Source organism: Malus domestica, chromosome 11 (genome assembly GCF_042453785.1).
Source record: "Malus domestica chromosome 11, GDT2T_hap1".
Lineage (NCBI taxonomy): Eukaryota > Viridiplantae > Streptophyta > Magnoliopsida > Rosales > Rosaceae > Malus > Malus domestica.
Genome location: NC_091671.1, coordinates 4012738 through 4131432, shown reverse-complemented (window position 1 = coordinate 4131432; position 118695 = coordinate 4012738). Strand labels below are relative to the sequence as shown.

Genomic DNA, 118695 nt, shown 5'->3' with positions numbered 1-118695 from the left:
TACGTACCAAAATGTTTGTTTCCATTTTTCGATCCCTTTGAATAATAGTTTTTATGGAGCAGTAAATATTATTGGAATCATGTGTATTATGTGATCTTAGAGATAGTTTAAGTGAGCTTTCTTCAGTCCACTCATGGAAGGGCAAAGGGTTTGAATTAGCTGCCGACTCATTCATTCAAACTCAGTAGAAATGGAGTGGATATTTCTACTGTGAATGTGTGAATGATGCGGGAGATAACTTCATTCTTTTCTTCTCTGTGCTTGGACTGAAGGGAGCTCCCTTTTACTGTCTTCTTTGTTGTATATATTGTTTACCTTGCCATTTTTTTGATGATGTATTTAGTGATCAGAACTGTGGTTATCTCCGCACTTTTTTTGTTACACTCCTCAGGTGAAATAAGTTATGCCGATTTCTCTACTGATACTATACTTACAATTCTCTCCGTTAATTTCCATAATTTTCTACATCAAAATTTATGTTTATGCATTTTGAACGTGCTCAAGTTAAACTTAATTGGTCAAGGGTGCTATGTCTATTACAATGGATGCTGTGAAATTGTGTCACACCGTTGAAATTTGGTAACAAATTTGTGTACGTTTTTTGTTGTATACCTATATTTTGGCTGCGGCTAGTAAGAAATAAGAGCAAGGGGCTGATCAACTCGTGAAATTAGTGACATGGAACTTTAAGGGAGAGTGAACAACCTCCTCCCCCTTCAAAACATTTCCATTGAATTGAACAAAATGATTGTGGGTTGTTGAGGGAAGAAAGAACTTTCCTGTCCCGACTATATTTTGCCTCTCTTTCTTACTCATCACTTGACTAGAGATTGTTATTTTTAGTAAAAAAATAAGGAGAAGTTGCTAGAGCGAGGTGATGTATATCCCGCTGCATTGAAGTTTCTCTCCCGGAGGTAGAGGTAAAGAGTCAAAAGACATACTACTAGAGAGGGTATGTAGGTATATATATCCCCGCTAAATCTGTAAGTTTTCTCTCCTACGGGAGGTACTTAGAGATTGTTATTTCTAGTAAAACCTAGAGAGCTAGAAACATGTTACTGTACAGAACGTACAAGTCCAGCAGTGTCTACTTTAGCAAGTGAACCTGAACCCTCGCCAGGAGAGAGGGCTTTCCATTTGATGCTTACAATTTACATGTCCATGTTTATGTTGGGGAAATATGGAGGCTGTGGTTGGTTGTCTTTTTTGTTTTGGCAATGTTTGGCAACGCATAATAATTAGGAAGTAGGGTTTTATGGCATGCGTTTTGGCATCTTAAATCCCGCCTCATGTCTACGTCTGGTGGGGCTAAAACGCAGTCTCTCAGTCTCTCAGAATTGCAGAGGTTGGAACTTGGAGCTATATGCTACTGCTGCACTTCATGCTTCATCGGCATTCGTGAGGTCTATATTTTATTGTATATACATATACCCTACAATCTCTTTTTAGTCTTTAATTATCAGCAGAAAGTTTGTTTCTTGAACATTATCTTGCACAAATTTGATTTCCCTTGGGCAAAAATCAAGAGGGGAAAAATTCATGGCTTTCTCTAGGTCATTTTCATTCATCCCAAATTGATAAATTACAATTTGGAATGTAAAAGTCTGTTTTTTATTTTTTGTGTGATTTTAAAGAGTTATTTACGGGCACATGTTAAGTTGTGAGTTATTTAGATGCATGTGTCAAAGTTGTGAGTGTCAGAATACAATGGATTCTTATAAGTAACGAGTCAAGTAGTCTTATGAAGTTTAGTTGTGAGTAGGGTTATTCTTGTTTGTTTGTAGCTGAAAACCCTTTTTAAGGTGGTGCGTGTATATCATTCGTACTTGTGTATGAAGATCTGAAATGAATTAAAATAACCAGTTCATTGGTTGTCGATAATGGAAGTACACAAAAAAAGAAATTGAAAGTACAAGTGAAGTAGATTTTTAATTGTATTCATGGGGTAATGAGCATATGTTACAGTAAAATTAATATTCTTTCCATATGGGGGTGTGTTTCCACATTGTCAGTTGCCCTATTTTATTATGTTGTTGATGTCATTCTAATAAATATGTACTTAAAAGATTAAAATTTTAAATTAAATTTGTAAATTAAATGATCTGGTAATTGATGTTTGGATTATTATTTAAATGTTGATTAACGTATATATTTTTTATTAGTCACGTATCATTTGGTTTAAAATTTTAATCATTCTTACCATAGCCGTTGCGTAATGCCTAGTGCATGAAGTCATCTACTAGACGGCAACAGATATTTATGCTTTCTCGAGACTTCGTTCTCGGAAGCCTGAGTGCCTAGTTCGACCAATTTCATTACCAATATGGGCAAGGAAAGACATTACTTGCATACACAAGGCATCTATATCTCAATCCGATGAGAACGCTCTCATATGACTCGTGTACACTCAACAACTGATCGATCTCCACGGCTAGGTTTGAAAGAAGTGAGGTTGGATGTGAGTGAACCCCTGTATTCATATATAATGAGAGTGGGAATTGTTGCCTCATCCCACTTCTTGTGTTTGCTTCCTCAATTTACTCGAATTGAAACGATGCATGAACAATTGTTGGACTGCAAAAGCTTTAACTGTTAGAAAATCAACCAACAATGCAATAGTGCATGAAGTGAATTACTAGACAACTTGGAAACTTAAATGCCTAGTTCTACCTTTTTTGTTACCAAGATAGGCAAGGAAAGAATAGGCCACCTTACCAAATTAAAAAGAAAAAGGAAAATAGTTTACACTCCTCAATGCTAAGAGAAATTGCTCTTGTACGCTTGCAGCTTCTATATGATTATGGAGATCGGTTGAATGAGTTTTCTCTGGGTAAGACTATCTCTGCGAGAACTGAAACAATGCATCAACTGGACTTCTGCAGCTTAAACTGTTAGGGCGTGAGTTAACAATGTATCCGAATAGAATCCAATTAGAAACCTTCATGCATTGTGCTTTCACCTTACCAGACCTACTTATCAAACCTCTCCACAAAAGATGGACTAAGAACCAAAAAAATCTCCTCAAACCCTAGGGGTCATAAAATAGTCAGTGTTCACAACTTTTTAAACTACTTTCAGCCTATCATAGTATTGAGTCATTGACATGTGAGGTGGTCCTCTCTTGTAAACCCTAGTCAGTGAAAACGATACGTACAGTAATGGTCCCCTCCTCCCTGAGAGCTAAAGACTAAAATAGTAAGAGGTGGTTATGACCCTGCCAACATCGTATCATATGTTGACATGTTGATAAGTTAATCATAAATTTGAATAACTTAACATATCTGCATGTGTTGTTTAATGATTAATTTTCACTTGTTTATTTGTTATTGGATGGTGAAGTATCTGTTTAGAATGGTACACACGAGCCTAATTAAAATATATATACTATAAAGGATTGAAGGAAGGAGCCAGCCCATCAAGTGAAGTGGCTTTCACTAGGAATGAGTGCTTTTTGTCTGCTTTTCACTTGCCCTCTTTGACAACTTACGAGTCTTTTGATGCCGCATTGTGAGGATTCATTCACTGTTAGAGATTTCGACATTCATCTTTTAGCCTCTTGCACTTTCACTTCTAAGTGAAGGAAAAATTCAATTTGGAGTTCAGACGTTTAAAAGAAATTTGAAGTCCTACCAGATCTAGCTTATTCAAGTTGGTTAGATTAGCGTTCTTTTTTTTGCCTGCAAATTCGAATCCCTTTTCTCTTTTCTGCCTGCAAATTCGAATCCCTTTTCTGATAGTTTAAATTAGATTAAAATATCGCAATAATTAATAAAAAATTTGAAGCCTAAAGGGAAGTCTGATATGCTACCAAACAGTTAATAAGGGATGGACACTGATGAACACAAATGAAGACATTACACATTAGAACATAAAACATAGTCTGAGTTGCCTACCAAAGCAGTTTAGGGACGACATAGATGAACAACTCAAAGGAGACATTACACATTAGAACATAAAACATAAAACATAAAACCGTCATTGAACTTAGGACAAGGTAAAAGACATTCAAAAGATTAATACAAAACAAGTCCATTTGATCAACATGCATGGGATGAAAGTTCAAAGGAGCCCCTCCCTTAGCTCAACTCACAGCTGAAGAGCCAAGTTAGGCTGCTGAGAGTCCACCTGCCAGGGCAGAAAAGATTCAGGAGTAGGCTCCTTTTGGTACCATGGAGTTGTAGCTCTTTCATGGCCACCAAATGCATTGTACAAGGGAGGAGGCTTCATCATTCCCCGAGCCGCCAGCGACACCTCCCCTTGTTCTCTCCTCATATACATGCCATCCTTTGCCAATGCACTATGATCCTCACCAAGCTTCAGTTTCATGCTCGGAAAGCTACTCATTTCTTGCACACCTTGCGCCGCATTGGGACAGTTAAATTGAGGCTTGTGCTGACCTGCCTGTGCAGAGTTAGCTATATAGTTGTTCATTTGAGGAAGCTGACCTGCACGAAAAGAGTTAGCTGCATAGTTTCTATTGAGTTGCGTGTCGGAACCATTGAAGGAAGTTGTTGCCTGGGTCAAACTCGACAGCTCAGGAGCAGGTGAAGGCCTCAGATAGGTGTTAGTTTTCGACGTGATCTCTTGCAGCCTCGACTGATTTGATGCAGTCCTAGACATCGGAGCTTGCGGAAGCTGCTGCAGCAGGTTTCCTACATTGTTACGTTCTGCTAGCATATCCACAGTCCTAAACTTTATGCTGTTTGTCCCAGGACCACCCAAATCTCTAACAACGCAAATGTGCGACCCCAACTGAACGTTTCCGTTCTGATATTGATGAGGCCTGCCTTCAATGTTGCTCCCGTGAAGTCTTATGCCATTGGGAAGACTGGTGAAGTCCATGGTTTTGTTTATGTCAATAGCCATCCGTTTCGGGAAAGTTCTGTCATAAGTATCTTGTTCCTCGGGTGCCTTCCCTTTCGGGTCAATGACATTACCCTCCATGCCTAATCTGGATGTGTCGGCTGCATTCATCTTTCCCTTGTAAGCACCCTCATTGATGCATACACTGGCTCTAACCGGGGCATATCCTTGTGCAGAAGCATCGCCATGGAAACAAGAAGCATTCACATCCCTTGGCAAGTTATCCAGGGAATTATGTTGCATCTGAGCCATTTGAGAACCATTAACACCAATAGGATGACCAAGTGCTGGTGATGCAGATAGGGTGACAGCCGGATTATTTTGGTTCTGAATTGGAGGGGTTGCCAGGGGCTGGCAATTCTGAGCTGCAAGTAGACTTTCTAATTTCTTCTTAGCAACCATTTGAGCTGTTGGCCCCAAATTTTTAATGAACCGCATGAGACTTTCTTTGTATCCGAAACCAGCTTCAATCTACATTGTCAAGAAGAAGCAACGAAGTTATATATTTAATTATTTATACTTATACAACAAGTTTGCCGAAACCAGTAAATAATCTCAAAGTTAACATTTTTCAAACACTTCCATAAAGTTCTATGAGCACCATATGAAACAGGCAGGGTATCACAATCTCCGGTCATGGAACAAATTGCATGCCAAGTAAGTCCTTTTCTCTTTTCATATGAAAACATATCGGTGCAGACGTTACGAAAAATCTTGTGTATAAAAAACTAACATGCTGTGCTTCCTTATGGAGGTGAGGTTATATCATAGTAACTTACATGGGCAAGTGATTTGCTGGGGGCGTTGTAGACAGCTGAGATTAAAGATTCATTCTCATTGGTAGGCGTACAATAACTATAACGGCTCTGCACTTCGGCTAAATTTGAGCCCCTACCATCTCTCAGTCCTGTTCAAAGCAAGGGCAAGGCAAACCAGGTTAGCTTCCTTTTCCATCCATAAAAATGCATGAAGGTAGAAAAATTCTTCGAATTCCGCCTGTTTTAGTTATCTTCTAATCAACAGTCTCTAAGTCATTGCAAGAAGTACCAGGATTTGGATCTGCTTGTTTTTCTCTTCTGAGAGATGAGCCACACAAGCGCCGTGGTTTGCCAGTTGATTCAAAAAACTTTGGCCTCCCAGTTGGTTCAAGAAACTTTGAGTGTATATCTCCACCATTCCCATCGGGGCACAGTATTTCATGGAAGTAATATTTTAACAGAAAACGCCGTCGATCATATCTCAGAGTTCTGAAAAGTTCGTTGGCAAGATCTTTTATACCTTGAGCCTGGTAAGAAAACTAAGCTTTTCATGGCAGTTTATATTATAAAAACAAAATCCATGAAAAGGAAGAAGTAAATAAATTAGCCTACCTCTTGGTAATATATGGTGGCTTTTCCGTTGAAGCGAATTGCATTTTTGGGTATCAGCAGCACATCACGCTGTTAATTCAAAGAAAAAAAGTTCATAATTTCGCCAATTACACATGCCACTCGGTGCAATTCAAAACATAAAATGATGCGGTAATTTTCCCGGTTTCTGATGGACACCGGATACGAAGGATAGTTGAAGATTGCAAGAAAGAAGAAGAAAGAATAGGGAAAGGAGGAAGAACGTTTGTTTTGGCGCAAACCTTGAATTGTTGCAGGGTTGCATACACTTCTGCATGAAGTTTATCTCTAAGGGTGCCAAAATCCATTGGCTTTTTTATGGTTGTGTAATAGGTTGTTACCTTGGAAACCAAGAAACATATCACTGTTGTCTGATTTGAAAGATGAAACAAATGTGAGAAAAATTTGGCAACGTGTATATAGCTAACCTTTTTAGGGTCAACAGGCTGAGCAAATACATCAAGTGTGTCCCTCCTATGTAAAGCAGAAAGATTAGGTTAAAAAACCATACCGTACTTGAACAATCCTCGTCCTTGAGTGATTTTCCAACTAGTAATTCAAGCATTCCAGAAGAAAGAAAACAATGTGCATGCGCACAAACCTTTGTAATGTATTAAGGATGTACTCGCATACTTGTTTCACCGCCACTGGCGTAGATAACAGCTGATCTGCAACATGAACAATAACTACGTTACTGCATTCGGAAATCTTGAACTAAACAAAATCTATGTTAGAAATAAGAGTCTTACTGATCTTGCTCGCATCGAGATCATGTATTCGGTCTTCAAAAACTTGCATGCATCGGCAAATGAGAAGGGAAGGATTGCTGAGTCGCAACTTGTGGAAAGGACCCTGCAGCTGAAATAAGTATCCAAGATAAACTAGAGTTCCAATTTATGCATGCACATATATAAGTCAGTTCTTCACTTAAGCGAACATTGTATCGTTAAGGTGTCGATATCATTGTCAATAAGTCCCGATGTGTTATTGATACACTACAGAGAATTTGTGTCAATACATAATGTAAGAGTAAGGCAGGGACAGAACGACCTGTTGAGAGGATAGAACTACATCTTCAAGTTTTTTGCGCTTTCGGCCCCTCTTGGAACCAGAAGCTGCTGCTTTTGCTGCAATAGGTGTCTTATCATTCTCGCTACCGACATTAGTTTTGGATTTGGGGATTTCTTTGTTCTTCTTAGCCTCCTTCAATGCCGAAATTCGGACACTCTTCCTTTTCCCTTCAACTAGTTCACTTCCCTCCCATATTTCCATCCCTGGATTGTGCCATATACATTTTAATTTCAACCCATGTTTGTAATATAGAAAATGCGCACAAAAAAGCCGGTTACAAACTTTTAGTCAAAACTAGAGCCAGAGGCATACTAAACCTATAATAATGTCGAACATAAAACACGATTTAGTGTTCTCGAGTTTCATTTTTTACTAAAGTTTGTAATCAGTTCCTGTATATAATTCGCTTCTAATTTTATGTACTATTTAGATATCAGCTTTTATAAGAAATTCAAGAACTTGAAAACATTTTTTTTTATACAAACGTTAGCGTTAGTAGGTTAAATTATTAATTGTTAAAAGGTGAAGAAAACAACAAATGAATAGTTTGGTAATTCGGTAAATGCAAAATACCAATTCATTTGTAACGGATGCACCCACGTCAGCATCATCACCAAAGCATTTTACAGCTCGTCACTGATGATGTCACTTTCCTTGCTAGTTTTACCACAAAGAGAATGTTTTGGCAAGGTGAAAATATTTCTACTTTTTTCATACAACAATGGCTTGAAACAAATTTCCTTCTCATGAAAATTAGAACTAGAACTTTTTACCACGATGATTTATTGACAAAAAACGTTTTTGTCCGTGTTTGACATACATCTAGATTATAAAAGCGCATTACAAGTACTTTCCATATTTTAATTAATTTTCAACGTACTTCTAGCAAAAACACTTGGATATAAAAGTGATTTTTGAAGAAGCACTGCCTAAACAAAGAGAGAAGGTTTGCAAGTTTAAAATATTTCTTTCTTCTTTTTTTCCCTGTCAAACAATAACGGCTTGAAACATATTTCCTTATGATAAAATGAAACTTTTACCCCGATAATTTATTAAATAACCACAACTCCTGTTTTCTAGAGGTATCCGTCTAGAAGTGCTTTCAAAAAGGCTAAAAACGCCTTGAAATAGCAAAAAAAAAAACCCGTCTCTGGCAACTTTTGACAGAAAAAGTGAAAAGTGTTTCTAGTTTATAAAAGCACTTTCAAAAGAACATTTAAGACTTTAATTCAAATTTGAACGTGCATCTAGCAAAAACGCTTGTTCGCATAAGTGCTTCCTGAAGAAGCATTCCCGCTGGCTTTTCCCACATCCTATTTTGATTTCCTCAATTCTATACTCAATTTCAAACTCCCACATTGAGGATCCAGTGTTAAAATGTACATGCAAAAGGAGAGGAGAATAAGAAAGAATGCTACATAGGCCAAATGGTAGTCTTCCTCCCCTCTTTTTCCTTTTGCAGCACAAGTAAATTTTTGTATTTTCAAAATTTGAAGCAAGGATGGTTATAAAGGATACAGGCAAATGAAAAATTACTGTAAACCAAATAAGAAAAATAACACGGGACGGGACAACCCCTCCAACCGGACCTTAGAAGCTCGAAACAAAGATGTTACAAAAAAACCCTGTAAAAATGCAGCTATGTACAGATTCTACATGGAAGGAAAGGTCGATCTGAGCAAAGACAAGAGAACAAACCTTATGACAGAGCCAATGCAGCAGTTGAGGTAAAAGCAAATGGGAAAGTGCAGGTAAAATTACCAAATGAACAGTCACAACCCTAGAACTCTTTCAAAACTGGCAAAATTCTCATCACATAACATGCATTTAAGTCACTCTCAGACTCAAGTGATCAAGGACTTCTCCAGAGATAAGTTTATACACCAGGCACTTTTGTCCGTGCTCAGGGTAGGTGGCCAAGTAAGCGTTACATGCAACGATTATTTTGACAACTGTGCGATGAACAAACTCGACTTCTAAAAGTGCCAGTAACTTCCTAATCTGTTCAACATGCAATTTTTACGCCAGATTTGGCATAACGCTTATACATTACACAATCTTGCTATCTATACGACAAAAGAATAACGTATGCAAAATTACCTTTCACTCCACAAACACTAAAGATCCATAAATTCACACAATGCTAGGCGCAATTTGCGCGAAAAAGAAGATGCATGTGTAAACACAAATTGGCAAAATTTTACACTGATTTACATCTTGTGCATGGCCGGATAGAACTAAAAGCACAAAGCCAACAAAATTCTACAATCCTTCCTAAAATGATGTATAAAAGTGAACTGAATTCAATCCTAAGCAGCAAGGCTATAGTTAAGAAGCTACTTCAGGTATCAGTTAGATAATTTACACAAAATTTCTTCCGATGTTCATAGGCTTCCCCGGTAACACAGTGCATGCTTCTCAAAGTTAAACTGGCTTCTGTACAATTTATCAGACGGAACCAAGCAGTACTACTTACCTTATCATAGAAGCATGTGCTTGAAACTTGGTCAAGTGAAGATCATAGAAGAATTGTATGGAGAAATCCACATGCCATTTATCAATCTTTCAAGCGCAAGTGAGAGCATTGCTTAAACCCAAGTGCATCCTCATGTATAGTAATTCAATATATGTATAAGTTGATTATCCAAGGCGGCTAATAAAGTACAGCAAGACTGACAGAAAAACAGCTTCTTAAGCCACTCTTTCTTATTTTGGGAGGGATAGGGGTGGAGGAATAGGAACAAGGTCATGCCCCCAATTTAACGGTGGAATCAAGCGCATCAATTGTGTTATTTTGCTGTCCCCAGAGCTGTGCATATCTTCCTGCCTTAGACAAGAGAACATCATGGGGTCCCTGCTCTACTACTTTCCCGTTTTCCAGAACTATTATCTGAGATTTGATTCGAAAAGAGAGGAATATGAAAAGTTAAAGGAATTGTAGGACAGAGGGTAGTCCAACAAAGGTTTTGATAACAAAACATTTATGCCTCGTTTGGTGTCTGGGATTGGGCAACTCACTAGATTCAATGCATGTTGAATGAAGTGGAAAGCATGAGATAGATTAATTGTGAAGAAAACTTATCACTCCTAATCCATCTTCTACCTACACTTGGACAAACTATTCAACTGAACGTCTACTTTTTCCTTCAAGATTCATTGAACTAGCGAGTTATCCAATGCAAGCCAAGTGTTGCCATCAAACAAGGCCTTAATAGCTAAGGAGTTCAATAGTTTAAAAGGTATGACAAAACTGCAACTCATACACTCCTTCATGTCCACGAACCCAACTTAAGAATTACAAAGTCTTAGATGTTAAGGTGAAAAGGATTTAAAAATGCAGGAGAATCCACACACAGGTGGAAGAATGCTTACCTCATCGCACTGCATTGCAGTGGTTAGCCTATGGGCAATGAAAATTGATGTTCGATTAGTTGCCAAGGACTTCAATGCAGTTAATATTTCTGCTTCTGTGGTGCTATCTAGTGCACTTGTAGCTTCATCACATAAACTGTGGATATCAAATAAAAAGAACATCATAAAATAATCACTTTCTCCTTGAAGGAGATTAGAGCTTGAATAAAAAGAAAAAAATTATGGAAAAAGAAGAGAATGGTTACAGAATTGGAGGTGCTTTCAAGAATGCACGAGCCAGTGCCACACGCTGTTTCTCACCACCACTTAACTGCACAGAATTATTATCAATTTTTTCAGAATTCAATAGTTCCACGAAGGATTAACAAACAGTCAACATTAAAAAGATTACATTAAACTCATGTAGTACCCTAACCCAACCTAGCCCTCAGAGGGGGATGTTTATTCCATGACTACAGCAAACAAATTAATCGGTAGACAGTATCAGTATTCTCACCTTAAGCCCTCGTTCCCCTACAACAGTAGAATACCTGTCAGGGAACTTCATGATAGTGTCATGTATTGCTGCGCGTCGAGCGGCATCATACACCTAATAAAAAATAATTATTTAGGCCAAGAAAATAGCACAGTAGATTAAACAATGCACAATAAGCTTTTCAAAGAATAAAATTAAAAGAGATACTCATCATCTTATACCTCTTCTTTTGTTGCTGAAAGATTACCATAATGAATGTTGTGAAATATCGTATCATTGAAAAGTACCTGCCAATGAACCACAAGATATTTCCTTATTAGGCTGTTACTACTTAAGACCAGCAAGATCTTGCACAGCCACCTCAGAGTTTGCTGTAGTACCAACTAAAACCAGAAACAAAACAAAATTGAAGTTGCTTATTTGGACTTACCGTATCTTGGGGTACAACACCAATAGACTTCCGTACACTCTCAAGTGTCACATCCCGAATATCTTGACCATCTATCTTTATCTGTCAATGACAAACTTTTTATGAGAATGGGAAGACTGTCCATTTGACGTGTTGGGTTTTTGGCTCAAAATTAGGATGATGCAATAAATTAGGTTTGTGTTACCTATTTGGTTTTGGTGTCCTATTTGGGTTTGGTTTTGACTTCTTAGTTAGTTTTCTTGGTGGAGAGATTTTGTTAATTACCTATTTGATTAGGATTTGGATTTATTTCCTATTAGGATTCCTATTGTAACCTAAGTCCTATGCACTATAAATAGGACCTTAGGGTTAGTGTATTTTGTGTGGCTCATTCGTGTGACAATTTGGTGAGAGTCAATTTGTGAGTTAGAGAGCAATTTGGGAGAATCTTCTCCATTAGTTTTGGGTTCTCTACTCGTTTGGTTTAGGGTTTGTAATTTGTAGGATTTGGGTTGTGAGAGTTTAAACACTCTTTTGTAATCTCCATTTGTTTAGTGAAATTCATCGCCGTGCTTCGCTTGTGGAGTAGGCTTTACGCCAAACCACGTAAATCTCTTGTATTAGTTTGAGACTGTTTGTTTTAGCTTTCACCTACGACATTGATATTTGGTACTTTGTTATAATTCACTTCCGTTTGCGCATAAAAGTACAACGACGTGAAATACAATTTATTAAAACCTCTTAATTCAACCCTTGTTTGGTCATCTCTAATTCAAGTCATAATTCAATCCAATGCCTTGTTTAGTTACATAGCTTGTTATTTTTGGGGAATATTTATGTTCTTCCTTTTAATAATTCAATCTTTAATCATCCCTAGGTGGTGATAACCAAGCTGTTTCCTGTTACCTAGCAGATTAAAAATTTAAAACAGCTTAAAATATGTTTTGAGCTGATGAGTACATTGATGGCAAGTTCTTAAAGTACTATTATCATCATAAAACTTTGTCTAAATGACTAGAAATTGCAAACAGCACAAAAACTTTCAGCAACGACAATAAGCAAGGCAAAACCTAACAAGTGACGACCACTCGCGACTTGAACCATCAGGATCAGACTCAAACACTAAGATAACACTGCATGCTTTGTAAATAAAGCCCATATTGTACCAATAGGAAACAATAACAGAAAACAGAATTAGTTCGCTTACCCTTCCAGAATGGGTGTCAAAGAACCTGAAGAGCAATCTGAGAATGGTGGACTTGCCTGCAGGCAAATGCAAATTCAATACATTCATAAATCCATGCATATTGAGAAAATAAACATACGCTGTATTTTTTTTTGAGAAGAAACAATTTTATTAAAGAATAGAAAACAGCACAGAAGTGGATAAGAAGTCCACTAACTGTATAACAAGGAAAAACCCTTAGGATTTGGCTACAACAGCCATTTCTAGACCTAGCTCACTTAACTGCTGCTAACAAATCCCATAGTATTTGAGATAGAGAAACATTATTAAACTCTTTAGTGACCGAGGCCCAAAGAGCTGCCCAATATTTTACTCTCCCCCAAAGTTCTTCTGCCCCCACTCCAGTATAATCTTCAAAAATCCTCTTGTTGCGTTCCAGCCATATATTCCAGAAAATTGCCGATACCAGACAACCCCACAAAACTTTGGATTTTTTCCTTTTTCCAAGTGCCTTAAAGTTTGTGCTTAGTAGCTCGAAACACCCTTTAGGAATGACCCAACTTGCTTTAACCTCCTGTAACAATTTCCACCATAGTTGGATCGAGTAGGAGCAATGAAGAAAGATGTGATTTACACTCTCCTCCTTGGCTTTGCACAAGCTACACCGATGTGGTGATAAGCACATAAGAGGGTTTCTCCTTTGAATTCTGTCGCATGTGTTTAGATTCCCATTGGCCACAAGCCATACAAGTATTTTAACCTTCGGAGGAACTTTTGATTTCCAAATCTGAGGGTAGGGTGGAAAATAGTGCACACTCCCATTGCTGCTCAGTAATGAACGATAAGATTTGCATGAGAACAAACCTGAAGCCTCCAGATTCCACCTTCTGATATCCATCTTTAATGGAGACAATCGAACCTCTTCCAGTTTCTGTAATAATGTGGCCACCTCTACTATCTCCATCTCATTCAAGTTTCTCCTAAAATCAAAGTTCCAACTCAAAGGATTTGATGAAACTTCCACGAAGCTCGAGATGTTTTGATTATGCTTCCTCGATAGTAGGAATAGTCTGGGGAATTGCTCCTTCAGCGGTCCCCCTGTTAACCACCCATCCTCCCAAAACCTCACCCTCTTTCCGTTGCCCACCTCAAACGTGCAGCAACTGAGAAACTGATGAGAACCACTCGAAATGTCTTTCCATGGGCTTCGACTTGAAACCCTCCTTTGAGGAAGTGCATCCCATCCATTAGCTTGTAGCCCATACTTACTTCTTATCACCTTGTGCCACAGAGACTGTGACTCCCTTGGGAGTCTCCACAACCACTTAGCCAATAATGCTTCGTTCTGATTCCTCAAGTTCCCCACCCCTAGACCTCCTTCCTCCTTGTTTTTAGTAACTAACTCCCACTTGGCCAAATGTGTTCTCTTACCCTCCTCCATGCCTTCCCATAGAAACCCCTTCATTAATTTTTCTAGACGTCCTCTTACCCCGCATGGAATTTTGAACAAGGACATATAGTAAATCGGCATGCTTCCCAGGACTGATTGAATTAGAGTTAATTTACCCCCTCTGGATAGGAAAGCCTTCTTCCAACTTTGAAGTCTTCTTTCCATTGTTTCTACCACTGGATCCCAAAACTTTATTGCTCTTGGCCTTCCTCCAAGGGGAAGCCCCAAATACTTTATCGGCCAGCATCCTACCTCGCACCCCCAGGAAACTGCCAACCTATTTAGTTTCTCACTCTCTGAATTTATCCCAGCCAAAAAGCACTTAGCTTTGTTGATTTTCAATCCTGAGACCGAACAGAATAAATTAAGCACTTGGATTAGGTTGTTCCAGACTTCCTCGTCTTCCGTCAAGAAGAAAATGGTGTCGTCGGCAAATTGAAGATGAGATATCTCCACCTTTTCTTGGCCGATACACAAGCCTTTGATGAGATCAGTTTCTTGTGCCTTCTCCATTAACCTGCTCAAAACATCGACTACTAAGGTGAAAAGAAATGGTGACAGTGGATCGCCTTGTCTCAAACCTCTTGAAGCTTGAAATTTTCCCCTTGGCCTTCCATTGATCAAAACGGAGAAATTTGCAGAGCTTAAACATCCTTGCATCCATTTCCTCCATCTATTGCCAAAACCTTTTCTTTGAAGTACTTCCAGAAATCTCCATTCAACATGATCATACGCTTTTTCAAAGTCGATCTTAAGCACCAATCCCTTCTCTTTTTTCAGCCTCACCTCTTCTACCACTTCATTTGCAATGAGGACAGCATCCAAAATTTGTCTATCCTTAACAAACGCCCCCTGATTCGGAGAGACAGTGGTATCCAAAACCTCCTTCAATCTTGAAGCCAGTGTTTTTGCTATAATTTTATACAATCCAGTTACTAAGCTTATGGGCCTATAGTCCGTCACTTTCAAAGAATCTGATTTCTTCGGGATCAGGCAAATAAAAGTCTCGTTCGTCACTGCATTTATTATCCCTTTCTCAAAGAACTCTCCCATGATCTTCATTATATCATTCTTCAAAATATCCCAACAATGTTGAAACATTTGCATAGAGAAGCCATCTGGTCCTGGTGATTTATCCTTTCCACAATCGAAAACTGCTCTTTGAACTTCTATTTCCTCAAAAGGCCTCTCAAGCCAACTTGCCTGAATGGCGCTTATTGGAGCCCAATTTATCCCTTCCAAACCCCAACATGCCTCGTCGTTACTGCTGAATAAGGATCTGAAAAAATTGACAATATGCTCTTCGATCTCTTTTGCATCCTCTATTATTCCCCCTCCAACCGACTCTAACCTCTCAATATAGTTTCTCTTCCTTCTCCCATTTGCAACTCGATGGAAGAATTTTGTATTACCATCCCCTTCCTTTGCCCATTCCACTTTGCTTCTCTGCCTCCATTTCACTTCTTCTTTAAAAGCCAAGTCTCCTACAAGGGTTTGGAGTTCTTCCCTTTTACTTCTAGCTTCAAAATCTAAGCCTTCCAACCCCTCTCTCCTGTCCAACTCCTCTATGTTTGTTTCCACTTCTGTCAATACTTTTTCGATCTCGCCGAAGCTCTCCTTACTCCAGCTTTGCACCTTTTTTTTCATGGCTTTTAACTTGATCATAAATTTATAACCCTCCCACCCCTCCACTTGCTCCGATTGCCACCATTCCTTGAATTTATAACCCTCCCACCCCTCCATACGCTGTATCATGCAATAAAACTAAAAATAAAAGAAATAAATATGCATGGGCATCACTTGCTTATCCTAATAACCGCCGGGCTTACATCAAACAATATGAGCAGAACCATGGTTGAACCATGTCACCAAAGGAAGCACACAAACCATAAACATATAGTATTTCATGTCGAACATTATATTATATCAATGAGGAAAGGAACATTGTATCAAGAGACGGTCTCCTTACCACTTCCGCTGGTTCCAACGATAGCCACACTCTTTCCAGCAGGCACAACAAATGATATCCCATCAAGAATCTTTCTTTCTTTCAGGTAACTGCATAAATGGAAAATAGGAAAATATAGTGCATCAGCAATGGATCATACAAACAATATACTTATAATAATATCACATGCAAATCTGGGACATAAAGATCACGTCTATCATCCAAGAAACCCTTTACATCATCATTCTAAGTTGTTAATGATGTTGAGAAATGCCGGCTCAGAGGGAAGGCAAGCAAAGCCTTCACTCGCACCCAATTAAAGCCTTCTTCTGTGATCCAGTTCTTTTAAACACCCAAAATTATAAAAGAAAAAAAGTCTTCGAACTCTCAGCCTTTATATATTAAAAATCAATGATCATGAAATGCTCCATTAATAATAGATGGATAGAAAGAGAAGCATACACCACCTGAAGTGTACATTGTCAAACTGAATGCTCCCCCCGCGTAACTCCAGAGGCTTTGCATCAGCTTTGTCACCAATTTCAGCCTTTACCTACGGTAGTAACGAAACAAAAGTACAAGTTGAAACAAGAAAAGCGTATTAGAAAGTGAAAAATTGCCAACTCACCAATGTACAGGATAACAAATATTGAAATAACTTGAATGGCAAACAAAATCTATCTCATCCATATAAAAGTTATAAGTACAAAGTACAATCTCACAAGTAAAAAAATAAGAGTGTTATATATATTTCCTTCTTGTTTCTTCATCAACAAGGCTTGAAAATAGAAAGAGCATAGGTTTTGTCCAATATAATTTATAAGATAGATTTTTTATAGTGAAAAAGTGAATAAAAAATAAAGATAAAGAGAAACACTCTATACATCAACTGACAGCCAACTTGCAAGTAAACTGTGAAGTTCCTTCGTTTACCTCCAGTAACTGAAACATAGATTTCATGTCAACCAGACTCTGTATAGTCTCACGATAAACACTACCAAGAAAATTGAGTGGAAGCGAGAGCTGGAACAGAAGTCCATTCACCATGACCTGTGTATTGATTCAACCATAATTTGAATGAGCATTAGAGAATCACTTTGAAATAAATAAAAATTTAAAAACTAAGTCAGTATCTAAAGGAAAATTACCAAATCACCAACTGTCATATTGCCACTCATAATACCATTTGAACACAACGCCATAGCAGTTGACAGAGCCGTGCTAAATATAATATTTTGGCCGAAGTTCAAAAAAGCAAGACTGCGTTGTGTTTTTAAAGCACCATCCTCATACCCTGAAAGATTGAATAACGAAAAGCAACAGAAGAAGCATTAAGAAACCATGAAAATAAGATTTTGGGGTACATAAGTGCTCAATTTAAACTAGGGTAAAAAAAAAACTACTATTATTAGTGAAAGCAAAATATTTCAGGGTGGAACAACATGTCCAATACCGTGGGAAGAAATAACCCACAAAGAACACTCAATAAAGTAAAAAAAGTCGGCTTGGTGGAATGCCACCTGAGATTACCATGCAAACCCATAAATGCATGAAACAGAAGGAAGCATCAAAGTTGGTTCATGAAAGAATTTTCTTGACCAGTAAGCAAGCAGTGCATATGTCATAATGAAAGAATTTTATGACTTTAAGTTTATCAGAAAGACTAACAACAGCTTTTACATTTTGTGTACCATGAACTAGTGGGTTTAATTCATATTAGTTTCCAGACCAATGCTAATTCAGGATTGATAACCATGCAACATACTACAAACTGTGACAATATAAAAAAGAAAAAAACTTACTCTTTAAGTACTCGTCATATTTAGTGGCTTCATAGGTTTCGTTATTGAAATATTTCACAGTCTGTTGAAAGAAAATAGCATCAGATGATGAAATAACAGAAAAATAACTTGAAAAGATAAGGGACTTGAAGGCATCTTGTGCATAAAGTGAGTAGAAGCCATACAAAGTACATCACGTTACCTCATAATTTATAAGTGAATCAATTGCCCTTGTACTAGCATCATTATCAGCCTTATTCATGGCCTTCCTAAACTTAGTCCTCCACTGTAAAGGCAAGAAAATCATTAACGAAAAGTTCATAAACCAAAAGCTATCAGCATATTAATAGACGGCATAAGATGATGAAATGGTTCAAGATATTTCTAGACATAGCTCAATACGGCATAATATGCATGTATGAAGAAAAAAGTACATGCCAATACAGACCACTAAAAAAGGTCGTACCCAGTGCACAAGGCTCCCGCTTTACGCAGGGTCTGGGAGAGGTGAATGTCGGCTAGCCTTACCCCCATTTTATGGAGAGGCTGCTCCCAAGTCTCGAACCCGAGACCTACCGCTCATGGGCGAAGGCACTTGCCATCGCACCAAGTGCGACCTCTATGCCAATACAGACCACTAATAAAAGAAAAAAGGTGTCACCTACAAGGAATAGAAATTAGAGCATCCCCAAGGGGACTCTTCATATTCAGCTAAAATTACAAAAAATTCATTTTAGCTAGCCACTTTTGAATTGTTACTCCAACCCTGCTGCCTACTTTAAGTAGTCATGAATGTTTCTAAATTTTTTTTCTCTCTCCAGAATATTCAAAATGAAGAAGTTTGCTCACAAATTATATTAAAATATTAGATAGCAAGTCACTAGGAATCACTTTCTCTCCCTCATATGTATGAGCTCGTAGAGGTTGAGTAACTTTTAGGGACAAAATAGCTAGTAGTATGATGTGGGCATCTTTTTTGAAATTTCTCTACATTTTAGCTGTGGCACTTTCATTAGCTAGTCCCTCGCTGATGCTCTAACAAACAGGAAAAAAGTGCACAATTCATTCCAGAAACTGTAAGCAAACAATTGACAAGAGACACAATACCTGTGTGACAGTCAATGTAAATGCGATATATGCAGCAACTGACAGTGAAGTTATCCACGCAAAAGGTGCTCCAAATTTGTAAGCCAGTATACCTGAAACCATAGATATCTGGAAAGGACCGAAAGGTACATGTCAATCAGTTGAATTTGTTTAGAAACTTAGTAATGTAGTTCTGTTATATATACGAAGTGAGATGGAACATCAACCTTTGTACGAATAACAGCACAACGTTACTAAGTCCAGTGTATACATGTCAACAAGCTTGACAATAACCAAAGGTACAGATCATACCTCTAAGATGGTGGGTACAACATTGAACACCATAGACGAGAGAATAAAATTTATCGCACGGCTACCACGGTCAATTATTCTATTTAGTCCACCGGTTTCTCGACTGAAATTAAGTAGACAAGGGATAACACAATTGTCAGCATGCAACTAATAGCTCAAAATATCAACTTTATTGAAAAGGCTGTTATTACAAACTAAAGCACGATATGACCTCCCCAAAGGACAACTAAATTCTCAGCCCTCCTCTACAACTAATTGATACATTCTAAACAAACATGGAGAGTAATAGATATAGATACCTAAGATGATATCGAAGATCAAGGTCGTGCAAATGAGAGAAGACCTGCAAAAAGTTGAAATTGCATTTGTCATGGAAGACTTTAGGATAAAAAATCTAATTTCTTAGACTAATCCAAGCATGCTATATATGTAACCAATAAAGGAAACATGTTGGGGAATGCTACTCTCATACCTTCCTAGATACTGATCGGATTGCTCGCAGCGCTACCTTAGAAAAGACGGCAGTCCGCAATTCTACAACCATACAATTGTGCAAAATTTTAGATATAAACAACAACCCCGGTTCCATATAAACATGTCACTTAAGCATGAATATCCAAAGACAATGGTATGAGCAAAGCAATTACTTTATGCGTAGTAGTACCGTTGAAAGCAGAAGCGCAAGTACGTGCAATCCCATATCCAATCAAAACCGAAGCCGGGGTTGCAAAAAGAGCCAACTGGGTCGAATTGGCGGCGGTGAAAGAAGCCAGAGCAGTGGCATTGCCAGTGGCCGAGCTCAACCAATCAACGGCAAGCTTGAAGAGGAAAGGCACCTGCACATTGAGTACCTTCGCGCCAACCAAGAACCCCAAAGAAGCAATGACCCTGATGCGGAATTCATAGTTATCTTTCATCCACAAGTAACTGGCAAGAGTTCGGAAAATCTGCACGTCCGTAATCTGCTCGACGGAATTCCCCTTAGAAACTGTAGGAGTCGGGTTGTTCTTGTCCGGGGATGTGGAGAACAACGACCGCCCTTCCGGCGGAGAAGGGGCGGACGTGCCATCGGCGATGAAGGCGTTAACGCGGAAAGGGAGTATTGATGCTGTACGGACGATGTTCGAAGTCAAAGGCTTTGGGAGACGAATGGGCCTGCCGTGGAAGGCGGTTCTGGTGGTGAAGGCGTTTGATTGGAAGCTCCGGTGGGGTTTCAGGTGGAGGAGAATCCCGCCGGCTCTGTGCCACTTCGACGCGGTGGGACCCAGCATTCTTCTTCTAGTTGTTGGCTGTTGCTTGGACCCAGCCAGCAAGCTTAGCACAAAGGGAAAATCTGAAAACCCTAAATTGGGAAGGCTTTATGGAGTGAGGGAAGGATGAATCAGGACAGAGAAGAAGGGAAAGGGGGAGAAAGTCAAGGTTGATTCTTTGATGATTTTCAAAGCATAGCCATTGTTGGTCTTCCAAAGTTCAAAGCTTTTACTCGGTAGGAGAATATTGGGTTCTTTCGGCGTATGGTATGGTTGCTGGGCCAAGGAGAGGGGCATGAGCCCCATGGCAGGGGGGAGTCCACGTGTTATAAAGCGTCAGCAAATTAGAATCATATGATAATCATTTCGAATAATTGAATTTGTATTTAATTGTTGGTTCAAAATGTTATATGTTCTAAATTTATTTTACGCTGCTGGTTTCAAGTATAAAGAGAAAGGGGGAGTATGTCATATAGTCAACAACTGACACTTTGTTTTTCACGTCAAATCTCTATGATATGTTTTACCATAATCATAATATTTTTCATTCATTAAGAGTATTTTGCATATTATTATAAGAAATTATGCTGTTTTCGGTATTGTAAATTTGTTTATGGTAGAATTTGAACTTCACTATATAATGTTACCCTAGTTGACCGTGAGAATGTCGATGAAATGGTTCAGATTATGGGACATTGAGATTCAACAAATTAATAATTTTAAAGTGAAACGTTGATGGAATGGATCTCCATTGTGAGTCCATGAAACCAAGAATTTAGTGTACGTTATGTTAGTGTGCATGAACATCTTGACGTAGCTCCTACTTTTTAATAATTTAAAGATGAAAGTTTTACTCAACATTCCTAACACACTTTCAAAATACATTCCAAAATCGATATGTATTGTGAGATTCACCAACTCGATAGTTTATGGCAACTTGCAGATAGTTTTGGTAGCTTGCACCCAAAGAGCATAAACGATTGTCCTTAACGCAGCTCTTACGTTCTAGAATTAGAAAAATATAAGCTTTACTCAAGATATCCTTATAATTTCACAATACATTTTACAATGTTTAACTTTTAACATTGATAGAAGGCGTATGCAATATGAGATTCACCAAATCGACAATGTATGTAATTACGTCTCATATCCATGCACGACTGTCATCAACATAACTTTCACTTTCTATAATAAAAAAAATTAAAGTTTTACTCAACATATCCTTAATATAATTCCAAAATATATTTTAAAATTTTGAAAGACTCGTTTGGAAGTACTTTTACAATGACTAAAAGCGTTTTCGATGAAAATGTTTTTGAACCAGTCATTAGTAAAAACGCAAATGAATTGTGAAAACCATCAAGTGCTTCTTAAAAAAAGCACATCCTAATTCAATCATTTTAAAAGTACTTTCAAACATGAGTTTATTATTTTCCCCACAAACACAAGCACCATACATTTTAGTACAGGAGAGAGTTGTGATTTCTTATCTTCATTGCTCACCATACAAACGCAGTGTCTTGGCATTGTTTCTTTCACAACCTTTTATCTAATTTCCATTTCCTTCCCGCTAATGGCATTTTCTCCCACACCATCACTATCTTCCTTTCCAGTTAGAATATGGCGGCTGCAAACTGCTTCAAGCAAGGAACGAATCTTCCCGTCTCCGCGAATATCCGGCACAAGCAGCCACCGCCTCGAAGCAGCTTCATCGGAAACAATGAGCTGAAGGGAAACAGAAGCATGGTGCTAATGGTGGGATTGTGTGGGGGACATGGAAATGGTAAGGCATCCAAGAGGGCTGGAATGATAAGGTGTGGGAGAGGGATAGAGGACTTCATAGGAGGAGACTTGGTGAGATTTGATCTTGGCCGTTGGCTTTCTGACGTCGAAGAACACAAGGCCCTTGCTGTCTACTCTCCCCATGAAGGAGGGTACGAGGGGCGTTATCTTAACCGCCTGACGTACCAGGGCTACTATTTTCTGGACCTCAGTGCGCGAGGGCTCGGTGATCCTGAGACCACCCTCACCAAGGTCCACCCCGTTTGTCCGGTAAGTTTAGATATCTAACATGTTATGTTATCAGATTATTACTTTTCGTGTTCATGTCAAATTGTAGAGGCCATTTTCTTGTATTCTTCTTACTCAAATGATTATTGTTGGAAAGTAGCCTCATCTAGGGAAGCAGCCCATATCAAGATGGTACTTCCCACCAGAGGTGGATTACAGGCTCGCCGCTCTGCCTCCAAAGGCCAAAGGCCTTGTAGTCTGGATCATTGAAGCCAAGGTATTTACTCTTGTAACCAAAAGCGGACTGCGAAAATCGCTTCCCGAAGCAAAATAGGAATTCAAGCACATTAATGTTGTCCCATGTACTTCAGGTTCTGTCGAAGGCAGAGTTGCAGTTTCTTGCTCTGCTTCCCACCCTCCGTCCCAAAGTCAGGGTCATCGCGGAGTGTGGAAACTGGTAATGCCAAATGTCTTTTTTTTTCCATACATTTTTAAGCGTTCATGCGTACTTTCATGGCAAAGATCATTCTTACAATTATGTCAAAAAAACCGATATATTGGCAGGAGGAAATTTGTGTGGAAGCCACTCAAAGAAATTTCGGGACTAACTGCTAACGAGGCATGAGAACAATAGCAAAGACAACCAATGAATTCAAGTCGCTCTCATCCTGGACTTTCCGTTGTTTAGCAGTGCTGCATTTTGTTTGGAACAAGAAATACGCTATAGTTTTCACTATTGCCGTTGTTTAGCGGTGCTGCATTTTTCCCGATCACATGTCAAAGTGTACATAATTGTTTCATCGAAACATTGTAATCAATCCGCTTTCATCCGACAGACAATTTTGACGATGTCATCCAACTAATGCATGACATGAACCAAACAAACATCTGTTGCATTGCTCTGATGAGAAAATTGGTAAAGATTGTGCTCACCTTCAATCTCCTCTAAGTTATCCGTCTCTCATTTTTCCTAAAAGGGAAAAGCAGAGGATACTTCGAACTGTACAAGTCAGAATCTAAGTTCTCCTGTTTCCCGTCTTCCGTGTCTAAATCAACTAGCCTTGATGACAAACGAGTTGGCAACTGGGCAGATACACCAACAGATTCTGGAATGTCAAGACTGTCGCTCATGGATGGGCCCTTGTTTGCACGATTGATGTCAACTCCGTCGATTTGTTTTATACATTGAGTATATAGCAATAATTGTGGAGTATATATGGCCTCTCACCATTTTGGCAATTGGTTTTATGGTGGAACCTCAAAAATAGATAGCTACTTTAAATTGACGGGGGATAGAAGAAAGACGAACTCGTTATTAAGAAATTTTAGTATATAGTTACAAGCGCAGTACAAATAAACAAGCCTTATTGGAACCAGCAACACCAAGTGAACAGACTAAACTCTAGAGAGCAGGGGGCCTAACCAGCCTCTCTTATTTTTCAGCACAATGATTATTTAGCTGCTTCTTGTCGTAACTTCTTCACCAAGAGATCAACACCATGTTCTGGTTCCACAACTAATCTAAGAGTAGGTGCATGACGGTACTTGGGAGAAAGTGAGAAGGAGAAGTTGGATACTATGAGAGCTATCAGTACCTTGAGCTCAACCATGGCAAAGTACTGTCCTAGACAGATTCGAGGACCAACTCCGAATGGCATGTACAAGTGCGGAAGCTTGCAAGCGCCTGTGATCCCATTCGCAAACCTATCGGGTTTAAACGCGTACGAATCTGGTCCCCATACTTCCGGATCAGTGTGCAGTGTCACCACCATGGTCCAAACATTGACACCTTTTGGGACATGAATGTCCCCGAACTTCATGTCCTTCAATGCCTCCCTTGACACCACACTAACTGGGGGATATAGACGCAACGATTCATGAATCACCATTGTTAGCTGCACACATAATTCAAAAGGTCAAGTTTATGGTAACTGATACATGAAACCCAAAATTCTAAAGGGCGCTGAGATTAGAGATCTCAAGGCGTTGTATACAGTATACTACTTTGCAAGACTTTGATTTCATAGCATTATCACAGCAATATATCTTTCAAACATGGAAGAATTCCAAACGTTGATCATGTAAACATACATCTTAATCAGGGAGTATAATAATAAAACATATATCATAGTCATGTAAAGATCAAATACCTGTTTCATGTTACGAACCATTTCAGCATCAGGAACGCGGCCCTGGAAAACTTGATGAGCCTCGGCTCTGACACGTTCTTGCCATTCTTGGTTCGAAGCCAACAGCATGAGGCACCATGTGGCTGCAACTGCTGTGGTTTCATACCCGGCCAAGTATATGTTCTTGCAGTTATCAACGATGAAGCGGTCTGTTGCCTCCTGGCTAAGGTTACTGTTTTTAGCACCCTCAAGAATAATTTGCAATATGTCCTTCTCATATTCTGCTGCCTGCCTTTCCTTCACTACCTGCTGTATCAAAGAGCTAGCCTCCTTTTCTAAGGTCCAAACTTCCGTATTGCTCTTTGTGGGAAGGTGTCTGCAACAAGATTACGATTACTTAATAAGATTATGGGTAAACAAGTATTGATTTCAAGAATAGTGTTATATGTACAACATCTGCAGACCGAGTTAATCAATTATGTGAGAGTACCTGAATACCTACAAAAGATGTTACCGCATTTATATGTATATATGTGATGAACATAGATTTGGCTAAATTTATATAGTTGGTTATGGATTTATATAAGGAAGACCTAATAGTGGAGAAGAACTTCTCCGCACAAGGATGCCATGACGATATCTCAAGCCAATCAACTGTTGTTATGCGGAAATGTTGAAACCTATGGTAGTGCATGATTAGCTTGGGATACCACCACAACGGCATCCTAGATGTAGATACGTTTTCTCAACGGTGAGTACCTCATTCCGGGAATTCCGGCCAGAAAAGCTTTCCTGCCCATAGCCTCCTGGAGTTTCTTTAGTTTCTGAAATATCTCCTCCCCTTTGGAATAGTTGCTTCCAAAACAAGCTCTTGAGATAGCATCGCCAGAGAAGCTTCCCATGTAGCTGTCTATTTTTATGTCAGAAATTCCTCCCTCTGCCTCAATTCTACTGTTCCATGAATTTATCAGTGTAACCGTAGATTCCGCGATTAAGTTAATCATTCCCTGTGGGGTGACCATATATAATTGCAATCAAAACAAAGGTGGCCTAGAGATTTTTTTTCAACCATTTTTCTATTTCTAATACTACACCAAGCGCTACTACTAAGATTACTACACCCTTGATCGTTTAATGACTGCTTAAGAGTATATATACCTTAACCTTCTCCATGTATAGTTCAGGAGCAATGATTTTGCGCTGATGCACCCATGAGGCACCATTTGAGGTTAAAATACCTTGACCGAGCAAAGGACCGCGTTCTTTAAATTGATACGTTGGTTTCCCCAAGTCCAAGGATGTGCATGTTGTAATCTCCCTCACTGCATCAGGTTGGTTCACGTATAATATTTGTGTGTTTCCAAGTGCAAACACAAATACTTCACCTGTACAAAATATTTCCCACTAGCCGTTAATCAGTAGACAGAATTTCATCATTGAGAAAAAATCAACTTAATTTTCTAATGGCCATAAAATTTGAATATGATTATATATGCATAAACTTTCGTATCCGGAGATACACACCCCCCCCCCCCCCCCCGCGCGGGGGGGTCCGTATCCGATCCCTGTCATGAAAGTTGTCCTCGTATGTGATGAGGAGAGGATCATGATCATAAACATAGTACTAAATACCCACCCACCCCCTCCTCTTCTCTCTGTTTCGTATCCGCGTGGGTATTGAAAATCTTAAAAACCCGTAGGTTCTCAATTTTAAAGGAATTCCTGCCAAGATGACAGATCCTGCCATAGGTGCCTCTACATGAGCTTCAGGTAACCAAATATGAACTGGTACCATAGGTACCTTGACAGCGAAAGAGGCTAGAAAGATTTGGCGCGGCTCACTAAATTCTGTGGTTAATAATATTTGTAAATCGGTGGTTCCTATTTGGAGAAGAATCAACAGAATAGCCAATAGCATAAAAACAGATCCAAGTAAAATATAAAGGAAAAACCGATATGCTATATATGACAGACATGTATGTCCGAACCCTTCCATGAAAGTTGTCCTTGTATGTGATGAGGAGAGGATCATGATCATAAACATAGTACTAAATGGATAATTATATGCATATTATTTATACCATAAAGTTTCCTCCACTTCTCAAAAAATGGAAAGAGAAGAGCAGCACAATTGTGAGAGATCGGGGGTTCAATGGTAGAATTGCTGGAGCCTCGAGCCTCCTTTATCTCCAAAATATTTCCCAGCAGAAGAGTTTGTGGAGGTCCATTGATTCCTTGCTTGGTTAGCAAGGAACGAAGCCTCTTCGGCTTCGCCACATGCCCATTGTAGAGACGTGCCAACGATCCTATAAACCCTAGCAACACAAGGGACGTCAACAGTTTTGAATCAAATTGGAGGAGCTCCATTGATGCAATTTGACTAGTTCATGCAGATGGGAAACCCTTGCAACCGCCTTACACATCATTATATACGGTACTCAAGAATGGCTAATTCATTTTAAGGTTGTCAAGTCACGGTTCTGTGCAACTGGAATTTCTAAGTTAAAAACTCACACGTCTTGTAAAAGCAGTCGAATGTTCACTGCAAAAGTAGTGTGAATGTCTAAAGCAATGTGAATTTCCACATGACGACTTTGACCATTAGTTATTGGTCTCTTAGCTTTTGTATTTTGGACATCAAATCATGCGTTGGTTAGTATTGATGACCTTAAACCATTTCTTACTCTTTGTCTGAGGTCACCCGAGTGCGTGTGGGTAAGGCAATCGCAACTCTGATGTCATTAAACCATTTCTTACTCTGATGTCATTAAACCATTTCTTACTCTTCGTCTAGGGTTTATAAAGTAATGTGTAAGACCACGTGGTGTCACAAGTCCATACAAATTACGCACATCAGGTGGGGTCTTATTTAAATGGAGATAAGTTGAATTGGGGTTGATTAAGAATTCATTTGGATGTGCTTTTAAAATGACTGAAAGTACATTAGGTGAAAATATTTTTGGAAACAATGCTTAGTAAAATGCTAATAAATCCTGAAAAAAACACTTAAAGTGCTTCCTGGAAGAAGCACATAACTAGTGCTTCTCGTAGAAATCACTTAAAACGCTTTTGGAACCCAAAAATATTTTCTCTAAAAATGCTTTCAGTTATTTTAAAAGCACATCTAAACGAACTTTAAATATTCAAAACATTGTCTACTTGATTAAATTATAACTCACTTTTTCATAACTTTGTACTCGCAAAACAAAAAAATTAATACAAAGTTTAATAATACAAGGAGCTAGAACATCTAATAAGAAAAATTAATTCACCTCTTGTTAATACAATGAATTAGTAAGCATTGAACATTAGATTCCATAATTCAATCATTTTATTTGGTTTTGAGATGAGGAAGACGTGCCAACAACGAGGTTCTACACCTTGGTTTGTGTTTGTAGGAGTATGTCGAGATTTAAGTTTCCGCACAAGAGGTATAAATGTCCCTCTATTCATTTGAATAGCTATTATCCATGGGGTTTTTATGTAAGATTGTCACACCATCATGTATTGTAGTGTTATCAATTTATTGTAAAATATCAATTTTGTTTTTCTGTTTATTAATATCACATCACTCTTAATTACTTGAATTGCAAACCTACAACCTTAAAAACCAGTTATGATTGTCCTAACAAGAATGCTAAAATGCAGATTTGAGTTTAGTCAAGTCAGTTCAATTTTGTGTAATTCAAAAAAAGAATTCTAAGTTGGTATATATAGGTTGAAAAGTATACTGTGAACTCTGAATAAAAAAAATATGTGAAAGGTCAATTTAGTTCCAAAACTATCACCTTAGTAAAAATTAAGTCATTGAATTACTAGATTGTTGTTGTTGTTCTTAGTAGACTCCAAGATATCATCATCTAATGACTAATATTTCTGAAAAGATAGTTTATAGACTTAATTTTCATTCAAATGATAATTCAATGATTAAAATGACAATTTATCCTAAAAAAATTAGTGTAAGATTTGTCAGCCATTGGACGATGATATTGTGAATTCTATTAAGATAAACGACAACTGTTGGAGAACAATTCAGAAATAAACAAAAATAACAAAAATTCTAATATTTTATTAACCAAAATATACTTGCTATGCAAAACGAAAATTACACAATAATACAAAAATTAATATAAGAATATTGATGTTACTAACTTGATTATAGAAGGTAGAGGCTAGCGTAAAAGCTATGTCCTTCGAACAATATTTACGTCCCACTCCTGTGCTTGTGGTTCTACAACGTCTGCTCGACCAGGTTCAACTACCTACTTCTACAATCCGCACTGGATTCTAGAACTCTAGCAAATTTGCTTTTTGTGTGTTTACTCTCTAGAAAATTCGTACGGAAGAAAAGAGCAAGAAATATGATAAATTTGGATACTGTGATTGCATATATATAGGTTGTTTCACACCCTTTCAAATACATGTTCAGTGTATTTGAAGGTACACAACTCTTTCTAAGAGCTATGTCTTTTAATCAAAATGTTTTTAATTAATAAATTAATTCAAAACTTATTTCAAAAATTAAAATTAATGAATCAGATTAATTTTAAATTCCAAGTGCCCTAAGGAAGGCCTTTGTCTTGATTAATTAATATTAATTGTATTTAGGCTATATTATACAAGCCTAATCCACACAACCATAAGGCCCAAGCCTTCAATCCATTCCAAATGGTCCATGTTCTAATTACTAGACCAAAGCATTAAATCTATATAAAGGCCCTTGAGAATCTTGTTTTCCCCAATGTGGGACAAGAGTCTCAAAACTTCCAACAACAACTACCTAATTCAATTTTCTTTTAGCAATGGTACGTCTACGTGAGAGGGTGGTTGTTAGAAGCTACCAGGATTGTCGTGTTGTAGGGAGGGTTCGCCAATAATAAGGCATTAAAAGTCATGTGTAAAATCGATCTTGCTTTTAACCTATGACGTGAGGGTGTGGTTGTTAGAACTTGACACAAACAACACGAATATAATGAGTCGGATTGTTATTGAGTAATCCATTAACGTGTTGGGTAGTTATCAGATCATCCATTAAAAATTCGATAAGATATTGTTTGTCAGACCTAAACAGTAGGCATAACAATATTCTTGCATGACCTATTAATCTGACATGAAATGACACGATCTGTTAATTAATTGGGTCGTTTTTGGGTCATTTGTTAAGAACTAGTTAAGATTACGAGTTTGACATGACACAGCTCCTTAAGATAATAAATATGATATGAAAACGATATAAACACTTGCGAGACCTAACTCTAATAATAAGGCATTAAATCGATCATGCTTTTAACCTAGCTATAACGTGAGGGTTGTTGTAAAATCGACAGTGTGTGTAGTGGAATAAAAGAAATAAGACACAAAATTTACGAGGTTCCTCTACAGTCAGTGTGACTGGAATACGTCCTCGGGGCAGCAGTGATGCTTTCATTATAATTTGGAATAATAGGAGTACAAAGATAACTCTCTCTATTATCTCCTCTCTTTTTCTCTCTTCCTCTTCTTTCCTCTCTCTTTACCGTGAGTCACTCACCTATGTTTGGTGTGTGTTGCATTTATATAGAAAACATGAGTCATAGGGAGTAAGCTTTGGCAGACAGCGAAAGACAACCTTTATTCCCACTTGTAGCTTAGTGGATTAGTGGCCAGTATCCACCATATTTACAACACTCCCCCTTGGATGGCCACAAGTCTTCGATTGACTCATTAAAATCTTGATATGTCTTGGATGCTCCCCCTGATGAATATCTCCCCCTGATTTCAAATCATTTAGGCTGATCGTTGATTATTCTGCTTCAGTCTCTTAACGAGAAGAGTTGCCGAAAGAGATGTTTTACTTGTTGTTAACTTTCCACAGGCTTGTTCTTGAACTGGGTTGGAAAGCCTTCTGCTAGACTTACCCCAAAGGTCTGAATTTACTCCTTTTATCTGGAGCGGAATTTGATTCAAAGGTGGTGGACACTTGCTTTTGAATCAGACTTGTGATTTCTTCAAGGGCTTCGAGGTTTGATCTTGAATGAAATTGGACCATGAAGAGCTTCACGTGGCAAGTGATCTTCGGTTTTGTCGGGGATGAATCAGCACGTATTTGTTGCGCTTGTCTCCACATGCTTCAATGTATCATTTTCACTTGCCTTACTTGTTTCCTTTACTTAAGCAGTATTTTCCCTGGTTTTCCCCTATGTATGTGTGGCATATTCTCCTGCAGTATTTGCCTTCTAATGCAGTAGTGAAATGCAACCCTTGCATTTGGATGGTTTATCACTTATTAGTGACTGGAGACCCAGCTCTAACAACAGTTGAAGATAGCTACTTGAAAGCAATACTAGGTAAGCAATCAGGAAAGGTTCCAGGCAGTCGGTTCCTTACTGGCGGTTTGAGTGGAGGTTCCGACATATTGCTTTCTTTATCCTTGTCTTTGCAGGTAAGAACAATGACAAAGGAAATGACAGAGAGATTGCATGATATGAGATACTCTTACTCTCGTCCCTGAAGATATGAGATACTCTTCCTCTTGTGTGACATGTTTTGAAGAGGTATTCTCGGAGAGGAAGAAAAATGAGTATTTCGAGATGCTTTGTTGAAGATGCATTCTCGGAGATGAGGAAGAGTTAGATATTCTTGCAGGTTTGCCTTGTTATGGAAAACGGAGATCGACATATATAGAGATTTTTCAATAGCAGGTAGTGGTGTTGTGCCTTTACTCTTGTCAGCAACTGTGGTGTAATTAGAACAGCAAGATTTACGCGTTTTCAACTTTGTCAGAGATATTTGACAAAGTTGTACGCGATATCCAAAAAAGCTGAGATTGCGTCTGAAAAATGCCAACGAACTTTATTCAGGAAAATCTAGCTTTTTAAATTCGGAGAGTGGTGCCTCTTCGATCTCTGAACGAGTGGCTCTGTTGCCTTTTCTTTTATAGAGACATCAATTCTGTTTAAGAGTATGCTCAAAAAGTTGCTGCCTGTAGAAATTTCCTTCTTCTTGTACTTCTGAAATTTTACTTGACCTCATTTTTCCTTCATCATTTCTGAAAATGACTTGCCCATCTAACATTTGCTTATATTTGAGTCTTAGGAGTGATACAGACGAGCAACGTCAGGATAATATATGGCGCCCGTCCTTCTTATCTTCTAATGGCCCTCTTACGAGTGGGGACTCTGTGATGAAGAATAACATAACCGCTACTGTGGTAGCTAGGAATCTTCTCACCCCAAAGGATAACAGGATCATTTCAAAACAGTCTGATGAGTCGGCCGTTCAAGACTTCTTGGCTCTCAGTGTTCAGTGTGTGGGCTCTGTATCCAATATGGGCCAACGCCTACTTGCTCAAACTTGCCAAGTTGAATCATTGATGGCTGAGGTGGCAAGTCTTAAACAAGATATCAGAGTGCTCAAGCATGAGAATAGAGTGTTACATGTGCTTGCAAATAATTACTTGACGAGCATGAAAAGAAAGCTCGACCAGCTGCAGGAATTCGAAAGTCGGATTCAAAGTGATCACCAAAAGTTCGTTGCTTGATTCTGAAAGCAACTGATGCCTTTCCTTTCTGGTGTTTTACCAAGTACTGGGGTGCCACATAATCAATCTCCAATGGCTTGCCCTTATGGGGTACTTCCGAGTACTGAGGCTTCACATGAGCACTGCAAAAGTAGTCGAATGTTCACTGCTAAAGTTGTGTGAATGTCTAAAGCAATGTGAATTTCCACATGATGACTTTGACCAATAGTTATTGGTCTCTTAGCTTTTGTATTTTGGACATCAAATCATGCGTTGGTTAGTATTGATGGCATTAAACCATTTCTTACTCTTTGTCTGGGGTTACCCAAGTGCGTATGGGTAAGGCAATCGCAACTCTAGTGTCATAAACAATTTCTTACTCTGATGTCATTAAACCATTTCTTACTCTTTGTCTAGGGTTTATAAAGTAATGTGTAAGACCACGTGGTGTCACAAGTCTATACAAATTACGCACATCAGGTCGGTTCTTATTTAAATGCAGATAAGTTGAATTGGGGTTCATTAAGAATTTGTTTGGATGTGCTTTTAAAATGACTGAAAGTACTTTAGGTGAAAATATTTTTTGAAACAATTCTTAGTAAAACGCTAATAAATCATGAAAAAACACTTAAAGAGTTTCTTGGAAGAAGCACATAACTAGTGATTCTCATAGAAATCACTTAAAGTGCTTTTGGATCTCAAAAATACTTTCTCTAAAAGTGCTTTCAGTCATTTTAAAAGCATATCCAAACGAACTTTAAATGTTCAAAACATTGTCTACTTGATTAAATTATAACTCACTTTTTCATAACTTTGTACTTGCAAAACAAAAAATTAATACTAAGTTTAATAATACAAGGAGCTAGAACATCTAATAAGAAAAATTAAGTCACCTCTTGTTAATACAATGAATTAGTAAGCATTGAACATTAGATTCCATAATTCAATCATTTTATTTGGTTTTGAGATGATTAAGACGTGCCAACAAGGAGGTTCTACACTTTGGTTCGTGTTTGTAGGAGTATGTTGAGATCCAAGCTTCCGCACAAGAGGTATAAATGTCCCTCTATTCATTTGAATAGCTATTATCCATGGGGTTTTTATGTAAGATTGTCACACCATCATGTATTGTAGTGTTATCAATTTATTGTAAAATATCAATTTTGTTTTTCTGTTTATTATAACAAGTGGATTAGTAATATCAGATCACTCTTAATTACTTGAATTGCAAGCCTCCAACCTTAAAAACAAGTTATGATTGTCCTAACAAGAATTCTAAAATGCAGATTTGAGTTTAGTCAAGTCAGTTCAATTTTGTGTAATTGAAAAAAGAATTCTAAGTTGGTATATATAGGTTGAAAAGTATACTGTGAACTCTGAATAAAAAAAAATGTGAAATGTTGATTTAGTCCCAGAACTATCACCTTAATAAAAATTAAGTTATTGAATTATTAGGTAGTTGTTGTTGTTCTTAATAGACTCCAAGATATCATCATCTAATGACTAATATTTCTGAAAAGATAGTTTATAGACTTAATTTTAATTCAAATGATAATTCAATAATTAAAATGACAGTTTATCCTAAAAAATTAGTGTAAGATTTGTCAGCCATTGGACGATGATATCATGGATTCTATTAAGATAAACGACAACTACCTAATTCAATTTTCTTTTAGCAATGGTACGTCTACGTGAGAGGGTGGTGGTTAGAAGCTACCAGGATTGTTGTGTGGTGGGGAGGGGGGTCGCCAATAATAAGGCATTAAGGCCTTGTTTGGCACACCGTATAAGACACCGGATAGTATTATATAATACGAAACAGGTGTTTGGTGACCTTTCGTACTAAATAAGCACCGAATTATTAATCCGGCCCCACCTATTTTGTCTCCCTTACACCCGCTTGTTTATCCCGACCAAAACCTTGGGATTATTTAGTCGGGTTCACACGAACAAAAACACACTAGCTTTTCTCCAAGCCATCTCGCCATCTGCTCTGCACATCACTAGCTTCTCAAGGTATTCTTTCTCTTGCTATTTCTCCATCCCCACCTCTGATCAGCATCAAGCAAATTTCAAACGGAAAGGTTGCAGATCGAACTCAAATCACGTCGGGAGACATTATATGAGTTTTTGGCTGAACTGTTCATTGTTTGTTGATGTGTGGTGATTAAACTCAGAACTGGGCAAGATTTCATCTGGGTTTTTATTTCAATGGATTAGAAACTCATATATGGGCGAGATCTTATATGGATCTTTTAATTAAATGGATTAGAAGCTCAAAATTGGGTTTTTGGCTGCCATGATTCCCCTGGAAGGATGGAATTGATGATTTTTTAAGTGCGTTTCATTTTTGAATGAATGAATCTGGATGTTTGCTTCTGTAAATTGAACCCGCATGTCTGTGCTGGGTTCTTTCTGCGCTGCTGCTTGACCATCCACCCACGCTGGTGTAATGGCTACTGGGTTCTTTTTGCATTTGACAACTTGTTTTTTCTATTCTTTTTCTTTTCCAGTAATTACCATACATAGTATAAATAATACGGTCATTGGTCCGATATTGCACTAAACGCCCGACTAATTTAGTCAGTACTATCCAGTGACTATTTATCCTATCAAACATAAATAGTCAGTACAGTCCGAGCTGCCAAACAAGGCCTAAAAGTCATGGGCAAAATTGATCTTGCCTTTTAACCTATGATGTGAGGGCGTGGTTGTTACAACTTGACACAAACGACACGAAGATAATGAGTCAGGTTGTTATTAAGTAATCCATTAACGTGTTGGGTAGTTATCGGATTGTCCATTAAAAATTCGATAAGATATTGTTTGTCAGACATAAACATTAAGCATAACAATATTCTTGCATGACCTATTAATCGGACATGAAATGACACGATCTGTTAATTAATTGGATTATTTTTGGGTCATACGTTAAAAACTAGTTAAAATTACGAGTTTGACATGGCACAACTTCTTAAGATAATAAATATGATATGAAACCGATATAAACACAAAAAACATGAGCCGGACCTAAGTCTAATAATAAGGCGTTAAATCAATCATGCTTTTAACCTAGCTACAACGTGAGGGTATGGTTGTTGGAAGCTACTAGGTTTTTGTTTTGTTTTAAGGGGTTGTCGTCGTCCAATAATAAGGCGTCAAAGGTCATGGGTAAAATTGATCCCACATTTACGTCTGACCCATGATTTGACATGCCGTGACTCATGAAAGAAAAACTTTCTTAGCCTAACTTGACGGATCAAACAAGCGCAAGGAACTGATCTCTTCCACCATGATTACCAAATTAAGTGATCTGGGTATTTGAAATTTCATCAAATTGTCAAAAATTATCATAACTTTTAAAGAATCAAAACATGTAGATCGTTGGATGAAATTTCAAAAACCTAAATTACTTGATCCGGTAACCTTTGTGAAAGAAATCCGGAAAAATCTCTTTGTGCAACCAAGCACATGCCCAACGTTGTGCGTCGTAAATTCTTAATGTAAGAATGAAAGCAGAGAAGAATGGAATATAAAAGATGAATGTTCATCAGTTGTAAAAACTATGCTATGCGTAAGAAAAAGGGATATTAATCCTTTATAGGGCGCGTTTACTAATCCGTAATCAGATTGAGAGGAATTGGATTGAGGAGGAATTGAAATGAGGTGGAATCAGAATCAGATTCATATTGAAGTTGTTTACTAAAATTGTATGGAATCGAAGTAGCAATGATGTTGAGTCCATGTAAGTTGTTTACTAATTCACCTAAATCAGAATAAAAATCAATATGATTACTAAAATACCCTTGTTCTATTTTGTTTTATTTCATCCGTATATTTATTTTTAATAACATTTTAATTTGTTTTATTTCAAGCCTTTATTCCAAAAAATTAAAATTGTATACAAATTTATTGAATTACCAATATTAAAATATTAAACAATTTAATAATGCTCTTATTCAAACCCAGTTGAATAGAAGTATAGAACACTTCTCATCTCTCTGCAAGTCTGCATACCATTTCTCTCCTGAGTCCTAACCCTCACCTCTACCTTCGCCATGCACCCTACACCATAGTGATGAACCAATATTTATACTATATATTTTCCCCTTTTTATTTTTCTTTTATTGTCTAGTTTAGTTGGAAGTTTTAAGTATTTATGAGTTTTGCCATTTTGTGTTTCTAGGAGCAGCAAGATTGAGTTTGGTGGAAAAGTATGCAAACGTTGGAATTTTTTAGTGATTCCAGTTGGAGCTGATTCACAAGAGATCGAAGATGATCATATCAAATTTTCAGCTCAAAATTCCCAGCCAATTGTTCCCAGCTTAAGAATGAAGACAAGTCAGCGTGCTGACAAGGCAGTTTGGACCTCTGAAGGTTGCACAAGAGATAAGTACATAATTAAAGCCTAAATTGAGGAAACTTCCTTCTTAGCTTTTGAAGCAGATCTTTCAAGCTTTCTAAGGACATCTCATTCATTGAAATCTAAGGAATTTTGGTCCACTAAACGTTGTGGCCAAATCTGCCCACTCCATTTGGCTAATAAAAATAAGAAAGTAAAGACACTTGTTTTGTGCTTTACTTTGTCATCATCACTCAATAGACAATGGGGTTTTCAATCCCACTCATTTGGCCTTTGTAGCATTAGAAAAACAGAAGCTTACTTTGTCTAATAAAGAAGGGGACAACAATGATGGCCTTCCACTTGTGGCCTTGGTGCTTTGAAAAATCATTTCCTTTTGTTTAAGGCAACACATGGCAAGACAGAGGAGAAGTGCATATGGCAACGGATTAGAACCATAGAGGGACAACACGGCAGAGAGTAAGGAAAAGTTGCAGCGTTGGAGACAGTTGTAGCGAGCAACATAGCAGAAAGCAAAAGGGATGCCACAGCTCCAAGAGGATCGGAGAGCACAGGAGATAGCTTCCTTGTAAAAAAAGGGTTGTCTCTTTCTTTGATTCTTCATGGATAATTTCTTATGTATTCAAATAATTATGTATAACTAATTTCCTTTTGCTATAGTGAGGTCATGAGCCGCAACATGATTACGTAGATTTCTCTTTCAATTGCTTAAGTGTTGTTACATGCTTGCTTTGATATTTTCAATCTCTAAATTAAACTATCTATGTGTCATGCTGATTGATCACCATTAGGATGCTTAAAAAAGTCATTGGATGCAATTTTGAACGAATGTCACGTTAAAATTGGTTATGCTTCTTGCGATTGAGGATTGTAATTTCTCCTAAGGTAAATATCATACTCTTAGGGATTACATGGTTTAACAAAAGGATTTTCATCAAGATTAATGAATCATTCATGTTTATATTTAATCCAAATGTCATAAATAAATTGCATGTAGTGGTATGCGTTTTAACTTGAATGTCACAAGTAAAACATACACAAGGAAAACCCAACCTTCAAAGCATATGTGTTTTCGATTACTTAAGCAATTGGAAAAGCTACGTAGGAGTATTGTTGGTAAAAGGTTGAACTCTAGCACCTTGTCAATCTAATTTTCTTAAATTATTTGTATTATCTTGAGTTTATATATTTATTTGTTTTGTTTAGTTGGATCACTATTCCTATAAGCCAATTCCCATTTTAGATATGTGTTTAAGTCACATCCAGTAGTATTTAGTTTCGTCAAATTAGTGTAGTTTTTAGAGTTAAATAAGTTAAATACACAAAAACTCGTAAATTGTTTATATCAGTCTCTGAGGAGATCGACCTTACTTGAGCCATTCTATACTACAAACATTTGTTCTCTTGCAAGAATTTTCTATGGTTTAACCCTTGTTTTACAAGTGGTAAAAATCACCATCACATAGCCATCACCTTTTCCACCTGCAAAGTATTTCATGATTTATGGGTTTGTTGAGTGATTGCTTCCACATATTTGTGGGTTTGGATTTTAATTGTTTATTTTTTTGTGTTTGGGTGGTTGATTTTGATTCGATTTGCGAGATACGTGGCTGGGGTTCTTAAGTTGGTGGGATGGGAGGTGAAGCTCGATCGCACAGGGAGGTGGCAACTGGAAAGTGAGGCGCAAACGCATGAAGGCAGGGTGCACAGGTAGTGGTGGGCTGTTGGGTTGAGTGGTAGACTTGAAATTTTAGAAATAATGAGAGGGTCATAACAGGTATAAAAAATACATTCCTAATTTCATCACTCATCTGAAATTCAAATACCTCACCCATCTAAGGAGTCCAATTCCTCCAATTTGGGGAGTTGGATTCCTGATTTCATGTGGGTCCCACGATTCTTTTGATTCCCTCAGGTTTGGTAAACGCTTCAATACTCATTAATCGGAATTCAACTCCTTATTTTGATTCTGATTACGGGTACGTAAACACGTCACTAGATTCTCTTTGTGGAGATTCTAGGGATATCGTATATTATGCAGTCAGCTTTCGTTAAGTATTATTTCTGTTTAATTTTAAATAAATAAATATGAAATAATTTCTGATATATGATAAATGACTAGGATACGAGGTATCATAGAATTCCCACAACTTAGATCCGGCTGGAATCCAAATCTCAAAAAAGGATGTGAATCATGTGATCTCTCTAAAAACGCGAAATTTGTCCACCTACTTTTACACCTGTACTGCATTTACTCCTCTGTTATTTTCTAATAAATTTGAAAAAAAAAACTCACGGAATCACCAATAAATATTCATCCTCCACACCTTCATTTCTACCAATAGACACCCTCAATTTCACTGGAAACCACCGTGACTCGGTTGGCCAGTGCCGTCGTCCTCCTCATCGCCTTTTGCAGCCGGTAGCCGAAACCTTATTGGAGACATTTACTCTTGTTTTATAGGGTGCCCTACTTTACAAATCCAAAACCCTATCACCTTCTCGTCTTCAACCTCCAAAACCCTAGGCTTTTCTAGACTCGTACCTTGCAGTTAGGCGTCGCCCTCAATCCATGACTACCAGTAAGTCTTTCTTCTTCTTCGTTCTCCAATTATTGTTCTCGTACTTGTTTCCAATAAAATTAAATTGAAAAATTAATTGGGGATTTTGCAGGATTGCAATTCGGGAACTCGTGCGATGTTGGGGTATTTTCGAAGTTGACGAACGCTTACTGTTTGGTCTCCATCTGTGATCACGTGTGCCTCTTTTTTTTTTTTCCAAATTTAAGAGATAACAAAGGAGTAAAATGCATTTAAGGTGTGTACGTAAGCGGACGATTGTTGCGTATTTTTTTGGTGCAAAAGATTTGAACTCGCAATATTTGCCTATTTTGAATGCCTAAAAGGGGATATTTTTAATTGCTCGTATTGATTGAGCATTTAAATTTAAAGAAAATACTCTTTTATAAAATATGTTATGTGATTATTGTGTGATTAATTGTGTGATTCGTTATAAAATTAAGTACCTAAAATCCCTCAATTTTGTAGTGTAATTTTAAATTGATCTCAACTTTTTAAACATTCTAAACAAGTATCTAACCGATTGAAAATGTCACATCCATTAAGTCTAAGTTAACTTTTTCATTAAATGTACATGTGGCAACAACGGGTCCTACTTTTTAGCTTACATGGACATTCCGATAATAATAAAACTAACCTCAAAAAGGCATGAAGGTGAAAAAATAAGGGGTAAATTACATTTTACCCCCTCAGGTTTGGGGTCGATTGCAACCTCATACAACATTTTTATAACATTTCAATTTTATACATTTACTTATCATTTTATTTCAATTTCTTACATCCATTACAAAATTCGTTAAGTAAATTGTTAACTGATAACGTGTAAAATATGGGATCCAAATTTGTGCTGACGTGGCTGCCAAATTTGTGCCATGTGGCAAAAAAAAAATTCTATGTATTTAAAAAATAATAATTTAATCAAAATATTAAATACTAAAATAATTAATTAAAGAAAGTTTTTTTTATTTTAAATAACCCTAAAACCCACGTCTTCTCCGACCCACTCCCTCCCTCTTCACCTCCCCGACCCACCTTCTCCTTCCCCTCCCTTCTCTTTCCCAAGAGACCCACTCTTCCCTCTTCATCTCCCTGACCCACCTTCTCTCTCTCATCCATTCTCTTCACCTTCCATCCCTTCACTCTCCCCATATCAACCTACACATAGCCCTAATCCCCAAAATTTTATTAGCCCCAATTTTGAACATTGGATCGAGTTGTCATAGAAGGACTCGATTTCGGGCGACCATAGTTTGGAATCGGAGGTCGGAAAGGAAATTTGATGGGGTGTTGAGCCAGGTGTCGAGGATCTCGACGGCGAAGTCGGCGAGTACGTAGGAGTTGTTGATGAAGCGGGAGTTCTGGGCGTCGGAAGGGATGAGACAAGTGGAGGCGTGCGAGCAAGTTACCGGAGGGAGAAATGTTGCAGTGGGAGGAAAGGAGGAGGTGATGGGCTTTGTCTGGCCTTCACCTTCGTCCCCAAAGAGTGACCAAAAGTTGCTGGCCGACATAGGAGGCTGGGGTATAGGCATCACTTGGAAGAAGAAATCGAGGCAAGGGTTTGAGGTGGTGATAAAGGTGGGAGAAAATTTGGGGGTCTCTGGGTTGCTTGAAGCTTTGCGAATGAGGAAATCGATGGTGGTCGTGTTGTAGGGAGAAGCTTGGTGCGGAAGTGATGGGGAAGGGGGTGGTGGTGGTGTTGGAGGGAGAAGCTTGGTGCATAAGTGATGGTGATGGGGGTGGTGATGGGGGACGGGGTTGGTGATGGGAGAATGGGTGGCTTGGGTAGGCAAGGGGGTGGTGGTGGGAAAAGGGGTGGGGAAGATGAAGAATTTGTATTTTTTTTAATTAATTATTTTAATATGTTAATATTCAAATTAGATTTTAATTTTTTTATTAATTGTTTATGCCACGTGGCACATGCTTGTCAGCCACATCAACACAAATGTGTATCTCATATTTGCCATGTCATCAGTTAACGATTTACTTAACGGATTTTCTAACGGATGTATAAAATTTAGATAAAATGATAAGTAAATGTATGAAATTGAAATGTTTTAAAGATGTTGTATAAGGTTGCAATCGACCCCAAACCTGAGAGGGTAAAATATAATTTACCCAAAAATAAAAATAAATAAACAAATTCACAAATAAAATGGAAAACTAAAATGAAGATTGGAAAATATCAAGCCCCCGCCACCTCTGCAAGCTCAATCTATGACCACTTAAACCCCATCCCAACCTTTATATTTAAAACCAACCAGCTGAGAATATTATGGTTAACATTAATATTAGTTGTCTCAAAATCTAAATTTCAAACATAGACTAAATAATATGGAACTCGATGATCAAATGGGTATTGATTGAGTCGAAAATGGACCAAATTGAAATTACATTAGTTAGGCAATCTCCTAACAAATAAGTGGGTTAAGAATTCAGATAGGGTTTTCAATAGGTTGAGACCAATTTGAAATGACACTAAAAGGTTGAAGAGTTTTAGGTACTTAATCCTTTTATTATGTACTGCAATTGGACATGTCTATATGTTTACAACATATGAGTTGCCTTTTGCTATACAACAATATTTTGCATTAATAAGTGGGGGATTGGAGCTATACCAACAAGGTGTTTGCATAATAATGTGGTAATGAATTCACTTTCCACGAAAGTTAAACCTATGGCCTTTCATGTACAAATAAAGAAGAATACTACTATAATGTTGTAGTAGTTGTAGTAGTAGTAATAGTAGTGATATTATGAGTTGGCCTTTTGCTAGACACGTGTTGACTGACACCAGAGGGCGACGAAGTTATTAAAAACATGCATACCAATACAATATGTAATTAGAAAGATATAAACGGATGCATAATAGTGTTCAGAGCATACAACTACAAAGAATAATATGGAATGAATTATTAAGAAAATATACGAACAAGGAAATGATGCCTTTACTGAGAAGACTCGAGAATACCTATACTTTAGAGTCTTGAAGTCGAGATCATGTGCCTCGATCCTCACTCTTGAGGGGGCGCAAAACCAGAAAAGGTGAGTGGACCAAAGTTTATAATAATAATATTAATAATAGAAAACCCGTTTTCTTTATGAACATAGTAACCCCCTATTTTGAAAACATATATATAATACTACATATAGGTTTTATGAAAAACCCCAGCATGCCATGTAAAACATTTGTAAATCATGACCGTGAGGTACTCAACTAGGGGTATCATAGTCGCCTGAAGGCAGTACATGTCCATCACCTGAAGGTAAAGCAGAATAAGTTGTCTATCACTAGTAGGTGAAGCTGTATAAAATAACATACATCCACACCGACACTAGCCATGGCTAGTGAAGCTGTCCGACATCGCTTTCAACGGTGAAGCTGGGGGTATATAGTATATCATATAACACTCCTCCATCATCTATGTACTATGATAGACATAATACCCATGGTGTGCGGATGTGCCGTATGATAACCCACTAGGTAAGCACCAAAAACATATCTCAAAATCCCACGTAAAATCCGGCACTCGAAAGCTCCCTAATCTTATAAATCATAGAAACTTTCTAGCTCAATTCATCAATATAAATCATAATGAATCAATATCCATAAATCCATCATATAAATCATAATCGAAATCCATATACGCAAATCCAATCATTCATATCCGCTCGTAAAAACATAATTTTCAATAAATCATGATATTTTGTAAAGCAACTTGATTAAATCCTGAATTCTATATAAACCATAATTATAGAAATCTGGAAAACATATTAAATGCACGGAATATGAAATGCATGCTAGGCTAATATTTTATAAAAATATACAAGTTATGAAGGGGTCCACTCACAAGTTTTCCATTGCCCGAAAACCGCTTGAACTAGCGAGGATAACGTCGCTTCCTGCCAACGTGCCTAAACACAATCAGGGACCTTTTAGTAAAACTATACTAAAACGTTATAATTTTGGAAAACGGATGGCGGATTCAGATTCGACTCGTCGAGGAACCTAAGGAAGGACCTCGGGTTTTTCCCCCACAAATTGCCGCGAGTGGACTCGCCGGAAAATTCAACAATCTCCAAAAATTCCCAAATTTTACAGGAATAAAGATATGAATGAAAGGAACAACTTTCATACCTATGGCTAAGGCCAATTTGGCCGAGAAAAACCCCAATTTCACTCGAACCCGTCGGAAACCCTAAAAATTGGTAACTTTGATTCTACTTCTCCGGTGCTCCGACGCCTCCATGGTTGGTTGGGGTTTGTTACTATGTTCAAGGAGAGTCTAATGGTGGTAGAGATCGATAGAAATCATTTCACAAATGGTGATTCAAGGCTGAGACCCAACTAGACCTGTCGGTGGGTTTTCTCACCACATCGGGGCTAAAATTCGTCGGGTTTGGTTAGAATTAGGTGTTGGGTGTTGTGGTGAGGTTTGGCGGTGATGGAAGGTTAAAGAAAGCTGGAAAATTAGATGTAAAACTGTTGGGAAACTCCAAGGAAACCGGGTCATCACTCGAGTCAAGAGAAACCCGGTCGGTTCTTCTCCTTCTCTCCTCCCTCCTTTCCATCCTTGCTTTCTCTTCTAATTGGTCCCCTCTCTTCTCTTATTTCCTGATTGGGCAGCGCCCACCCTCCTTCCTCTCATTTATCTTCTCTCATCCATCCGTTTCTCTTTTCCTTCAATCTGGGCCATACAAGTGGCTCAATCAGATTTTGCTCCAAAAATCTAGAGCCTTCTAGAAAATAATCAATTCACAATTTTGTCCTCAACTTTGTTCGTTAATAACTCTTTCGTTATAACTCCAAATTGCGTTCCATTTGCGCACACGTGTTTATAGCGACAAGTATTACGAATATACACCAAGAAAATGAATCTTACGTGACACGACAAGGTGGTCAACAAAAGTCAACGTATTTGCTTTGAAGGGCATTTTTGTAAATTCACACTTTTTAAAATTATAAAAACCGTAATTTTTTGGGATGGGTCGTTACACTTGAGTTAAAAGAAACAATGTGATTAGTGGTATTTCTCTTTAATTGAAAGTGACAAGTCTCAGGTTGGACTCACTTAATTAACAAGTTCGATACCTAATTATTCTGATTAGCAATGCTCTTTTGGTATAGAAATATCGTTGTTATGTTTAAAGAACTCTATAGTTTAGGAAGAATGATATATATATATATTACAAATATATAAAAAATTATCATTTATCCAAGCTATATTGAGAGAGATATTTGAGCACACCTTGAGTTTTAGAACAAATGTTTTTAATCACTTGAGCTATAATTAAGCCCCTAACTACTTTATAACAATGTTTAAACTAGTAGATGGATCAACATAGAATAAATGTGTGACACATTTTTATACATTTATCAGCCATACAATTCATATTTTGCCTAATTATTTTCAATTATTATTGGTGTGGTATTTATTTATTATATATATCAACATGGTTGATATATTGACTTTTTGTTGTTTTCACATTCGTCGGGAAGAGAATGTGTGTGCGGATAGTTTTGATAATCTGAGCTTGTCTTATTCATCTTTGATGTGGCATGACTTCCCTCCTTAAGCACTTCTTGCTGATTTGCAGTTGAATTTCTAAGCTTGATTGGTTTCTGATTTTCAAATTAACGGTTCCCTTTATTACTTCATTTTGCAATGTTTTGGTTGATGATGTCCCGACTGTTGTTTTGTCTTTACCTTTGTATTATTAATAACACAAATTTACACGGGAGAGCAGGGGGATTTTTTTGGGTGCTATAGTCCTCTTTGCTTTCAGAGAGGATATGTGCCTTGCACACAACTATTACCGAAGAACTAATATTGTTCTACAATTGAGTACGTAAAAAATGTAACTACAAAGAGATTTGAAGCCAAAATGGTCATCCGAACTCCAATGTTCGATTGCCCCTTCCCCGTTATCTCTTCTATCAAAAGAAATAGTACAAAACTACTTTCCAAAAACACGTGGTCACAAGACAATAAGTGTTGTGGAGGGTAGAGAAACATGCACCGCGCCAGAAGATCAAAGCCTTCCTCATATTTAAGTTGGGATTCAGATTTGAAAGAGAGAGAGAGAGAGAGAGAGAGAGAGAGAGAGAGAGAGAGAGAGAGAGAGAACGAGTTCAACGAAAGGTTGTTTGATGTGATTTTTGCATGCAATTCTTAATCTGTTTTGTTGGTGACATGCATTGCAGGTTGAGGGGTTGAGAGAGTGATTAATGTAATTACAATTTACATGCATAGAAACATTAAACGTACACATAAAATGCTGGATCCGGTGGATGTGGATATTGCAGATTCTGATTTTCTCACCAATCAATCAGATCTTGAAGACTCTTCCGACTCCGACATTGATAATTACTGCTTGGCTTTTACATGCAAGAACCGATTGTTTGGTCGCCAGAAGCCTCTCCATGTTGTCCTCGGCGCCGGTGTATGTACGTAAATTGTGACTCTAATTTTTTTTTTTTTCCCTTTCTGATTGCTGTAAATTTAAGACTACTTACTAATCTAAAGTGAAATTAATTATTGTTTTTCAGCTGCTGATATTATACTTTGGAGGAACAAGCAGATCTCAGCCTACATTTTTATGGGTGCAACACTCATATGGCTTCTATTTGAGAGATTAGGTTATAGTTTGGTCGTGTTCTTTTGCCACGCTTCATTGCTCTCCTTGACAGCCTTGTTCTTGTGGTCCAATTTTGGTTCCTTAATCCATGCTGTGTGAGCTCCTTGATTCTTTTATTTAAATGGATACAAAACGGAAAATTTACATAAATAGAACCGGTTACAAACTTTTGTCGAAAATAATACTAAGAGGACACTAAACAAACAATAAGTTGTATATAAATCACGTTTTAATGCCCTTTTATTGTATGTTTAGGGTTCCTCCGGTTATGTTTTTTTATTTGAGTTTGCAAGCGGTTATGTTTGTGCTTTTTTTTTTAAATTGGTTTTTTCATAGGTGTCTGTGTTATGATTTCTGGATAGAATATGATCATGAAACAGGTCTGCACCGGAAATTCCAGAGATTGTAGTACCACAGCACCTGTTTATGAGGACTGCTATTTCCATGACAACTACATATAATCAAGCATTAAGATCATTTGGGCAAGTAGTTTTTGGGACAGACATAAGAGATTTCCTCGCGGTACCGACATTTTTATCTGCTTCTAGGCTTTGTTTATGCTGTAAGAATAGTAAGTTTTGATTGAATTTTTCAACTTTGACGTAATGAACTCGTCTGCAGGTGGCGGCAACTTTGTGGGTTCTGTCTGTTGCCGGAAGCCGGTGCAGTTTCTTGAGCTTCCTTTACTTAGGTTTGCATCAGCTCCAGCTGTTTCATCCCTACTATTGAGCTTTTAGTCCTCTAGGATTGTGTACTTTTACTGCCATTGATACTGTTTGCAATGTTTACATCAGATTCCTCTTTCTGATTCTTGAACGAGTCCCCCAGAAGGCTTAGTTGCTCCTCGATTTATGTTTCGCCTATTTTTTGTACATCTTGTTGTTGCATCGAAACATTTGTTCACTAATCTGCCAAGTAAAATGACAATGTTGGTTTAGTTTTGTATAATTCTTTTGTGACTGTTCGCTCTTTGAGTCGATTGTTTCCATTCACTCTACTTCTTGCAAGCAATGTTCCACATACATCATTTTTTGCCGAGTATATGCTAATCGTGGTCGCTTCTCTCAGTTAGTTGTATGCTTATTTATTGTATCCACAGAGGAAGGGGGAAACGAACTTGGAACATCTAAATATTGTGAAGAAAAGTACCATTAGACTAATAGCTAGTTGGTCGTGATTTATCTGCTATATGTTCCCAAGACGAGTACTGACTCTTTCGTATCGGTTGGTGCAGTGTTTGTGATACTGATGACCGTGCCAGCGTTGTACGAGAATCTTGAGGATAGCGTGGACAGCATTGCAGAGAAAGCACTGATTGAAATAAAGAAGCAGTATGCAGTGTTGGATGGAAAAGTTCTGCAGAAACTCAAAAAGAAAGTAATTTCTTACAAGAACAAAAAGCAGCCCTAATTATTTGCCAGCCTTCCTGTTTTGAGGTTCTGCTGGACTCTTCTTCTTCATATAGTTGGTACAGTTCATATTTCGATCTTGCTTGTTTCGTTCCCTCGGGTTCGGATGTAGAAAAATATGTTGCTTTCTATGTGTTTCACTATTAGCCTTGTTTAGTTTTCCTTGAGGAGTATTGATCAAGAAAAGTAATCATTCACCTTCCTTATTCGATTGAAGAAAAAGTATTTGTTCATATTTCGGTTTCTGATGTGAATGAAATCGAAAGCAATATATAATCGTGCATGACACGAGCAAACTTCTTCATCCTTTTTGGACAGACACAACTTCTTGAATATACTCTCTTCACACATTAATAGGCAACTACAAAAGTTTAACATAAGGTGCTAACCTCCCAAAACTACACATTAGCTACATGCATCAACTTAAGCTCTAGTTAGTAACAAACGGCGAAATCCACGTCGATAAAATTGAAAGGACAAGGCAAAAAGAAGTGATTTACGCTTTGGCCTCCTCTTTCGATCCTGGAGGCAAGAAGGGTCCCCACCACCCGGATTCATACTTGGAATAAGGTGCTACCCATTTCTGCGGCTTCTCAAACTCGATCTTGGTTGGATTTGAGGCTAATGCTTCTTCTAGACTCGCAGCTTCAAAACTTTCTGCTAACACTCTGTCCAGTCTCAGCTTCATAAACCTGCAGGCGCAAAACATGATCAGATTCAGAAACACTGCCACCATTGTAAGCGTCACAGCTTTCATATTTCTACTTATGTACAACCACATGAAGATACTTCTTGTATTGAAACATCTTTTAGCTGAGAAGGAATTGTTGTTAGCATATCTAGACTTCAATCGTGTAGAATCTCTTTTTACATTGTTGTTACCTTGGTAGACAACGTAATCATTCTCAAGAAGCTTCAAGTTTTGGGGATTACTGGTTTTCTAACATCATATCGTAGAATTCAAAAACCACTCTAAACCCCCTTTCCATCACTTATTTGTTAACTTATAAGATGCAAGGTGAAGATGCACATGTATGAATCTCTATGTCCGCCTCTCAATGCGCAGGATAGGGCTGCACACGACAGACGGTGCTAGCTTGACATACAGTTAACTCATTCTTTAACAACTTAAGCTTTCGAATTCTAGCCATTGTCTAACAGCCGATTCTACATATTGATCGATCAAATCTAGAATTTCACCATCATCAAACTTTGTCACAATACAATTTGACACTAATAAACAACAGCAATTCCCAATTCATTCAACCTCTGATCCTGCTACACTACATCACTACTTAACTAACAAAACGTATGTATCTAGCAACTTCGATGTAAATTTCGATCCTGAAACGAAATAAGCTCGAACAAAACAGAAAACAACAAATCAAAACCGAGCAAGTTCGCAGTGTTGGTGACTTTAGGAGTAAAGAAAAGGGAGAACATACGTAATCCAAGGTCCGTTAGTCGAAACCAGAGCAACGGCAGGCCTTCCTAATCTCTTAGTAATGTTAGGAAACTTATCCAAGAACTTAGGCTCGATCACAAGCCAAAAGTCCTGCTCTTTGTTCTTCTCTCCATAGTGTCGAAGCCTCTCACACAATTGCTCCTGGAAATGCTCCTCCTCATCGAGCATAAACTTCGCATTCGCAACCACGAAATAGTACCTGCTCGGCTTTTCCTGCATTCAGAAACAAATAAAATGGAAAATTTACAGTCTTGCATGAGAAAATGAGAAACAAAAAATGAAAAGAATTTACGGGTTGGAGAGAGAATTGAACCTTATCGGCGGAATCGGAGGAGCTGAGCTGGTCGGAGTCGACGGCGGCGACAGATGTACGGACGGAGGAGGAGGATTTGACGGTGGTTTTGGGAGGGAAGGAGAAGAAGTGGTTGCAGCTGGAATTGGCTGAGAGAGGAAGAGATAAAGATTTGGGCTTTGGATTTCGGATGTGGGTTTGTGAGATGGCCGTGGTTGGTTTCGATTTCACGGCGGCGGCGGCCCAGCATGCCTGACCGAGAGTTGCCACGGCTGACATTGCTCCTTCTGGTTCCCCTTCTTCTTCCCCTGCGTGTCTTCCTTCGATATAATAAGCAAAGCCAGCCTTATCTAGTGTTATCTACAATTACATATTATATATGTTTCTATGTTCAAGAAAATTAGACAGGGGGGGAATCCATTTATATGGTATGGAGACATTGTTATTTTAGTATTTCATGCTAATAATACGTCATGTGAACAAAAAATTTATATATATTCGTTGTATTATTGACACAAGACGACACAATTTTAAATAGTTTTTCTCATGACACATGAACAAATTTCTTTACAGAAAACAAATTGAAGCAATATGATATAAATTTTGTTGCAAGGTGTTGTTTATCTTCAAATGGTATGTTTTCACTTTTAAAATGCCATTCAAAAAGTTCACATGTAATTTTTAGGAAATTGTAACGTCTGAAATATCGCACACACTCTTTTTGAAATGTTACATTGCTTTAATTTTATTTTTAATTGGGATTTTGTAACAATGCCTACAGTTCCAATACCCCTAAAGTTGAAGAGAAATTTGTGAAAAAAAATAACCATATTAGGGGTGGCCTTATGTCCTTTTAATAACACTAAAAAAATTATTTTTGTACCACATTTGCACGCTACATGATATAATGAATGATTTGTACATACTATATCGATTATTGTCGCATTCAAACTAATTGCTCTCATTCCTAAGTTGGAAAATCTAGAGTTTGTTTCTTAGTTTAGACCTATTAATCAGTGTAATGTAGCTTAAAAAATCTTACTTGCATTACAACCAAGGGGCTTTTGCTCCCGAAAGATCGATTGCATATAAGATTTTAATAGCTCAATAAGTTTTCAGTCCTCAATTTATTTTCAACTAACACTTCTCCTCGGGGAAAAAAAAAACTAATACTTCTCCAAGAGTTCACAAATTCAAAATCGTAATACTATTGATGTAACATCCCACATCGTCCAGGGGAGTGGATCATGTGAGCCTTATATGTATATTCTCATCTCTACCTAGCACGAGGCATTTTGGGAGCTCACTGGCTTCGGGTTTCGTAGGAACTCCGAAGTTAAGCGAGTTTGTGCGAGAGCAATCCCAAGTTGGGAAACCCATTGGGAAGTTCTCGTGTGAGTTCCCAGAAACAAAACCGTGAGGACGTGATTGGAGCACAAATCGGATAATATCGTATTACGGTAAAGTCGAGCTCGGGGCGGGGATGTGACAAAAAAACAAAGTCCCTCGCATACGTAGAGCATGTGTAGAGAGGCTAGTTTAGGTCAAGTCGGAGGAATCCTTTTCAAGTGAAAATTTAGGTGACAATTAAAAAAAAAAAGGCTTGAGATGGAAAGTGACGGAATTAGATCCTATCCGGATCTCCTCACTGTGGATATGGGGAATCGATTAATATCAACCGTTGATCAAATATCGTGCAGCCATAATTGAATGCTTTTTATATTTTCAAAATAAAACAGCCTCGTTTTGCGTAAAAAATATTTAAAAAGAAAAAAACTGCGGTCACATGATTTTTGATGAACGATTGTTATTAAATGATCCCCGGGATCCTTAGTGAGGGGATGTGGAGAGGATCTAATTCCGAAAGTGACCGAAGTGAATTCCCAGTTGGTTCAAGCCCATTGGGCCTGAGTTCTGTAATTCAAGCCCATTTATAATAAAAAATTAAACACGGGCGGAAAGCATCAGCTCAAGTAAGTCAAAAGCGTAAAATGCCGTTGTCGACGGTGGCTTCCACTGTTAGATCTTTCATTACACGATCGTCCTTCGTCGCCAGAGCCGCCTTCCTTCCTCCTTCCTCCTTCTCCACCTCCGCCAAGAAACCACCAATTCCGACCCTTTCTTCTTCCTTTACCTCCGTCTCCGGCTCCTTTCATTATACTTTGTTTATAAAACCCAAACAGATGGCTTCGCAGATGTCTTCGGAGAGCTTCAAGTTCGGGCCGTACAAGATCGACGGGAGGGGAGTGTTCTACTCCACCAATCTATCCTTCGCCATGGTTAACCTGCGCCCTCTTGTTCCTGGTACTTTTCTCTCACTCTTAACGCTGAATAATCAAGCATGAAAATTGAATGTAAAAGTTGCAAATTTGATGACCCAATTCTCCTTTTTCTTTGCAGGTCATATCCTTTCATTTGCTTTAAAAGTAAATTTTGTTTTGGGATCGGGCAATAAATGCGTTGTTGCTTTGTTCTATAAGAAAGAAAAAGAAGTCCGGAAATTTCCTGTTTTTTTCTTTAGTTGTGATAGCGTTAGTGGTTTTAATAATTAGTTGTTAGGGGGAAGAGAATCGGTAGAGATTGAATCAGTACCAGGTGCATAGGCATGGTTGCCTTTTGCAACTATGGTAAAGAGCCATCTGCAGGAAATTTCCTTGTTTTAGTGCCCTTTTTCTTGATTGGAGAATTAAGGCAGCATGTTAGTTTTGTTATGAGTTTTGTTACTGATTGATTGGATCATACTGGTGAGTAGTGAGTACGGATGTCAAAGGAAAGGGTGCTGGTTTTTCGTTCTGGATCCGAAAAGGAAGAGTCTTTTATCCGGCTTGATTTTTGGTCCGAAACGGTTTTCTGTGGCACCAAAATGTAAGCAGCAGATGGTAGATTCAGCTGGTTGGAATGCTTGAGTCTTAAGAGCATGCTACAAAGTGCATCCCTTTTTATTATTAGATATTGACTGGTTTCTTTTGGACCACGGGTCTGTATATAGTTTATCATTGACCAATATGTCCTAACTGCCTTTCTCGTCTGCATATGTTGAAATACAATGGCCAAGCATCATGTGTATTTAACCCCCGGCTATCCAGATTGATCCTCTTTTCCATGTTGTTATGTGTGCAAACTATACCCATTTTATTGTGGCACTATAGTATGCCCAATTCAATCATGCTTGACTTAACATCATGTACATGTACTTGTCTGCCCAAGGCGTGAAGTGAAGCGCTTTGGTGATCTCACTGCTGATGAGACCAGTGACCTTTGGATCACAGCGCAAAAGGTTGGTAGTCGGCTGGAGAGTTACCACAAAGCATCATCTCTCACACTTGCTATTCAAGTAAGAATTTCAGACCTTTAACTTCTTTTTTGTTAGTGAACAATATTTGTGTTTGGCCTGGTTTTCAGTCTGTTATTTTGCCCTTGAGATCTGTTACTGATATTACTTTTAACCTTTTAACCAAGTGTAATGCCATATATTCATAAGCCGTTCCTGTTTATCGCCACATAAAGCATACAACTTAGATCATTTTTACTTGTTACTGTTCTAATCTAAGAGTGTATGTATATTCTAGATATTTATTTCTTCATGTATATTCTTATTTTGGTCGTACTTTAAAACTTCCTCCAAGCTGTTAGGTTTCTTTTCACCTCCATATCACCTACCAATTATGCTTTGAACTTGTTATTTGAGGTTGAGCGGGTTACCTACTTTTTGTGTGGTATTCCATGGCAACAGTTTTGCGTTATGATGTTTGATGGGAGACAGTCCATTCTTAAGTTCATATCTTAGGATCTGAAATTTTTGTTGCTGCACATAGTAATGGTTTTATGTCCCCCCAAGCCAACTTTGTCCTCATTGTTCGTAGGATGGACCCCAAGCCGGACAGAGCGTACCCCATGTTCATATCCATATCCTCCCACGGAAAGTTGGTGACTTTGAGAAGAACGATGAGATTTATGATGCAGTAAGATTGGAACGTCTATTTCAGGTTTTATTAACACTTACTAATTCGCATGTTTTAGCTCGAGTATTTACTTTTTCTGTGTTCAATGCTATAGCTAGAAGAAAAGGAGAAGGAATTAAAGCGAAAGCTAGATTTAGACCAGGAAAGGAAGGACAGAAGCCTCGAGGAAATGACACAAGAAGCTGAAGAGTACAAACAGTTGTTTTAGAAGGTAGAATCTGCATTGCAGATGTTCGATATGCACAGCACAATATGTAAATTTTTTCTCACGGGATGTTTCCAGTGTATTCGGATGCTTTACTATGATTGTAGCTGGTTTATTAGGGTCGGAGCTTGTTGTGATAACGTCAGTCGGATCCCCATTTATAGGAAAACTAATGAAAAGGGCTTGAAAACTTTGAGTTTTAATGATAAGGACAAAACATCAATCATTCCGAACAGATTCAACCATAATTTTTCTAAATCTCGAAAGCAGTCACATTCACGACTGAAGCGTCGAACAAAAGACCATTATACAGTATGCTTAATTTATGGAGGAAAAAAAAATCAATTTACGTTGTAACGGCAAAGGAATTTAACAATTAGAATGACATGTGGATAGATAGGTTCGGTTCTGTTTCTCCAATGGCATGTCACTTATCGGTCCAAAAGACAAGTTTTGTGACAACGGTTTTAACAACCAAATATAAGGAACTCACAGACTCGTGCGTAGCCACATTGTCAAGAACAGATGCACCCCTCCATCAATTCGAGTTCAGATATCTCTTTTCGCACGTTACATTAGTTTAAAGTAGAATATTGCGTGCATGCGCCTCGGGCTGCAATGGTTAGTTTCTTTGGGCCTTTGGGGCGCCGAAGTTTTCTTCCTCAAAGAAATGGCGGGAAAAGTTGTGCATTTCTACCGGTTGCCTTAATTAATTTCTGACGCTATATGTCATCTGCTTATGTAAAAGTACGTCTAAAACCTCACAAAACTCTAAAACAAAAAAGCAGCTCAGAACTCAAAAGTGCTTTTCTTTCCTCCAAAAAATCCTTGCCAACTGATCGTCTCCACAGAAATGCAGTCCATACTCGAGGTGAAGGATCTTCTCGTCTTCTGCTTCTTGTTTTCTTCAGTCTAAACTTTTTTGGGTGTAGAAATATTTTGGGGTTTCGTCGTTTCGGCCTGTACCAGAAGGAAGTGATTGAGAAAATCATAAGGGAAACGACTCGTTGATTGTGATGGCCACCGGAAGCGGCAAGTCGTTGTGGGAAAAGCTTCTTCCTTTCCTTTCTCTGTTGTTTGACTAGGGTTTTACAAGTGCTTGATTTACTGGGTTGTTTCTTTCCTCCAAAAAATCCTTGCCAACTGATCGTCTCCACAGAAAATGCAGTCCATTCTGAAGGTGAAGAACCTTATCTTCTTCTGCTTCTTGGTTTCTTTTCTTCGGTTTTCAGTCTAATATTTTTTTTTTTTTTGGGTGTAGGAATATTTTGGGTTTTCTTCGTTTCGGCCGTACCAGAAGGAAATGGTTGAGAAAATCATAGAGGGAAACGACTCGTTGATTGTGATGGCCACCGGAAGCGGCAAGTCGTTGTGGTAAAAGCTTCTTCCTTTCCTTTCTCTGTTGTTTGAGTAGGGTTTTACAAGTGTTTGATTTACTGTGTTGTTTCTGTTGACAGCTATCAGGTGCCTCCGTTGGTTATCCGAAAGACCGGTGTCGTTGTGAGCCCTCTTATATCCCTAATGCAAGATCAGGTGAACCAAAGATTTTTTCTTTTTGTTGGGGTTTTCTTTTTTGTTGAATAATAAACCATTATTCAACAAAAAAGAAAACCCTGCGTAAAGCGGGAGCCTTGTGCACTGGTACGACCTTTTTTTTTTAATGGTTTATAATCATGTTATTTGGTTCAGTTTGTGTCGAAGATTAGTAATCAGTAATTGCATGTTGTCGGAAATGTTTTGAATTTTTTGATGTTTTATTTAAAGGTAATGTCTTTGAAGCAACGAGGAATCAGAGCCGAGTTTATGGGAAGTAGTCAAACTGATTCCACTGTCCAGAGCAGAGCTGAAAGTGGTCAGTTTGATATCTTGTACATGACCCCGGAAAAGGCATGTTCGGTTCCTGCTAGGTACATTACTACTTTTATTTGCCATTTGTCAGTTTCAAGTTTTCCGTTCTATTGTGCACTCGTACTTGTGTGCTATATTACAATTACAAATATGAACTGGGAGTTTGGACTAGCAAACTTGGACTACTACTGTCATGGATGTGTATGATGATTTTGATGAGAACTTTATAGCCTGTCCAGTATCAAGATTTTTTTGGTCTATGGGAGTATTTTAGTGGATATTACGATGTCAATATTATATTCTAGTTTATTTATTTTTCTTGCAGAAATCGGTATCCTGACTCTTACGTTTTCTTGCAGTTTCTGGTCCAATTTGCTAAGTGTTGGACTCTGTTTGTTTGCTGTTGATGAAGCACATTGCATATCGCAGTGGGGCTATGATTTCAGGTCACTGCTATTTCGTGGTTCTTCCTAAAATAAATCCTAATGGCTTGATTTTCATAATCTTAGTTTATGAATTGTTGGGACTTTGGCCTGTGAAATTTGTTTTGGCATCATTCTCTCCAACTTTTCTTGCTAGAACAGGATCGAGTTCCACATAGTTTCTCAAGTTTATGTTTCTTGTTACTGATCCTACTTACTTCAGTTTTAAAATAAAGTTGGCTAGGTTTTTTTTTTATTTTTTTTATTTTGAGAAGAAAGAAGCGCCCACCGAGCACTAGGGCTAGTCTTTGGGTGGTGGCACTAGGGTAGTTTCTTGTTTCAAAAGGGTATTTTCAGTCGTCTCATAGAGCTTCATGTGTTGATTTTGTTCCTTGTATGTATATTTCTCACTTTGCTTTTTGCCTATAATTATCTTAATGTTACTTGTAATCACCAATCATCATCATCTGAGCATTTCTCACTGTGGACTCTACAGGGTGGTATACAAGAAGTTAGACAAGTTACGTGCCATTCTTGTTGGTGTTCCATTTATTGCCTTAACTGCAACTGCTACGGAAAAGTATGTCTCTATCTCTCTATATCTCTCTGGGATTTTGATGTTCTTATCAGCTGTTGCTTTTCTATTAGGGTATTGCTTCCTTTTGCTTAACATCATCAGAATTCAACTAATAAAATTTACAACATTCTCTTTCTGTAGGGAGCTTGTACTATCTGCTTTCAGTCTTTATATTGCAACAGAAATCTCTTTGTTCGTTGGACTACTTGTTTCTCTAATTCTGCTCACCCTCGGAACTTCATAACTTAAGAACAACTATAGCAACTAGGAAGTGAGCTATTGTCATCTATTAGTTTTGACATTTGCTAGAGCCTAGAAAACAGTGGCACAAAACTATTCATTACTTGACCCATGCTCTTACGATCTTTTGTAACTTAACATATATGACTATATTTCACTTTCGAATAGGTGGTTTTTTATTTTCATTTTTCTGTTCAATATTTATCTATACTAATATTCATATTCCAGGGTTCGAATGGACATTGTTAATTCCTTGAAGATGCAAAACCCATATGTTGCCATAGGCTCATTTGACCGGACAAATCTGTTCTATGTTGTCAAGTCATTCAAACATGGTCAGTCATTTATTCAGGAGCTCGTCCAAGAAGTTTCAAAATTTGTGCGCTCAGATGGTTCAACTATCATTTACTGCACGGCAATTAAAGATGTTGAGCAGGTAAGCTCTTCAAATGCATTCTGTTATTCTTAACATATGTATTTTTTTTATGCATGTATGGTATCTGTGTAACTTATCGTTCACATTATATCATGTGTATGATATCTTGTTTTATTCATGAATGTACTTTTTTGCAGAACTTGGCTTACATTCTTTTAATGTTTTTCATTACCTTCACTAGGTATTTGGGTCACTTGAGGAGGCAGGTATTAAGGCAGGAATATATCATGGTCAAATGGACAATAGTGCTCGTGCGGAGTCCCATAGATTCTCACCCTATTCCATGTGTATTTAAACTTAAAGTAGCACTTATAGTTGCTCCTTGTGCTATCAGTGTAATTTTTTAGTACAGCACCCGTCCATTTCTTAACGTTACATTGATCTGATTTGACATGATGCTTATTACTCTTTTTATCAGATTGTTTATAAGAGATGAACTAAATGTCATGGTTGCTACAATTGCTTTTGGAATGGGTATCGATAAGCCAAACATAAGGCAAGTGATACATTATGGTTGCCCAAAGAGTTTGGAGCGTTATTACCAGGAAAGTGGACGATGCGGTAGAGATGGTATTGCATCTGTCTGCTGGCTTTATTACACTAGAAGTGACTTTGCAAAAGCTAAGTTTTACATTAGAGAGCTACATTCTGTAAGTGCTTATTTTGTTTCTGTTGTAGGATGTGGCTAAATATTTATGGATGCTGTTCTGTAACTTCTTATTTGTTTCTATTTTTCTGCCTCATGAGTTTTTGTGGGCTTCTAATCACCAGGAAAGTCAACGTAAAGCTGTTGTAGAGTCATTGATGGCAGCAAAACAGTATTGCTTATTGACAACTTGCAGAAGGAAGTTCTTGCTTGGTCACTTTGGGGAAAAGTTTCCAGCTGATAAATGCGGTATGGATCTGCTTTCTTCATTGGAATTCCTGAGTTCAGTCTCCCTAAATTTTAGTGTTGAAGTTTTAAACTGCATCCGTGTGCTATAGGTCAATCATCTGCCTAATTTGCTCATTGCTAGCTTTTGATGCTAGGATTTAAATTTGGGCCCTTGTCGTTTCAATAAAATAGTAGAACGTGCTGGTGGTGAACTTGACAGAGATGATATAATTACATGTTAACATCCAAGGGACTGCTTAGATTCGATTGTATAGTTTGAAAGTTTTTATGATAGTTGAAGTTGTTTCGTAAAATGTTTTTAGATTATAATATTAGATTGAAATATAATTGTTTTACAGCTTTAGCATCACCTGCATCAATATTCCATGGCAGATAATCTTACAACTTAAACTGAACCAATAATTATGCCGTGGCTTAAATGTGCTTGTAGGTAATTGTGATAACTGAATTTCCACAAAGAGGGAGCGGGACATGTCTAGAGAAGCATTTCTTCTAATGGCCTGTATTCAATCATGTAGGGGTAAATGGGATCTCAATATTCCTGTAGACATTCTTCGTGGCTCTCGAGTAAGTTGTAATGCATTTTTGAAACTCAATATACCATGTTTATCATTGATGTTGCATAAGTAATACTGCGAGAATCTAAAATGTGAATGTTTGGAATTCAATGATCCGGGGATCCAACGAGTTGAACTTTATGGACAAAAGTTGTTTTTCCCTGTATTCATTTGGCATTGTTCAAGCCTTCAAGGGGAAAATCTTTATTTTTAGCCTTGTATTTTAGCTGAAGAGATGTCTTTGTTTGCAGTCTTCAAAGAAATATATGTCTTGCTAAAATTGTAGGAATAAAATTCAAATTAACTTAATGAAATAAACACGTGAGTGATAGAAACTGAAAGTTGTAACTCAAAAAATATTTGATAGGAATGTTTTTTACGGTTAGCTTCTGTTAAACTTTGAAAGTGCCTCGCCCTAAGTTCTTTAAAATGTCATTTTTCAGTTGCTGTTGTTTTTTTCAACTTTTATGTCATTGTGTTACTCATGGTGATCTTTCCTTGTGGCATACAGGCTAAAAAATTTATCGATGCCCAATATGACAAGCTTCCACTGCATGGTCTTGGGAAGGACTATTCATCAAATTGGTGGAAAGCACTTGGTTACCAATTAATCTCTTCTGGTATATAAGGGATACTTTCTTTTAAGTTGTAGTAATTAATGCACAAGAAGATTTTTACTAATTTTTAATATTCTATCAGCTGATCTCCTTGCTCCGAGTATTATTTTTGGCATTTTAGTACCGGATGCATATGAACGCTTAATTGGTCAGTTTATGAGTTAAAATGCTCTTTTTAATACAGGTTATTTGATGGAGACAGTAAATGACACATACAGAACTGTGAGGTATACTATTTTCATTTATTCTATTTTTGCAGAAGGTAAAACTTTATAATAAATCTCTTCGAGGTCCATTTATTTTTTAATGATACTAAATGCCACCCGAAATGACCTTCTCTGTCGTTACTTATAGATACTTTTTCTTTTTCTTGAATTTCAATTTCAAAACTCGAAATGGAAATGATTGAATTTGAGTGTTTTTTTTTTTTTTTTTTTTTTTTGTGCATCAGTCTTAGTCCAAAAGCGTACCAATTTCTTAGTTCTGCTGGACCGGATCATCAACCACCCCTATTCTTGCCAGTGACCAGTGAAATGGTCGATGATGAGGACAATAAGCAGGCATCAGGCGAAGTTGGAGAAATTAAGAGTTCGGATACTCTGGAATGTGAAGGATTCTCAGAGGTTGGCAATTTAAGCATTATTGTGTTTGTTCACCTCAGTTACTCAATGTTTTATCCATATGTTATCAATATTTACAGTATAACCGAGTGATTCAGAAAAAGCTGGTTTTCAAGGTTTTATTTATTAGTTTTTCATTCCCTTCAGCATTCCTTAATAAGTTGCCTGCGAAACTTAAATGACTAAACCACTTAGACATCGTTTGAGTTGAGAAATCTACATAAAGTTTGCAGCAGTGTATCTTGGGTTATTGATGAAAGTTGGTTCACTGTTTTTCTTTTGCGTCTTTATTTTTCATCTCTCCGTTATAGTATTACCTTTTTTATGCATTTTCATTTTCTCTCAGGCGGAGAAACAACTCTACTGCATGCTTTTAGAAGAGAGAAGGAAGCTCGCAAGAAGCCTCCGTAGGATCTCTTTTTAATTATACAGTCAAGACACCGATGCCAAATACTTTATCCAATAATATCTAAAGAGAAATTTTCTTTTAATTTTTTCCCCAGAAACGTTGATTTTCATCCAAATTTTACTCTTTTCAGATATGTTATTTGTGGTGATCAAACAATCAAAATAATCGCTTTAGCAAGACCATCTACCAAAGCAAGGCTAGCAAACATTGATGGTGTCAGCCAGGTATGTCTTGCAGAGAGCAATGGCAAAGCTAGCTTTCTGTATATAATATATATATATGTATGTATGTATGTATATATATATGTATATATATGTATGTATATATGTCTCCTTTCTCCTGTGTGATAACTAGGATCTTAACTACAATTGGCAAACCAGCTAAACCCTCGTAGTTTGCTAGTAGCTAAAAATTTTCTTCTCAAACTCTTTAGTTCTGAACGACAAGGATTTTATACATTGCATTGATGTGAAACAGGTTCTGACGCTGATACATCTTTTGAGTTTTTCCGACTGAATATAATCTGTTTGTAGTAATCATGTCCTTCGGTTGGCAAAGGAGCTTGAATATGTACTGATCAATACGTGGTTCACGATTTTCAAGCACACTTTTTACTTAGTGATGGCTTCCAGTGCTATCCAGAATATTTGCCGGACATAGGCACAAGTAACTGGTCAGAAATTCGTTGCAGGATTGAACATGACAGTACCTTACCACACGCTATAATTCACAACAATAGGAGAATGTTTTCCGTACAAGTTAAATTTTATAATGACATCTTTATTTATGTTGTAGCACCTTGTAGTGACACATGGCAACAATTTTCTTCAGATCATCCGGAATCTATCACGAAGACTAAATCTTCCACTGGATGGAGAGGCAACCGTACAAACTACTGCTATTACGAGAAAAGTCTATCCAGTACCCAACCTACCAAAAAAGTTAATGCCAGCAAGGTTTGAAGCTTGGAAATTGTGGCATTTAGAGGGGATGTCGATGCAGAAAGTTGCCGTATGTTTTCAGATATTCAGTATTTACTATGGACCATTATCTTTTTCTTATGCTTCAATTCTTACATTGCATCGATCTTTTTTAATCACAGAACTTCCCTAGTAGATCAGCTCCTATTAAAGAGCAGACTGTTCTTGGTTATCTGGTACAAGCAGCTCAAGAAGGATGTGAAATTGATTGGATCAGGCTCTGCAACGAGGTCAGACTAACACATAAAGTTCTCTTGGATATTCAGTGTGCCATTTCAAAGGTTGGCTCTATGGAAAGGCTAAAGCCTATCAAAGACGAATTGCCAGAAGACGTGAGCTTCAAAACGTTTGCCTTGTTTTGGCAGTTCATGTTTAATTATGCTATTAATGCGTCTGTCTAATTAAGTGTGTATATCCGCATTTATATGTGCTTAATACTCGTATAGACGGGCCGTTTACGTGCAATTATCGTTTATCTGATTGAACATATTTTAAAATGCCAGATAAGTTATGCACACATCAATATTTGCCTAGCAATGCAAAAGCTTGGAGTGTCTCTGGAAGCTGGTCAACTTCCGAATAAGGAAACACAATCGTCACCGTGTTCTGCTCGTGCAACCCCCATGGAAGAACCTCTTGAAGATAAAAATGAAGAAACCGCTTCTCTTCCCTTGACCAGGAGACAAAGAGGAAAGCAACCCAAAGAACATTTAGAGGATTTACTTACTCCCAACGATTGGCTTAAGAACCAAGACGGGGTAAGTAGTGTAGTGAAATGGAAAGTGAAATGGAAAGCTTTATCATCCTCACCTTTCGACCCTGCAAGCTAAAACTAACAAATTCAAAAAACTCGGATGTTTGCAGGCCTCTCTCTATCAGATTTTGGAGCACTTCAGCGGATCTGAAGAACAATCTGTGATTGATATACTTAGCTCCCTTGAAGTTGACTTTCTAATATGTAAAAAGAACAATATCTATATGGTTATCTAATTGTAAAAGGACGGGTTGTCAAGTTGCTGAAGAGACTTCGTATGTTAAACTGTTCGTACGGCATTTGTGAAGCCCTAAAATTTTAGGACAGATTAACAACTAACCCGAACAATCAAGAGACAGTAAGGTAACGTTTGAATAGATTGGTTTCAGTTGCCTATGATGAGCGATTCTGATTCTACTTTCGAACTGAAATGCCTTCCGCCTAGGGTTCTGATTTTTCGACGTTATGTAACCACACCTTCAAAACTCATCCGATACAAGTGATCCGACCTCTATTAGAGACATGGTACATAAGGCGGTGTCCATAGCATTTTCCCTAGGTTAAAAGCAGAAGCTCTGCATGAAATTAGGTATTTGTGACAAATATTTTGAAAGGTAGGTCAGAAGCAACATGTTAAAATCAAAAATTTCTTGGCCCCCTACCTACATAAAACCAGGAGGGGCCAGATTGTAACAAAACAGAAGAGTCTGAGTTAACCTCCTGCATTTTCCCCACCCCGGCCAAAAGTATAAAATTGAAGGTGTTAATCTCTATGTAAAGCGTCGTCGAGCTCTATTTCCAGGCCTACACGATTCTTAATCGAGGCACTGGCGTGTAGAGGTATGCCGCATTTTCTCTGGATCTCCTTGAACTTTTCGACATCAAAATTATGACGCTCGATCAGTTTCCTCTGCCTCCTGAGAAAGAGCCTCTTCATCAGATCTTGGTAAGTTGGATCTCTTGACGTGATCAAGAAGTAGGCATAGCCTATGCCAATGCAAGCTGTTGTTGTGAAGTAGGCGAGTGGTTCCACTACGTCCCATGAGAAGTCCCAATATGTTAGCCTGAAAAAGAGCCCGAGCTGTGTCAGGAGCACCCCCAGACCAGCCCAGAGAATGCGCCGGACCTGCTTATGTGCCAACACATCGATTTCTTCCTTCTTCTCTTGCAGCTTTTTTAACTCCGCCCACAAGGGGTCATCTTCCGGAGTCAAAGCAAGGGGTACTGCTTTTCGAACTAGCTCCACAACCTGGAAGTTACGAATGAGATGCAGCGGTATGAGTCAATGTAATGTAAGGCCTCTAAACAGATAAATTGTGTTCGAGAAAGCTCTCGTAACCAGCTCAGATTCTTAATTCATATCCAATGCAGGAAGCACATATCATAACAGTAATAAGAACTGGCAATACCAGTAATGTTCCAAAATCCAAATAGGACAGATCCTATATTTGGTCAATTTCGAATCTCTGCTTTAGACTTGAAAGATGAGATGTCTACACAATGCATACAACTACCAAGTATTAACATAAAAACTCAAACAATCCCATTCGCAATCACGAAGGAAAGACAACAGAAGCTAAAAGCAACTAGATTCAGCCCCAAAAGAACTATCGAAATCCTATGCCCTGTTTGGATCAGTAGTTTTGGAAGAACTACAAACCTTCATCGCCATGTAAAAGGTAAATACGTAAAAACTCAGCAAGGAGCCAAAAAGACAGGTTTATGGGATCTAACCAAATTCTGAAGAACAAGGAAATACACAAAGAAACCTCCATGTAGTTACCTAATAGATGGTAAGTAATTACCACAGATGGTAAGTAACCACTGAAACTTGCCAAAGTTTCTATCTCTGAAAATAATTTCAACTTAATTTCCTATCCCTTCAATTTGGAAGCCCGGAAAATATGTGATCCCCAACTATGTACTTAATAATTCCGTGAAGTCAAGGGAATAGCAATAACAAATGGAGAGAGGGGCCATCCAGATAGGGCCACAAAAAGGAAAAGGAGATAAACATTTCCCAAAAACAAACCCCATTGGCCATCTGTGTAAAGTAGAGTAGTTTAGAATATTCAAAACACGAAAGCGAAATTACATTCTGATATAAGTTCAAAGGAACAATAAGGAGTTAAGGGGAGGAGGTTTCATACCCTATTAGGATGCAGGAGGACCTTGTCCCGGAACAAAAGGATGACGCCGGCCTCGTCGAGAACCCGAGCAAAAGCAGCAGCCTCTTCCGGCGATCTGGCAACCCCAATGCTCTGGCACGCCTCCAGAAGATGAGAATACGGTATTGCCTCTTTCTCCTCTGTCCCAAGCTGGGCCTTTAAAGCCTCCACATTCACCAGCCTCATCAGCCTCTTGGCCTCCGCAAACGATATCGTCTCTCCTCCTATGCTCAGCTCTGCTGCTCCTCCCACTCCGCCGCTGAAATCACCAGAAGACGACATTCTCCTCTTCGGAATCAGGGCCAAAGACGAAGTTGCAGGAAAATTCAACAACCCGCATTCTTGTTTAGCAAAACCCTTGAATCCAAAACATGGGTTGGGGCCGTTGGGCTTCCCCAACCCCATTTGTCTCACCAACACACCACTGCTCTTACACCATCTCCACATTCTGCCCAAACCTTCAAACTTTCCCACTCACCTCAACTGTCTGTGACTTACAGCTCCCCCCGTCTCTTCACTCTCTCTCTATATATATAGTATAAGAACCCAATTTCCTATTGAAAACTTGCAAATTTACGCCTACCCACGAATCCTTTAGAGATTTGGAGAATTGGGTTTTGGGAAATGAGCGATTTGGAATCGAAAGGGGAAAGAAAGGAGCAATCTTTAAGCCATGGGAGGATCTCAGAAGAGAAAGAAAGAAAGTTGAATAAATAACAGGAGGCGGTAAAAACACTGCAGTTTTACAAGGCAAGGAAGCAAAAACGGCCCGCCAACTACGTTGGTTCATATGTTTCTCCCAACACAAAAATAGGAGACAGAAAAAAACTCAAAAATTGGTCTCTTTCTACGTTGGTTCAATTGTTTTCTTTCTCCTTTGGTTCGTGTGGACATAAATATAGCAACGGGTCTCTCTCTCTCTCCTCTTGTCTCTTTCTATCTCTCTCTCTCTAGGATTCAACGTTCCTATTCCGACTAATAACCTCGTGGTCACCACCATCTCCCTCACACGGCCACCACTCTCCTCACACGCACAAGTCACACTGAAAAAGTTTGACTTTTGACTCAACCAAATCGATTTGGGAAATTTGGGAGTTAATTGAAGGAAAAGTTGGGAGCCTTATCTCATTGCCAAGAGGTTTCGTCCATTCTTCTGGATTTTGGGTTTTTGGAGGTGGGTGGGGATTTAATTTTAGAAGAACAACTTGTACGTTACATGTATTTCGTTACAGTAACGTCATGCTGATAAAATAAAAACATGCAAATAAAATTTTACGTATATTTTTATTTTTATTGGCACAGCTAGAGACCTCACGGATGAAAAGACATACAAGTCATTTTCATGCTTTTATTGCTTGCTTCTCTGATGCAGCGTTTGTAGGAAACTATCCTTTTCGTTTTCGAACCAGGATCCTGTCTTGAGCAATTCCCTAGGAATCCTAGGGATCCCGCAATCTTGTCCGTTCATTTTATATCATGCGGTCAGTTTTCGTTAGGTACTATTTATATTTGAATTTCAAAATTTAAATTTTAAATGATTTCTGACCGCACAATATACGATGAATTGAGAAGATTACGGGATCCCTAAGGAATTGCTCAGGAGAGGATCATGGTTCTTCGTTTTCGATGGTTTATTTTTATTGCTAACTTGTTTTTCCAAATTTGAAAAGGTCTTTATCCCAATATTCTTTTTTCCTAACCAAAAGAAAGAGAGAAAAGTAATACTGTATTACCGCAGGTGGCCTTAATTCTAAAATATGGGTTAAAAAATGTTGTAAAAAGGCTAGTTTTCAAAATTTTCGTACCATGTTTTCAAAATCGGCATATTTGTTGATTTGTCTGAAGAATTTGTATGGAATTGTTAATTTTTCTTGAATTTTGATTTTAGCCAATTACCCCTTAAACTTTTATAATTAGTCAATTTTCTTTTAACTTTAGTTTTAGTCGATTCCCCACTGAACTTTTATAAATAGCCAATTTTCTCTCAAGTGCTAGATTTTAAAAAATTTAAACCAATTTTTCATCAATCTTGATCAAAGGGACAATACATGACAACCGTATGAGGGCAAAAAGATAGAAAATTACATAGATGGAAAATTGGATAAAATTTTTTAAAATCTAACGCCATGAGAGAAATTGGCTATTTATAAAATTCAGAACGTAATTGGCTATAATTAAGGGTAGGGGGTCGAAAATTGACTACTTATAAAAGTTCAAGAGGGTAACTAGCTAAAATTAAAGTAACAGAGAGAAAATTGATAGCTCTATATAAGTTCCGAAAACAAATCGACAAATACCTCTTCAAAAATTTCCTACAGCTAAAGCCTAAGATCATCTCCAACCCTTGGGCTAAAAGCCAAAATTTTTAGTCTGGAAAATTTAGCTTTTAGCCCATAAACATCTTTTCTGCTCCAACCCTTTTGCCCTAAAATTTTAGCCGGAATTATTAAAGAATGAACTTAGGCTAATTTTTTTTTCTTAAATCAATTTAAAAAAAAATAAATAAATATGTAGATTATTGTAAATTAATTTTATGAACATTTTAATCTAAAAAAATTTAAATTCCGATAAACATTTCGCATTTAGCCCGGAGGGAAAGCTGGGGGGTATTTGGCCCAGAAATAGCATTTGGCATTTAGCCTAAAATTTTAACATGAGTTGGAGAGTGCTTGGGGGGTAATTTGGCTTTTAGCCCAGGGTTGGAGATGGTCTGAACGGGGACTCTTTCAGACCAAAAAAACAAAAGCTAAGACCATCTCCAACCCTTAGGCTAAAAACCAATTTTTTTAGCCCGGAAAATTTAGCTTTTAGCCCAGAAACATCTTTTCTGCTCCAACCCTTCTGCCCTAAAATTTTAGCCCGGAATTATTAAAAAATGAACTTAGGCTAATTTTTTTCTTAAATCAATTTTTTTTAAAATAAATAAATATGTAGATTATTGTAAATTAATTTTATGAACATTTTAATCTAAAAAAATTTAAATTCTGATAAACATTTCGCATTTAGCCCAGGGGGAAAGCTGGGGGGTATTTGGCCCAGAAATAGCATTTGGCATTTAGCCTAAAATTTTAACTTGGGTTGGAGAGTGTTTGGGGGGGGGTAATTTGAGGGGTAATTTGGCTTTTAGCCCAGGGTCGAAGATGGTCTAAGGGAATATATATTCCAATACAGTTAAAATATTTGAATTTTTCTGATTCATAATTTCCGAGCATTTATAACACACGATCCAAAAATCTGAATTTCACGTTATAATCTATAATTTAATATTTGAAAAAACTGTATTTTGATAAATTAAGAAAAGTTAATCTCACTCTCATCATTATTTCCCCATTTCCTAACTCATGCTCTTTTTATAAATTTCTTGATTAAAGCTACTAGCCACTTGCAAGCTGACTATCTTTGAATAGTCCATTTGCGTACACTATGAAAAATCTTATCTCCACAATTTTTATATTTTAAAAAATGCAAATATATGTATATATAAAAATTATTTGAGTGCAGTGGAGGTCTATTATTCGGACCACATTGTTTATAAAGGTAAGAATTTTGTAGGTTTTATATGTAGTAAGTACATTAGGCAATGGGAATCCGAATGCTCTTTGAACCTAGAGTAGGCTTGACAGTTTTTTGCACGACATGTTAACTCGATATGAAATAACACGAATGTAATAGGTTTCGAATTAAACCGTTAGCAAGTTGGATTGTTATTGGTCATCCGTTAATGAGTCGGATCATTATCGAGTCATTTGTTAAGAATCGATAAGATATCTTTTGTCAGACCTAGACATTAGACATGATAATGCATGACCTGTTAACCCCACATGAAATGACACAAATTCGATAACGAATCAGGTCGTTATCGGATCATCTGTTATGAACTCATTAAAATAACGAATATGACACGAACGATACAAACACGGCAAACACAACCCGTTTGTCAATCCTAACCTAGTGGACTTTGCTTTATGAATGAGTAAGAGGGTAGTTCTATAAAACGCATGCGTAATCCTAAATTAAACTAACATTTGACTAGGAAAACGAACGGAAAATGATTTCTGCACGCCCTATCTGTTTCTATCCATCGAGGTTTCTTTGTTTTATTTGATTTAAAGCCTGAAAAACAAACAAGGGTATTTATTGGAAGGAATGGTATGTGAAAATCATTTTCATAATCAACGGATAACAATTTTGGCACAACTCATTCGTACGAGTTGAAGTTGGAAGAGACATAAAAGACAGTGCTACTCCATTTCATCCCCAATCTCATCGGAAGTTCTGCAAGTAAAGGGCTTAGATATTGACTCGAACTCTTCACGAAAAATGGCGACGTATATGAGTTTTCGAGTTTAATCTCCAGTAGTAACAAAAAATATGACATAAAAGTTGATGAGAACCAAAAATTTATGTACCAACAAGTTATCCACATCTAGTGATTGTTCCATTCGCCTTTCACATTCAATCAAGAAACAAGGGAAGAAGACGTACAAGTAATGTGCATTTGGGTAGGTCGAATTCCCGACTTGCAAGATAGAAGGATCAATCACTGTGTTTGGCCTTTGAAACAGTTTTGATCAAACCTTTGGTTATCTTCCAAAACCAAATGAGATTCATCATAGACAACATTGGAGGCACCAGGAGCAAGCTGTAAAATCCTAAAGGGAAGATTGTCTTGACCTGAAACAATGCCGAGATAATAAGTACCGAACTTTTCATGGGTTAGAATCGTAAGTTGTCAGTAAGAAACATGAATGAATATGAAGAACGAACTCACTTGATCGAAATGGATATACATGTGGACGAAAAAGTAAACGAACAAAAGAATCCTTGCAACCTGAATGAATTGGTGGAAGTAAACTGTTAGACATAACAAATTATGTTACTTGACGGAAATGAAGTAGATAAAGTTAAACAGCAGTCCTACACCAGCGGCCATTGAAAGATGTAAGGCTCGTTATCGATGTACATATACACGTACACACACACACACACACAAGAACCAACATATTGAGTTAGTTAGACATTACCAGCCACCCGAGGAACAATGCTACGCCATTGAAGACGTACAGGTTAGAGTTCTTCTTACCAGCAACATCCAAATACCTGAGTATGCAATCAGATGAATCATCCAATGACAACAACCAAGAACAGGAGATTTAAGGGATTACTAAATGGAAAACTTACCATCTCATGTTTACGAAAGGAGTCGTGCTCTCAGAGAACAGAACCATTAGTATGTAAATCTGGCCTTTTCCACTTAAAAGGGAGAGAATGATTGAGTACATAGACAGTGCATGATGCAAAACCTAAAGAAAATAAAACAGATGAACATCATCGTACCAGTTTATACAGACTTTGACTTGCATATGCAAACTTGAAGGGTACGATAACCAAACTCCAGAAATTATCAAACCATGATACTGATTCAATTAATCCATTAAAATGCAACTTTCTTTTACCAAACTTCGCCAAGTTAATTTTAGAACCAAAATATATGGTTTAAGGTTTTAATAACTGATGTATATTGAACAGGCGATATCCTTCATCTATGTACTCACATACTCCAGTCCACCCAAAGCAGGAAAATGCCAACAGATCATTCCCAAGTCTGACAGAAAATATCCAATGGAGATCTGCAATAAGTACCCAATAAAATTAATTCCAATAATAAGCGTCTACACCCAGAAAATTGTAAATTACGGTAGAGGGATTTGAAAGTCACTTATTGATTGAGGAAACTGTCATCGTGCATAGAAATGAACATGAAACATGAAGAATAGGAGCTGCAGTTTTCGATACAAACTGATAACTAAATTCAAACCAATCTTCCATTATCAGGTTCATCGTTGGTCTAATTGTATTTAGGTTTAACTTGGGTCAAACAACCCGACAGATATAATTGACATAAGATGTTGATGTTCAGCTGCCTAACCCATGTGCAGCATGTAGGTATGCACTTGCGCATTTGCAAAAACATGCATATGCAGAGTGAAATGTAAAAAATTTCTGCATTAGTGAAACAATTTACAAGTTTTTTTGGGTTACCATTATAAGTTAATTTAGCTCAAAGTAATAAATACGGGTTAAAAAATGATGTGAAGGAAGCTTCACACAAGGAAGGTACGGGTAGATACAGAGTCGCACATGCAAAATTTAAGAGAAACTCTTCAGCTCATTGGTTCTGATCTACTACAACATATTTGACAGTCAATGAAACCAGCTGTATCAGAAGAGTAATTGACATGTTGCACCACAATCGAATCAATTCAAAATTCATAAGCGAAGAGACATAAAATTTTGCTTACCCCCAATGTTGTATCTGAAAAGGTAGATCTTCTACTAATGATTGGCTCATCACGATGATCCTCATGAAAAGTATCTGACAGCACTAAAAGGTAAAAAGATGCAAATGCTACGGCAATAGCATGAACAGTTGAGAACCCCCTGTAGAAAAAAGAATTAATGCTTGTCTTCTTGAAGAAAATCAAGAAACTCTTATAAAAAAATTTTTAAAAAAAATCAAGAAACTCAGTATGTGATGTGCAGAAGATATTCACCGGTTGTTCCATTCAACTTTTTCTGCTTTGGTGAGTTTGTCATATCCCTCGACGCTAAGAAGGCTAATAAGCCTCGTTAATCTGTAAACCTTCAAAATCAAAATTTCATCAAGTTCAAAACTACCAAAAAGAAAGAACTTAACTTTTCATAGTTCAGATAATTCTTTTGAGAAGTTCAGTTTTAGTGATTAAAACATTATATGAAAATGCCAAAATTCAGATGAAAGTGAAAATTTGACATGTAAAAAAAGGAGTAAACGATTACAACACAGAATAGACCAAATTAACTACAACTTAACAAAAAGAACCTAGTTTTGGAGCAACCAACAGAGAACAACCGCTATTAATGTATCCTCTCTTAGAGCACTCACATAATCACATTAAGACTTTCTACCCAAAAGACTCATCCAAAATCCCCGAAAAGCTCATTGAAGCGCTTTCTATATTCCAACAAAAGCCAAAATTAGGAACTTGTTCCGAAAACTACTAGTGCAAATGGATTTGAAGGGCGGTAATAGAAAAATTTAACCCCCAAATATTAGTTTACTTTTGACTACGGATGACATGTTTCAGCAACTCCCTCAACTATCAAGCAATGTGGTTTAAAGAAAACTTTCAGTCCCACAACAAACAGAAACTAAATTAGAGATTGAAACTTACAATATTGCAGAGAATGATGCCAAAGAAGACAGATGCCAGCAAGTGAAATTCTTTCTCAGGGGCAAGATAGCCAGAGATGGATACTAAACCAAAGGGAAAAGAAAATCCCACCATACTTCTTCCTTGTTGGATTAAACGCTCACACTGTTCAAAAAATATTCCAGATCAAACCCTGTTCCGCATACACAATAATGCAACCAGACTCCTTTTTCTTGATAACAAAGAAACCAATTTGACTCAAAAGCTTTCAAATTTCAAAAGATTGAACAAAAAGAAAATAACCCTTTTGAAAACAGCTTACATTAACTCCAATTCCAAGTTTATAAGCGCTTCTGAAATCAGAAGCAAATCAGAAGCAGATTTTCCAGATAAAGAAATCAAGAGTCAAGACCAGCAGTCAACCAAATACCACAAAAACAACAAAAATGCAAGCAGACTCCCGTTTCTTGATAGCAAAGAAACCAATTTGACAAAAAGCTGTCAACTTTCAAAAGATTAAACAAAAAGAGCAGAACCCTTTTGAAAACAACTTACGTTAACTCCAATTCCAAGTTAATAAGCGCTCCTTAGAACTCAGAAGCAGAAAAACCTTCTGCTTTTTCCAGATAGAAATCAAGTGGAAGGAGCAGCCAGTCAAACAAAGACCACAAAAAGAACAGTAAAAGCAGAAAATATATGTAAAAAACCATATAATATTCATTGAGGAAGGATTCAAGGGTACCGGAGATTAGCTGAAGAGTCTTGAGTGCGGGCGGGGAAGAGCGAAGAGATGAGAAAATGGATATTGGATTTGGAATTTTATGCAATGTTTTCTACTTTTGAGCGGTTTCGTGGCCTGGTGGGTTTTGATTCTCAGAGCAAAAAAAAAATAAACAAAATTAATTAATTAATTAATATAAATAAATAAAGCTAAAGAAAAGAATAAAGAGTTTGGAATCTGTAGGCTAACTTTTATGCCCTTTCGTTGTCCACGTCCAAGGGAGCGAGCGAGATGACGCGTTCTGACTTTTGAGTTTTTGACGCTGTTGTATCATAATGTGGGTTTACTCAGGGTCTAAAATAAGTAGACTTCACTCTCTTTTCTATATGTTTTCCTGATTTTTCTAATATTTTTAGAGAAATATTAACCGTATTGAAGAAAATTCAAACACTGAGTTTATTACATTTATATTGAAGAAAAAAAATAAAATCATTTTAGTTTATTACAAACTTGTTTGAAAGCCTTTAAAATGATTGGCTTGGAAGAAGCACATGTATGTGTTTTTTTTGCAGGAAGAACTTCAAGTGTTTTTTCAAGATCTACTTGGATTTTCATTAAGAATTGATTTCAAAAACATTTCCACCAAAAATGATTTGAGTCATTTTAAAAACACTTCCAAACGATCGTGTGAGATTACTGTTCTTTGCTTGCTCGTTTTTTTTTTTTTTTTTTTTTTTGAGTATATCGAAATTTTTACATTAAGAGGAGGAGGAGTTCGGCAAAGCCACATAATGAGCAGCTTAATTTAATATCGAATTCGTCATCCACGATATTTGAATCTAAGACTTCTAACTTCCAAGTGAAGATAAGAAATACCACCAAACCATAGTGCTGAATAACGTTGGTTATTAAGGGTTCTTTATTACATCAATATCTGAGCTAATTTTGATACCCTTCGTCACGTTGTCAACTTTTTTTGTGTACCTTATAATATATGTCTGCTATAGTACAATTTTCATCATGGTTCAATTTTGTATGGGATATTAGATGTACCGTCAAATTTGAGTACTGGTTTCGATGCCAATGTGCCGACCAACGTATTTCATTATGGAAGAGATCTTCTTCAGATCTACTTTGTGGGGATCTTAGGGATCTCCACAACCGTTCATCGTACATCATATTATCAGTTTTTGTCAGATATTATTTGCGTTTAATTTTAAATAAAAAAAAGTCAAATAATTTCTAACCGCAGTATACACGATAATGACTAATATATGGATATCCCTAAGATTCTCACAAAATAGATCTGAAATCAAATTCCTTTCATTTTGCTCTTTAGTTTGAGGTTTCCTTCAAAATTTCTAATACTTGGAAAAAAGTTGTCGGTGTGCTCATGTTTTAAATGCATGTTTCGGATTGTTTTTTGCGTTATTGAGTTGGTGCTTTGTGTTACTCAAGTAAGATGAGAATATGTTTGCGTTGCCAACTATGGACTGCAACGAACTCTACCCGACCCCTAAAATGGACTACCGTGACAAAACCATCAACTGATGAATCACACAATGATGGCTAAGAACAGGTTGAAATGTTGCAAAGCCACCAGTTAGTCCTTTTTCTTGTGAAAAAGAAATAAAAATTAGTACTATACTTACACGAATACGTGAACGTGTGTGATACAAAACGCACTACCATCTACCAGAGAGAGAGGATTTAAGCAAAAACAGAACGTACACTGCTTATTGTTAGGTACTTGACAGTCCCACAGGTTTGTAATTAGACAGTGATTGGAAGTACAGAACCAAACAACAACAACAACCGGAGATGCACAAACGAACACACAATACATACAAGCGCTCGGGCTTATTTCTGCTTGTCATTCCGGCATGTCAACTAAAACAGCGTCTCACGTCTTCGTCATCATCATTATCTAGTAACCACCTTGAATAAAAGCATTCAAGCGGTCTAGCTCCTCCCGGTGCTCACTCACCACAGCACGAACCACGTCACCGATGGACACCATTCCAATCATTCCCCCGTTGTCTATTACTGGAATGTGCCTGATTCGGTTATCTACACATAGTACACACAAATTTCCAATTTAAAAAAGCTTCCTTGCATCGAAGGAAAATATAACGAAATGAAGGAGCATTAAGTTAGAAATTTTTGTTACAAGAAGCAGAAGATAATACCCGTCATAAGTTGCATTGCCCGCAAAACTTTGGTGTCAGGGGTGACAGTGATAAGCTTGTTCTGCAGTCACCGCGTTTTAGCATTTTCAATCAGATGTTAAACATTCATGAAACTTCAACAATGTTAAGGGATGTAAATCCTAGTAAGATAGCACAGAGTTTCCTGTAAAAGGAGGATGAAACTTTTAACAAGTCATACCTCCTCAGTCATGATATCCCCAACCTTTGTTGACTTGGATGATCTTCCCTGAACTATGATCTTCCTGAGATAATCTGAAAATTATCCGCCAAACAGAAATACAATTAATTATGGAGAACCCAAAAGTACCTTCCGATCATTGTTACTATCACTCAACCGCCAAAATTCTAGTCACATTGAGGCCAACCAAAATAAAAATTGCTTTTTAGCAGTAATAGTTCTAAGCATATCACGTAATCAAAATTATAGACAGTGGTTATCCCTTCAAACTTTCCCAAATGTTTCCCAACTATTTGTGGTCACCAAATTTACCATTCTGTTTTTAGCTTAGAAACAAGTGCATGTATGAGCTTATTCATTCTGCCCGTGCCCGGTTCTTTTCTTCAACCTTTTAACTTATGAATTTGATCCTACTTTCAAGAGTTAGGCTTGATATCAAAGTGATCTGTATCATTGTTTCCAAAAATAATTCTCGGAAAAACGATTATAGAACCTAAACAGGTCCCTAGGGCGCTGCTGAAGCATTTGAAATTGAAATGCATAAATTTCAGATTAGAATATCCGTAAGGTCATACAAGATGGAAATCCAGCTCCCAGTACAAAGACCATTCGCATCACGATATCAAACAAGCATGGCACGGTATATATCAGTAGATTACATAAGCCTACCTCTCTCTGTTATGATTCCTGCAAGAGACTTTTGCACTCCGGGTTTCACAACAACCAAGGCTCCAACATTGTGCTGGGTCATCTGCAAGGGAAAGATTAATTAGTTATGACTTAAATCCTTCATGCCAAATATTGTCAAATCACTGCAACAACACGAACTTCATAAAGCTCAAATATGCTTACCGATTTAACAGCATCATAAACAGAGTCATCGGTTGTGCACCAGAGCCAAGAACCATCAGCACCTTTACCTTTTCCTTTCAAGACATCTGCAATTCTGGTGCTTTCAAAACCATGCTCTTCGATGCGGGAACTGGCAGGCGTAGCAGACTCAAAGCGTGAAAATGCAACAGGCTGAAGCAGGGGATTCACAAGACGGATGTGTCTCAAAACTCCATTTTTCACAATGCTTCCGTGTGACGTAAAAGCTTTAAGTGCTCCTTGCATTTTACCTGTCTGAAGAGACAGGTTATATTCATATACAACATAATGTTAGTTTGCCTCAACGGATGAATGAATTACTCTATTTAACTAGCATCAGTCAGCATAGTATTTGGTTCGTTTGATTTTCATTGATTGGTTTTACTTCCTCAGCTTTGCATCCCTATACATCAAACACTTAGATCTCATACTGCAATGATACAACCAAAACTTCATGAACCAAAAGTTTAAGGAAAATTAAAATAAACTAAGGTAGTTTCTTGGAAGCCAAACACCCCAGAAATGTTATTGCGTCCAGCAACATATACCAAAATAAGCACCTTCCAAATCTACTAATCTATTAAGCACTTCAGAGTTTCAAGGGTGTAGCAGTCAATCTAAAGTCTAGAGTTTGATGAATCTGGTTAGAATAAAGCTGGACTTTTCAAAACAAATTTCTAAAAACTCCCATAAGCACTTAAAAGCAATCAAGAGTCCAAGACTTCTTTTTCAAAAGAAAAACTTGACCAAGTCAAATATTCAATTTCCAAATTAATAAATGAATAAATCCCATGATACAACTTTCCACTGAAAAATATCAGCTTGCAGTAGAAAGTTCCCAACATTTCATATACACATACACACACACACACACACACACACATACACCCACTACCCTTCCAACACTTCTCCGATGTGGGATTACACTAAACAAAGAAACACTTGATCGATCTGATAAATTCACTAACTTTCAAACCCAGAATTTAATTTCCTTCAAAAAGTAGAAAAAATGGAAAGATACTTGAAATGATTTGATCTATCACTACAAAGTTTCAAAATACAGAAATGATCAACCAATGATTTATTTCACCCATCGAAGTTACAGATAAGATTTGATAAGCTATGCAAAAGGATGGAGGAGAAGAAGAAGGTGGTGCCAGAGAGAGAAAATTACCGGAGAGGAGAGAGGAAAGAGAGAGGCAGCTGCAAATTTTCTTGGGCTTTCAGATAGAGATGGAGACCTAGGTTTTGACTTCTTATGCCACCTGAAGCTGCTCAGGCATTGAGTTCTCTAACGGCGTTTGTAATGGATAAAGTAAACCGTTAGGTCACGCTATTCACTTTCCCTCTGACACGCGTCCGAAAAGGCGCTAATCTGAAGTCATCTAACGGTTGTTCTTTTTTCCCGACTAAATTAGCGGTTACTGTATTCATTTTAGAATTGCTTTTTTTTTTTGTTGGACTTTTTAATTTCATTTTTTGGGATTTTTGTCACTTTCAACCAAAAAATAAAAAATAAAAATAAATAAATAAATATATATATAGCACCATTTCTCATATGATTTGAGAGTTCTTGTTCTCGCATGTAATCAGTATAACACGAGATTTAACGATTTTATTGAGTTGTGTATTATGATTTTTGATGAATTCAGTTTCTAACCTTGAAGTTTGCTCATAACTATGCGAGTGATCTCTTTAAATTTAATTTGTAAAGACCATTATGAGTTGAATTTTTTCATGAATATATATATATATATGGTGTATATTATTTTTTTCAATAAATAAAATATTTTACTTCTTAAAAAGCAAGAATATAACATCAATTGCCAACGAGGATTAGTTCAGTTGGTAAGGTCGATTGCCCAGTGTGTTTGCCCTTCTTCGGCCCCCTCCCAAAGGTTCAAGTTCATTGTTGCAGCCTTCCTTGGTGCACGATCTGTAAATATCTACGTAAATTCACATCGGTGGCGGCTGATAGATAGGTGTCATATGTAAGCTCTTCCAACTCAAGGTTGTGAATATGCATTGACGCTGGTGGTGAGAGTCACCAAATCTCCCTAAACTTTCATTTATAAAAATAAAAATAGAACATCAATTTTGAATTTGTTATAAATAGGCAAAAGTTAGAGAAATAACATTTGCTAGGGACATGAGTGAAGCGGGTGCAAAATATCACACTATAACTTTAGTAGTTATAACACAAAAGAATGGCATATAAAGAGAGGGAGGGAGGGAGAGATATTGATATTATTTATTTGATTCCTTCTTTCGCAGTGTGTGTTTGATAACACACAGAGTGCTCTATTTATAGAACAACTCATGTGACAACCAACCAAACAAAAATTATTACATTTTGAAAGTATCACACAACCACTATTCCCAAGTCTTCATTACTTTGTGTGGGCATTCATTCATCCACTAATTCTACAACACTCTCCCTTGGATGCCCACATATCAACATTAGTTGCCTTGTTGAAACCTTGCTCGGAAAAACTCAGTGGGAAAAAACCATAGCAAAAGAAAAAGAGTACAACTTTATTGGGATTGATATAGTGTTAAGTATGCTTATGTTGCCTTGTTAAAACCTTGATAGGAAAAATCCAGTGGGAAAAATCCTAGTCGAAGGAAAAAGAGTACAACATGCATGTATCATGGATGCTCCCCATGATACGTATCTCCCTCTAATTCCGCATTCTTCAAATTTAGTTGATTGGTAAGCCGACGTAATCCGATACTCTGCACTAGGTTCTGAAACGTGCACTTTGGTAGAGATTTGGTGAACAGGTCTGCTAGATTTTCATTGGAACAGATGTGTCTGAATTCAATAACTTTAGTCTTTTGAAGCTCATGTGCACTGAAAAACTTTGGAGATATGTGTTTAGTCTTATCGCTCTTGATGAATCTTTAATTCATTTGGGCAACACAGGCTCGATTATCTTCATGGATGACAGTTGGAATTTCTGTCTTTGAAGGTAGACCACATGAATTCCAGATATGATGGATCATTGATCTTAACCAAGAACATTCACGACTTGCTTCATGTAAAGCAAGTATTTCTGAGTGATTTAAAGATGTAGCAACTAATGTTTGCTTTGTTGAGCGCCATGAGATTGTTGTATTTCCATTAGTGAACACATATCTAGTTTGTGAACGGGTTTTATGCGGATCAGAAAGAAAACCAGCATCTGCATATCCAATAAGAATCTGGTCATTTATGGATTTCTTTGAGTAGAAGATACCCATGTCTATTGTCCCACGAAGGTATCGCAAAACATCTTTGATTCATTTCCAATGATGAATTGTTGGAGCAGAGTTATACCTTGTTAACAAGTTAACTGAAAAACTATATATGATATAGTACATTGTGCAAAATACAATTGTTGGTACCATATATTGGGCCTCGTATATTTGGGCCTTGGGCCTTGTATTTGGGCCTCACACTAAAGCCCATACTTTGTAAAAGAGGATGAGCCTCTTATTCTATAAAAGGGGACTCCTACCCTCATTCTAAGGGAGGCAAAAGAGCCAAGCCTAAGAAGGCTAAGAGAATCTATCATTACATTTAGGAGAGACCTCACACCACCGAGGCTCTCCTCTCCCTTCTCTTCTTTCTCCGGGGACTTCCCCCAAACACTTGTATCCATACACTTACAGAGAAATACAATACAATCAGTGTGGACGTAGCCCAAACCTTGGGGTGAACCACGATAACTCTTGTGTCATTTACATTACTTGCAGATTCACGGTCGGATTTACGTTGTACCAAGACCATCCGGTTTTGTGCATCAACAACAATAAAGCACCTATTGCACTTAGATATGGTGTTTTTTGGACCAAGGACCATTTCATCATCTTCTTTTGAACAAAAAGGTTCTTTCTTAATGTCCAAAGAACGAACGACCATTGGTGTGCTGAGTGGATAAGCCTTATCCATGCCAAATCGCTTTAGGATTTTTTTAATGTAAGCTGATTGGTGGACCAAAATTCCATTAGCACAATGATCGATGTCACATCCTGGCCTGGGGCGGATCACTTCCCGAGCCCACTCCACCACCATAGCACGATATTGTCCGCTTTGGGCCCTGACCACGCCTTCACGGGTTTGTTTCTGGGAACTCACGAGCAATTTCCCAGTGGGTCACCCATCCTGGGAGTGCTCTGGCCCCCTTCTCGTTTAACTTCGGAGTTCCTACGAAACCCGAAGCCAGTGAGCTCCCAAAAGGCCTCGTGCTAGGTAGGGATGGGAATGTACATTTAAGGATTACTCCCCTGGGCGATGTGGGATGTCACAATTCAACCAAAAAATTTTTGGTGTACCGTATCCAAATTGGTCACCCATCATAGGATTGCTCTCACGCACTACTCGCTTAACTTCAGAGTTCCGATGGAACCCGAAGCCAGTAAGCTCCTAAAAGGCCTCATGCTAGGTAGAGATGAGAATATACATATAAGGATCATTCCCATGGGCGATGTGGGATCTTACACTCAATATACAGGCCGAGACAATATTTTGTTTTTCCAAGGTATTTCATTTCAAATTCGCTTTTCAGATATTCGGCAGTTTTATTGAGCTCTTCAGGGGTTCCAACTAGGTTTATATTATCGACATATACTGCCACTATAACAAATCCAGAATTAGATTTCTTAATGAACACACAAGGGTAAATGACATTGTTGGTATATCATTCTTTGATCAAATACTCACTGAGACGGTTATACCATATTTATCCAGATTGTTTTAGCCCATATAATGATCGCCTTAATTTGATTGAGAGCATACCTCGTGGTTTGTTAGTTGTTTCAGGCAACTTAAGCCCTTTTAGGACCTTCATGTATATGTCAATATCTAATTCTCCATATAGATATGCAGTGATGACATCCATAAGTCGCATGTCAAGTTTTTCTTAAACCACTAAACTTATTAAGTAACAGAACGTAATTGCGTCCATTACAGAAGAGTATGTCTCCTCATAATCAATTCCAGGTCTTTGTGAAAAGCCTTGTGCAAAGAGTTGTGCTTTATATCTTGCAATCTCATTTTTCTCATTACGCTTTCTTGTGAATACCCATTTGTAACCCACAAGGTTTACATAAGGCCGAGTTTGGACTACTGGTCCAAAAACACTTCGCCTTTCCAAGGAATTTAATTTTGTTAGAATTGCATCTTTCCACTTAGGCCAATCTTGTCTCTATTTGCATTCATCAACAGAGCGAGGCTCAATATCATCACTTAATATGATTTCAGTGGCTACTGTGAATACGAACATGTTATCGATGATTATTTCATTCTGATCGCATAATTCATTAGTACATGCATAATTTATGGAGATTTCTTTGCTTTCATATACCTCTGTCTCTTCAGGGACATGTGTCGCATCAAGGACATTTTCTTTTTTCTGAAAGTACAGAATCATGACTTATGGATTTGTCATTCATTCTCTCTTCCTGAATGATTTCATTTGGATTCAGTTGTGCCCTCGTCTTTCTCTTTCGAGGGGCTGAATCTTTTGAACCTGAAGGTCTACCACATTTCAGGCGTGCACTAGATGAATCATTTGCTGCCACTTTATTTTGCCAAACAGGGACATCAATTCTTGCAGGTTCATTTCTAGCTGGTATATGTGATTTTGTCACTTTCATAGCATCATTAAATGCATATAGCATTTGATTAGTAATACTTTGAAGATGAACGATCATTTTCACTTCATTTTCACATTGAGTGCTACATGGATCAAAATGAGACAATGTGGGTACAACCAATGTCAGCTCTTGCCGTTTTTTTTAACAGTCTTTTCTCTCCCTAATGACGGGAAGACTGTCTCATCAAAGTGACAATCAGCAAAACGAGCTGTAAACATATCACATTTCAAGGGTTCCAAATATCTAATGATAGATGGTGAATCAAAACCCACATAAATTCCTAGTCTGCACTGATGTCCCATTTTTAGTACATTATGGTGGTGCAATAAGCATATAAACAGCATAACCAAAAACTCGTAAATATGAAATGTTTGGTTGATGCCCAAACACGAGTTGTACTGAGGAGTATTGGTGGTTGGCTATAGGTTTCAATCGAACTAATGATGTAACATGTAAGATGGCATGTCCCAATGTAGAAACTGGTAATTTTGTTTTCATGAGCAGAATGCGAGCTATTAGTTGAAGCCGCTTAATAAATGCTTATGCTAGACCATTTTGAGTATAAACATGAGGAATATGGTGTTCAACAGCAATGCTTAATGTCATGCAGTAATCATCAAAGGTTTAAGACATAAATTCACCAGCATTATCAAGTCGGATTGACTTAATGAGGTAATCTAGGAACTGTGTTCGCAACTTAATTATCTGAGCAAAAATTCTCGCAAAAGCTACATTCTGAGTAGACAAGAGACTATCATGTGACCATCGCGTAAATGCATCAACCAAAACCATAAAATATCGAAATGGTCCACAAGATGGTTGAATAGGCCCACAAATACCCTCTTGAATTCTTTGCAAAAATGATGGGGATTCAGCATCAACCTTTAGTTGTGATGGTTTAAGTACCAACTTCCCTTGGGAATAAGCCTTGCAAGGGTTATCATTTGAGATAACAATGTGTCTGCTCAATAATGGATGTCCATTAAAGTTGGTAATGATCCTACACATCATGGTGGATCCTGAGTGACCTAGACGGTCATGCCAAAACATGTAAACTTTTGAATCAATGAACTTCTTGTTCATGATAGTATGTGATTCAATTGTCTTTATGTATTTATAATACAATCCACTCAACAAACCATGCAACTTCTCCAATATACACTTCTAGGTATCATTAGAGGTAATGCATAGATACTCCACATTTTCTGCACTTTTCGTTTCAATGTGGTATCCATTTAAACGTATGCCTTTAAAATTCAACAAATTTCGAGTAGATTGAGTAGCATATAACGCATTTTGTATGGACAATATTTTTCCATTTGGAAACATGATCTGGGCTTTTCCTAAGCCTTCAATTATATATGATTGACCTGATATTGTTGTTACCCTTACTTTAGTAAGCATCAAGCTTAAGAAATACTTTCAATCTCGAAGTATTGTATGCGTGGTTGCACTATCTGCAAGAGAAATATCTCTGCCATTTCTCTTGTTTTGAGAATAACCGTAGTTTTTATCCATATTTTCTAAGTAAAGAGAATCACAGTTAAAAACAATTTATTCATAATAAAAAGAAATTGAAATGCCACTTTTATTGAATTGAAATGCGAGTTTTAAACTACAAGTTCAAAATAATAAAAGTACATCAAACATAAATGATTCAATCGGACCGATACACTTCATTCCTTCTTTCCCCAATGAAGTTTGAGGCATCTAGGTGGGTTGTGTTCAACTGCCCTGATAAGTCGAACATTGGATCAGGTATATTCATTTTTCTAGCCTGGTCAAGAAAATTGGTATCGACACCCTTCTCCTTGAGGGAGGCTTGATATAGATCCACCAGATGTTTTGGGGTACGACATGTACGCGCCCAGTGCCCATTGCCACCACACCTATGGCAGACTCATTTAGAGTTTCTAGGAGCATTGTTCATATGAGCTTTGCCTTTGTGGCGATTTACATTTTTGAAGCTCGAGCCTGAATTATGCATTGGAACCTGGTTGTGAAACTGGACACCATGATTCTTGCCTTTCCCGTTCCACCGGCCTTACTTGTGGCCACGTCCTCGTTTATGATTATTTCCACTAAAGGATGTGACGTTCACTTTGAGGGAAACAACATTCACTTCTGGGAATGGTGCAGATCTAGTAGGTCGGGACTGATGATTTTTCATCAGGAGCTCATTGTTTTGTTCAGCAACCAAGAGCACAGATATCAGCTAGTTATATTTAGTGAAGCCTTACTCTTTGTACTGCTGCTGCATAAACACGTTGGAGGCATGAAAGGTGTTGAAAGTCTTTTCCAGCATATCCTCCTCAGTGATGGTTTCCCCATAGAGCTTCATCTGGGAGCTAAATCTGAACATCACAGAATTGTACTCAGCCACTGACTTGAAATCCTGGATCCTTAGATAAGTCCACTCATAACAAGCCCTTGGAAAAATCACTGTTTTCTGGTGATTGTATCTGTTTTTCAATGTCTTCCTGAGACCTAGTAGATCTTCAACCGTTAGGTCATCACTCTTTAGTCATTCATCAATGTGGCGACGGATAAAGATCATGGCATTCGCCCGAGCTTGAGAAAATGCACTGTTTTCTTCCTTAATGGTTTTGTTTGTACCATACTTAACCAATCCCGAAACTACTGAACACTGGTAAACGTTACACAGTTAAGGACCCAGAAGAGTTTCCCTCTAACCAGGAGGCCAATCACAGTGCGACACATGTCGACATCAGAAGCCAATCACAACGCGACACATGTCAACATCAGAAGCCAATCACAACACGACACGTGTCAATGTCAGAACAAAGCTAGAAACTCTTCTATAAAATGAGATCATTCTCCCACAAAATTTCCTAATGTCATTTGTACTAAATCATTCACTAGTACTCACTAAATGAGAGCTTGAACCTCTATCCTTGTGTAAACCCTTCATAATTAATGAGAATTCATCTACCTCGTGGACGTAGCCAATCTGGGTGAACCACGTACATCTTGTGTTTGCTTCCCTGTCTCTATTCATTTACATACTTATCCATACTAGTGACCGGAGCAATCTAGCGAAGGTCACAAACTTGACACTTTCTGTTGTACCAAAGTCCTCACTGATTTTGTGCATCAACAGGTTTCTCCAAAGTTCCCTGCCTCCAGATGGATCTTGGTATCCACTACCCAGGTAAGATAGTTCTTCCTAGTAATATCTAGGGCAACAAAATCAAGCTTTGTCAAGTTCACTATTTTCTTTTCTGAAATAAAAATAAGATATGTAAAAACTTGTAATAATATGTATTCATGAAGGAATATAGTGTTATAACTTCTAGTCCTTATAAATTTTTCATTTTGATCTTCAGGCCAAAATGATAAGCACTCGAAACTTCAGGCTCGAGATTTACATGATTAATGATGAGGGCGATTGTCACGCCCTGATCCCGACACACGTCCAAGATCGACACATGATGTCACTAAATGCCCGTAACTTAACATATCCCACCTTTTTGGATATGTACAAAATATAGTTCAAGATCCAGATGCATAATAATTTTGCGTATACAATATGGCTGCATCTAACCTCTTCGTTAGACTGCATACGTACCCTCAATAGGGATCAAGTCATTCGTAGTTCAACGTCTCTATAACTCGACATATAACACTATTCGCTCAAGCTAAAAGGCATAACATTCCTCAATCAAACATTTAGACTTGACAAGCATGAATTATTCAATTCAAGCTACATAACAACCCACATGATAATCAAGGTTTCTATTTCATCCATCAAATACATCATTATGTTTCAACATGAAACCTTATTCCACAATATGTAACATATCCAAGAACCAACAAAGCACAATATTATTCTCAAGCCACATTGAGTAATGAGACTAATCATAATAATAATAATAATCATATCCCACATCATTCCACAATCATTCTAATTAATCAATCCTAAAAATCAAAGAAGCATGATATCAACATTTACTATGTTATCCAATCAATAAGGTCCTATATCAATTCATAAATTTTAATAAAGGATCCCTACATAATTCCCCACCTAGATTTCAAGTACTAACATGATAAGTCTAATTTATACACAATGTCTACTATGAACAATTCATATTCACTCGATTATAAGATCGAACTACCTTTATGGAAAATGAGCAAGAGTAGAGATTCCAGACCACTCAATAGAATCCAACCAAAATACCAAGCGACCTCTTGTACTCTCTTCAGACCTGACATCTGTGTAATCAGTGCCCACACTATAGGAATGATGCATCGGCATCAAGAACTCGGAGAGACTGCGAAGCTTGTGTAAGTGACAATAATACAAAGTATGTGATAGTAATAATAAAATCAGCCATCGATCATAGTTTATAAACCTCGAATATAAATCATTCGTAAGGAATCAATACCAAACCTTTGAAAACTTTAAAGGAGTCACCCAGACATCCAACGGTTCGTCTGAAACAAGTCACAACATCTCACAACCATAATCTCATACAACATAATGAAGAGTAGGGCTAGAGCGACACAAGTCGGTCGAAGCCTACATCTTTGAAGCTATCTCAATCCAAACTCAATGAAACCCAAGGTGGATACGATCTCAGACCATCATTCAATGGAATCGCAGAAGGTCAACAACCATATGTATAACGACTCAAGGAAATGAGACAAGCACAAGTTACTTAATTTACCAAAGCTCAACCAAGGGAAATAAGGTACAAATACTAAATTTAGAACGAATCAACGAAGTGGGAAATGAAACAATATCGAAGAAAAAAATCCATATCCCAATGGTTTAACGACCCACCATTAGCCCTCACATTCATCACAACATGCCAATCAAACAAATCAAACCATATTTCAATATATACACGTTATATCTCATTTCATAAACTTCAATCAATGGCTAAGCATTAAAATAACAATTCAATAGAAAACATATTTATAAAACCAAGCTATATCTACACAGGATAACAATTACGAAAACAGGGTAATCACCAATATCACATAAATTAAAATCACTCACCGAGATAAGCTGCAAAGCCTCACTGAGCCTCTATTATTACTAATTTTAACTTTATAAACGATTCGAGACATGCGTCAAACGAGAAGGCACGTCACCACGATGAGCCCATCAAGTTCCATGAAATCTCAACCACACTATAAGATAACTGACACACTAGAAGAACTCGAACTAGTTGACTAAAGAGCAATCGTCGATCAAGGTCGATAGTAGGGTCCACAATCCCTAGAAATCTAAACTGGAAGATCCGCCTATCATATTTCCGATCCGTAACTTCCTAAAATACACAATACACTTCTAGAACCACATACTAAAATTTCATTACGATCAAACAGACAAATCTCTGCCAATTGCCAAATCAAGAGGCGATCAACAATTAATTTTTACTAACTTAGAAATCCAATTCGGAAAGATCCATATATCGGATTCCCTATCCGTTAGTTCTAACTGTCCTCAAATATTATGTTCTATAACGCATTAAAGTTTGGTGGCGATCTAACAGTCGAATCGTCGATTCAAATTTTGATTAAGTGAGATATCATAATGAAACTAAGTCCAAACAATCAAATTACGTCATACGAATATCAATTATGAAATCAAGGCATCTATTTTAACTTAAAAGGACATCATCGGCCCACTGGCTAGGCCGTCGCCGCGGGTGGCGGTCGGCCGCCCCGACTTGCCGGAAATTCAACTATTTCCAAAAGTTACAAAAATGTAGATTTCAATGAGTTAAACAACTTTCATACATGTGACCAAGGCCAGTTTGGCCTGGAAAAGCCTCAATTTAACAAGAACCCGTCGAAACCCAATAATTTGGGTGTCTTCGATTCGGCTACCTAGCAACTCCAACGCCCCCAAACTTGTTTGGGCTTTGTTCCTGGACTCAAGAGGAGTTGGTTGATAGTGGTGATTGACGTCAGGGCTTACGGAAATGGTGTATTCGCCACCATGGAGTCCGAAAACCGGCGAGGTGCAATCCGTCACAAACTGGGTCAAACCCAGTTGTACCTAGTGGAAAATGAAGAGGGGAGGCCGGATTGACGAATGGTGGTGGTGAATGGTTGCAATTCGTCGGAAAAACGACTGAAATCGTGCTGAAAAAATACCAATTCGAAGGCGGGTCAGGAACCGAGTAAAGGGGGAAATCCGATTCCCTCATCCTCTCCCCCTCCTTTCCCCTCCTTTCTCCTATTCTGATTGGGCAGTTTTCTCCTTCCCTATCCAATTGGGTAGTCCTCTACCCTTCTTATTTTATGTTCTTCCTCTTCCCTCATCTCATTGGTCTATCTCTCCCTCTCCCCAATTGGGCAACCTTTTTTTTTCCCAGTTTCTGATTTTTTTTCCTTCCTTAATTAATTAAGGGCAACTTTTTAATTGTAGCTTTTTCACCTTGATATCTTTTGAATACACAATCTCAACACTCTACAATTAATATAAATTCCAAAAATAATATAATAACTCATTAATACACATACGTAGTTTGCAATAGTGAAAATCAGGGACGAGATTTCACAGCTATTGTACCCCACCATTCTCATTGAAGCAAGCATAGGATGGGTGATTATTCCGCACCACTCAAATAGCAGGAAAATTTAAATATGCAGAGCAGGGTGGTCGATTATACCACACCACCTAAAATTGCAATAAAATTTAATCTGTAGCTCAAGATGGGCGATTGTACCGCAACAACTCTGATTGCAGTAAAATTAACATAAATAAACACTGGGTCAATAATCAGGAACTACACCAAACAAGAAATCAAAGATATAAGTAATTGTTAAATTGAGAACGAGAAGCAGGCATGGTGCTAGTAGTTCTTCGCGAGGGTACATAATGCAGGTGAGGCAAATGAGGAAGAAGAACAGGAAAATCCTTGGAGGAAGCTTTTTTTTCGATGAAGCGAGATGGGAACTAGTTAAGGTTAGAGAGTCGTGTTGATAACGTGTTATAAATAATCAAAAATTAGAGAAATAACCTTTGCTAGGGACATGAGCAAAGTGGGTGCAAAATATCACACTATAACTTTAGTAGGTATAACACAAAAGAATAGCAGATAGAGAGGGGGAGGGAGAGATACTAATATTATTTCTTTGATTCTTTCGTTCGCAGTGTGTATTTGATAACACATGGAGTGTTCTATTTATAAAGCAACTCCCGTGACAACCAACGAAACAAAAATGATTACATTTTGAAAGTATTACACAACCATTATTCCCAAGTCTTCATTACTTTGTGTGGGCATTCATTCATCCACTATTTCTACAACATAATTGGATTTTTTTTTTGTGCACTTGTAATTTATGAAAAATCACTTGTAAGTACTTACCGAGTATTTGAAAGGAAAATCAAATTGCAAAGAAACAAAACTGAGTGCGACTTACAATTATAAATGACATTGTGAAAGAAGTCATACCTTTTACTTTTTAGTTAGAACTCGTTTGGAAGTGTTTTTCGAGCAAATGGTGAAGCGTTTTGAAGCACTTGAAGTGCTTTCTACAAGAAACACCATTTATGTGTTTTTTCTAGTAAGCACTTTAAGTGTCTTTTTTTTTATGATTTACTTGCATTCAAACTAAAGATTGGTTCCAAAAACATTTACACAAAAAACATTTTTCATCATTTTAAAAGTACTTTCAAACAAGCTCTCAATCTCGTTAGAGTCAATCCATTGGTGATTTACTAATTTATATCCCACTTCTATATGTTGGCACAATGTTTTTTGCAATGATGAAATTTTCATCATAACTATATTAAAGGGGTTGAATTTAAGGTCATCATATTCAGAGTAGGATTCTCTCCCTCTTTTTTTCCTTCCTCTTCCCTTCTCTCCTATTTGAACAGTCAAGGTTAAGCCATGTCAACATCTTATATTAATTTTTTATAGCAAGAGAAAGACAAATAAGAGAATGTGAGAGGAGGGGATGGAATGGGATGGAAAGAGGAAGGGAGATAATCCTAGTCCATCATATTCGTGTCTATGATCCCCTTTTTTAGTGCCCTTTTCTAGAGGGTATTTGGTTTTCAGTGCCTTTCAAGTTCTGTGTATCTTGGTTAATGAGAGATTTTTCAGTGTGACCAGTACACGGGATGGTACACCACATGTCACTATATAAATGGTGAGATATGTGTGCTAAAAAGTTAATAACTTAAAAAATAAAATTTCTCACCACTTCTATTAAAACACGTGGTGTACCACTTGTATTTCCATCACAATGAAAAATTTCTCTTGGTTAAGGCTCATTTGGCCTATTTTTATTGTATGAGCTGCTAATCATTCCAAGGGATAATCTTCTATAATGTCTTGTTTACCTAACATAATTTGTTGTTTTCAAGAGAGGGACAATCATAGATTACAAAATTCTTATCAGCTTGTTGCGGTGATTTTCAACTCAATTAAGTTCACTATTAGACTTTGGTTCATTTAAAATTGTTCATTATGTCGCTAACGACTCTATTTCGTGAGAGTACAAAGCCCCCATTGGTAGCTAGTATGCTTGTTTCTTGGGCTTGTTTTTGCCTTTTTTTGTTGTGTTTATGTAATTTTGACAACATTTGCTTATTATATTGACACTTCAGAAAATATTACCCAACACCCTTAATTTATATAAATAAATTGTACAATAATATTTTTTGAATGCCAATAACAACATTTAAAATGAAACTTTGTATCCGAATTAAAATTTCACACACAAGATCCCAAAGAAAAGACCCATAACTTAATACCCTACAGTCGAGATCTTAGGCCCGGAAATCATGCACACATGACTCAAATGTCAAACCTAGGACGTTGACCAAGTGTAAAAAAATTGCCAATCCTACTCTCTTTTTCTTCTTCTTTTTTTGCTAAAAACACTTTTAACATTATAGTTTATTGAACATTTATTCTTTTACAACTATTTATTCTTACAGCACAACAGAGATAGTTTTGAAAAAAAAAATACGACAATCCCAAATTAACCCTTAATTATGTGGTTTATCGCAACCTTTAACCAGACAATATAATGAATTTTTAAATTTTGTTGTTGTTAGAAAATGGAGTGAAATTGAGCATTGATTATTTGATTAGTTTTCATTATCAATCAAACAATGAAATCGGTTACATTCCCATTCTCATTCACATTTTTATTCCAACGACCAAACACACCACCTTTTATAGAATATGCCAGCTCATTGATGCATATGTGGAGGTGCAATTATTCTCCTATAGACCAAAAAAAGAGAAACAAAAAAAGCATCACTTTAAGTGTATCTGTACGGGGCATATAAACGACACGGATTGTGAGCTAAAACATATTTTTAGAGAATTGAACAATATTGCAGATCAACTAGTCAAATAGAGCTACAATGTTGACCTTGGTTTGCATATTTTTGAGCTCCCTCCTCAATGACTTATGCAACATTTAACATATGATTGTGTAGGTGCTCTTATGGGCCGCTCTATTGTTGTTAATGATATGACTTAGTTTGGTATGGCGTGTCTTCACCTCCTTTGTTCACCAAAAAAAAAAAACACAAATTGGATGACGTATAACACGTGTGGTTGTTGAGTTGGACCAATATGCACTCTGATACCACAAAGAAGTTGAGCTTCTACCATAAAATCAATTAGCAATATTGAAAGTGTTTCACCACCCATGTGGGACTTTGTCATTCACATTCTCCCATCGATTACATGCAACTCGCTTAAATATCTTGTATCGCGTGATTTTTTTACATAAATAATAACTTACCGGCTTTATAACAATATTTTTGTCTCTCTTGACTCGATCAAAGTCTTGGAAAAAAGACTATAAGTTTCTCTCCTGTATCTTGCTGTCTTCATTGTCAAGGTGATTTGAACAAGACAATCACACAGCATAATCCACGTCCAATGAAACAAAAAGTGACTCAAATAATCCCTAACTGCCCACCACTTGATTAGACAGTCCACGAAAGAAGTGAGTAACTTTTCCGGTTGCGACGGTGATGGAATGCCAAAATGTGGAATCTCATAAAGACTTCACCAACTCCACCCTTGGAGACATCTCTTCAGACAATTCACTATTTAATCCACCATGTGAACAGTAATTGTCATAATGAACAATAACTGTCTTTTGCATCTCCACCGTTGTACTTGAATAACCATGCCAATAGGCAATAAAATATTATTAATTTTTTTTTACAAAATAATACTAAATAAATTTATTTGTAATCTCGGATAAGATATTTTAAATCGTTCTCGTTGCACCACGTGTCATTTACCCAAAACGACTATTATTGGGCATAGATTTCGATAAGATTTTTATCCAATGTCATTGTGTCACGTGTCGTTATCTTTTCAGAATCTTTGAGGATAGATTTCGATCAGATTTTAAATCGTTCTCGTTGCGCCACGTGTCATTATCCAAAAAGATAATTATTGGTGATGGATTTCGATAAGATTTTTATTTGTCAAAGGTGGTCAACATTTACTCAAGGTGGTCAACATTTGTCAAAACAATGCCATGTCCGCGAAGTGCAGAAGAAAAACACTTTGCAAGCTGTCAAGAGGGGTGCACGAAGGATGTGGAGTGTTGTTTCGGTATCCTCCAAGCTTGTTGGGCGATTGTCAGGGGTGCTGTTTATGATAACTTCTGGACCGACAGACACAACTCTGAATTTAGGACAATCTTTGACAATATTCCAACATTCCCACCGGTTGAATGATTTATTTTTGGTTTTGGTTTTGGCACCATACCAAGCTTGTGCTTGAATTAGCTACACAATGGGGGAGAATAAATAATTATAATCAAAGTAGGTAACAAATAAATAATACAAACAAATAATTATAATTAAAGTAGGTAACAAATAAATAATACAAACAAATAATTACAATGTAAATTTGGGTATAGTACAAACAAATAAATAATATATTGTTACCTGATCCGTGTAATTTTCCCCACTTCGAAGATTACTACTAGCTTGTGCCAATGCATCTCTCCAAATAGTAAACGATTGGTGAAGTAATTTCCAACGACTAGACATTGATTCTTTGGTTCTACTCCCATCCATTTTCTCAAGATAATTGGTATGAATAAGACTCCACATTTTTCGCAATTGCATCTCATTATCCGTACGCGAACTATGAGTAACTTCAACCTAGCTAGTACACAATGCAACATCTTCAAAAAACGTCCAATTCGTACCTGCATCAGTAGTCATTTTGTTGAAAAAAAAAATGGATTGAAACTTTGAGAGAAAGATAGGAATGTGATTGAAAGTAGTTGAGAACATATGAAATTGTGGTGTAAGGTAGATGATAATGAGAAGATATTTATAGAAAAGTAGAAACATTTTTTTTTTAAATTTTCAGATATTTTACAAATTTTAAAATTTTTTATTCAAATAATTAATCTATGCCGTTGGATTTAAAAAAAATTAAATTCCAACACTCCAAATTGTGCTACGTGTCACAACGGTAACTTTTCTTAATTTTAAAACTATTTTTTCTTTTTCTTTTTAATTTATAAAGTAGATTAATATCAACTGTTGATCTCAAATCGAAAGGTTGATATTAAATCAATTTTTTTTATTACCGTTTCAAATCGGACGACTCATATTAAAGAGCCCGTTGAGATCGAACGGACCGTGGGAAGCCACGTGGCTTCCCAACGGTCACCTGCTGAAACTGGCGCGTGGGCCCTGTGCCCTGTAAAGCTGTCGGCTGACGCGCCCCCACTCGCGAGTGAGGGGCACGTGCCTGACACAAAAAAAATAAAAAAAGGACTGACGCCAGGCCTGGCGTCACACCCACCTCAGGCTGCAGGGCTGACAATCCTCCATGGGCCTGGCCCTCGAGCTCCCACCTTCACTCGGGCTGCCCAAGGCTGGAGCCCTATCCACCGGCCCTCAAGCCCTTTCCCTTCGCCTGTCCCTCGAGCAACCACCAAGGGTGGAGTTGCTCTTACACAAATAACAAATCACACTTCAAAGTTCCGTATGTCAAATTCCCAACAAAAGTAATCTTGTTATTTCTTCGACAACCTAAGTGTTAAAGTTAATACAACGTTAATAACCCGTTTGATTCTTTTTATATACTTATGCTGATCCAGATTGATCAATTTAAAAGCCATCATTGGAAGATCATCCTTGGAAGTTGGAAGGATGAACTTGTTATTTAATTGACCACATAAAAAGGAAAATATAAAGGACGGTTGTCAATGAAAAAATTAAATAACCGATCAAATTGATTTCTGAATTCGATAAATTTAAAAAATGGTAGTGATATTCATACACCTATTTTTATCATTGATTTTTTCAATTTAATCGATTCCCATGATCGAAAATTAAAAACAGTGTGTGAATAACACTACATTTTTTTTGAACAAACGATATTATCTACACTGAGGGGTTGTGGGAGTCGGCTAAGCCTCACAATGAGCTAACAATAATGTGGTTCAAATTCGTCTTTGGTGAGAACTGAACCTAAAACCTCTCACTTACAAGTTTAAGAAATAACACTAAACCGTAATACTAAATGACTACTATTTTATAAGAATGAATTTGACGATGACCTAAATATTGAATTGTTCATAACAATTAGATTAAATTATGAAACGAGCCCAAACAAGTGAATTGCCCCCTATTAAACTTTCTTACAAACTATTTTTCATTTTTTATTCATTTTTGCCGTCGGGCTAATAACACTTCAATGGTGTATTTCTCGTGCACGTCGCACGATAGAGCCGATTATTAAATGTTGTGCAATGGACCAATTGGAGTAGATGAGCTATTTATACAAGAAAACTTTAATTTATTTCCTTCGTATTTTATTCTTCCCAAAAGTGAAAATTAAGGGAATGGAAAAATACTCTTATATTTTGGCACAAATTAAAGAAAGAAACCACAACAACATTAAAAAAAAAAAAAATTCCTTATCTAACTAAGTGTGGTAGGCTATATAAATTCTAAAATATCATCCGCTCGATTTTGCGTTATGTCTTCGATTAGCTTCAAGTACTTCATGTCTTATCTTAGAGTCTCTTTCTAAATTCTCCTCTAAAAAAATTTCTTTGAGCGTTTATCTCATGATCAGAGCATCAGTTGATTTTCAGTTCACATATTTAAATCTCGTAACTGATTTTCTTCCGTATTATCTGGAATTAAGACTTAGCTCAAATATTTTAAGAGACCACTGTATTAAAATAGAAAGAAGGTGGATGAAGATTGAAGGTCAACAAATTCTTGCAAACGGGTCATTGTTGTGTACAATTGTCATGAATCTTTTTTAATTATTTAATTTTAATTAATTTATTATTATCATTAACATTATTATCTGTTTTAATTTATTTAAAAATTATATGGCTGTGACTCTGTTGACATTGACAAAGCGTGCACCTACTCATCGTCCTCCATTTTAGAATTGAATCTCTGCGACAAAAGCATCTCCGGATCCAATTTCGCGAACTGGGTTTTTCCCGGAGCACCGAAAAAATTGGAATAGCAAATGGGTTCGTGTTGTTCGACGCAGAAAAGCTTGGGGCAGAGGATTGACATGGTGGAGGAGCAGAGCAAAGTGGATTACGCAGACGACGCTTCTCCGAAGGCCAGAGGCGGCTCGAAACGGTGGAAGAGGAAGAAGCCGAGAGGTGAGCAAGTGGATTGCAGAGACTTGGGCCATCAGATTGATATTCCGGGCAGATTGATCGGCAATGGAAGTAGCAAAGTCGCCTGCTTGTATACCCAGCAGGGAAAGAAAGGGACCAATCAGGACGCCATGCTTGTCTGGGAGGTTGGTTTGCTCTTCACTTTCTCTCTCCAACTTTTTACTGCTCTTTTGCTGCTTTACCATCAGCTGTGACCACATGTTTGACTGTGATCTGACCCCAATGTCAAAACCCAATTCTGCAAATTCACTGTATTTTTGCTGTTGGGTTTGGAAGATTGAGTAGAAAAATGGATGTTGTTGCTTCAATTGCACAGTTGCTAGGTCACTTTTTTGTTGGTGCTATTTTATTCAGGGATTACGTGAATTGTGAGTTACATTAGTCTAATTTTTAACTTTGTTCACACTGCAAAGATTTTGCTAATCCAGTTGAGTTCATATACTAATATATTTGACATTTCTGTGACTTTGGAATGACCCTTGTGAGGAATGCCGGCACGAACATGTAGGTGTGTCGTACTTAGTTGCCCGTTTTACGTTCTTTTTAGCTGGTTTTGGGGAAGGATCCTTCTTCAAGCTTCCATACCTGTGTGAGATTAAGGAGACATTTTTATCGATTAAAAGATAAAGAATATACCTGAATCTATGTAGTTTTAATTACTAATTATAAGCAAGCCTTGTAATTTTGTCATTTACAACATAATGGTTCGTCAGCGTAAGGTTGATTTCCCTACGTCATTGAATTAGCAAGTCAAATTAGCAAGATTTTTAGAAGGTTGTTAGTTTATATGAAATCGGTTCTATTTCTGTTGTCAATTTTTTGGGGATCAATTTGTGCTAATTTCTTGATTATGTTTGTGCTATAGAATTTCGCCACAAGAAGTGATACAACATTTTGTGGGGTGTTTGACGGGCATGGTCCATTTGGTCATATGGTTGCCAAGAAAGTTCGGGATTCTCTTCCTCTTATACTATGCACTCAGTGGAAAGCTAATTCAAGCGGTGACCTGAGCAATCTCAATAAGGCTGAGAATGCGAATGGGAGATCTAATTTTGAGGAACCTGTATCACCAAGCATTGATGATGAATGGTGCGAGTCGTTGGAGGTTAAGGAAAGTGAAAAACTACCTGAGATGTATCTACCACAAAAAAAGTCATTCTTAAAGGCTTTCAAGTTAATGGATAAGGAACTAAAGTTGCATCCAACAATCGATTGCTTCTGCAGTGGGACGACTGCGGTTACATTGGTAAAGCAGGTGATTGCAATGAAACATCCTCTAATGCTTTTCTGTCACACACATACCAATCAATATTTCTAGACGTGTGTATTTGTGTGTGACATTGTGTGTTCTTGCATGCATGCATACACGAATATTTGATAGTGAATCAATGGAGAACGTAATTCTTGTATGCTTATTCTGTGTTGATGATAATTAAAGACCCTCACGCCATCCCCTGCCAAAAATGGGAAAAATGTGCAGAAAGCTAAGCTTTAAGAATTTTATGTGCTGATGCTTAACCTCAAGAACTTCAGAAAGGCAATTAAAACTTGGTCTGTGAGTGTTGAAAAACCTAATTTGTTGATGTATGGTTTTTCAGGGTCAGAATCTTGTGATTGGAAATGTTGGGGATTCAAGGGCTGTGCTAGCAACGAGAGACGATGACAACTCTCTGATTGCTGTACAGTTGACGGTAGACTTAAAGCCAGATCTTCCTGGTATCTCTCTCTCACAAATCTTATGTACAAAAACTGATAACTAACTGCAAAAGATAAAAAGTAAAATATCCATTGATGAAAATTTATTTCCTCTGTACTTAGCGGAATCTGCGAGGATCCATCAATGCAAGGGAAGGGTGTTTGCTTTGCAGGATGAGCCAGAGGTTGCTCGTGTATGGTTGCCGAATAATGATTCTCCTGGTTTGGCAATGGCTAGGGCCTTTGGAGATTTCTGTCTAAAGGATTTTGGTTTAATTTCCGTCCCTGATGTTTGCTATCGCCATCTTACTGAAAGAGATGAGTTCATAATTCTTGCCACCGATGGGGTATCTTTCTTCTTTCCTTTATGTACTTTTGGTTTCTTGTGGCCTAAAAGTGCTCAATAAATTGCACATCATACAGGTCTGGGACGTCCTTTCAAACAAGGAGGCTGTTGAAATTGTAGCTTCTGCCCCCGGTCATACAACGGCAGCCAGGGCTCTGGTAGAATGTGCCGTTAGAGCCTGGAGGCTCAAATACCCTACTTCCAAGAACGATGATTGTGCTGTTGTGTGCCTTTTTCTAGATCACTTGTCTGCAGCTGATGAGGCTGCGACAGAGAATGATATGACGAAGATGAATGAAGAGGCGAAGATTAATGAAGAGACGAAGGTTAATGAAGAGCTGAAGATTAATGGCGAGACAAAGAGTAACCACGAGACGAAGATTAACGGAGTGGCAATGGAAAGGATGGCAATCACAGATGTGAATATTGACGATTCAAAAACCGGTAGTTCTCATGCTGTTGTTCTTGAGCATTCGGGTACTGCAAGAAGCTCCGATGAGATCGAGTCTATATCTGATTCAACGGAACAAAAGCTTCCAACGAAGTTCGAGGGCCAGTCTAAAAGAAGTTTAGCAGAACGTATTTCAACAAAAGAGGACGAGGACTGGTCGGCGTTGGAAGGTGTTACCCGGGTTAATAGTCTGTTAAGCCTTCCCAGACTCTTATCTGGTGACAATTGGAGAAAAAAGTGGCTATGAAACATCTAAAGCCCCTCCTTCCATTTCAATCTCAGCACAAAGTGGCATTCCGATCCAATAATACATTGCCATGTGGAGAAACACCTGTTGGCAATGCATTATTGGATAAGAGATGCCACGTGGTTGTGAACCCGTTCCATATATCCAATCTATGTAAATTGAATTTTCCATATTCGAACACAATTCAATCGTTTTGCAAGTAATATAACTAAAATTCAAAGGGCTTGGATCAATTTGTAGGCTACCAAATATCCATCAGAGAACTTTAATATGTATCGAACACGAGCAAAATGACGGTGTTAGTTCCAAGTAATCTATTCACAATGAATCATTCATTTGTTTGATACATATATAAATAACTAAACCAATTAGTGTATTTGTGTAAGATATAATTTTTTAGTGATTATTACGAAAATGAACGGTTTTAATTATGAAATTTATATAGTCAATGTCAAAAAGGTTGGGTAGCCTTACAAATTCAACACCTCACGTTTCTAACATTTTTTGGGGTACACCAATTTGACGGAGTGGAGACTTTACCAGAATAGTTGGATACCCTTACATCCCTTACACAGCCGAGGATTTGGTTTTACAATAATCTGATGAATTCACCTAGTGTCCAAGCTATGCAACGCCTCACCAAACCATACAAATACTAAGGACTGGGATTCTCTGCAGATCCCTTCCATCTGGACCCTTCAATTCTTAAGCTGGACAGAGACAGAGAGATGGAGAAGATAGAGGGAGAAGAGAGTCGGAGAGAGAGTGAAAAGAGGAAGAAGATCAGTGAAAAAGAAAGTAAATTAATTCTCAACCGTTAGATTTCGGTTGAACGGTCATGATGGAAGTGATGGGATGCAACTTTCAGGGGAATGGCTACACAGTTCTCCGAGATTATTTCTCTTCTAATTGATCAACACAATGTACTGTTTGACTTCAACTTACTATGTATGTTGTGTGTTTCCTAGTGGCATGGCATCTTTATTTCTTTTGGGATGTTGTGACATCCAACTTATAATGTTTTAAAAGGTAAAGTAGTAGGCAAGGCGTTTTAAAAATGGTCGGTTAGGCAAAAATCTTAAGGGATGTTATGATACTTATATTTCTTTTAGCATGACGTGACATCTGACTTACTAGATATTAATACAGGATTTTGGACACTATAAAATTCACCGAATGAGAAGGAAATGTTCTTGTTCTAACAATTTCATCACAATAATTGATATCCGATATATGTCAGACACCGAAGCAGAGTAGGATTTTCACAATTTTAAAAGTTTTCTAGCATGCACTAGGCACCAGGATCTTTAACGATTCGATCTTTAGGTGATGGATCTTCGGCTGCACATCCAACTCTACATTCATCAAGAACATGCTAAACCGAGCATAATAGAACTTTCGAACCAATTGATTATACGTTTTCTTGGGTGATTTCATTAATGCACTTGGAGAGTATTGATTCTACTGAAGCACCCACCGTCCATACTTGCTGGGGGAAGAGGTGCTATTTTTGGCTAAAAGATTATTTGGTAAGGGAGGTTAAATGTCCATTGTTGTTGCCATAACTCAAGTTATGGTTTGTTTCGGTCAGAGTCACAGTTGAGGCACTTCATTACTGACCACCCCTTTTTGTACCGGAGAAATTTTTAGTTGTGACAGGAATTCGGATGGTACATCATGTGTTTTTATGTAAGTGGTGAGAAATTTTATTTTTTAAGTTATTAGCTTTTTAACACACATATCATATCATTTATTTAACAACACGTAATGTATCACTTCGTGTAACGGTCACACTGAAAAATCTCTCTATGTACTGGGGGTATTAAAGGCCTCTCAAAATTTTGTTTTGGTCAGATGTAAAGGCCTCTTGAATGAAACAAAGATGCTATAATGGGTTTGGCCCAATGATGGGTTTTATTCCGTGGTGCATCTGCTTTGAAGAACTCAATTTGCAATATTGGGTCATACCCTGATGGAGTTGGCGTGGAGTAAATTAAATTTGAGAAATATATACAAATAAGATCGATTACGAACTTTCAATTAGGAACAGAACAAGATAAACAATTAAACAGACAATAAATCGTATAGAAACTAGGGTTAATTTAATGTCCTATTGACGTCTTAGAGTACCTTACGTTCCATTTTCTGTTAAAGTTTGCAAACGGTTTCTTTGTGTATATTTCCATATAAACATAGACTAAAAAACACATTTTTATATAGCTTGGAAAAAAACCCTCTGTGATTCGAAAGGAAATAACAACAATAAGAATTAGCTTTATATTTGATACAAGCAATTTTTTGTTTTAAGCTAATATACACTGCAAAAAAATAAAAGATTTCAAATTCATATGCAAAGAATAACACATTCATTTTAATAAATGTGACTACGTTTACGTATGCAAATAATTAGTCATCAAGAAAAACCACAGGCAATGAGAGAGAGAGAGAGGTCTCTGTATACAGTTGATGATCCATATGTTGGTTTCTGTTATGCCTTTACTTTTTTCTTCTTTGCATATTTAAACCTTGATGCTCTTTTGCTTTTCACTGTTGCCACCTTCCTTTTATCCTTTGTTTATTACTGTTTCTAACTGTGCTCAAAAGTGTTAAGACGGAAGATTCCTCTGCAGGTAGGAGCATGATTTTGTGCTATAGACTCATTAATCACGGAAATGCATGCACTTGTAACAAAGCATACCCCCTGAAGCTTAAAGTTAGAAAACAACAAAATAAACTTGTATTAATTATAATGTATCAGTCTCACTCTTTATAATCGCTCACCTTTTAATTTGATATTAAAGATTGAGAATAAAAGGTAAGTGATCAAGCGTTTCTTAATCATTTGGTGATTAAACGTTGCTTGATCATTTGGTGATCAAGAAAACAAATCTGTATAATGCACTTTAATTAATAAACAAATCCTTGTGAAAGGCAATAGAAATGTGGATAAAAAGAGTTCTGTATTTGTGCTTTCTATATATATCATTTTTTTTCACACTGATTTCCACATAAAGCTCAATACTGCATACAGGGTTAGGAGCAAGTGTTTCTATATTTCCCCTGCATATTTAATACTATTGTTTGCTAGTTATTTGTTTCTAACCTAGATGCCCTTTCACCTCAGCTGGCATATCATGCATGCTGCAAAGTGAATAATGGTAAACTGGTGAAGCCATGAACGAAATATAACTTTTTGAGTTTTTATCACAAATTGTCTCTGAAAGTGACATACCACATCAAGATGGTCTCTAAAGTTGTCAATCGTTCAATGTCATCCTTGAATATGAGAGTTGCAAAGTCGTCCGAATTTCATAACAAAAAAAAAAAAACTGTTAATGTGATAAAATGGAAAATTGTGAGGCCCCCAATTTCAATATTAGGATGCCATGTGAATTTCATTCTTAGGGTCTGTGAGAAATGTGGATTTCAATATTGGACTAAGTACTTCTCATACTACAAATTAGTTTTATGGTGGAACCCCAACTTTCTTCATCGAATCAGAGTAGCTTGTCTCGATTGTGAAGCTCAACAGCCACATGTACTCCACATCACCCAATTTGTATTGTTTACGTGCTAGGCTTGAAAATTCGCCACACATGAGGCACGTGTTGAGAGTACCAATCCCACATCGAGGAAAGGAGTGACATTGCATGTGCTTATAAGTAATTGAACTACTTTCCATAATACCTCTTGGTTTTATGGTGGAATCTCAACTTTCTTCAAAGGAGAAGATGTTGGTGATGATGATGACTTGAATGAAAAAAAAAATTCCTATCCAATTAATATAAGGGCTATTAACTTTGTTTCTCTAATCCACATGGCTTCATAATATTGGGGTGGTGTTCATAATGTGCCATGTCAGTGTACTAACAGATTTTTTAACAAAATTTAGACGAAACAATGACATTGATTTGCAACACCCATATTTAGGGACGACATCATTAATCAATTTTCAACTTGAAAGACCATCTTAATATGATGTGTCAATTTTAGAGACCATCTTCAGGGATGACATTAGATGTTTCTTTACAAGTGATAATGGAGAGAGAGAAATCAGAGGTATGATCTCAGGTGTAAAAGTAAGCATTTTTATCTAACCAACAAACCTCTTGATACAACTATCTCTAAATCCATAAAATGGGTTTTAATAAACAAAAGGGCCTCTACATAAGAAAATAAGCCAAGGTATACCGTTAGATTACTTTTACTTTCGTAGCTTATCATTCTTTCTAATTTTCTTTTTATTTAGTTTGTTAACATGACTGAGCACTACTGCTATTGCATGCGCCGATTCTGATGATCCATCTAATCTAATGACAACTATCTTACTATGTTAGCAGGGAGCTGCTTAATAATCTAAAAGAAAAACAAAAAACACGGGATAAACAGCCATATATACCCACACCTACGTGCTAGGGTTTGTAGTAGGACCACACAAGACACATTGAGACAGAAGAGTTGTAGGGATTGCTTGTGTAGATCATTGATCATTTCTGATTCTGTTCCTCCCTGTACCTTTTGATACTGATGACAGAAAATATATAGGTGCATACATGGGCTTCCATCTCCAGCAAGTAAGTTGAGCATTGATTGCATCACCTGTAGGGATGGATTCGACAGAACTTTTTTGCTATGTGGGGGTTTTCTCCTTTTGGCTTGGACAAACTTTGTGTTTTCATTTTATCTGTTTCTTCAATTATTTTGGACGGTAACTTTTGGATGTTTCAATCAAATATTTCACTGTTTGCCGTTATAATGTTGATTCTTGCATAAACTTGCACCTGTTTTAGATTCACAATCTGTGTGTATGTGGGGTGTTTCTCCTTCTGGCATCTACAATCTTTGCGTTTTCCTTTTATCTTAAGCATGCATATAAAATAGTTCAAAGCAGACGTCCCTACACTAATGAGTAGTTGAGTCAGTGGGTGAGACTTTTAATTTTCTCTCTCAATACCTGGTTAAATTTCATATAGCCGCTCGTTGGGGAGAAAGAGATAGGAGCAGATTTATCACAGTTCGTGGTGTTTGGGGCTAGAAAGTTACGGTGATGCTGAATTCGTTTAATGAAAATCTCGCTTGTTAGGGCTGAAGTAGTCCTAGGGGCAACATTCATGTTGGCTACGGATATTAGCCTATCTGCATCTACATTTCTTCAATCGAAAAGGATGCATAAACTTACTAGTGCTGTTTACTAAAATATTAAATTTTGAGAAATGTTATCTAGCAGGTTGTTTAGTAACGTAAGATGTTTATAGATGTTATCAAGGCTTTGACTACGAACACATTGATCCATTCCGATTCTCACCAAAATGTTAATATGATTTTAGTTTCATTTCTGACTTTATAAACATTCGAACGTGTACATAAATCCAAAAGAACATTGCCAAGTGCCAACTATACTTTGAACCGTAAAATGCTTTAACCCTAACATTAAAACGAGGATGCCATTTCATTTTGTTGACTTTATCATGATCTTTTATCCACATATATACATATATATCATATGTATGTGTGTGTGTTTAATAGTATATTTATATTTACTATTTACCAAGTGAATAACATTGAAAAGTGAAAAGACAGCCACACCCGCATCCATCCACATGGGGAATGCATGATGATGCCAAAGACCCAGCGAATCCAACAAGAGAGACAAACAAGGAAAACCCAGGTGTCAGCGTTGAGCGAAGATCAGGGTTTGGCCTACGCTGGTGACATGTGCAGCAAGAGCAAGCATGTAAAAGCAATAATATTATTCCACATTTAAGGCTTTGCGTGTAATCGTTGTTGTTGTTGAAAATTGAATACAGAAAGGAGATCGATGCAGAAGAAAAAAAAAGTAACAAATATACTGCTCCACCTCCATCCATTTATTTTTGCCCTAAAATTCCTGTTCCCACCTCTCAGGTTCCTACCTATCTCATTTTTAAGAACTTACATGAAATAGATATACTACAATCGGGATGTTTCATACTAATTATACAGTGTCATGTGTAAATTTTTTTTCAATAACATTGTATAATTAATTAACAAAAAACGTCACAATAATTGTATACTTGTGCCATGCAAGGTTCTCTCCTCCTTCCTCCTACTTCCTAATTCATTCATTACTGCTGCTGGTTGATGCTTTTCTCTTATCTTCTTGTTTTTCTTTTGTTTCCTCTGCTGATTGAATTTCTAGCTCTTCCATATCGCAATTGGCCTGCAGAACCGGTACACATTTATTATGCATTTGCACTATTGATTTCACATACAAGTGCAATTTTTATTTACTTGTCAGCAGGATCAACAGTCTTTCTCTTGTACTTGTGTACTTTTTTAGTTCTGTTTCAATTATTAAGTGTCATCCTGTAGTAACTTTAAAAGAAATATGTCCAGAAAACACCTTATTCTTTAATCTCCTGCATAAAACACCTTGTTCTTTAATCTCCTGCATGAATTATTAATAGTACCACCACATGAATTATTCATATGGCTCATTTTAGAATAATGAGTAGTTAGTTGAGCACCAATCATCGATCGTTTAACTTCTAATTTTACAACAACCGTAAAATATAGAATCTCTTGAGTACACAAATGGCCTAATTAGGTAATTAAATCTTGTACTTAGTAGATATTAGCGTGTCCATCACAAAGTCACACGATGCTTAATCTTCTTTTTATTATGAAACGTGTACATATTTATAAAAACTATATATAATCTAAGTTCATATAACAACAATATCAAAGTACTAGGTGGTGTGAGAGACAAACCCTAAAATTTACCCTAATGTTCCAATTCCTAAGCCACAACACTTATAGAGTTTTATTTTTTAGTAAATGGAGGGTTAGAAGTAAGAAGTAAAGATATTTTCCATGTCTTTCGTACAAACACACTGACATTTCTTGTGGTGGTGCGTGGAGCTCAACTGGCTACGTTACCTCTCATGAGTTTTGTAAAGAAAAAAGTATGGGGTAGCATTTTCTACTTTGACAGCACGGTGAAGCCTTCAACTGTTTTTCCAAAGAAATTAACACTTTGGGAAATATGCATAGATCTAATGTGGAAAGTACACTTGATTGAAACCACTAAGGCCTCGTTTGTCACGCCGTATAAAGGATCGGATAGTATAAGTAATACAGTAAAAGGTATTTGGTGCTTATATGTACTAATTACGCACTAAGTAAATTAAACCGGTCTCACCATTTTAATACCCCCATCTGCTAAGTTATACTCCCCAAAACCCCCGTATAATTTAGTCGGGTCACAAATTCAACCTCTCTGCTCGCATCGCGAAACCTCATCCAAGTATTCCTTCTTTCTTCACCCTCCTCACCTCTTATCAACATCATACAAACAGAAAATCCGAGGTGGCAAATTAAGCCCAGGCCATGCCGTCCCTATTCAGACATCCATGGTGGCATATCGAACTAGAACCGAAGAGCTGCACCGCTCCAAAACCGTCTTCGCCACCTGAATCAACTCATTCTGAGAACCCACATCGTCGCTGCCCATGACCCACTACTTCTCTATAACTGCTCGCATTATCATCTTGCACGCGAGTCTGCCACTGCTATTGTATCTTGAAAGGTGATCTCATGGTTGCGAATTGTTGCCGCCTTGAACCACTGCACAAACTCAAACCCAGAAAGCACAAAATTCATTACGGCATCCCCACATTGTATCAGACGCGATTGCTTTCAACCATTGCAGATCACTGGGGATGAACACTGCCAAAGAATAATCCTTAATTTACCCTTTTTTTCAAATTAGGTTTTGCTCTAATTTGGGGCTTTTCATTTGCTTCCTATCTTACGATAGGATTTGCTTCCTGTTAATTTTTTTTTTCAATTCAGTGTCAAACACAATATAAATAATATGATCATTAGTTTGATATTGCATCAAACGTTCGACTAATTTAGTTAGTACTATCTGATGGCTAGCCAAACGAGGCCTAAAAGTAAGAGGAATAGAAGGAGAGATCGGGAGAAGAGGCTTTGTTTTATGTGTCCCCTTGAATCCTGGTGAAGCCTTCTCCTGTTCTGCTGCTATTGAAATTTTTATTATTTTTTCTCAAGATGCCAATCGTGCAATTGATCATGTATATATAGCCAGGGGTCCACCAAGTATTACCAGGTGAAAATGCACACATAGAAATCCATTAAAAACACTTTGCTTTTCCTTCTCTTGCAGAGTTTTGACGATCCATATATGTAAAAGAGGTATTAGGAGGTATCCTATATCAATGGGTTAGTCTATACTAATAACAATTAATATTATTATGTATGTTAACTGTAAGCATTATTATGTAACCTTGGGCAGTTAACTTCGACAATATATATAACGTTACATTGCTTGTAAGTCAACCATTGAATGTTTACGTTATGTGTATACTATTAAAAATGAATATAAGAAGTTTAAAAATGAATAACAATGACGTCCTCTACCTTTAAAAATACATAAAACGTATATAGATTTTTTAAATAAAAATAATTCTTTAAATATGAGTTTCTTATTGCGTATATAATTCGGAGGTGGATTGTCTGCTCTCCCATTTCCATACTTTTCACATCCCTTCTTATTTTGTATGTTCACAGTTAATCATGACCACACAAACAAAAATGAATGAGAAAAGTATGAAAATGAGAGGGCAGACAATGCACTTCCATATAATTCACAAACGGATGCATGACAACTAGCAGCTAGGAGGATAATTCGTCAAGATTCAAAACCTGAACGAAAGCCATGCTCCTACTGACAGTCCTACTACTCCTACCATGAATGAAAGATATTATCTTCCAAACCCTAGAAAGATTCTTCCCTGCACGGAAACTGATTAATTCATTATTGATATTGAACAGTGAATACGGTTAATTACCAAACTTTATATAACGAGGTTTCAAATTTCCATATTTACAATACAATTATTTTCAGGGAGGAAGCAACTTGTATTTCCAGCTCCCCAAATCCCAAGCTTTGTGTAGTTTTCCAAACATAGCAAATTGTGGTATGTGACTACAAAGCTAGGGTTTCAGTATAGGGTTTGAAATTAGAAACTCCATGTTCAATTTGTGTGTGCATCTTTATTTGGAAATTATTGCTAAGGAATCTATATGTTCTTGGCCTTTTGGCTAAGATCAAGTGTAGCATATGTTCTTATCAGTTTAATATCTGATACGTGAGGCAATGACTCACTTGATATTAAATTAATTTCTTTAAGGGGAGAGTCTGTTACAGTAGCTTGTTGTTAGGGCTCTCAAGTCGCCTTTGCATTGTACTATTGCATTGGCCTGGCACACCCTCAAAAAAAAAAAAAAAAAAAAAAAAATCTTATTCCATGAATATTAACTGTGAATTAATTAACTAGATATGACCGACCCCTTTCAACGTAATGGTTTCAAAGAAATAAATTAGCGGCTCACTGCTAATTACATTAACAATTATTTTTAATTTTTGTCTTACCACCTACTACTAATACATCAAGTACAAGATCTAATAACAAAAAGTCTCAATTTTATTAAGCGTTTAATCATTCATTACCATGCGACAACAAAATGAAAATTTTTTTTTTAATTATTTAGTCAATTTCTAACATGGGATTCTTTGTGCATTCTTCAACATAAACTATAGCTAGCTAGTTTAGCAGCTATACTTTGGAGCATGGGTGTTTATTTAATAATCCAAGCGACTAAACTAACTTCCTAAGTCAACGATTGATTCCCCTTGACCCAGAATCAATTTGGACAATGTACGGTTTGAGAAACAGTATTTTCCTCCATTTCACATGTCCCTTAGAGCAGTTCCACCGGAGGGCTTTTTGCCCAGCACCCAGCTGAAAAAATAGGCTAGCACCCAGTGAATCCCCTCCAGCCGACGCAATTGACTGGCACCCAGCCTAAGCCGGTCTCTAGCCCAGTCCAAAATTGACTGAGGCGTGGCCCGGTCCATCTGACGCCAGCGTGGCGTCCGACGCCTGGAACCCCGTCCCGATGCTTCGAACTCCGTCTCCGACGAGGAAGACGGCTGGACGACGCTACCTTCGAGGACGAGGCTGCCCACCCGGAACTTCCTGTTGAGGACGAGCTGGTCTTGGAAGCTGTTGAGGACGATGACATCAAATCCCACGATGCAGCTGAAGGTCAGGGCGTAGGTCTAGAGGCGGCAGGTTTGGAGCTGGCGAGCCCAGGCGCCGATGTCGACTAGTTTGGGGCGGGTCAGACCGCGGAGGGCGGTGGAGAGGAAGCGGAGGGTGAAGGGGAGGTGGAGATTTGATGGAGGGTGGAGATGGGGAGGGTGAGAGAGAGGGCTCACGGTGATGGTGAAGGAGAGAGAGAGAGAGCTCACTACCAAATTATTATTTTTTATTATTTTATAATAAAAAATAATAATATTTTAATAAAATGGACTAGGCTATTTTTTTGTTAGGGGTGAAGATGTTTTGGCCTATTACTGTTTATATGGGTTTATTACTGTTCATTGGAGTGGATAAATGCGCTGAGTGCTAGCACAAAGTCCTTCGGGGTGGACTTGCTCTTATGTATGAATACAGCACACATGTTCAAACATTTGAATCTTTGATTAATTATAGATAAACATAGTATTACATATTCTTTTAAAGGAACCAGCCTGTGGCTTTATCACGGCAGTTCACCCTTCTAGAGGCTGAAAAAACTCATAAAGATATTTTAACATCCTCCTAACTGTTATTATGTGAGTCACCAGCGCCAGATTGTTAATCTATTGGTGAATTTAATCAAATGAATTTTATTTTATGATTAAGCACCTTAAACCCCCTTACCTCTTAGTGTCATTCCAAATTGGTCTCAACTTTTTTAAACATTCCAAACAAGTGCCCAACATATTGAAAATGTTACATCCGTTAAGCTCTTATTAAATTTTTGTTAAATTAACTAGGGCTTATTTTGTCTCCAACATCAATAGAAGGTCATGGAAGCATAGCTTTCACCAAGTAACGATCACCATTGCCGCTTCAGGCCATTACCTCCAAACACAATGCAAGACCACAAACTCCACCTTACAATTCAAGCCGTCAACATCGAGAAAAATATCATGGAAGTTATTGAAATGGTATGGATTGCCATGATGTGACCACCACCCTTCTTTATTGCCTACAAAGACGAACTGGACGCTTTACTAGCCGAAAATCGGTGAACGAGGAAACCATATGAGTAGGAATAAGCTCCTTGAAACCCTATCTGAATTCTTAACCCTCTTCTTTGTTAGGAGATTTCGCAATCTTCATTTTTGTTTCCCCTTTTATTTGTGAAGTTGTTTACTTATTTTTATTTTTTCATCTTCATGTCTTTTTTGAAGTTATTTTTTTAGTGTCCAAGTAAGCAAATAAGTAGGACCCATTATTGCCACATGTACATTTTATGAAAAAAAATTAATTAAGACTTAACGGATGCGACATTTTCAATAGTTAGGTACTTGTTTACAATAACACTAAAATTAGACACCATATACATAATGCCAAATATCTAATAAAAGCATCCTGTAATAATACTTTTAACTTTCTAAATATGTTGTGGATGTCCCACCATTGTTGGATGGAGTTCTCAATGTGATCAACAATATTAATGTCATGGATAACCTTGAGAGAGACATCTTGTAAATTGTTGTTGCAGAGAGAAACAGATTACTTACACACACACATATTGTTGGACATATTACTCTATGTAGGCTGCAATATGGAGGTGTACAATTAAAATATCACTAGAAGATGAGCACACACTTTGTGTGTGAACAATTTCATTTTCTTTTTTTTTTGTTTTTGATTAAGGATTTGTTTTTTTATTAAGGAGTGTGATTAGTTTTTAATTTTTTTTAAAAAAGTATGAGACAATGATGATGCTATCTCTTAATAAGGGCATATTTTTCTTAATATTACATAATTACCATTTTTCTCTCTTATGTAAATATTGTGTATCAAAAGTGAGGATAAAATAGGAAAAATAGGGATATGATTGTTATTTTGTCAAAATTTACAAAATTACTATTTTGCCCTCCTTTTTTATCAAGAGTCTTAAAAGTGAGGGCAAAATTGAAAAAAATGTGAGAAAAAGTTGACAGCGAGAGTTTTCTTAATATATCGTATTGATAATAACTCACTGCAGGTATCTAATATATATAGTAGACTGAACCGGAATTGATTTGTCAGGAACAAAAACATTGGGCTTGTTAGTAATATGCAAGTACTATATATATCATACAGTTTTTATAAAAAAAAATGTTAAAGAACAGAAAAATAAGTTTATGCAATAATTGTACGTAAGAGAGGGTAATGTAGTGTACAGTGACACTGTTACTGACTAATGCAAGCATTTCAGTTTCTGGAAGATAATCATCCTCATGGGAAGCTGCTCCCAACAGCGTAACACATGATGAGATCACATCTTATTAAAAACCCTTCCTAGAGAAGATCTGGTCATGATATATATCTCTTTCTCTTGCCTTTTACTTTTCATATTCATTTTTCATTGTGGAACGAACTTAGACGAGTGGTTAACATCGTAATTGATCATGATAATTTCTCTTTTAACAATGATCAGAAATTGAAATGTTATATCTCTTGAAACCCTTGTGAGCTAGGCTCCAGGTTTCCAGAGGTTGTAATTAATTTCTTACATATCTGTTTAATAAAATATATATATATATATATATATATATATATATATATATATATATATATATATATTAATTTGTGTGTCGGAGAGGAGAGGGAGAGGGAGGGGGGAGAGACCAGTTTCCCCAAATATACCTGGTATCACAGTTTGCTGCTGCTACTTATTGCCACAGCTATATATGACTGCGCCAGCAGATCACAAGTTATTGAAGAAAGCAGCAGCTAGCTACCTAAGCTCAAAGCTCATCTGATCAATCAGGATATATAATTGGTGATCATTTGTGTGAAGATCTCATCACCAACGAGTGAATGCTCATGGGCTCATTCCATTCTTCCCATATCCAACAAGAAGAAGAAGAAGATCATCTAAACCACCCAAACAACAACAACATCTCAGATCTACAATTATATCACCACCACCTCCACCACCATCACATTTCTGATCAGCCTTCGTTGATTATGTCAACGTCACCAAGCATTTCACCAACCCACCTCCGCCACTTACTCATTACCTGCGCCGAGCTCATTTCCCACCTCGATTTCCCTTCAGCCCACCGCCTCATTTCTCTCTTATCCTCAAACTCCTCACCCTTCGGAGACTCCACTGAAAGACTAACCCACCATTTTGTAAAAGCCCTCTGTTTCCGCCTCAATACAAACCCTAATTACTCTCCCACTACTATTGGCCCACTGACAGCTCTCACAAATGCGGCCAGTGCGTCCGCATCCTCCTCCTCCAACTACTTGTTTTTGCCAGTGTTACAGGAGGAGGAGGACAACAACGAGGAGGCACTCCACTCGTGTTACCTAACCCTAAACCAGATAACCCCATTCATCCGGTTTAGCCACTTGACCGCCAATCAAGCCATCCTCGAAGCCATAGACGCATCTCATCTCTCAATCCACATCCTCGACTTCGACATCATGCACGGCGTCCAGTGGCCCCCACTTATGCAGGCCCTTGTCGAGCGGTCCTACAACTCCCCACTCCACCCGCCCCCCACACTTCGAATCACCGCCACCGGCCGCGACCTCTCCCTCCTCCTCAGGACCGGCGAGCGTCTCTTGAGATTCGCTCAGTCACTCGGCCTCGCCTTCCAATTCCACCCCCTCGTCCTAAACAACACATCCCCGCCGTCGGACTTAATCTCCCCATCAACCCTGGGCCTCCACCAAAACGAAGTCCTAGCCGTCAACTGCGTCCTCTACCTGCACACCCTAGTCACGGACGACTCACGTGACCTCTTCCTCTTCCTCCAGAAGATCAAGTCATTGAACCCAAAAGTCTTCACCATCGCCAATAAAGAAGCCAACCACAATAACCATCTCTTCTTCAACCGGTTCGTGGAGGCTCTAGACCACTACGGCGCCGTCTTCGATTCCCTCGAGGCGACGCTGCCGCCCAACAGCCGGGAAAGGCTGGTGGTGGAGGAGTGGTTCGGGAGGGAGATTAAGGACGTTGTGGGAGTCGAAGGAGAGAAGAGGAAGCAGCGGCATGAGAGTTACGAGACGTTTTGGGAGGTGGTGCTGCGGAGGGTGGGTTTCGAGAATGTACCGTTGAGTCCATTTGCGCTTTCGCAGGCGAAGCTTCTGCTGCGGCTTCATTATCCTTCTGAGGGTTACCAGCTGAGGATGTTCAATGACTCTTTTTTCTTAGGTTGGCAGAATCGTCCCCTTTTCTCTGTTTCTTCTTGGCACTAATTACAAGTATATATATGTATCTAATTGACTCTTTAGCTCTATTGATAGCTAGGTTTGAGCTTTCCGTCTTGTTCTTCTCTTCTTATATATATTTATATATAGAGAAATATATGTATAAAAAGCCGCATTTAAGAAGCAAGAGCTGCCATTGAAGTGTTTTCAAGAACTCACTCAATTGTACTACTCATAGAGAAGGGTACTCTTTCTTTCTCTCTTTTTCTCCTGCCATGTATCTCTCTAAACATTCCTAAGAATCCTACTAGTTACTCAGCTGATCAGTCTTAAGCATACATGCAATAAGTAGGGTGGATCTCTGTGGACGTTGCATGTGAAATGAAGACACAGCTAGAGGGAGCTCCTGATCAACTAGCTTTTCCAATATCACAGTTTGTTCTTTCGTTAGAGACTGAAATTGATCTTAAATTATTGTGTTATATGAATCTCATAAATATTGGTTTTGTTTAATTTATTATTTGTTTTTGTGATTTTATCCCCTTATAATTAAGATCCTATTTTTCTTATGTCTAATTATTTAATTAACTGTAATTCTGTAACCAATTCCTCTTCGGCCATTAATTTGGAAGCAAACAAAGGCTTAACTGGAGCATGTCTAATTCTCACCTTTTATTGACTTATGTAATATGTTAATTAGTTTCAATATCTGAACTGCTTTAAGCATCATTTTCTTCTAGAGGGTTGCTTGTCTCCTTGTATATATACCTATATAGCTAATTTGTATATGCTACTTAGTTAGATGCTTTCTTATTATTGCTAATTAATTAATAGAAAAATGCTACGGAGATTACCTTTTCCTACTATATTTATGTATTATATTATGATGTGGCAAGGCCGTGCCAAAGCATAGATGTCACATAAATTAATAAATATATCTCGATCGATGTTGATTGCATACATCACTTATTACATTAGTGTTGTATAAAAATGTAATTTCTCTAACATTATTCTAATTAATTATGTGCTTCACTTTTGGATGAAATGACAAATACTTTGATTTGATTACTGATTAATTATCTTTCATGCACTTCCACCTGGACACCGGAAAATCTTCTCTCTTTTGTTAACAATAAATTATAAAATAAAAAAAGAGGGGCCTTGTTTGATTAAAGTAGTAAAAATATTGCAAATAACCACTTCTTGTTCCCCAAAATTCCTTTGCTTCCCTTCCTCCAATGAATGTTGTTGTGCTTTCACGAGATTGATTAAAGGGAGATTGAGGTGCACGAGCATATACATAGCACTAAGTAGCCGTACCGTATATATCTGTGGCTGTCTTTGATTTTGCACTATTTTTTGCCCTAATTTATGCCGTCTGTCCCCTCAACAACACCATCAAAGTTCTCAAAACAGACCATTTCATGCTCTTCTTTGCCTCCTCTATCACCATACATCCCAAAACCCACCTGCCTAGCCAGGGATCTCTCCTGTCCTCTCTTTTGCTATTAAGGACCACTTAATTAATCTCTAAAAAAAAAAGAGGAGATATATATATATTAAGAATTTATTATGTAAATAATGGAAATGTAATAGACCTCCACTTAATTAAAAAATTGTATTTAATATTGTAACTCTGGTTGCTAATATATAAGCTCTATATAGCTAGCGATGTTTTTTCCTTTTTTAATGGGAATAACGGATGACGAACTACAGTTGTTCACTCTTTTTGGGTCCAAAGAAGGCTAGTTGAGACTTGTATTATATATGTGATCACGATCAAATAAAGTCACAATTTACAAATTATTAAGGACCTTTCATCTTTCTTTAAAAATATGTTCGCACTTTTTCATTGCGTCATTTGTCTTGATTAGCTAGCTATGCTAATCATGTTATATAGAAGCGTTCTATGTCTAGTTTGGTTGGTTGCTTTCTGACATGAGTGATAAGATGGTTACAAGGCATGGCAATAACGCAAAGAGCTGCTTACCTTAGGTTGGGCTTGCGTGTTGGGGCTTATATATATGACTGGGTGATGAGGGATCAGGTTCAGGTTCAGGGCTAGCTAGGGTTAGTGGCAACATGGCATTGACAGACATCCATCCATCTTTTCTTTAATTTCCATCTGATTCAGACGTAACCTTGTGTGTGTTTGTGAAAAACTAAACCTAACCCTTTTTTTAGCCATTGCTAGCTTTTGACACATTTGGAGTTGATGCCGGACCCTCTTACCTGTCTCTCAATTAAGTATCTGCACGCCATATCTATCCGCATGCAAATCAATAATAATGACGATGGCATGAAGATATGGAATTTTCTATCTCTAGCATATTAGATACTTTAAAATTATTACCTATTAGTTCTTTTATAACAATTACAAAAATTAACAACTAACGGTTAAAAAGTATTTCGTACTTTACATTATCATAAAAATTTTGTGAAGATATTAGTTATTTTGGACCATCAAAATATTAATTATTTAGAAAAGGAATGTGTTCTTTTTTTTTTCTTGGATTTTGTTGTAAATGCAATTTTTCGTTCAAAATGCCTTCGTCTCAAACGTCTTTTGTTTAGTTTCATGCAAACTCATGTTTATTTGTGTTTTTTTATTTATTCAGTACAAAAAACATAAATAAATAAAATGTACATATAGAAAAAAAAAAAGTACAAAAATCATGACGTTCTTCACTTGTTTCCATAAGAATGGTATTGATTCCCTAATAACTAACCAAAAAATAAATGAAAAGTTATTTTATGTTTTTCGTGAATAAATAGAATATTTAATTTTTATAGCTAAAACATTTAAGAGTCCAGGCTTACTTGTCTAATGAATACTTTTGTGTCGAAAGGAAATGCAAAGTTTGGTGACACGGTAGTATTTGCACATGGAAAATTATTTTAAAGCACCCTAAACTTACAATTCATGTAAATGCTAAATATTCCTCCATAGTTAATTCTATTACTATGTTGACGTGAAATGCACATGGTCAATTTTTAGAGGCATACACGTGAACAAAATGCTACAATCACAAAAAAATTAATAGAGACATGACATTTTAGCGTATTGGCGTAATACCCCGGCAATAATGGTGTGTAATGGTAATTGCATATTCCCAATTTTTATATACAAGTCTATGGTTAGTGGGTATCTTCTCTATGGAATACCCGTTCTAAACGCTTTGCACAAATCGAAATTAAGCGTCCAATATTTGCCTCAAACTTGAATACCACTTATCCTATGCAAATGTTTTATTAGCAATTCTATGCATGTGTGTTAAGTGATTCGGAGAGAGAAAACTGATAGCGGAAAGAAAGGATAATTTCAACTTATTCCATGCATCAATTTGTTAAGAATTTGTTTTCAATTTCCGAGGAATGTTGACTTGCTTCTTACATTATTAACTTGATGTAAAATAGTCAAATCGTCCCCAACCTCACCGTCCACTGATTATATAGTTGCTCCTGGGTATGGGGTGACACTTCCCACAGCATATACCCCTGAGATTGTTTACCTGATTCTTATCCCACAGCATGCACACCTTTTTTTCCTTTTTTTTTTTTTTTTTTTTGTAATGAATTAGATCTTGTTTTACAGAAATAATAAACACACTATTTTTAACCTTTATAATACGTTTTTATTTAATTTAATAACTAAAATAAAGAAAAGCTTTTGGGAAATTATAAATGGTGTGTGAAAATCATCTTCTTCTTTTGTATTGGGAAGGGTCGTTATGTGCATTGAAGAGATACACCATACAAATTTTAATTTTATATTATTTTCTCAAAAGACATATGGTACAATAATACAAGTTGTTGATAAAAGGGGGGGGGGGTATCTCTGTGTGTGTGATGAATCAATGAAGCGTTTGGGGGGGGGGGGGGGGGAGAGGGGAAATGATGGTACTAAAAGAGACGAGGATCAGCGAGAGGAACATACGAGATTCTCCAGAAACCAGAATCGTGTTAAATATATGATATATGTGTAGTTTGCTTTAGGGTTTGTAGTACGTACGTATGCACAGAAACCGATTAATATTACTCATGTTGAGAATGAATGAGATGAGGGGTCTTGCATGAGTTTATAAGTGAGTTGAGCTATTTCTCATATTGTTAATTAGTTTTATGATGGAACCTCACATTTCTTTATGGTATCATAGCAGGTTGTTTCACACGTGAAGTCAAATGATCACACGCGCTCCACGTCACCCCATTGTGTTCATACGAAGGGGCGTGTTGAGAATGAATCACACACTGATCAGATGGGGGACCTTGCATGAGCTTATAAGTAAGTTGGATTACTCCCTATATTGCCAATTGGTTTTATAGTGAAACTTCAACTTTTTTCTACTACAAGCAAAGCTATCAAAATTATATATATTCATATGCAGTTTCCTTCAGGGTTGTATGTACGCAGAGTGGCAGATTTAGGATCCGAACTTTGGAGAGTTCCAGCGTCAAATACAAGTTTTTAGATAAAATCAGAGTGCGAAGTGCACAAAAATATTCAGTTTATTCATATTTCGTTGAACACTTAGTGAACTTATTGTCATCAGGCAAACCAGTTACGCACAGCTATTGATATATGCCAAAGCAATCTGATGAGAAATATAAAGAGAATTTGTAGAGTGTTGTAGATGCAATATGTCGAGATATACCTAACAGACGTTACATCAAACACCTTGTTGTCACAAAAGGAACTTGTACCAAACATTCGAAGGATCCTCGAAAAGTTTTGACATGCATCTTTATTGGACTTTGGGTGGTCCTAGGACCACCTTGGTCTTTAAATCCATCTGCCCCTCGTAGTACGTATAGAGGGTATAGATGGACTACATATAAAAATTAATGGTGGCATGGGGATGGAGATTGTTAGTGCATATCGATTGTAATTGCCATTTTCCTAGCCTAAACCTTGGTGTGTAAATTGAATTTTGGAAGGTCAAGCTGAACCGATGTTTGTTGTCTTATGGTAAATAAGTTACAATTTCAAGTTTAGGACGTAAGTGAGACTTATGAAGAAGTTAAGGTTTTACCATAAAACCAATTGTCAATATATTGGGAATAACTCAACTTACTTATAAGCCCATGTAAGGTCACTCATCCCATCAATATGAGATTTATTCTCAACAAATTAGAGACCTACATGCATTCTTAGGTGGTTTAAAAGCATAAAATGTTTTTTTGTGTATGAAGGATTGAGGTGTCATTTTAATCCTATGGTGTCCGAAAACTACTTAGGTCTTATTTGAATTAAGCTGATTAAGTTATTTTATATAATTATATAAGCTATCCTTTTATGACCTGAATTTTAGTTGTGGGTTAATGGCTGGTCTTTATTTGTTTTATTTCAGGCTGTGGAATAAAGTCCATTTGACTCGAAGTTTTGATGCTAGGGTTCACACATGAAATGTTATATATAGGCTAGCTTGTTGCCGTGAAAGAGGTACACAGAATAGAGCACTCATATGCATTAGAGAAAAAATACTTTGTGCTCCACGATATTTTTATTTTTATTTTTTATTTTTTTTAGTTTTTTAGTAAAAGAGAGAATAGATTCTCCATTTATACCGCATTTAAACAGTTTTTGAATGAGTTCATATATATGCTATAACGTTTCTAAAAGATTTGTTTCACGTTTGAGATCTTTGTAGGGTTTCATCACAATTTCGTATCTTGAGATTGTGTGTGGAAGATTCTGTGGAGAAGAGTCAAGAAGCGAGATTGTCATCAAGGCGAAAGACGACGTAGCGACTGTGTAAGTCCTCGGAGTATTGGAGGGTGTCCTTGCTTGCTAGGCTAAGGTTCCGTCATGGTACTTGCGTAAAGTCTATTAGGTGAATCTTGTCAAGTTAATTCTTGTCACAGTGGATTTGTTTCACTCACTGTGTGCCCGATGATGTTTCTCCATGTGTTGGAGTTTTGCCTTGCTGAATCATTGTGTTTTGTGATATAATTTTCTGCACTTTATTTATCTGCATAACATAATTACTATTCGCTTTCAATCCTCCTATCTGATTGTATTCGCTCATAGCACTTCTTGATCACAACTTATTTTCTATTCCGCCGCATACCTTATCAACGTGATTAATAAATCTATGAAAATTAAATTAAGCCTATTCACTTTCCCCCTAGAATTTGTGTTACAACCTTTTGCGTTTGTAGAGGTAGACCGTATGTGGGTTTAATTAGATAGGGGATATGCCAAAGGGTATAGGGATGGATTTTGTGCTTGGCCGTGCACAAGTTAAAGCAAGTGAAGAGAGCAGACACCCTCTGCGTTGAGTTATCGGTGCATGTGTGCGTGGTTGGTATCTACTTCTTTCTTTATTGAGTAATTATGTTTAATATGGCATAGAATTTTTCTCTCATCCAGTCAACTACATTTTTATACTCATACATGATTGATAGGTTGTATATAGTTTGGCTTAACAATTATGATATGTTGTCGATAATCTTGACTTTAGTGTAGTTAACTGCATTAGAGAAAGACGAGAACTTGTTTGAGATTGTTTTTGGAATAACAAACAAAAACACTTCTTAAGTACATTTGATAGAAAAGCTTAACTGCAATTTTTTTTCTTCATAAAAGCGTTTTTTGAAGAAAACCTACTAATACTTTTGCAGAAAGTACTTAAAATTTTAAAATATTTCAAAATATATTTATAATAATAACGGGTTTAACATAAGTGTTTTAAGCATATGTGTTTTCTACAACAGCAACAGCAGTCCCAAATAAATTTGTGGATTGCTGGTGCAGTGGTGCACTGGTGCTGCTATGCACTTCTCTCCTTTCTTATTCCTTCTCCAACACAAATGATTGATTTAGAGCGAGACAGACCACTCTGGCATTGGGTTGGCTTCTGTTTCACCACACACGCAAAGCAGGAACAATGGATTGTGAATATCGGAAATAACAATTAGGACATGGACATGGCATGGCCAGTAAATTTTACAGAGAAATAATAATGAAACTTTCTAAAAGTGGCTCAGTATACTTTCTGCCACCTCATGTTTTTGGTATAATATCTCATAATGTTGATACAAAATTTAACGTTAAACTATGAGATAACAGAAAATTCATAAAAAATCTCACTTTTGAGTGAGTCGCCCTGAATTCAATTTTAAATTCCAATATTTAGGCTTGTGTAGGGGGAAGTCATGAAACAGAGAATTATGTGTTATCTTATGATTACAAGATCCAAAAGTTAAAATGGCATTTTGGGATTTACAAATTTGCTACAATCATTAGCATCCCCCACATCATTTTGTTGCTGCTGTAGGAATCTTTTGGAATTTGTGGACAAAAAATGCCCCTTTGGGTCTTTGATGGCTTTGTCACCCTTTGAGAATTCACATTGTCAATTTTGGCAAGCAAAGATTGTTGAACGGATGGATGTGCCCGAAGAATTCAAGAAAATTTTAACGGATGAATTCTTCTAACTCCACTATTTTTTAACTTTGGGGTATGCAAACTTGAGATCAATTTGTAAAAATTAGAATGAGAAAAGACATGATTAAGAACGCAAATATCCAAGGTAAAATAGGAGTGATCGCAATTG

General features: G+C 37.3%; 12 protein-coding genes, 1 long non-coding RNA gene, 1 other non-coding gene and 1 pseudogene across 18 annotated transcripts; 8 read left to right on the top strand and 7 right to left on the bottom strand.

Annotated features, from left to right (window-relative positions):
• Positions 1-3838: 3838 nt before the first annotated feature.
• On the bottom strand, positions 3839-7666 carry LOC103447572 (uncharacterized). The gene is made up of 9 exons (XM_008386768.4): positions 7302-7666; positions 7001-7109; positions 6853-6919; positions 6680-6725; positions 6494-6592; positions 6234-6302; positions 5911-6148; positions 5643-5770; positions 3839-5334 (listed from the first exon to the last, which is right to left on the bottom strand). Exons 1-9 carry the CDS (start codon positions 7521-7523, stop codon positions 4087-4089), a joined length of 2226 nt encoding a protein of 741 aa, XP_008384990.2. The 5' UTR covers positions 7524-7666; the 3' UTR covers positions 3839-4086.
• Positions 7667-9404: 1738 nt separating this feature from the next.
• On the bottom strand, positions 9405-20888 carry LOC103419512 (ABC transporter B family member 25, mitochondrial). The gene is made up of 18 exons (XM_029088077.2): positions 20006-20888; positions 19814-19875; positions 19641-19684; positions 19342-19444; positions 19051-19158; positions 18146-18229; positions 17965-18025; positions 17311-17456; positions 17096-17212; positions 16630-16715; positions 16184-16272; positions 12786-12841; positions 11600-11680; positions 11391-11456; positions 11191-11283; positions 10940-11004; positions 10695-10830; positions 9405-10212 (listed from the first exon to the last, which is right to left on the bottom strand). Exons 1-18 carry the CDS (start codon positions 20610-20612, stop codon positions 10069-10071), a joined length of 2148 nt encoding a protein of 715 aa, XP_028943910.1. The 5' UTR covers positions 20613-20888; the 3' UTR covers positions 9405-10068.
• A 1196-nt stretch (positions 20889-22084) lies between these two features.
• On the top strand, positions 22085-23486 carry LOC108171944 (NAD(P)H-quinone oxidoreductase subunit N, chloroplastic-like). Its single transcript, XM_029088076.2, has 4 exons — positions 22085-22643; positions 22762-22878; positions 22973-23058; positions 23166-23486. Exons 1-4 carry the CDS (start codon positions 22212-22214, stop codon positions 23224-23226), a joined length of 696 nt encoding a protein of 231 aa, XP_028943909.1. The 5' UTR covers positions 22085-22211; the 3' UTR covers positions 23227-23486.
• Positions 23487-23894: 408 nt separating this feature from the next.
• On the bottom strand, positions 23895-27250 carry LOC103422635 (cytochrome P450 714C2-like). The gene is made up of 5 exons (XM_008360688.4): positions 26812-27250; positions 25889-26115; positions 25490-25737; positions 24752-25106; positions 23895-24496 (listed from the first exon to the last, which is right to left on the bottom strand). The coding sequence occupies exons 1-5, from the start codon at positions 27095-27097 to the stop codon at positions 24053-24055; spliced, it is 1560 nt and encodes a 519-aa protein (XP_008358910.2). The 5' UTR covers positions 27098-27250; the 3' UTR covers positions 23895-24052.
• Positions 27251-38840: 11590 nt separating this feature from the next.
• Positions 38841-39576, top strand: LOC139189732 (uncharacterized). The gene is made up of 2 exons (XR_011573601.1): positions 38841-39173; positions 39265-39576. It is a non-coding gene; the product is annotated as an uncharacterized lncRNA (long non-coding RNA).
• Positions 39577-45277: 5701 nt separating this feature from the next.
• Positions 45278-47450, top strand: LOC103447251 (reticulon-like protein B5). Its single transcript, XM_017335559.3, has 5 exons — positions 45278-45615; positions 45718-45901; positions 46187-46328; positions 46428-46497; positions 47041-47450. Exons 1-5 carry the CDS (start codon positions 45414-45416, stop codon positions 47214-47216), a joined length of 774 nt encoding a protein of 257 aa, XP_017191048.2. The 5' UTR covers positions 45278-45413; the 3' UTR covers positions 47217-47450.
• A 90-nt stretch (positions 47451-47540) lies between these two features.
• On the bottom strand, positions 47541-49420 carry LOC103447253 (protein YCF54, chloroplastic). Its single transcript, XM_008386427.4, has 3 exons — positions 48994-49420; positions 48661-48893; positions 47541-47907 (listed from the first exon to the last, which is right to left on the bottom strand). The coding sequence occupies exons 1-3, from the start codon at positions 49249-49251 to the stop codon at positions 47712-47714; spliced, it is 687 nt and encodes a 228-aa protein (XP_008384649.2). The 5' UTR covers positions 49252-49420; the 3' UTR covers positions 47541-47711.
• A 1521-nt stretch (positions 49421-50941) lies between these two features.
• LOC103422756 (bifunctional bis(5'-adenosyl)-triphosphatase/adenylylsulfatase FHIT) lies at positions 50942-53265 on the top strand. Its single transcript, XM_070808901.1, has 4 exons — positions 50942-51279; positions 52161-52306; positions 52836-52934; positions 53029-53265. Exons 1-4 carry the CDS (start codon positions 50964-50966, stop codon positions 53140-53142), a joined length of 675 nt encoding a protein of 224 aa, XP_070665002.1. The 5' UTR covers positions 50942-50963; the 3' UTR covers positions 53143-53265.
• A 597-nt stretch (positions 53266-53862) lies between these two features.
• On the top strand, positions 53863-61459 carry LOC103447569 (uncharacterized; annotated as a pseudogene).
• A 611-nt stretch (positions 61460-62070) lies between these two features.
• Positions 62071-64609, bottom strand: LOC103412761 (calcium uniporter protein 6, mitochondrial-like). The gene is made up of 2 exons (XM_008351294.4): positions 63645-64609; positions 62071-62743 (listed from the first exon to the last, which is right to left on the bottom strand). Exons 1-2 carry the CDS (start codon positions 64107-64109, stop codon positions 62258-62260), a joined length of 951 nt encoding a protein of 316 aa, XP_008349516.2. The 5' UTR covers positions 64110-64609; the 3' UTR covers positions 62071-62257.
• A 3169-nt stretch (positions 64610-67778) lies between these two features.
• LOC103412758 (uncharacterized) lies at positions 67779-71910 on the bottom strand. Of its 4 annotated transcripts, none has more exons than XR_011573600.1 (11): positions 71598-71730; positions 71411-71468; positions 70877-71020; positions 70217-70305; positions 69965-70103; positions 69218-69292; positions 68844-68965; positions 68687-68762; positions 68434-68493; positions 68148-68336; positions 67779-67971 (listed from the first exon to the last, which is right to left on the bottom strand). XR_011573600.1 is itself a non-coding variant. In XM_070808899.1 (11 exons), exons 4-11 carry the CDS (start codon positions 70988-70990, stop codon positions 68199-68201), a joined length of 813 nt encoding a protein of 270 aa, XP_070665000.1. In that variant the 5' UTR covers positions 70991-71020; positions 71411-71468; positions 71598-71727; positions 71826-71910; the 3' UTR covers positions 67973-68198. The 4 variants fall into 4 exon arrangements, 3 of the variants coding, with proteins under 3 accessions (XP_070665000.1, XP_028943906.1, XP_070665001.1); XM_070808899.1 differs by lacking the exon at positions 67779-67971 and adding an exon at positions 71826-71910 and having other exon boundaries at positions 67973-68336; positions 71598-71727; XM_029088073.2 differs by lacking the exons at positions 67779-67971; positions 71411-71468 and adding an exon at positions 71826-71867 and having other exon boundaries at positions 67973-68336; positions 71598-71727.
• A 1375-nt stretch (positions 71911-73285) lies between these two features.
• On the bottom strand, positions 73286-76139 carry LOC103447248 (CBS domain-containing protein CBSX3, mitochondrial). 2 transcript variants are annotated; one of them, XM_008386424.4, is made up of 6 exons: positions 76009-76139; positions 74817-75089; positions 74634-74715; positions 73965-74038; positions 73766-73826; positions 73286-73646 (listed from the first exon to the last, which is right to left on the bottom strand). In XM_008386424.4, the coding sequence occupies exons 2-6, from the start codon at positions 75078-75080 to the stop codon at positions 73504-73506; spliced, it is 624 nt and encodes a 207-aa protein (XP_008384646.1). In that variant the 5' UTR covers positions 75081-75089; positions 76009-76139; the 3' UTR covers positions 73286-73503. The 2 variants fall into 2 exon arrangements, with proteins under 2 accessions (XP_008384646.1, XP_008384645.1); XM_008386423.4 differs by having other exon boundaries at positions 74817-75085; positions 76009-76136.
• Positions 76140-93683: 17544 nt separating this feature from the next.
• Positions 93684-97093, top strand: LOC103447245 (probable protein phosphatase 2C 6). The gene is made up of 5 exons (XM_070807908.1): positions 93684-94246; positions 94987-95376; positions 95720-95837; positions 95940-96163; positions 96240-97093. Exons 1-5 carry the CDS (start codon positions 93962-93964, stop codon positions 96858-96860), a joined length of 1638 nt encoding a protein of 545 aa, XP_070664009.1. The 5' UTR covers positions 93684-93961; the 3' UTR covers positions 96861-97093.
• An 8855-nt stretch (positions 97094-105948) lies between these two features.
• Positions 105949-106141, top strand: LOC114819859 (U2 spliceosomal RNA). The gene has a single exon (XR_003767159.1). It is a non-coding gene; the product is annotated as a U2 spliceosomal RNA (small nuclear RNA).
• A 3433-nt stretch (positions 106142-109574) lies between these two features.
• On the top strand, positions 109575-111633 carry LOC103447246 (scarecrow-like protein 18). The gene has a single exon (XM_008386421.4). It carries the CDS (start codon positions 109793-109795, stop codon positions 111182-111184), a length of 1392 nt encoding a protein of 463 aa, XP_008384643.2. The 5' UTR covers positions 109575-109792; the 3' UTR covers positions 111185-111633.
• Positions 111634-118695: the final 7062 nt, after the last annotated feature.

Bases quoted from the DNA above. Each gene is read 5' to 3' on its own strand.
- LOC103447572 (XM_008386768.4), bottom strand. From the start codon at position 7,523: ATGGAAATATGGGAGGGAAGTGAACTAGTTGAAGGGAAAAGGAAGAGT. The intron at 6,726-6,852 runs GTTTGTGCGCAT...TGCTTTACATAG, and splicing joins ATCCTTAATACATTACAAAG to GAGGGACACACTTGATGTAT. The intron at 6,303-6,493 runs GTTTGCGCCAAA...TTGAATTAACAG, and splicing joins CAACCCTGCAACAATTCAAG to CGTGATGTGCTGCTGATACC.
- LOC103419512 (XM_029088077.2), bottom strand. From the start codon at position 20,612: ATGCTGGGTCCCACCGCGTCGAAGTGGCACAGAGCCGGCGGGATTCTC. The intron at 18,230-19,050 runs GTATTGTGTCTC...TTGCCTTTACAG, and splicing joins TTACATTGACTGTCACACAG to TGGAGGACTAAGTTTAGGAA. The intron at 18,026-18,145 runs GTAACGTGATGT...TTCTTTCAACAG, and splicing joins ATTCACTTATAAATTATGAG to ACTGTGAAATATTTCAATAA.
- LOC108171944 (XM_029088076.2), top strand. From the start codon at position 22,212: ATGGCGGCTGCAAACTGCTTCAAGCAAGGAACGAATCTTCCCGTCTCC. The intron at 22,644-22,761 runs GTAAGTTTAGAT...GTTGGAAAGTAG, and splicing joins AGGTCCACCCCGTTTGTCCG to CCTCATCTAGGGAAGCAGCC. The intron at 22,879-22,972 runs GTATTTACTCTT...CATGTACTTCAG, and splicing joins TCTGGATCATTGAAGCCAAG to GTTCTGTCGAAGGCAGAGTT.
- LOC103422635 (XM_008360688.4), bottom strand. From the start codon at position 27,097: ATGGAGCTCCTCCAATTTGATTCAAAACTGTTGACGTCCCTTGTGTTG. The intron at 25,107-25,489 runs GTACTCACCGTT...ATCTTGTTGCAG, and splicing joins GCCGGAATTCCCGGAATGAG to ACACCTTCCCACAAAGAGCA. The intron at 24,497-24,751 runs GTATTTGATCTT...TTATGTGTGCAG, and splicing joins TGGTTCGTAACATGAAACAG to CTAACAATGGTGATTCATGA.
- LOC103447251 (XM_017335559.3), top strand. From the start codon at position 45,414: ATGCATAGAAACATTAAACGTACACATAAAATGCTGGATCCGGTGGAT. The intron at 45,616-45,717 runs GTACGTAAATTG...ATTGTTTTTCAG, and splicing joins TGTCCTCGGCGCCGGTGTAT to CTGCTGATATTATACTTTGG. The intron at 46,329-46,427 runs GTACCGACATTT...ACTCGTCTGCAG, and splicing joins ACATAAGAGATTTCCTCGCG to GTGGCGGCAACTTTGTGGGT.
- LOC103447253 (XM_008386427.4), bottom strand. From the start codon at position 49,251: ATGTCAGCCGTGGCAACTCTCGGTCAGGCATGCTGGGCCGCCGCCGCC. The intron at 48,894-48,993 runs GTTCAATTCTCT...TTCTGAATGCAG, and splicing joins CCTCCGATTCCGCCGATAAG to GAAAAGCCGAGCAGGTACTA. The intron at 47,908-48,660 runs GTATGTTCTCCC...TTGCGCCTGCAG, and splicing joins ACTAACGGACCTTGGATTAC to GTTTATGAAGCTGAGACTGG.
- LOC103422756 (XM_070808901.1), top strand. From the start codon at position 50,964: ATGCCGTTGTCGACGGTGGCTTCCACTGTTAGATCTTTCATTACACGA. The intron at 51,280-52,160 runs CTTTTCTCTCAC...AACATCATGTAC, and splicing joins GCGCCCTCTTGTTCCTGGTA to ATGTACTTGTCTGCCCAAGG. The intron at 52,935-53,028 runs GTAAGATTGGAA...TCAATGCTATAG, and splicing joins ACGATGAGATTTATGATGCA to CTAGAAGAAAAGGAGAAGGA.
- LOC103412761 (XM_008351294.4), bottom strand. From the start codon at position 64,109: ATGTGGAGATGGTGTAAGAGCAGTGGTGTGTTGGTGAGACAAATGGGG. The intron at 62,744-63,644 runs GTATGAAACCTC...CGTAACTTCCAG, and splicing joins TCCTCCTGCATCCTAATAGG to GTTGTGGAGCTAGTTCGAAA.
- LOC103412758 (XM_070808899.1), bottom strand. From the start codon at position 70,990: ATGGTGGGATTTTCTTTTCCCTTTGGTTTAGTATCCATCTCTGGCTAT. The intron at 69,293-69,964 runs GTAAGCAAAATT...TACTTATTGCAG, and splicing joins TTTCAGATACAACATTGGGG to ATCTCCATTGGATATTTTCT. The intron at 68,494-68,686 runs GTAATGTCTAAC...CAATTCATTCAG, and splicing joins CATTGTTCCTCGGGTGGCTG to GTTGCAAGGATTCTTTTGTT.
- LOC103447248 (XM_008386424.4), bottom strand. From the start codon at position 75,080: ATGCAAGGAGCACTTAAAGCTTTTACGTCACACGGAAGCATTGTGAAA. The intron at 74,716-74,816 runs GTAAGCATATTT...TTTCCCTTGCAG, and splicing joins TTTATGATGCTGTTAAATCG to ATGACCCAGCACAATGTTGG. The intron at 73,827-73,964 runs GTATGACTTGTT...CGGTGACTGCAG, and splicing joins GGGATATCATGACTGAGGAG to AACAAGCTTATCACTGTCAC.
- LOC103447245 (XM_070807908.1), top strand. From the start codon at position 93,962: ATGGGTTCGTGTTGTTCGACGCAGAAAAGCTTGGGGCAGAGGATTGAC. The intron at 95,838-95,939 runs GTATCTCTCTCT...CTCTGTACTTAG, and splicing joins CTTAAAGCCAGATCTTCCTG to CGGAATCTGCGAGGATCCAT. The intron at 96,164-96,239 runs GTATCTTTCTTC...CACATCATACAG, and splicing joins TAATTCTTGCCACCGATGGG to GTCTGGGACGTCCTTTCAAA.
- LOC103447246 (XM_008386421.4), top strand. From the start codon at position 109,793: ATGCTCATGGGCTCATTCCATTCTTCCCATATCCAACAAGAAGAAGAA.